General features: G+C 43.6%; 1 protein-coding gene and 1 pseudogene across 3 annotated transcripts; one reads left to right on the top strand and one right to left on the bottom strand.

Moving 5' to 3' along the window:
• Positions 1-5,505: 5,505 nt before the first annotated feature.
• Positions 5,506-6,596, bottom strand: LOC123852750 (large ribosomal subunit protein uL23-like; annotated as a pseudogene).
• Positions 6,597-26,792: 20,196 nt separating this feature from the next.
• On the top strand, positions 26,793-127,601 carry SERINC5 (serine incorporator 5). 3 transcript variants are annotated; one of them, XM_045897355.3, is made up of 12 exons: positions 26,793-26,950; positions 75,517-75,684; positions 100,063-100,241; positions 100,738-100,820; positions 102,709-102,802; positions 107,861-108,072; positions 111,298-111,393; positions 115,200-115,326; positions 121,355-121,421; positions 125,007-125,046; positions 125,682-125,826; positions 127,340-127,601. In XM_045897355.3, exons 1-12 carry the CDS (start codon positions 26,924-26,926, stop codon positions 127,485-127,487), a joined length of 1,386 nt encoding a protein of 461 aa, XP_045753311.1. In that variant the 5' UTR covers positions 26,793-26,923; the 3' UTR covers positions 127,488-127,601. The 3 variants fall into 3 exon arrangements, with proteins under 3 accessions (XP_045753311.1, XP_045753321.1, XP_064452361.1); XM_045897365.3 differs by lacking the exon at positions 75,517-75,684; XM_064596291.1 differs by lacking the exons at positions 26,793-26,950; positions 75,517-75,684 and adding an exon at positions 57,138-57,421.
• The last annotated feature ends 16,578 nt before the right edge of the window (positions 127,602-144,179 follow it).

The raw sequence follows: 144,179 nt of genomic DNA, 5'->3' as shown, positions 1-144,179 counted from the left end.
TGTACCCTACATTTGGTGATGAGTTTTTAGATACAATACCAAAAGCATAATGCATGAAATTAAAGTTTGATGAATTGGAATTTCCGAAAATTAAAACTTTTCATTCAGTGAAAGACACTGTGAGGTGAATAAAATGACAAGCCATAGACTGGGAGGAAAATATTTGTAAATCACGTATGCAATGAAAGACCTATATCCAGAATATGAATACACACACACACACACACATACACTTAAAAACTCAGTAATAAGGAAACAACCCAATTTAAAAACTGGATAAAATATCTGAACAGAACATTTTAGCAAAGAAGAAAATAAGGATGGCAGATAAGACATGGATATAAAAAGATGCTCAACATCATTTGTCATTAGGGAAGACAAACTGCAAAATGACATAGCAATCATGCTCCTAGGTGTCTACCCAACTGATCTGAAATTTATGTCTACACAAAAACCTCATATGAATGTTTATAGCATCTTTATTCATAATCACCCAAAATTGGAAGCAACCAAAATGTCCTTGAATGGGTGAATGCATAAACGGTGGTATACATGATGGAAAATTATTCAGCAAGAAAAAAAGGAGCACACTATTCATCCACACAACAACATGGATGAATCTTTTTTTTTTTAAGATTTTATTTATTTGACAGAGAGAGACACAGCGACAGCAGGAACACAAGCAGGGGGAGTGGAAGAGGGAGAAGCAGGCTTCCCATGGAGCAGGGAGCCCGATGCGGGGCTTGATCCCAGGACCCCGGGATCGTGACCTGAGCCGAAGGCAGACGCCTAACGACTGAGCACCCAGGTGCCCCAACATGGATGAATCTTAAATGTATTTTATTAATTGATAAAAGAAAAAAAAAAACCAGTCTGGAAAGACTGCATCTTCTGTTCATTCTGTTCATAAGACATGATGGAAAAGGCAAAACTGTGGGGTAGATAACAGATCAGTGGATTCCAGAGATTAGAAGAAGGGGTTAACTAGGGAAAGCTCAGGGTATTCTTTAGGGTAATGGAATTAAACTGTATGGGAATAGATATATGACTGCATGGGTTTGTCCAAACCCATAGAACCTATAGCAGAAAAAGTAAACTATTAAGTATGAAAAAGTTTTAAAAATCAACCAGGAGGTCAAAGAACACAAGGGATGAAATTCAGATTGTGAAATGCTTAATGACTTGCCTCCACAAAGTAGAGTATGGGAAGGGGGAATAAAAGTAACTTTACTTTGGAGAAACCTGGCAAACACTATCTGGGTTGTTACCATCAGTGCTGAGCCATGACAATAGCATGTATCCCTGATGTAATGAGAACAGACCTTCATCTCTATGGTCTTCCTCCTCCAAACCCATTTTCCCTAGTCTAACCACGAGGAAACATTAGACAAAAAACAAATTGAGACACATTCACAAAACACCTGACCAGTTCTTCAAAACTATCACAGTCATAAAAAGCAAGGGAAATCTAAGAAACTAGCACAGACCAGAGTGGACTAAGGAGACATGGTAACTAAATGTAATGTAGTATTCTGAATGTGACTCTGGAAAGAAGAAGGACATCGAAGGGAAAATGGTGAGATCCAAATGAAATGGTAAGTTTAGTTAACAGTGATGCACCATTGTTGGTTTTTCAGTTGTGGCAAATGTGCCATAGTAACATAAGATGTTAACAATAGAGGAAACCGGATGAGGGATATATAGGAACTCTCCCAGCTATCTTCGCAAATTTTCTTTTTTTCTTTTTCTTTCTTTTTTTAGAGAGAGAGACAGAGCAGGTGAGGAGGGGCAGAGGTAGAGGGAGAAAATCTTAAGCAGGGTCCACAGCCAGGGCAGAGCCCAACACAGGACTCAATCTCACAACCTTGAGATCATGAGCTGAGCCGAAATCAAGAGTCAGACACTTAACTGACTGAGCCACCCAGGCTTCCAGCAACTTTTCTCTAAATCTAATATTTCATTTAAAAATAAAAAAGGTTGGGGCACTTGCGTGGCTCAGTCGTTAAGCGTCTGCCTTCGGCTCAGGTCATGATCCCAGGGTCCTGGGATGGAGCCCCACATGGGGCTCCCTGCTCAGTGGGAAGCCTGCTTCTCCCTCTCCCGCTCCCCCTGCTCGTGTTTCCTCTCTGGCTGTCTCTCTCTCTGTCAAATAAATAAAATCTTAAAAAAAAAATAAATAAATAAATAAGGTTATTTTTTAGAAGTTAGTCGAATTCCTTACTTGTGTGATTTCAATTAATTATGAAAGTGAAGGGGCGCCTGGGTGGCTCACATGGTTAAGCGTCTACCTTCAGCTCAGGGCATGATCTCGGTCCTGGGATCGAGCCCCATATCAGGCTCCTGCCTCAGCGAGGAGTTTGCTTCTCCCTCTCCCTCTGCCTCTCTCCCCTGCTCATATTCCCTCTCTCTCTCTCTCTCTCTGTCACATTAAAAAAAATAATAATAAAAAAAAGAGAAAGTGAAGTTTTTGTGTTGCTTGATATTTATGTCTTCATGTCAGCCCTGTGTAATCGAAAGGTGTAGAATAGATGTCAAAAGGACACAGAGCTAGCTTGAAGGAGTTCCCACTGTCAAATATGGGATGTTGAATGCAACATAAATAATGGCATTAACAGAAATGACCAATAGACTAAAATAAGAATCCATGAGTCCATACAAATACATATAGATGATAGATAAGTGGTATAATAGGTAAGTGTAAGTAAAGAACAAACTCTTCCTTATGATAGAATGGCAACTGTAAATGCAAAAGTAATGATGGGATTAGAAAATCACCATTTAGCAACCACCGTAATAACAATTGTTTCAACCAAAGATCATCAATGTATGATTAAAACCAATGGGTGAAAATTTGATGAGAAACCTAATATTGACATAATCTCCAAGCATCTTTCCAAAGATAGTTGTTAATAGCAAGAGGACAAAGAGTAACTTTACAGTGGAGAAACCAGGCAGCCACCACCCTAACCAAGTGATTAAAGTTAGCATCACCAGTAATGGGACAAATAAAATTTTCTACCCCTCCAGGATGGACTGAGAAAGACACAACATCACTTTTGTAGTATTCATGGCCAAAAATGCATCATCTGAAACTAAACATGAGAAAACATCAGAAAAACAAAAATTGTGGGACATTCTATGAAGTAACTGGACTTACTCTTCAGAAATGTAAGATCATAAAAGCAAAGAAAGACTGAGGACCTGTTCAAAGGGCATCAAAAAAGTATGACAACTAAATGCAACACATGATTCTTAATTTTTTTAAAAATTACCTTTGAAAGTCATTATTGGGACAATTAAATTTGAATACAGTCTGTAGATTGGAACCCAGACATCAATAGTTTTTAAAGCTCCGCATTTCCATGTGCAGCCAAGTTTGAGAACCAGTAGTGCCCTTCTTCTGTTTTTTTTTCTTTTAAATGAATAGATTTGTTTATTTTTCATTTATTTATGTATTTTTAAATAAAAAATTATATATATTTAAGGTGTACAACATAATGATTTGATATATATATACCTAATGAAATTATTACTATGAAATTATTACTAGTCAAGCTAATATAGTTAGCATTTTGTGTGCATGATTAGTGCACCCAGAATGTATTCTCCTAGTATATCTTCAGGGTTCAATACAGTATTATTAAGTATAGTCATCATGCTTGTACATTAAGTCTCTAGACTTCTTCATCCTGATTTTCAGTTAGAACTCACTGCTTGCTCAGTAAGACCAAGCAGTTTCCAACTCCTGCATAGTGTCTAAGGATCCCTAGGATGCTCTGAAGACAGAGAGATCATCAAGATGACATGCTATAAACCTAACATTGGCAAGCTTTTATGGTAATTAATAAGACTAATGATGATGTAACTGCATTTAAAGAATTGCAGAGCACTTGAATGATGTAAATAATTAATCTTCCTTCACTATGATGTTTTTTGGTCATCAATTCTGCCTTGTTTCTTAATTTCTAAAGACAAGGTTCTATCTCTAAAGTAAAAAGGGCAAGCAATGAAATCGATTGGAGGATAAGGTTAAGAAGAACCCAAGTAGCTTGTCTCTAAATGTCAGATTTCAGTTCTCTTGCCTATCAGGCCTAACATCCTCACCCTCCTTTCTTCCTTATCTCCTCTGGGCCGAGGATGCCAGGACTTTTACCCCCTGAAAGACAGGGTTTTTGCTGGCTACACTGTACTAGGTACATATGCTGAATCTCCAAAAAATAAGAAAGAACATTGCATCTTCACCAATCTTCCAGCTAAGGTCCTACCTCCCTTCTCTTTCCAAGCAAACAGCTGAACACCACGTCCATTTCCTTATTCCTGCTCCCTCTTCAAACCACTAGAATCTATCTGCCTTCTTGCTCCAGAACTTCAAGAAGTTCCTCAAAGACCCCCTTGCTGAGAAATCCGAAAGACAAGTTTACATTTTTACTGACTAGTCCCCTCAGCAGCATTTTATACTCTTGGCCATTCTAGACATCCAGACCTAGAACAAACATTGAAGTCAGACAGCCTGAGTTCAAAACTTGGCTTAGCCACTTACTAGACCTAATCTCATAAAGCCCCAGTTTCCTCAACTGCTCCGTGGGGATTGTAATTATATGTGCCCATGAGACAGGATATTGTAAGCAATGAGCACAGCATCTGGCTGGAACTCAATAAGCATTCAGTGAATTGTGACTTTATTTTCCGTTTTGTTCCTCCATGGCCACAACTTCTCTGATTTTCTGCTTCATTCTTGTGGCTTACTCAGGCCTTTCTATGTGCGTGGTTTTCTAGATTCCCAGGAATATGCCTTATCTTTTCAAAGCCACCTTTGAATATCTCATTCTCCAGTTTTTCCATTTAAATTTCTTGGTCAGCTTCTCATTAGCTTCAGCTGGTATAGCCACCTCAGGCAGCTGCAATATCAAACAATCACTGCTAATTGTTTTATGATAAATGCCTTGGGGACAGGGCTGTTCTCATACTGTGAGCTCTTAGGTGAAGCAAAGACAAGTATTGAGAATGGGGCATTTTGGGAACTTCAAGACAGATCATATAGTGGCAATTCTAAAATAAAAATAAAAATTAAAATAGTGGCAATTCTATTGGGGCTAGGGCTTTTTTGGGAGCTCCAAACCTATTCTGCCCCCTATGGTGGTTGCTAGGTTACTGGTTTTCATAGCTACGCAAGCTGTGAGGCTATTCCAGAGCTGGTGAGTGGAGAATGAGAGTGGAGCAACTTAACACACCACAAATCTCACTGTTCTTACTAAGATTCAGTTGTTGTTTTTTTTTTGAAGATTTTATTTATTTATTTATTTTAGAGAGAGAGAAAGAGCAGGGGGAGGAGCAGAGGGAGAGGGACAAGCAGACTCCATGCTGAGCACAGAGCCTGGTACGGGGCTCCATCCCACAACCCTGAGATCATGACCTGAGCCAAAATCAAGAGTCAGATGATTAACCAATTGAGCCACCCAGGGACCCTGAGTTATTTTTCTTGAAAACCCAGAAATAAACCCACAACTATATGGTCAATTAATCTTTGGCAAAGCAGGAAGGAATATCCAATGGGAAAAAGAATGTTTCTTCAACAAATGGTGTTGGGGAAACTGGACAACCACACGCAAAAGAAAGAAACTGGACCACTTCCTTGTTTTTTTGATTGGTTTGGTTTGGTTTTGGTGAAAAAATTTATATTGAGATTTAGCCAGCTGGACTCAGTTTAGATGATCCTAATTTTGTTGGCAACATCCAAAGCATCATAGTCAGGAACCAGTTGAATATATGCCTTCTTCTCTCCATCAGGCCTGATCAAGGTGTTGACCTTAGCCACGTCAAAATCGTAGAGCGTCTTCACAGCCTGCTTGATCTGGTGCTTGTTGGCCTTGACATCCACAACGAACACAAGTGTGTTGTTGTCTTCTATTGTCTTCATGGCTGACTCAGTAGTCAGAACCTGACGATGGCATAGTGATCAAGCTTGTTTCATCTGGGGGCGCTCTTTTGAGGATATTTGGGCTGCCTTTGGAGACGTAATGTCTTCGGTCATCAGGATGTAGGTGACGTGTGGATCTTTTTTTTGTGACTTTGGACGTCTTTCAGCACCGCTTTCTTTGCCTTCAAAGCCTTTCTTTGGCTTTGGCTTTGGGAGGGGCAGGGGCTTCCTTCTTTGCCTTCAGTGCCATCTTCATGAAAGGGATTGCCTTGTAAAGTAATCTCTGTACCCAACCTGAGGCTCAAATTCACAACCCCGAGATCAAGAGTCCCATGGTCCACTGACTGAGCCAGCCAGGTACGCCCTGGACCACTTTCCTACACCATACACAAAAGTAAATTCAAAATGGCTTATGGCCTAAATGTGAGACCTGAAGCCATAAAAACCCTAGAAGAGAACACAGGCAGTAACTTTTTTGACATCAGCCATAGCAACTTCTTTCTACATATGTCTCCTGATGCAGGGTAAGCAAAAGCAAAAATAAACTACTGGGACTACATCAAAATAAAAAGCTTCTGCACAGCAAAGGAAACAATCAACAAAACTAAAAGGTAACCTACAGAATGGGAGAAGATATTTGCAAATGACAAATCTGGTAAAGAGTTAGTATCCAAATCTATAAAGAACTTATAAAACTCAACATCCAAAAACCAAAATCATCCAATTTAAAAATTGACAGAAGACATGAACAGATATTTCTCCAAAGAAGACACACAGATGGCCAACAGACACATGAAAAGATGTTCATCATCATTTACCATCCGGGAAATGCAAATCAAAACTACAATGAGCTATCACCTCACACCTGTCAGAATGGCTAAAATCAACAACACAAGAAACAACAGATGTTGGTGAGGATGTGGAGAACTGGAACATTGCTGCACACTGGTGCAGCCACTGGGGAAAACAGTATGGAGGTTCCTCAAAAAATTAAAAATAAAATTACCCTATGATCCAGTGATTGTACTTCTGGGTATTTACCCAAAGAATACAAAAACACTCATTCAAAGGGATGCACGCATCCCTATGTTTATAGCAGCATTATTTACAATAGCCAAGATATGGGAGCAGCCCAAGTGTCCATTGATTAATGAATGGATAAAGAAGGTGTGGTGTTTGTATATCCAATGAAATATTATCCAGCCACAAAAAAGAATGAAATCTTGCCATTTGCAACAATATGGGTAGAGCTAGAGAGCATAATGGTAAACAAAATGAATCAGAGAAAGACAAATAGCATTTGATTTCACTCACATGTGGAATTTAAGAAATAAAACAAACGAACAAAGGGAGCAAAAGAGAGAGAGAGAGACAACTCAAGAAACAGATTCTTAATTATGGAGAACAAACTGATGGTTACCATAGGGGAGGGTGGTGGGGGATAAGTTAAATAGGTGATGGGGATTAAGGAGTGCACATATCATGATGAGCACCGGGTAATGTATGGAATTGTTGAATCACTATATTGTACACCCGAAACTAATATACCACTTTATGTTAACTAATTGGAGTTAAAATAAAAATTTAAAAAGTAAAAAAAAAGATTCAGTTGTTTTCCTTGAATGAATGCTCTTTGGGTTCTCACAAGCCTTTGGTTAACTTTCGGAGTTTGGCAATTCTTTGCAAGTAATCTTGTTGCTTACATAAAAGAGTGGATTTTCAGAGGTCCTTATTCTGCCATTCTTAATCCAAAAGCACTCACCTTCTTCTTCCTAAGCCCCAAACTGCCCTTCCTGTTTGGTTTCTCGTCTCCTTAAATGGTACCCACAGAGCTTCATGAACCAGCAATCTGGAAATAATCTTTGACTCCTCTCTTTCTCTCTCCCTCCTTCTTTGGATTCAATCAAATACCAAATCGCAACCATTCCACTTCCTAAATCTCTCTCAATCTTCCATCTCTTTCTTCTCAATCGCCTTCTCATTTACCAAGGTCCCATTACCATCATCTCTCCCTTTAACCCCTTTCTCTAATGGGTTTCCTTCCTCTCTATATCCTCCATTACACTCAGTCATAGGGATCATTAAAAAATGCAGAAGAGTGGAGGGTAAGAGTTCAGGCTTGAGACTCAAGTTGACATGAGATCCTATGTCAACTTTACTATATACTAGCTCTGGGTCCTTGGTCAAATTACTTATTCACTCTGTGACTCAATTTTCTCATCTATAAAATTGAAATCACATTAGTTCTTAGCTCATAGGATATTCATGAGGATCAAGTGAGAAAATCCTAAAGGTTTTATTACACTGTCTGACATGTAGTAAGGATTCAACATATGATAGTAATATAATAGACTAAAGTCCCAACCCTTTAACATGACTTACAATGCACAAGAGCATCCCCCGGGGGGGTTTACCCTTCAACAGCTTCTCCCAATCTTGGAGCCATTAGAAATGTCATTTCCGGGACGCCTGGGTGGCTCAGTTGGTTAAGCGGCTGCCTTCGGCTCGGGTCGTGATCCCAGGGTACTGGGATCGAGTCCCACATCGGGCTCCTTGCTCAGCAGGGAGCCTGCTTCTCCCTCTGCCTGCCTCTCCCCCTGCTTGTGTTCTGTCTCTCTCTCTGACAAATAAATAAATAAAATCTTAAAAAAAAAAAGAAAAAGAAATTTCATTTCCTCATATATATGAGAACACAGTATGTTCATTCTCAGGTCTCAGCTCTCAGCCCTCGGCCTTCAAACATATTGTTCTCTGCCCGAAACATCTGCAGTTTCTCCAATATACCAGACATGATTCTGGCTCAGGGCCTTTGCATTGGCTATTTCCTCTGCCTGGGAGGATTTTTCTTAGATCATCATTCCCTTGCTCCACTCATGCCTCTCTGCCCACATGTTATCTCCTTCGTGCAGCCTTGTCTGATCACCATATGGAATGTTCCCACGATTACTGCTTTTCATTGTTTAGTTGTCCTTTGTAGCCCTTATCCCTGCCTGGTATTAAATGATCACTTTCTTTATTACTTACCTGTTTTTTTTTGTTCGAATGTAAGATCTGCAAAGGCAAGAATTTTATCTTGTTCCTTGTTTTATCTCTAGCACTTATAAATCCCTGACTCATGAAAGACGCTTACAAATGTTTGTGGAATGTATCAGTAAATGTGAGATCTTGGTGAGTTTCCCTGGTAAGATATTTTGATGAAGCTATACTGAGACACAGATAAGAAATAGATATTATTCGGGGCGCCTGGGTGGCTCAGTTGGTTAAGCAACTGTCTTCGGCTCAGGTCATGATCCCAGGGTCCTGGGATCGAGTCCCACATCGGGCTCCCGGCTCAGCGGGGAGCCTGCTTCTCCCTCTGACCCTCTCCTCTCTCATGCTGTTTCTCTCTCGCTCGCTCTCTAATAAATAAATAAATAAAATCTTAAAAAAAAAAAAGAAATAGATATTATTTTAGATACTTGAAATGACCTCCTAGGACCAGATATAGGACAAGTGACAGACCCAGGTTCACTTTAACACATCTATTCCATTAAGATAAGAGCAAGAAATTCCAGGTGGGATCAATATCAGTAACAGTAGAGGGTTTCACTAGTTTCAAAGGATGGACCAAAAGACCTATCTCAGTTTAGTAAATCTCTCTTTGAAGGTTTCTATTATTATGGTCTTCCTGGTTGGACATTCCCTGGCTATCGTAAAATTATTATCTTTTGATACACACACATTAATATATGTCTGGAACTAGGCACTTGTGTCTTCTCCCTAGAGCCCATTCCGCAGTACATGCAATCAGCTCATTCTGCAGTACATGCAATCAGTACATGATATTTTCACTGTCATGACCTTTGTTATCATGAAGAGAAATCTGGGTTTCATAAGATCTGTGTTTTTCTGCTTGTAGAATTGTACTTACTTTATAGCTGTTTTTTCTGTTTTCTCTCTTCCCATTCTTAATCTTCCTGAAAACCTTCTTTGGAAGAATGCTGCCTTTCTGCTCAAGAGTTTATTAAGTATATCAGCTAGCTGATGCAAAGTTTCATGTTCATTTTCCAGTAGAGTTTTGGCTTAAAGCAGGAACTAAGATTTGTGTTCCAAGTTCTCTGTTTTCCAGCCCTCGCTGAGCTAGCAATTCAGCACTCAGTTTGGACTGGAAATGGCCTTTATCTTTTTCAACTATCGTTAACAAAAGTTCCCTTCGGGAGCCATCTATCATCTGTTTTTTAACTTCTCAGTCTGCCTGCTATTTCAGCTGCACAATGCCATTACTCAAACCTTGAATTTCATTTTCTTTGTGAGCAAGGGCACTTGCTATGTCTTTTGGAAATTTCTGGCAGTGTTTGATGAGATCACTGAGCTCATTTCAGTCTTCTGCTTCTAGCTGCAAGTATCCAAGTCTCTGAAGTTCAATGTATTCTTTTTAACCCTTTGGAATTCAGGTCTTGTCTCTTTACTTAGACTAACTTCATTAAAGGCTCCTTTTATCTCTGCAAATTTGCAAAAGCCCTTGTAAAAACCAGTGATGGGGCGCCTGGGTGGCTCAGTCGTTGGGTGTCTGCCTTCGGCTTCGGTCATGATCCCAGAGTCCTGGGATCGAGCCCCGCATCAGGCTCCCTGCTCCGCAGGAGGCCTGCTTCTCCCTCCCCCACTCCCCCTGCTTGTGTTTCTGCTCTCGCGCTCTCTCTCTCTGTCAAATAAATAAAATCTTAAAAAAAAAAAAAAAAAACTGATATTTTCACTGAGGTTTTGCATTGTAATATTTTATCCTGGTTTTTTACATTCCTGTTTTGGGAGGGCCTAAAATAAAAAGTGGATTTACCACCGGCATTCGATTTGTCCATCAAGCTCTTTAATTGCATCTTTAAACCGACTTCCTCAAAATGATTCTTATTTGTATCTTGGGTTCCTTAGAAAACTTTTTGTAACTTTCATGATCTGTTGATAATCTGACAACTCTCTGAGAATTTCTTTTTTCCCCCATGAGGTTTTTAAATTTCTGTAGAGTGTGCTTCCTATCTTTTTCTCATTATAGACAGAAACATTCCTCCTAAAGAAAATGCCAAAGTAATTACTTCTTAATAAGGTGGTTATAGATTCCCAAGGCACTTACTAAAAATTAGGCTATGGAGGGGCATCTGGCTGGCTCAGGTGGTAGAGTGTGCAACTCTTGGTGTCAGGATCGTGAGTTTGAGCCCCAAGTTGAGGGTAGAGTTTATGTGAAAGAAAGAAAGAAAGAGAAAGAAGGAAAGAAAGAAAGGAAGAAAATCAGGCTATGGAGACTGCAGTAGGGGACAGTGATGTGGCAGAGAAGACAGAAGGCTGAGGTCAGCAGGCACCAGAGAAAGGAGCCCAGCCCTGGTAACAGGCAGTGAAGCTAATTCCTGCCAGAGCCAAGTGAGATGAAAAGTCCAGAAGGAAGAGCTAGAGCTCAAGATTCATTGGTCTCCCAAAACTTCCCATGGTACTGCATCTGGGCCTGTCACCAGATTAATTTCAGAGTCAGGCAGGGCTGGTCCATCCCCGGATCTTATGCTAGCCCTGCTAATCAGACCCCTCCTCAGCAGTGCAGGTAACTCAGTAGCACAGATGTGGGCATTAGAAACAGGTGCTTCTAGGGCTCCTGGCTGGCTCAGTTGGTAGAGCATGTGACTCTTGATCTCGAGGTTGTGAATTCAAGCCCCACACTGGGCGTAGAACTTACTTCAAAATAAGTTAAAAACTTAAAGAAGACACAGTCGCTCCTTCCATGAGGCTTTGTAATACGTGCACAAATCTATGGTGAGTATGATGTGACTGGTGCCCCCTAAAGACATGCCATTTACAATTTATACAATCAGACGTAGTGACCTGTACCTCCTGCCCCCATCAGCATGAACTCCCGACCCTAGAATGATCCTAAAAATAGACATTGCCCTCCTTCTGGGAAAGTTTTCAGTTTATCTAATCCATTGGCCTTCCCGTTTCTGCAGCCCCTTCCATACCGCTATTCAATATGGAAGGTAAATCTCCATCATCATGGGTATCCAGAGAATCTCAAAATATATATATATATATTTTAATTTTTTATTGGGCTCCATGCCCCATGTAGGGCTTGAACTCAAGACCCTAGGATCAAGAGTCGCATGCTCTATGACAGAGCCACCCAGGCAACCCTGGGAGACCAGAATATTTAAAAGATGGTTAAGGTACATGAGAAATTGAGAAGAATGTCTTTTCGCTCTGAGAGGGAAGTGTGAAGGGTGTCAGGCCTGGTCCCAATCCCACATGTGCCATTAGCTGAGCAAGCTGATCTCTGGCATTTTACTTTGGGCATTCTACTCTGAGCTTCTGAGATGTCACTATAAGATAAGTCGACTGAGCTGAATGATCATGAGGGCTGCTTCCACGTGTGGCCTTCTGTGGGTATACAGTGATCAGGGGTTAGTGGCCAGACTGAAGGAATAGTGAGAAACCTGAAAATAGGTTCACTGCTTTTCTGGGATGACATGACTTGGGAGAAATTGCTCACTTGGGAGGAATGAATCATGCCATACTACCTAGACCTGGACAAGCAACCTGACACTTTCCTGGTGTTTCTTTCATGTCAAAGTCAGAGCTGTAGAGGCCCTTTTAAGCAATCAGGCTTAAGCGATGGAATGTAGAAGGTGCCAGGCCCCTCAGGCAACTCACCTCAAAATAGCCATAGGCCCTAACTGACCAATGGGCTACTTACCACCAGGCACAGTTCCCAAAAAGGGGAGAATTCCATATGTCACCATACCTCCTCATCTTCCCCCTCTAAAAACAACCCCCACCCACTGCCTCTGCTCAGCTGTCCCGCCCGCAGCTCCCTCGTGGTGTATTCGATAAACTTCTATCTCTTCTGTTCCGTCTCAGGTAAATTCTTTCATCTTCCATGCCACCGGCTTCCACCTGATCATCACCCCACATTTGGGGGCCTCCATCCAATCAGGATAGACACCCTATTTAGACACCACCAGAACTAGTTATAGCATCTCTAATTATGCAGATTTTGACCACAGTAGGAATGAGTGTTGAAAGTCTTAGGTAAGTCCATTTGTTGGTTAAGGAAGTTTTCTTCCATTTCTAGTCTGTCAGGAATGAGTGTAGACTGTCTACGGCCATACCACCCTGAATGCACGGGATCTCGTCTGATCTCGGAAGCTAAGCAGGGTCGGGCCTGGTTAGTACTTGGGTGGGAGGAATGAGTGTTGACTTTTACCAAATATGTTTTCTGCATCAATAGAAAGGATCATGTGGTTCTCTCCTTAAATTTGTTAATCTGGTAAATTATATGGATAGATTTTCTAATATTAAAGCATCCTTGAATTATTTTGAAATCAGGGGGTTTTTAAATACACTGTTGAATTGGATTTGCTTGTATTTTATTCAGGACTTTTCCATCTATGTTTATAAACAATGTTTTATTTATTTATTTATTTATTTATTTATTTATTTATTTATTAAAGATTTTCTTTTTAAGTAATCTCTATACCCACCATGGGGTTTGAACCCACAGCCCTAAGATCAAGAATCGCAGGCTCTCCAACTAAGCCAGCCAGCCGCCCCTATAAACAATGTTTTAACCACAAAGGAGAGTTTATTGGCTCATTTGACTGAGAATTCCAGCAGCAATTCTATGTTTATAAGTGACAGTGATTTTTAATTTGTGTGTGCGTGTTGACCTTGCCTGGTTTGGGTGTCAGAATTACAGGAGTCTTAAAAATGAGTTGTGTAACTTTCCTTCTTTTCTTCTTTGGAATAGTTTATATAAGATGAAGATTAGCTGTCCTTTGAGGTTTTATTAAACAAATCTCTAAAAATATCAGAGTGAACTTCCACTTGGTCAGGATGCTGTCCAGATACCCGGGACAAAGTTCCCAGTAAAACAGCTATGTGGACATTCAGAGGAAGCAAGATTTCTCCCTCAGGGCATCTCCAAACCCTGGTAAATTTGAATTTCAGTTTTGATGGTTGGGTATAATACAGGAGAAGAGGAGACAAAACCCTCTCAGAATCTAATAGAAGATTTCTCTATAAAGCTAGGTCTGCAAAATGGTAAGCTCTTTATATTAAGGGTGAACTAGAAATAATGCACGTCACAGAAGGGCACAGTAAGGAAACTTGCTTGTCTTGACCTTGTTGCTAACTGGAAGGAGGGGAAATAACTTCCTTGGAAATTTATTTTATTTTATTTTTTAAGATTTTATTTATTTATTTAAGAGAGATAGAGCATGAGCAGCGGAGAGGGAGAGGTAGGAGGAGAAGTAGCCTCCCCACTGAATGGGGATCCCAACTCGGGCCTTGGTGGGGTGGGGGCAGGGCTCAATCCCAGGACCCTGAGATCATGACCTGAGCCAAAGGGAGACACTTAGCCCACTGAGCCACCCAGGAACCCTTCCTTGGGAATTTAAAGTCAACTTTTATTTGGGCACAAGGCTACCTGGAGTAAAGATTGTAATTCCCAACCTTCTCTGCACCTAGGTATGGTCAAAATGACTATATATTCTGGCCAATGGCATGTAAGTGGAAGTGATGCTTACATTTCATTAAGGAATGTTCGATGTATGTTCATAAATGAGATAGAATTTTATTTATTTTTTAAAAGATTTTATTTTTTTATTTGAGAGAGAGACAGAGCACAAGTGGGGGTTAGAGGGAGAGGGAGAAGCAGGCGACTCAATCCCAGGACCCTGAGATCATTTCCTGAGTTGAAGGCAGATGCTTAACCGACTGAGCCATCCAAGTGCTCCAGTGAGATAGAATTTTAAAGTTCTTTTCTTGTGTTGATTCTGTCTATTTGAGAGCTCTTAGAAAGGATGAAAGGTATTGGTATAGGTGACCCGCAGTCTCTGCCACCTTGGTGCAAGAAGTGAATGAGACATGGAAAGGGGTATCACAGAAATAGAAGGTTCACATGAACAAAGGGATTCTTTATTTTTTTTTAAGATTTTATTTTTAAGTAATCTTCACACCCGAAGTGGGATTCGAACTCACAACCCCAAGATCAAGAGTCACATTCTCCACCACCTGAGCCAGCAAGGAGCCCCAAGAGGGATTTTTATTCCTTAAAGAAGATCCCAGCCCTAGGATCTTCTAAGCTTCAGCCAAGATAAGTACCTTGAAAAATTAATGCTCTAATGTGGAGGGACATGAAGTGAATTATTTTTGTCTTCATCCCAAAGTAATCTGGAACATCCTGTGGGCTGAAAGTGGGGACAGTTTTGGGTTAAATTACTCAGAAAGGAGAAAAAAATTGTGTTTGTGTGTGTGTTTATGAGAAAGGTCCAGTGCAATTTAAAATATTTCTTGAATTATTTCTTTTCCTGAGTGTGCTTGTTCTAGCTCTTATTTCAAATAGGCCTCAATTCAACCTCAATCTAGCCTTCTGCATTCCTCAATTCCTCTTCTCTTTTGTCCTAAAAGGAGTCTCATATTACCTGCGTTATCAGGGCCTTGCCCTTGAGCGGCCGGCCTCCCCTATTCACAATCACTCTGGGCTTAAGGGCACAGGGCTGGTCTGAGCCTTAGTTGGAGTGGTGTAAAGAGTTCCTTATCTGGGAGAAGTGCTGGCTTAAGGACTCTATTCCAGTTCCAGTGAAAAGTAAAAGATAAAATATTCATGGAGCCCTTCCAACCCCATGAATTCCACAGTTTCAGATATATGCCCCTTTTTCCTAGCACTGGCTTGAATCCTGTGAACATTCACATGCTTGTACGTATTCTAGATTAGCAGTCTTCAAATCTTTTTACTAGTATACTCCACATAAAAGTTTTTGAAAAGTATGTACTCCCTCACACATTTCTACTTTAACAAATGTTCTCAGCAAATTTCATTTAGGTACATAGAATATAATTCCTGCATATTGGCATTTTGCAATAATTCTGTTACATCATTCTTTTAAACATATCCAATGACATCTAAACACCTTAATGATTTTGAAATGCACCAGCATCCATTTAAAAAATACACAAACAAGCTCCTCTTTAACAATGGGAAATTGTGTATCACTTCTCCTTGAACTGACGTTTCCAATACATTCTCCCCCCACCTCAGAATTTTATCTTAATGTAATATGTATTGATGCGTGAACATTTTTATATCACTTCTCATAATTCTTTGCAACAAAACTATGTATATTTTCATTTTGTTTAATTTGCTATGAACCTAAGGCTCTAAGTCATATAAATGACAATTATTAGTAATACAAAATTGAAATGTTATACTTATTGAAGGAGCTTGAAAAAACTTACTGACACAGATTTTTTTTAACCTTGTAAAATAAATAGGTTAAAGTATTTTTAAACTGTCTTCGTGTCAGGGTGACTCGTGTGAATCACTCTTCCACTCAGAGTCAATGTCTTTTTCTCCCATATATTGTCTCAGGGGCATCATGGGCATTGGTGAAGTAGCATTTCCTAAAAAACTGCTTCACTCTGGTCTCAGGAGGGTTTTCCTCTAGGTCACCAACATCTATTCAACTTTTGATGGGGCACTTTCTCATTTTGACTAGGTGCCAGGCAAAGACAATTATGACAAGACTGCCACTTGGTGGCTATAGATGGTAACATTCATCAATTTACCATGCGGAGGGGGAAAAGAGCACCTTAGAATCAGTGAGGGATAGAACTGTGAATGGGAAGGTAGGAAAGGAGAACTATAGGAAACTAGGACAGAGTACAGATGGACCTTAGGGATCTGGAAATAGACTCTTTAAATCTCTCTGTATCTCTTTTTCTCCATGGACAGTGCACCCTGTTTGAAGACCATGCCCTAAAGGATCAATTCTCAAACTTTTTGGTCTCAGGACCCTTATGCACTCTTACAGATAATTGAGGACACCAAATAGCATTTGTTTATGTGGGTTAAATCTATTTACAGTGAAGGGGTTCAGGACAGGGCCTCTGTGCTGCCCCCAAATGTACCACTTTAGCATGTGGACTATTTTGAGCTGAAGGCATTTGAGACCTTGTGGGCTCAAGAGAAAATTTTGACTCATTTTAACCACACGGGAGAATTTAAATTGGGGGTCTTTCCCAAAATAAGGATTATTGACAGAGATAAATTTTAACTGAATGACCCATCTGTATGGTAGGGCAAATATGTAATTACCAAACATTTGCTCTTCTTACTGCTCTCTGAAGTGCATTCCTTTCCTCGGAAGTCCCAGACCCCCCATCCCCTCTCCTTAGTTCAGAATGATATATATATATCTCATTTTGCTTGACTGTCTTTGGAATTTCCACGTCTGTGTGGATTCCCCGTATATATGCCTATTAAATTTGATTTTCTCCTATTAATCTGTCTCTTAGTCCACCGAGAAGGACCCTTGAGGGGACAGGAATTCTTGATAGGAAATAGTATCAGTAATTAAAACAAAAAATTTAGGGGTGCCTGGCTGGTTCAGTCAGTGGAGCTTGTGACTCTTGATCTTGCAGTTATAAGTTTGAGCCCCACATTGGGTGTAGAGATTACTTAAAAATAAGAAAATCTAAAAAAAAGAGAAATTTTTAAATATTTATGGAATTCATTTTAAAAATAATGAACCTAGGGGTGCCTGGGTGGCTCAGTCCTTAAGCGTCTGCTTTCAGTTCAGGTCATGATCCCAGGGTCCTGGGATCGAGCCCCATGTCGGGCTCCCTGTTCGGCGGAGAGCCTGCTTCTCCCTCTCCCACTACCCCCTGCTTGTGTTCCCTCTCACTGTGTCTCTCTCTGTCAAATAAATAAATAAATAATAAAATAAAATAAAAATAGTAAACCTATTGCAAAAAATTTTTTAAAATAAAAATAATAAACCTATTGCATTTTAGCCAAAATAATATATTTAAAAATTTTTTTTGTATTTGAGTATAGTTGACACACAATGTTACACTAGCTTCAGGTATACAACATAGTGATTCAACTTATTTATATGTTATGCTATGCTCACCCCAAGTGTAGCTACTATTAGTCACCATGCAATGCTACCATTGGCTATTTTCCTTATGCTGTGCCTTTAGTTCCTGTGACTTCTTCATTCCATAGCTGGAAGCCAGTGTCTCCTACTTACCATCACCCATTTTGCTCATCTCCCTGCCCCTCTCCCCTCTGGCAACCATTAACTTGTTCTCTGCATTTATAGGTCTGATTCTGCTTTTTGTTTCTTTATTCATTTGCTTTTTTATAATTAACATATAAATGAAATCATATGGCATTTGTCTTTCTCAGTCTGACTTGTTCTACTGAGCATAACAACACCCTCTAGGTCTATCCATATTGTAATGGCATGATCTCATCCTTTTTTATGGTTGTGTTATTAGACACCTTCCTTATCCATTCATCTACCAATAGACACTTAGATTGCTTCCATACCTTGGCTATTGTTTAAAAATATATATTTTTATGTATAATAATATATTTGACAAAACAATTACTATTTTTTTTGAAGCTTTTATTCATTTATTTGAAAGAGAGAGAGAGCACAAGTGGAGGGGCAGAGGGAGAGGGAGAAACAGACTCCCTGCTGTGCAGGGAGCCTGATGCGGGGCTCAATCCCAGGACCCGGAGACCACGACTGGAGCTGAAGGCAGATGCTTAACCAACTGAGCCACCCAGGTGCACCTATTTATATTTTTAAAAACCTTTTTAATGTTTGCTTAATAGAAGACAGCTAGATTCTTGGATCTGCTTCTGCTTTCAATGTGTTGTGAAATACTGTTTTGGTTAAAGGATATGAAGAAAATTTGGACTCACATAGATATGTATTTGGAAAAGGGAGGATCTCCCAGAAGCACTCCCAGGGGCCCTCAGACCACATTTTTAGAACCATTAGCCTAGAAAAATATTTGTACATGTGCACCAGAAAATACATACATATCTTATGAACATGACTTTTTACAGCACCATTGTTTTAAATAACAAAAAGCTGGAAGCAAGACATACCCAATACTGAAACCATGCCCCATAGGGTAAATGAGGTTTAAACTGTCACCAATGGGACATCTGGGTAGCTCAGCCGATTATTAGGTTCAGGTCATGATCCTAGAGTCCTGGGATCAAGTCCCACATCGGGCTCCTTGCTCAGCGGGGAGTCTGCTTCTCCTTCTGCCTGCTGCTCCCCCTGCTTGTGCTCACTTGCTCTCTCTCTCTGACAAATAAATAAATAAAAATCTTAAAAAAAACAACAAACTGTCACCATCAAGACCTCCATTGACTCTCCCCCCCCCCCCCCCTTTTTCTTCACAGGAATGTTAACCTTATCTTTTAGAGGCAGGCAACAGGAAGAGCTCCGGTTTGAGCTGGACCACTGACTCACACCTGCACAGATAGACTTTGGAATGTTGAACAGTTACCTCCACCTCATTATAATGTTAAAATCTCTGCCCGAGGAGGAGCATAAACTTCATTAAGACAACCCAGGATACACGTATGGGCATATTTTCTAAGTAAGCCTGCACAACCATATGCCGGCCTTTATAAGCGATGACAAAACTCCCCTTTCGGAATATTCATCCTAACCCTAAGTAAAAGAAACCCACTCACCCCCATCGGGGAGTCATGGCTTTGCAAGTTGTTCCCCATGAAGTCCTTATTTGCTGCCAATCAAGTTTTCTTTGTGTGACAATGCTACCTGGAGTAATCTCTCATCACCATTAGCCTCTCAGGAATGAGATGGCGAATCTGCAGGTTGACAACAGCACGAGACTTTCACAGATTGGTATCTAAGGTTTTCCTGGGGAGAGATTTCAGTTCAGCCTTTTCTCCACTAAATGGCCAATCTTTTGCTTCCCTCCTACTTATCCCTTGTCTCTCTCCCTCCACCCTCAAATCTATAACATTGCTTTAACTGCATTTTTCTACTAATAGGTCCCATATCCAGGCCAAAACAAACAAAAATTTGGTGTCTGTGTCTTATCTCAGTTTACTGCGGCTCAGATCACACATCCTCATTTAAGATTTTATACTTTGGCTGGTGGGTCAGTTGGTTGGGTGCCTGCCTTCTGCTCAAGTCTTGATTCCAGGACCCTGGGATTGAGTCCCTCATCAGGCTCCCTACCAAGCAGGGAGCCTGCTTCTCCTCTCCTTCTGCTCCTTCCCCTGCTTGTGCTCTCTCTCTCTCAAATAAATAAGTGAAATCTTTAAAAATAAAATAAAACAAAAAAATAAGAATGTTTAATCTTTCTTTCAACTTGTAGAAATGTCATGGGAAAAACAAAAAGAAAATATTCAAAATGATTGATTGGGGTCAGTTCAGTAAATGCATACTTTTAAAATAAATGCTTACCTTTAAAAATCTTAAAGCAGCCATTTCTAAACTTCTCATTAGTTTCAGAGTCACTAACTTTCTTCATTGGGTGTGCTCCTCTTTTGCGTTAAAGAGGGGAAAAAAAAGAAGTAGTTTTTGAATGTTTTCTTACCATTTTTTCTTAGACATTTAAAATTCTATTGTTGAATCTAAAACATTCTTCTCTAACTGAAATGTGATTACAAATAAATAAGCTACGTTGTCTTTCTGTGAAACCTCAGGAAGATCCTTCCACTTTTCCATCCTTCACAGAACAATGAAAACATCTTTCAAGTGAACCCTCATTGAAAGCCTTTTATTGATTTTCTTTTTTTTTTTTTTTTTAAGATTTTATTTATTTAACAGAGAGAGACACAGTGAGAGAGGGAACACAAGCAGGGGGAGTGGGAAAGGGAGAAGCAGGCTTCCCGCCAAGCAGGGAGCCCGATGCGGGGCTCGATGCGGGGCTCGATGCGGGGCTCGATCCCCAGACCCTGGGATCATGACCTGAGCCGAAGGCAGACGCTTAACGACTGAGCCACCCAGGCACGCCTGATTTTCAAGAAACTAGATGGTTTCACAGGCAGTTAGCACTCTGTGGCTCTTTTAAAACCAATCACCTCCTAAGAGGCTAACTTCAAAGGAAGCATCATATAGAGGCGATTTAAAAGAAACCAACAGGAGTAGTCTCTTTAAATACACATTAAAAAGATGAATACAATACGAGGTGCTTTCATTTTTTTTTAGATTTTATTTTTAAATAATCTTTACACCCAACATGGGGCTCAAACATACAACACCAAGATCAAGAGTCGTATGCTCCACTGACTGAGCACCAGGAGCCCCCAAAGTACTCTTATTTGAAGAAGTCGGCTCACCTCTTGTTCTTCCCTTCAGGAAATGAATTAGAATGGATTAACCAGGAAAACTGAAAAGGTTACCTGCTCTTTTGTCTTCCCTTCCTCCCCTCAGCCTCAAGCCTCTCTGAATGTGTTTACTTGAAATCGGGGTATGGAAAGTTTTTTGGATTGAGTTTTAAAACCAAACAAGTCAGAATAATTTTCCTTGGTACGCAGAAGAACAGAAATGAACTGTTTGCAGAAATGTTTTTTAAAGTTCATAATAAATTGAATAGTGACTATAATGTTGATTTGCCTGATTTATGCAAAATATTTATTTCTAAGAGAAGAAAATGGAGACCAAAAAATTTCCTCTGCCCTTAAGGTCCTTCTAGCTGGACTAAGAATCAAATTGACATGAGACAGATTAACAGGAGAAAATCAAATTTAGTTTCCTACGTACTGTGTAGTTTCCTACCGGGAATCCACATAGGCATGACATTCCCTACATGTGCAACTTGAGGCTTATCCTGAACTAAGGAGAGGGTGAGGGGCCTGAGGACAGGAAGGAGAGGAAGACTACTAGTCAGAAGGTAAGAGGAGATGTTTGGAAACAAAAGTTGCCCTGTCAGGGAGATTTTTCCTTGGATAAAGAGATCTCTGTTAAGAGCTCTCTTCCTGGTACAGGCTCTCTCTTTTTTTTAAGATTTTACTTATTTATTTGACAGAGAGAGACACACAGTGAGAGATGGAACACAAGCAGGGGGAGTGGGAGAGGGAGAGGGAGAAGCAGGCCCCCCCGCCAAGCAGGGAGCCCCATGCGGGGCTCGATTCCAGGACCCTGGGATCACGACCTGAGCTGAAGGCAGACGCTTTAACGACTGAGCCACCCAGGTGCCCCCAGGCTCTCTTTTCCAGTGTAAATTTAGGCAGTTGAAGGGGAGGTAAAGAGCTTTTCTTGAATCTGCAGGGTTTTGATTGCTTTTAACTAAAAAAAAAAAATCTTCATGCCAAATGGTCCATCTTGGGGCAGTCTGTCCTTGGCCCCTACACACGACACAACTCAGAATGGGCGCAGGAATATATATACATATATAATACATATATATGTTTTCTCTCCACTGATAGTAAGTCTAGTCTATTAACTTGAAGATTTAGAAAACATTAATTTGTTCTCAGAAGGACTGAGCAACTTTGAAAACCTATTGAACGACCCTCTACCCTCTTCATTAATTTGGAATTTAGGTTCCCTGGGATGTTAAAAAGAGTATTTTCCTGGGACGCCTGTGTGGCTCAGTTGGTTAAGCATCTGTCTTTGGCTCAGGTCATGACCCCAACGTCCTGGGATCGAGCCCCACCTCGAGCTCCCTGCTCAGCGGGGAGCCTGCTTCTCCCTCTGCCTGCTGCCCCCCTGCGCCCCCGCTTGTGCTCTCTCTCTCTCTCCGACAAATAAATAATAAAATCTTAAAAAAAAAAAAAAAGAGTATTTTCCTTTGTATTAGATATACTCAAAGGACTTATCAAGGAAATTAATAATGTAGAATGAATTCCTGGGAAAATCTTTAAAATACTGAGGCAAAACACTTTAAGGCACCATTTGAGTGGTAAAGAATCATTAGCTTTCCATACTGACAAAATAACTGATAATTACAAAAGATTTCTTCAGTTCTCTAAAGCATCAACCAAAGAATCTTGACCAGGCAACATACTGTTAATTTATTTACAGTCATTACTTGAATTTGGAAAAATAAAAGTACATTAAAAAAAATATCCTCCCAGGGGCGCCTGGTTGGCTCAGTCGGTTTAGCATCTGCCTTTGGCTCAGGTGATAGTCCTGGGATTGATCCCAGCAGCAGGCTCTGTGCTCAGCGTGGAGTCTGATTGTCCATCTACTCCTCCCCCTGCTTGTGTGCACTCTCTCTCTCTCACTCTCTCAAATAAATAAAACCTTTAAAAAAAAATGAAAATATGGAGGTAAATAGGAGAAAACTGCTAACCTAGTTGAAAGTGGTTGCCTCTGGAGAGGGGACTGAAAGGTAGGGTGTGGAGAAGGGAGATGCTATTTTTCATTCTATGTTTTGTCCTATTTTTGATATTTAATAAAACATTGTGCACATGTTAATTTAACAGAAATCAAGGAGCATGCACTTCCCAGAAGGAGTAGGGTGAGGGCACTACAGGGTTCTGATTAGTTTTTGCTTGGGGTCCTCAATTTATAGCTCTTCGTTTCTAAATGAATACTTCGTTGTTCATTGTAATTGAAATTAATACAACTTCCACTACTACTTTGAGGTCCCTAGAGAGTTTATAAGTGAAGATTAGAGAGATCTTTTCTTTTATATTTAAAAACTAACAGAGGGAGGGATGCCTGGTTGGCTCGGTCCGTTAAGCATCTGCCTTTGGCTCAGGTCATGTTCTCAGGATCCTGGGATCCAGCCCCACGTCTTCAGCGGGGAGCCTGCTTCTCCCTCTGCCCCTCCCTTCTGCTTGTGCTCGCCTTCTCTCTCTCTGACAAATAAACAAATTAATAAATAAAATCTTTAAAAATAAATTTAAAAAATAAAAATAAAAACTAACACAGGGAGACAAACCATAAAATGGCTCCTAAGCATAGGAAACAAACTGAGGGTTGCTGGAGGGGAGGGATTTAGGGGATGGGGTAACTGGGTGATGGACATTAAAGAGGGTACATGATGTAATAAGCACTGGATATTATATAAGGCTGATGAATCACTGACCTCTACCTCTGAAACCAATGATACATTAATTGAATTTAAATAAAAATAAATTTTAAAAAAACTAAAAAAAAAAAAAAAAACCAAACTAACAGAATGCACCACTAGGGTTTGTTGTTGTTTCTTTTTTCCCAAAGTTGAGAAAGTTTTAGGGAACTGGAATAATTAATTTTATTTGCTTTTAAGCCATTGTTGAACTGGACGTTAAATTTATAATGAAGTTTTGTAGGTGTCTATGACTAGCTTTTTTCTTTAATAATATGTGTATACCACTGTTTTCAGTTCAGTGAGTGGTGTTTTAAAACTCAACATTGACTTCTATTTCCTAAAAACGAAAAACCAAAAAAAGCACTTCAAATTCAGGAGGAAAAAAACGCAAATTATAAGCTGGTTATTTATAATATGTCATATATACATATATAATTATATGGGCATAAAAGGAGCTAATTTAGTTAATTTAAGAAAATTTTTGTGGTTGAAATATTTCACATGGTCTGCCAAGAGCTAGTCTTATTAAAGCAAGGATATTACTGCTTGTTCCTGAAAAATCCAAATCAAAAGAGATGGACTGTAAACGTATCTACATGTTAGGAGCACCATGTACATCTGTCTTTCTCGAAAAAGTCTTCAGAGCACTTAAAATAGAATTAAGGTGTCACTGTTTTATGTTATGTCTGCTGACATTACTTCTATTCTTGTTAACTGAGCACAGATGCAAAGGATGCTACCAACCAGACCTTAAATAGTAACCGCACAACCTCAGAGCTAGGAAGGTGGTACAGCTCCACACAAGGCCACATTCTTGTGAGCTCTTCCAGCAGGGAGGGGGGGTATCAGCTTGCACAGATTATTTCTTATCCTTTAAACTTGTTTATTAATACCAGTCAGGGCTGTTATTTAGTCAGTGCTTAAGAAGGCCAGGCCCTGTTCAGCATAGTCTGTAGGGGTGAGTTTTTCTAATCGGTGGAGAGTGTGTTATTAGCCCTGTTTTGCAGATGGTAACACTGAGACTAAGAGGTGGTCCAGCCAGTTCTCTGTAGAGTTAAAATTTGCAACTTCTTGACTCTGGAAGCTCAGGCTTCCGCTCTGCTTTTCCATACCTTGGGGCAGGGTTGACAAATCCCTGGGTTATTAATTCTTGTGTTAGCTCTCTGGGAGGTTGGCATTGATATAGAACCCTCCCACACTGGCATGGATTTGGCAAAAAGAGCACAGGATTCAGGGTCAGGAGGCCTGATCCTTCTACCAGTTCTGCCTCTATCCCAGTGGTTGCTGGTGAGAATTCTCTGCCTTCTTGAGCCTCAGTTTCCTTAACTGGATAGGAGGCCTGGATCCCAGACAGCTCAAACATATGTAAATGTCACACCTCCCCTTTCCCAGAAGCTGCCCAGCTCTTCCCACCTGGACAGAAACTCTAGGTGTCCAACCAATCTCCCCAGGTGAGAAATGGGGCCAGAGTGGATGAGTGGGGGGCCACCAGGGAGCAGGGTGCTGCACTGGTCTGCTACTGTTTATGTTGTTTTAAATTTTTTTTCTGTTTTATTATTTCCAAATTTTAGTTAGAGCCAATTCTCATTACTTTCCATGGCTCTGAGTAGGTCCTGCTCTATTACTTTTCTTCCTCTAAACTCCGGCATTTGAGATTGTGGGAGATCCTGCACAGCTCATAAAACCTCAGGACCAGTTCCCATCCGACTTTCCTCCCACTCTCCAGCCTGTATTCTGCCCAACAGTACACTCCTTGGCCAAGGGCTCTGTCTTGGAAGTGAGTTCATTTAAGGGCAAGACTTGCATCGAGTGCAAGGGGATCCGGCAAGTGAATTCCAGGCCCAATTTTGCTTCTTCAGCTTTGCTGTGAAGCTTTGGGCAAGTTGTCTAACTTCAGAGCCTCATTTCTAAAATGGGTACTGTTATGTTTTAAGTAAAAGGGCTTGGGGCGAAGTACATAATAACGAACTCTTTTTTTTTTTCATTTTTCTTTATTTTTTAAAATTTTATTATGTTATGTTATTCACCATACCTTACATCATTAGTTTTTGATATTATAGTCTTCCATGATTCATTGTTGTGTATAACACCCAGTGCTCCATGCAGAACGTGCCCTCTTTAATACCCATCACCAGGCTAACCCATCCCCCCACCCCCCTCCCCTCTAGAACCCTCAGTTTGTTTCTCAGAGTCCATAGTCTCTCATGGTTCGCCTCCCCCTCCGATTTCTCCTCCTCTCTCTTTTTTCCCCACTCCTCTCTTGATGTGATTGTGAGGAGAGCAGATTTGGGTAGGGAGAACTAGGGGCGCTATCTTCTGCATGTAATAAGCAATTACTGGGGACCCTTTTTAAAGTGAGGTGGGGTGAAAGGAAGCAGGGATGCAAAGTGAGTCCATGGGCAGGGATGGAGGCTGGAAAATAGATCAATATCCAGGGAAGCGAAAAGGGCTCTCACCGAATCCCCCAACGTGCCCTGGGAAAGACAGGGCCTAACAGCCAAGTGCCCATGGCTTCAAAGAAGCTCGGGAAGTGGGGACTTCTCCCAAGTTGTTTAGTTTTCCTGGCAGAGGAGGGAGATAAAGGGATTTCAGAAACAGGGATCCAGGGGAGATCTCAGTCGGCGCGAGGCAGAGAGCTGACCAGCACTCGGTGGGCCGTCCCTACTGCGTCGGTTCGGTGCAGGTCACTCCGCAATCGCTCAGTTAAGGATCTGAGCTTCACAGGAGTCAGCCATCAGCTCTTTCATCGGAGCCGAGGGAGGAGGGAGGCAGGCTGAGCGCTGGCACACCGGCGTGCGTACGAGCACTGGGACGCCGGGCCCGCCCGACGGTGGGCGGACTTCGGAGCCCAGCGCCGCACCGGGAAGTGATCGCCGCCGCCCCGCCGCCTGACGCCAGCGGAAGTGCGAGCCCCGGGCGAGCCTGCTCGGAGGCGGAGCGCCCGGGAAGGGGCGGGAGCGGGGCGGGGCTGAAGGTGGCCGTGGCTCGAGGGGGCGGGCGGGGCCTGCAGCGGCGGGGCGGGGCTTGGCGGTGGTTGTTTTCACCCAGGCTGCGGTGCCTGGCTTTCGCCTGGGGCTGCTCGGCGTGGAGGAGTGAGCTGCTGCAGAAAGGGGCGGTCGCCGCTGGAGGTAGCCAGGAGGGCCGGAGCGGAGCGGGCGAGTAAGCCCGTGGTCGTCGGCCGCCGCGATGTCAGCGCAGTGCTGTGCGGGCCAGGTGAGCGGGGGGGAGGTCAGGGGGGCGATGGATCGGGCTACGGGACCAGGAGCCTAGGCCACCGCCGGCTTCCCTGCATGCGCGCCCCAGATCCGCGGCTGTAGGTGGGCCGGGGCTGGGTCGTCTGGGGCTGACACTGCGCAGACTGGATGAGTGCATCGGGCGGAGCACGGCGGGCAGCCGTCGGGGAAACCCTGTGCCGTGGGCGGGCTGGAGGGACACGGGTAAGCCCGAGAGGAGACCCCGAGGTCTTCCCGTCAGGTCTTAGGGACTTCGCCTAGGGCGGGGCAGGCAGGGCTCGGGCGAAGGAACCCGACTGTCCCCGGAGAATTTCCCCTCCTCCTCCTGGCACGAGTGTGTGGTGCTGAGCTCGGTAGCCCACCGGCTCTGCCTACCCGAAGAGCCCAGAAAAAGACGTGCGTTTGGGCAACGTCTCCTTTCTCATGCCGCGAACAAAACTCGGATCATATGGCCCAGGCAGCTTGCACTTGGCATCTAGCAAACCTAGAGCTTTGGCTCTGTGCCTTCGAGAACGTCTCGAAACCTTGTTTCCAAACTATGTTGCTCAGGGCCGGGTGCAGGGAACACTCAGCCCTGCTTCCTGAGTTCCCGACGCAACCCTGGCTGGACGCAGCCCGGCTGCCTGGGCAGAGCGCGAGCCTTCCCGTCCCTCCTTTTGACTGAACTTCCCAGTTACACACATATAATATCTTAAAACATACATGTCTACTTGGGATAGGCGACTCCTACTGGTTAGTAGCGCATCTGGGGAGAATTACTAGGTTTTAACTCTTTTAATGCTAATTTTACACCTTCCCGCTGAGTAAGAAACTAACGAAATAGGCAAAGTCTTCCGGATGCGGAGCTCCCTCCTCCCTATCCTCCCTAGTCTGTACAGCATTTCTGTACACAATTTTAATGGTGTGTTTTTTCAAATGAATCCAACTCCGGGGGCATTCAGGTACTGGGATGTTCTTGCTTTCTTTTTTTTTTTTTTTAAGATTTTATTTATTTATTTGACAGAGACATAGCGAGAGAGGGAACACAGCAGGGGGAGTAGGAGAGGGAGAAGCAGGCTTCCCCTCGAGGAGGGAGCCCGATGTGGGACTCAGTCCCAGGACCCTGGGATCATGACCTGAGCCGAAGGCAGACGCTTAACGACTGAGCCACCCAGGCGCCCCTGTTCTTGCTTTCTAATACATTCAGCCCTTAGGGCAATCAAGGCCAGTCCGTAAGTGATGGAGGGGTTCAACTGTGAGTTTCTGTAACTGGCCGATTATACTGGCAGATAATCTGTCCCCCTTCCAGTGGCTTTGTGAAATTATCCTGGTTTTTGAGGTCTAATACAGTACTTGGCATGCATTCATGTTGGCCTTTTCAAACATGAGGAAATTGAGGTTTTTGTGGGTTTTCTTAGGTTTTTATTCTTAAGTAATCTCCATACCGAACCTGGGGTTCAAACTCACAACCCAAGACCAAGAGTCACATGGTCCACCGACTGAGCCAGCCAGGTCCTCCTGAAAATTGAGGTTTTTAACTTGAGGTGTAATGACTTGCCTTAAGTCAGGCAAGGAGAGAGATGATGCTTACCACCTTGCCAGGGCTTTTGAGACCAAGGTGGATGGGAAAGGCTATTTTCTGAATGTTCTCAATCTCAAAGCGTTGCAAATCTTTAATTGTTGTTTGAGATGCTTTCCAATTTGACGCCACACTTCCCATTATTTAGTAATTACAGATATTTAGGGGCATCTGTCCTCCCCTAGTCCCTTGAAAGCCCCTTGAGGCCTTCTGTGACTCCAAGCAGCTAATTTAGGGCTTTGAAAATGATTACCAGTACTCAAGTGGTCTTGTAAAAGAATTATTGGTATGGTTGATATTTTGGCAGGATTTAATGAGTTGTTTCTAAAATCCCCCTCTCAGGACTTTGGAAAGAACCAAATCCTGGCCATTCATCACAGGAAAGTTAACTTCTGCTTTCTCTGGGCTGCTTGAGGCAACACTGTGGTGGGTCTCAAGGCAGTGAGGGGTTGATGACACTGATTTCATCCGGATGGGGCTATTAAGGAGTGTACGTTAAAAAAAACCTCATAACACCATCAGAAGCTAAGTCTGCCGTGGGGCCTGGGTGGCTCAGTCGTTAAGTGTCTGCCTTCGGCTCAGGTCATGATCCCAGGGTCCTGGGATCGAGCCCCGCATCGGGCTCCCTGCTCAGCAGGAAGCCTGCTTCTCCCTCTTCCACTTCCCCTGCTTGTATTCCCTCTCGCTGTCTCTTTCTGTCAAAAAAAAAAAAAAAAAAGCTAAGTCTTCCAATCTTTTCATTTAAAATTTTTTTTAATTATAATGAATAAACGAATGAGTTTTTCTATTCTACCAATCTTGTTTGTTTAATTTGAGCACCTATGAACTGTTTTTACTCATAGCATTTCTTTTTTTAAAAAATTTTCTTTATTTGTCAGAGAGAGAGAGGGAGAGAGCGAGAGCACACAAGCAGGAGAAGTGGCAGGCAGAGGGAGAAGCAGGCTTCCCGCCGAGCAAGGAGCCCGATGTGGGACTCGATCCCAGGACCCTGGGATCATGACCTGAACTGAAGGCAGATGCTTAACCGACTGAGCCACCCAGGCTTCCCTCGCACAGCATTTCTGATATCAAATGTGTAGGGTTCCTCACCCCTGCCCCCGCACCAACCAGTTTCCCAACTCCCCGCACACCAACTGGACTTACAACAATTCAATTCAGTTATGACACCACAGGCTTAGTCAGATAAGACTGTCTCGCCCCGCGTTTCAGATGGCAGTCACAAGTCTCCTGGTCCTCCCATACCCAGGAGGAAAACCAAATCTCTGTTTCTGGTTATATCACAATATCACAGCACCTACCATGTGCCAGGAGCTAGGGATAGGGCCATGAGCCAGGCAGACATCATCTCTGCCCTCAGTCGTCCCGTTGTGGGTGGGGGCATCCCATAAACATGTTAACAATGAAACGGTCAGTACTGGTACTGTAACCAGACCTGGTGGCAGAGGGGCTTTGGGTAGCTTGCTGGGGAAGCCTGTCTGAGAAGATGCTCCCGGAACTGAGACTGATCAGTAAGGAGAGGCATCCATGGCACGGTCTGGGTAAGGGGCCTTTCAGGGTTTTCGAGGAACGGAAGGGAGTCCAGGGTGTCATCAGTGAAGCAGATGAGGTAGAGAGGCAGGCAGGTCCGGATGTGGCCAGCAACTGTCAGCCACGTTTGGAGTTCGGGTTTTGTTCCCGTTCCAGTGAGGGCTGTGGTTTGATTTACGCTTAGATCACTTTGGGAGCTGTGAAGACTCAGCTGTATCAGGGACTAGAGTAGAGGCAGGGAGAGCAGTCAGAGCTGTTCATTCAGTGAATATTTTTTAACTGCCTCCTCTGTGTGCAAGCAGGCTGTAGCAGTGAGCACAAATGCCTCCCGATGGAGCTGAAATCTTGGCCATCTGCTGTTGCTGTAGTCCGAGGAGGAGAGCGTGTTTTATCTTAACATAGGCTGTCGTGTTTACAGTGCGGTGTTGTGGGTTTCTGGGCTAATTTTAGAGGTAGAATTGGACTTTTGTGTGGATTAGGAGTGGGGTGTGGGAATGAGAGCGATTCTGGATTTGTCCCCGGCAACTGGATTGATGATGGTGCCATTTACTAGGTGAGATAGGAGGCTAAAGATTTTATGAATTTATTTGACAGAAAGAGTGAGCGAGAGAGGGAACACAAGCAGGGGGCAGAGGCAGAGGGAGAAGCAGACTCCTCTGCTGAGCAGGGAGCCCAACGCGGGGCTCGATCCCAGGACCCTGGGATCACGACCTGAGCCAAAGGCAGACAACCGACTGAGCCACCCAGGCGCCCCCAGTTGGATGTTTAAATTGGGAGAAGTTTGGGGGCGCCTGGCTGGCTCAGTTGGTAGAGCATGCGACTCTTGATCTTGGGGTTGAGTTCCAAACCCACATTGGGTGTAGAGATTACCTAAAAATAAAATCTTTTTTTTTTTTTTAAGATTTTATTTATTTATTTGACAGAGAGAGACACAGTGAGAGAGGGAACTCAAGCAGGGGGAGTGGGAGAGGGAGAAGCAGGCCTCCCGCAGAGCAGGGAGCCTGATGCGGGGCTCGATCCCAGGACTCTGGGATCATGACCTGAGCTGAAGGCAGACACTTAACGACTGAGCCACTCAGGCGCCCTTTAAATTTTTTTTTAAAGATTTATTTATTTGACAGAGAGAGAGAGCGTGAGAGCAGGAACACAAGCAGGGGGAGCGGGAGAGGGAGAAGCAGGCTTCCTGCTGAGCCAGGACCCTGGGATCATGACCTGAGCCGAAGGCAGACGCTTAACCGACTGAGCCACCCAGGCGCCCCATAAAAATAAAATCTTAAAAAAAAATTGGGAGAAATTTGAGGTTGGTAATAGAAATTTTGGGGACTTTAACTGAAGACCTTTAGGAAAAATGTGTAAGCCAGAAAAGAGCTACGGACTCAGTTCAGGGTTTGAATTGGGTAATCTGGACAACCAGGCTGGTGTGAATGTGCGCATTTTACCTACCCTCTATTATCCTTAACTGTAGAATGGGTGTGATAATACCTCCTGGGGTTATTTTGAGGATTACATGGGATCTAGACATACAGTCTCTAAAACATGGTTTGGCACAGAGTAAGGAACCCCAAAACTCTTAGTTTGTTACTGGCCAATACCCACCTGCGCCTGGACATTCTCCAGGTCATCTTATTTTTGCACAGACTCTGATAAGCACTTAGATTTTGCTTATGCTGTTGCTAATGGATGCTAATGGAAGGAGAGATGACAGGAGAGAGTGGTCACTCGACACTTTGTGGGTACCCAGCGCTGTGGCGGGTCCCTGAAGACTGGATGATGAACAAAGCTTCCTTGCTCTCCTGAAACTTAAGGGCTAGTTGGGGTGGAAATGTGGGGACAGCTAGCTACGGAAAATGATGGTACACACTGTCAGCGGTAAATGAGTTGTATAATTGAAAAATCTAGACAGTGCTTTCAGGGCAATTTGAGAATAAAGCTTGACAGGATTTACTCCAGGCAAGTGTAAGCATAATGATAGTAGTAGCAATAGCTGAAGTTTATTTCCTGCCCACAACGTGCTCGCTGTCGTCTACCTACCTGTCGCTCTTTAGGCGTACATTTTTCACAACAACCTAAACGGGCGATTAGTGTTCTAATTGGCCTCCTTTTGCAGGGGAGGCAACTGAAGTACAGAGAAATAAATGAACTTGACTGATATTACATGGCGGTGGAGCCAGGCCTTGAACACTGGTCTATCTGACTCAAGTTGGGGCTCTTAACTACAAGACTGCCATCCTTTATTATTCTGATTATGTATAAATAATCAGGAACAGTTGCTCATTAATGTTGTGTATCATGAGCCTCAGGCAGTTTTGAATACACAGCTGCTGGACTGCTTTGATAGATATTGGTAGTTGCCAGTGGTTGTGGGTGGGTAGGGTTTAGCTTCTTCCAGATGAAATTCTACCACACATGCAGATGTTTATTGGCAGGCAGGTACAGAACAGTCATGCAACCTGATCTGAGGCTTCATTAAGTCCCAGCTCTTTGCCCTTCTTGGTACACTGACATGGAACTTGCACGTTCACCTGCATCACTAGACGCAGCTGTATTCTAGTGTGCAGGACCCTACTAAGGCTGCCAAGCTAGCAGGACCACATGGATGGATCGCAGCCATGGCGCCATTCCCGGGTTGCACATTCACTCTCCAGTGGTGGTCGAGCCAGTTCATGTAAGGGCATGAATGCCCTGGCCAAGGTATTTCCAGCCAGATCGTATTAATCACTGAGACTTTCCCCAATGAAAGCCCATTTCTTTCTTTCTTTTTTTTTTTTTTAAGATTTTATTTATTTATTTGACAGAGAGAGACACAGCGAGAGAGGGAACACAAGCAGGGGGAGTGGGAGAGGGAGAAGCAGGCTTCCTGCCGAGCCGGGAGCCCGATGCGGGACTCGATCCCAGGACCCTGGGATCATGACCTGAGCTGAAGGCAGTCGCTTAACCAACTGAGCCACCCAGGTGCCCCGAAAGCCCATTTCTAATGTCTGTTAGGTTAAAGTCTCGAATGCCACCAGGAACTATCCATGGTCAAAGACACATAAAGCTAGATGTTAAAACAGTGAAAACCTTTTATTCTGTAGCCACTGACAGTGGGGAAAAGAGCTGAGCTCTATTCCCATTTGCCCAGAGTTTTCAAGGGGGAATGAGGGAGTAGGGAGGAGTGAGTGGGGCCCAGTAGAGTTAGGGATGTGAAAAGTTACAGGCGTGGTTAGTGTCCTTGTGATTAGGCCAGCTGTGTCTGCTAGTTGGCAAGTTAAGATTGTCCTTCCACTGAGACTGTCCTTTTTGATGATTCCTTTTCCAAGGAATGGCATGTGGGTCCTTGAGGAAGACACTCCAGAGTCGTAGGAAATACATATACATCTCAAAGGGACAGGAAGAATTCATAATCGTAAGCCCTCTTTGGTAAATGCTCTGAGAAAGGGAGGCCAGGGCTTATCTCAGGTGTCGGCTAGGGTTTGTGCAGAGTTGCTTTGTGTCAAGATTTCTTGGGAGTTTTCACCATTTCTCACCATGACTATGTTGGTTAACAAAACCGGGGTTCATCGGAGTTAGAGGGCACCAAAGCCCATGCAGGAGACTTAGAGTGTGGCCTCTGAGGAAGTGTTAGCTGTCATCAGGGGATCTGATCACCTCCAGACTGGAGCTTAAAACACACACACACACGCACGCAGTCCATGAAGACCTGTACAAAAAGTAAATAAGCTCAAGAAGCATTTCCTTAGTAATGATCTTCCCCTGGCTTTGAAAGTTCTTTCTGATCGTGCACTTAGATCTGCCCAAAGCACATACTACTTGGAATCTGATGGACAGGAATTGTTTCCTGGTTACTGCATGTATGGGCTTCCTCTCTCCCCCTAGACAGAGCTCATACTCTGACCTCGCTGAATCCCCTGTTGAGTGCTTTTAGTTACAAAACTCTTTCTCCCTACAGCTCTTTGTTTATGGTGATTGGAAATGTTAGGTCCTCGTGATATCATGTGATGCTTCCACCCTTGGAAGGGATCCAGGCACAAAAGTTCATTCTATCCATGACTGGTGTGTTTTTGAACTTTTGGGGGTATTTGTGAAACGGGGAAAAACATCACACTTATCACCCAGAGAACCATATTTTGATATTTTAAAGTCCAGCCACCCATATTTAGTATATATGATTTTACTTCGCAAAATTAGGGTTATGCTGTAGGTGCTGTATTTTGTCCTACCCTTTTTGTGGAATTATTGGGTGATCAAGGGAGTTTTTGTTCTTTCGGTTTTTTGGTTTTTTTTTTAACTAATCTCTTCTCCCAATGTGGGGCTCAACTCACAACTCCAAGATCAAGAATTGCAGGTGCTACCGACTGAGTCAGCCAGGTGCCCCTTGGTCAGGGAAGTTTTTAACAGACACAAGCCACTCCTTTGCAGCCATTAATGTTTTTTGGGCTGACATTCAGGTGTAGGTATTCTTCAGCCTTCAAACATGATGACTTCTCCAGAGGTGTTAAATAAAGTTGAATGAGTGAAAGGTACTTACTAAGCATAAGTTAATAGGTTTGTGTGCTTTTCTATTTCTAAAAGATCAAAAATAATGAAGAAAATCTGAATTACACCCCCTTTCGATGCCATCACTGACAATATATTTCAGTCATTTCTAACATTTTCTTTAACTTTGATCTTTTTCTTTACCTTTATTTGTATAACTACTACCTATCTAGATGGTATTTGAGTCATTCTTTTCCTGCTGTATGAAGGTGCTCATCTCTGTTTCAGTTACATTAAGTCTGAGTCCTGTCTTCTTATCAGTAGTATCAGCACTTTTACTTTTCTGTTCATTTTTGTACAATGCAGGCAGAATGCACTGAAGTGCCCACATAGTTGCTCCCCCACACTGACAAAGGGTGGTGATTGGCTGGTATGGAACTGTTGGCTCATATTCCTCACTGGTGAGCTGATACAGAAAGAGCGTTTGAAGATGTGTAGTTAGGCAAGTTTAGGTTGTTGGGGAGATAAGTCTGTCACATATCTTATGTGTGAGAGAATGAGGGTGGCCATGTTGGTTGGAGAGTTAGTGTAAAGGTTGTTCACCCAGATTTGTTTTCTTGGGTTGCTTTATAGCTGACCTGGGCGAGCTGACAAATAGCTTTGGGTTGCGTGCAATGCCTTGGCTGGGAGGGCTGAAGAGGGCCGACCTGTGGGGAGTGGAAGGCAGCCTCAGACTGTGTCTGCTAATGAGATAATCTCTTCCCCATTGCTTGATTCTGCCTGGTTTTCTGTATAAATATCACCTATAGGTTTCCCACAGCTATTCAAGATCTGGAAGTGAGTCAAGTATGAGACTTGGAAGCTTACCTTTCAGTGTCCCAGGTGTTTCAATGTGAACTGCAGGGGTAGGGCAGTAGGGATGGCATTGTCTACTTATATTTCAGTTCATCTATGATAATTTGACCTCAAAAAGAAAGTCCTCGGGGCCCCTGGGTGGCTCTGTCGCTTAAGCATCCAACTCTTGATCTCAGCTCATCCACATTGGGTATGGAGCCTACCAAAAAAAAAAAAAAAAAAGAAAGTCCTCATGTAAGATGGTATGCAGAGCTAAACACTGACAGTTCCATTTTATCTTCTTTTTTTAAAAGATTTTATTTATTTGAGAGAGAGAATGAGAGAGAGAGAGTACATGAGAAGGGGGAAGGTCAGAGGGAAAAGTAGACTCCCTGCTGAGCAGGGAACCCAATGCGGGACTCGATCCTGGGACTCCAGGATCATGACCTGAGCCGAAGGCAGTCGCTTAACCAACTGAGCCACCCAGGCGCCCCCATTTTATCTTTTGAATTGTTTTCAGTGCCTGTAATTATAACTATAACATAACTATTGTTCAAGAAAAAAATTTAACTGAGTAAATTCTAAAGATCTAATTGGCTTTATTAATTATTTCATGAACCCAGCAGCATCCCATCTAGCACGTAGAATGGTTTTTAAAGGTAGAGAGGGAGGGGTACCTGGGTGGCTCAGTCGGTTAAACGTCTGCCTTCGGCTCAGGTCATTTTCCCAGGGTCCTGGGATCGAGCCCCATATCAGGCTCCCCGCTCCTAGGGGAGCCTGCTTCTCCCCCTGCCTGCCGCCCCCGCCGCCTGCACGCTCTCTCTCTCTTTCTGTCAAATAAATAAATAAATAAAATCTTTTAAAAAATTAAAAAAAAATTAAAAATAAAGGTCGAGGGGGTGGAAAAGGAATGGTTTTTAAAGGTAGAGAAGGGTGGAAAAAGAAATTATTAGCAAAGAATTCATTGTTTTAGGCAAGGTCGCCCTCTTAGGGGAGGAGAATGGATGTATCCGTACATTTCCCGGTGCTGACAGGGATATTCCATGGCAGCTGGTTAAAGGTTACATTTTTGGAGGGTTGAAACTGCAGTTAGGTTAGGTAATAGGTCTTCATTTACTGATTTGGGGTCTTAACCTAAGTGACACCATTTTGGGTGTGTGGTTTTCTTTTTAACACTGTAACGATTCTGTGTTCTGTGTGTCCAGTCAAGCAGCACTGTTAGTGAAGTTTTGTTACATTTTGTTGTTGTCAGTTGAATTCAAGGTTGACATTGGATCCTGAGAGCAATATTGATCAAGTTACTAATCTGTGATTATCTTTAATGATCAGGTTTTCCAAGTAGTCTAAAGTGAACCTTTGCAAGATTTTTTTTCTCTTTTTTTTATTTTATTATGTTATGTTAATCACCATACATTACATCATTAGTTTTTGATGTAGTGTTCCATGATTCATTGTTTGCGTATAATACCCAGTGCTCCATGCAGAACGTGCCCTCTTTAATACCCATCACCAGGCTAACCCATCTCCCCACCCCCTCCCCTCTAGAACCCTCAGTTTGTTTCTCAGAGTCCATAGTCTCTCATGGTTCATCTCCCCCTCCGATTTCCCCCCCTTCATTTTTCCCTTCCTGCTATCTTCTTCTTCTCCTTCTTCTTCTTCTTCTCCTTCTTCTTCTTCTTCTTCTTCTTCTTCTTCTTCTTCTTCTTCTTCTTCTTCTTCTTCTTCTTCTTTTTTTAACGTATGATGTATTATTTGTTTCAGAGTCTGTACAGGTCTTTCTTTTTAAAAGCACTCTGCTGCCCCTTTAGGCGAAGTATCCCATTTTGGCTAACATTCAGATACCTTCCAGAAAGTGGTCGCTTTTCTGTTCAGAGAGTTGTTTCTCTTCTTTTCTTCGATCTCCTGTTGGGTTTGTAGGTGTTCAGAATGGTTTGATCCCTATCCAGCTGAATTCCTGAGAGGAGACGAAATCCAGGTCTCCTACTCCTCCGCCATCTTGCTCCGCCCCCCCTGCAAGATTTTTGAACATAATGTGGGAGTCAGTGTGGCGTGTGTGTAAGGAAATTCAAATATCAAATAATGGATTGATTTGGTTACATAAAACATCTGTTTGAATTTTATTCTATTTTATTTTTTTTAAGATTATTTATTTATTTGACAGAGAGAGAGAGAGAGAGAGACAGAGAGAGAGGGAACACAAGCAGGGAGAGTGGGAGAGGGAGAAGCAGGCTTCCCGCCGAGCACTGAGTCTGATGCGGGACTCGATCCCAGGACCCTGGGACCATGACCTGAGCCGAAGGCAGACGCTTAACGACTGAGCCACCCAGGCGCCCATCTGTTTAAATTTTAAAGGAAACAGGATTTTACTTTGGCTTTTGTTCTGTAGTTTTCCTTCTGAGATTAAAGCTGAGCTGATGTTTAAGGAAAGCAGCTGTTACAGAAAAAGTTAGAGTGGATTTTCATCACAAATTTTGAAACAACTTGCAGGTTGAAGTAAGGTTGCGGTATACAGTGATTAAAGAGCATTTTTCCCCCTCATGAAAACTGTCTAGTCAAAACAAAAGTAGGAAAAACACATGCACACAACCCCTTAAATCTTATTTATGCAGAGATAACCAGGAGAGCTGGAGAATCAGACTTGTTTGTTTAAGTATTGTTTTTATAAACTGGCCAACTACACTTTGAAACAAAGCCCACAAGGTCTTCATAGGATTTATTTTCCAGTTTTTTGTTCTTGCATTATATCTCAGTAATTTCACAGAGGGCTGAGTCTCCTAATGCTCTGATCCTTAGTGCATGTGGTTCACCAAAACAAGGAGGAATTCAGTCTTTTGTTGCTGACTCCATGCTTACTGAACTCCTCTAGTGGTATTCTGAGAAACAATGGCAGTATTTTGTAACCATAGCAATGAAAATGTTCTCTGTAATAGGATTCTTTATCAGTATGAATTTTCCTCAGCTTTGGTAGCATTATTCCTGTTAAATAACAAAAGATCCAACCACGTAAAATTTAAGGACCTAATTGGCTTTACTGATCGATTCATGAATGGGCAGCATTCCATCTAGTAGGTAGAAGGGAGCTTCAAAGGTCTACAGAAAAGGAAGGGTTTTCTTTTCCTTTTTTTTTAAGATTTTATTTGTTTGAGAGAGAGCGAGAGTCTCAAGCAGTCTGTATGCTGAGCGCTGAGCGCACGCAGGGCTCAATCCCATGTCCCCGAGACCAGGATGTGAGCGGAAACCAGGAGTTGGACACCCAACCGACTGTACCTCCTAGGCACCCCAAAAGGGAGGGGTTTTCAAAAGTAGGAGGGAGAGAGCAAAAGGAAACTTTTGGTACAGAATCCATTGTTTTAGGCAACGTTGCCTTCCTAAGGGGAGCAGAAGGGGAAGGAGTCTATCAGTAAACTTCATAGTGCTGACCAGGAAATTCTGTGTTGACTAGTTAAAAGTTATATTTTCAGGGGTTGAAACTGCAGTTCAGTTCACCTAAGGGACACCATTTGGGGCCTGTGGTTTTCTTTTTAACATTCCTAAGAACACTGGCGACTTCTTTGCTGTTTGGGGGGGGCGGGGAAGCTTACAACCCCTAAAGCAATATGTCAATTGATAAATATTCACTGGGTACCTAGAATATTAGTTCAAGGCATTAACTAGGTCTACTTTCATGCTTGGGAGCAACTAGTGAATTGATGCTGAATTTTCTTAGTATAAGATCTCTCCTGGACAGAACTTCAGAGACCTGGATTGAGGTTGGTGTATCTCAGCTTTGGAGCTTTTATGCCTGTGAAAGGGGAGGAAGCAGCAGGTTCACTGGGGGGACACTTCCTTAGGAGTAAATGAACCAACTCAGGGAAGAAGGTGGGGAGCTAGGTCCTCAGGAATGGGCTCTGGTGGTTTCTGTACAGCCCTGTGGTTACATAGTGTTTCATCCGAGAGGGTTCTTGCCATTTTTCAGCTTCTCAAAGGAATCTTATGACCTCAAAAAAACCTAACGTAGAACGATAAGGGAAAGACCAACATTGGAGATATTTCCATTTAACGGACAGGCTTTCGGGGTGCCTGGCTGGGTCATTCAGTGGAGCATGCAACTCTTGATCTCGGGGTTGTAAATTCGAGCCCCAGGTTGGGTGTAGAGATTACTTAAAAATAAAATCTGAAAGCAAAACAAAAAACCAAACCCCAAACTTTAAAAGGCAGACACTTCTGTAGCAAACATAGAAAGAGAATAAAACAATGGAGGGTACAGCCTGCCTGGAAAGGAAAGAGCATGGGGGTTTGGGGTGGGAGAGGTTTTGACTTTGTCAGATGACACCCTACACCCTAGAAGTTCTTAAGGGAGAGTCCAAGATTCCTGGGGGTTTTGGCAGCCTTGGTTTCCAAGGAGCAGAAGCTATGGCACTGTGGGTTAGAGACTACTGGGGAGCTAAGGAACTGATCTTTTAAGCTAAGGTTATGATCTTTTAAGACCCATGGCAATGGAGGGGAGATCAGTAGCTAGATGTGGGAGATGTGGCATTTCAGTGGAATGTGGTTTGAGGTGTTAAAAAACAAAATTCTACTGAGTAAAATGGAAGATCTAATTGGCCTTATTAAATGGTTCTTGAATTGGGGGGTGCCTGGCTGGCTCAGTCAGTGGAACATGTGATTCTTGATTTCAGGGTTGTGGGTTCAGGTCCCACGTTGGGTGTAGAGATTACTTAAAAATAAAAAAAAAATTTTTTTTCAAAAAAACCCAATTCATGAATTGGGCAGCATCCCATCTAGCAAATAGAAAGGAGCTTCAAGAAGTTTTAGGAAATGGGGAGGTTTTTATAGGAAGGAGAGTGGGGCAAGGAAGTTATTAGCAAAAAAAAAAAAGGAAAAAGAAAGGATTGTTTTAGGCAAGGTCACTTTCCCTTAGTGGGAAGAGCAGGGAGTTTGTTTTTTTTTTTTTTTTTTTTAAAGATTTTATTTATTTATTTGACAGAGAGAGACACAGCAAGAGAGGGAACACAAGCAGAAGGAGTGGGAGAGGGAGAAGCAGGCTTCCTGCGGAGCAGAGAGCCCGATGTGGGGCTCGATCCCAGGACCCTGGGATTGTGACCTGAGCCGAAGGCAGACGCTTAACGACTGAGCCACCCAGGTGCCCCAGGGAGTCTTTTTTTTAAAGATTTTATTTATTTATTTGAGAGAGGGAGTGAGCGAGAGAGAGCACAAGCAGGGGGAGCGGCAGGCGGAAGGTGAAGCAGGGTCCCTACCAAGCAAGGAGCCCGATGAGGGACTCGATCCCAGGACCCTGGGATCATGACCTCAGCCAAAGACAGATGCTTAACTGACTGAGTCACCCAGGCTTCCTGCGCAGGTGTCTTAACATGCAGATTTCCTCATATTCCTTTGCAGGGATGGAGAGGGCCCATGTGACAGATGATCTCATTGGTGCTGACTGCAAAATTCTTGACTGACTGGTTAAGACGATATTTCTTGAGGGGGGTGGAGGATGAGGAGGACTACATTTCAGGGAGAGGGTAGAGCTACAATTAAGTTAGGTATTAAGCCCTGGTTTGGTTTCTTGGCCGTGTGTCCGTGACTCCTTTGTGGGCCTGTGGTTGATTTTAGAGAGGGATCTGAACAGATTGCCCTTGTGGAGGAGGAGCAGGTTACAACCTGAACAAATCTGGGGCTGGCCCTTGGTATGCATAGTGGAGAGGCTTGGACACTTACTGTCTCCAGATTGCAGGATGCTGAAGTTCATTTACTCTGAGTTCTGTAAGCTGCCAACATTTTGTTTGAAAAATAAGTATTTAAAGCCATAATTTACATCCCACATATTTTGATGTTGTGTTTTTGTTACTCTGTTTAAGTATTTTCTAACTTCTCTTATGATTTATTCTTTGGCCTATGGGTTATTTAGAAGTGTGTTGTTATTTTCCAAGTATTTGAGGATATTTCAGGAGTATTTTTGCTATTGAATTCAAATTGACTTTTGTGGTGATCAAAGAACATATTCTGTATATATTAATATCTTTTAAAGCTGTTGTTGTATGGCGCAGAATATGATATATCTTGGTGACTCCCCCTTGAAAAGAACATATATTCTACAGTTATTGCATATAGTGTTCAAGTTGATTGCTTGTGTTGCTGAAATCTCCTTTACTGATTTTTTAGTGGTGGTGGTGGTGGGGATCATCTAATTCTATCAATTACTGGGAGAAGGGTATTTTCTAAAATGATTGTGTTTTGTCTCCCCCATTAGTTCTGTCATTTTTTGTTTAATATATTTTGAAGCTGCATTAGGTGTACACACATTTAGGGTTGTTATGTTTCCTTAAGGAATTGATCCTTTAAATTTTTTTTAAGATTTATTTAATTATTTGAGAGAGAGAGAGTGTGTGTGCACACACGTAAGTGGGGGAGGGGCAGAGAAGAGAGAATCTCAAGCAGATACCCTGCTGGGTGAGTAGTCGGATGCGGGGCTCCATCCCAGGACCCTGAGATCATGACCTGACCTGAAATCAAGAGTCAGATGCTTAACTGACTGAGCCACTCAGGGCCCCTGAATGAATCCTTTAATAAAATGACCTCTTTTATCTCTGGAAATGCTCTTTATCTTCAAGTTTTTGTCTGGCCATACCACCCTTTTAGCTTTCAATCCATTTGTGTCTTTTACCTTTTTTTTTTTTTAAGTAAGCTCTATGCTCAATGTGGGGCTTTAATTCATGACCCACAGATCAAGAGTTGCATGCTCTACTGACTTGAGTCAGCCAGGTGCCCCATCAACCCGTTTGTGTCTTATATTTAAAAGTGTGTGTCTTATAAACAGTGTGTAGTTGGGACTTGCTTTTTGATCCAGCCTGACAATCTTTGCCTTTTAATTGGATGATTAGATTATTTACATTTAATGTAATCATGTTTGAACGTAAGGCTATGTATGGCCATTTTCATTTCCCCTTCCTTCTTTTTTATCTTTTTTTGGGGGAGGGATATTAGTTGAATATTTTTAAGCATTCTATCCTCCTTTATTGCCTTTTTATTTCTTAGAGTGTTGTTTTAAGGATTACAGTATTGTAGCATCTTGAAGAAGGGATATGAATCAGAATTTCACCATTAGTGATGGAAACTCTTTTGGTGGGTCAATTTACTATATATTTACTGAGTATAGCAAATGATGAATTAAGTAATGTTCATGAGATTTTAAAACTGTATTTTCTGTTTTATAAAAATAATACATAGTTATCATAGAAAATCTGGAAATACAGAAAAGAATAAAGAAGAGAGTAAATATTGTTTATAATCCCAGAGAGAACAAACCTTGTTAGTATTTTGTTTTTTTTAGTTCTAGTATTAAAATACAATAAATTAGACTGTACTTTATGTACTATTTTATATCCTAACTTATTATCACATGGTACTGTGAACATTTTTACATATCATAGGAATTCTTGTTACATATTGTAGGAATTCTTAAAAGCAAACACTGTAGGGCGCCTGGGTGGCTCAGTTGGTTAAGCGACTGCCTTTGGCTCAGGTCATGATCCTGGAGTCCCGGGATCGAGTCCCGCATGGGGCTCCCTGCTCGGCAGGGGGTCTGCTTCTCCCTCTGACCCTCCCCCCTCTCATGCTCTCTCTATCTCATTCTCTCTCTCAAATAAATAAATAAAATCTTAAAAAAAAAAAAAGCAAACACTGTAATCACTGTATAACATTTAATTGATCATATCAGCATTTATTTCACTATTTTCCTTTTATTAGACATTTAGTGTCTGTCTGCCTTCCTTCCTTCCTTCCTTTCCTTCTTTCTTTCTTCCTCTTTTTAAGGTTTTATTTTTTTTTAAGTAATCTGTATACCAAACGTGGGGCTTAAACTTACAACCTTGAGATCAAGAGTCTCATGCTCCACCAACTGAGCCAGCCAGGTGCCCCTTAATGTATTTCTTTAAAAAAATCCCCAAACTATTATAAATAAGTCTTATGTAGTTTTTCTCTCTGCCTGTGCCTCTTTAGGTTAGAACACTGGAAACAGTCCTACTGTGACACAATGTGAATATACGTTCCTAAAAATCACACTATGCAAAATTGCACAATAAAAACCACAGGCCCAGGGCGCCTGGGTGGCTCAGTCGGTTAAATGTCTGCCTTTGGCTCAGGTCATGATCTCAGGGTTCTGGGATCGAGCCCTGCATCGGGCTCCCTGCTCAGTGAGGGTCTGCTGCTTCTTCTCCCTCTGCCTCCTCCCCATGCATGCTCTGTCTCTGTCTCTTTCTCTCAAGGAAATAAAATCTTTAAAAAAACAAACAAACAAAGCCACAGGCCAAGGGAAAAATGATGTTGGGGCATAACATTCTAAACTTTATCAGTGATACACTAAAAAAAAAAAAAAAAAAAAAAAAGGAAACTAGTTAAAATGGTATTACAGTTTTACAAATGTTAAATGGTTAAGAAGGGGGGCACCTGGGTGGCTCAGTCAGTTAGGCCCCTGCCTTCAGCTCGGTCATGATCTCAGGGCCCTCATTGGGCTCCCTGCTCAGTGGGGAGCCTGCTTCTTCCTCTCTCCGCAGCTCCCCCTGCTTGTGCTTTCTCTCTCTCTCAGATAAATAGATAAAATCTTTAAAAAAATAATAAATGGTTAAGAAGAAATACATAAATACTATGAAAAGTTTGGCACTTCATTTTGAAAAGATCTGAAATTTGCTTGTGGAAATGGGTGTTGGAAGAGTTGCAGCTTATGAGTTACTGTGAAGTCGTAGAAGGAAGGTTATCTGAAATTGGATGGAAAGGTGTAACACCACATGTGTTTTTGGAAGTTCGTAAGTGCTGGTTGAACTGAGTTGTGTGCATTTCATGTATTCCTGTGCAGCTCAGTACAGCTGAGTATACTTTTCTGCCTTCAGTGAGTATCTCTCACAGACAAAATTACGCATCCTATTATGTTCAAATTGTTCTCTAACATGGCAGGGGAGAAAAAAGTTTTCTTTGACTCTCCTAGCATCTCTGGTGGACACAGACAGATTAACAGGAGAAAACCATACACATTTATTGAATGTAAGGTTTATGTGACTTGGGAGCCCTCATAATGAAATGAAATGTAAAGAAATGGTGAAACCTACTTGCTTTTATATTAGGTTGAACAAAGAGAGGCAGTTGTGTGGAAAAGTGATTTAACTTTATGGGGAGACTTAACTAGAAAGATAAGAATTATTTTAATAAGGTCTGTTTTAATAGGATTCTCTCCATCTCAACTTTTGGTCTTTCATAAGAATGTCTTCCTCCTGGTACAGGGAGGGCACCTTTCTTATGGGAATTTATCTTCTCTTTTCAGGAAGAAAAAGGAAGGCCAGAGCACCCTTCTTGAACCTGCTGTTTCTCAAGTGCCTTTAACTCAAAACACTCTATGCCAAAGTACCATATTTTAGGGTGACATGCTCTGAATTCTTAATATCAGTCCTGTTGGGGGGCACCTGGGGGGCTCAGTTGGTTGAGCATCTGACTCGTAGTTTCAGCTCAGGTCATGATTTTCATGATTGTGGGATCGAGTCCCACGTCAGGCTCTGTGCTCAGTGCAGAATCTGCTTCAGATTCTTTCTCCCTCTCCCTCTGCCCGCTCACTCGAGTGCGCTCTCTCTCTCTCAGATAAATAAAATCTTAAAAAAATATATCAATTCTGTTCGAACAAATTTGTGGCTTTTTTTTTTTTTAAAGATTTTATTTATTTATCTGAGAGAGAGAATGGGAGAGAGAGAGCCTGAGAGGGGGGAGGGTCAGAGGGAGAAGCAGACTCCCCGCTGAGCGGGGAGCCCGATGCGGGACTCGATCCCGGGACTCCAGGATCACAACCTGAGCTGAAGGCAGTTGCTTAACCAACTGAGTCACCCAGGCACCCCAAATTTGTGTTTTTAAAGCAAGTATAGCAGGACGGACTATAGGATAAATAGCTCAGAAGCACTGGATGTTGGCGACCTTCTTCACTAAGGCTGACCAACAAGTTCACACTCCTGTTAGCTGCGTGAGGGAGAAGCTGACCCTCCTGCCTCCCTTTGGATCAGCTCCCAGAAAGCTGATGCTTGAAGTGGCTGGAAGGATCTTCTGCTCGTCCTACCCAATTGTGCTGAGATTTCTTGTACTATAATAAGCAAATACAGAGACAGGAACTTCCTATCTTTGGAAACAGTTCTTCTTCATTTTTGGGAGCTCTGGTTTAATTCTTCCTGTGGGCCTCCCAAGGCTGAAATGACCTGCCAGCTAGGATCTTGGAGAGGGAGGTGACAGTTTTGTATAGTCAGAAGAGGCAGGTGGTGTTGAAGGTGGGCATATGCTGTGGCTCCCGGACCAGAAGAGGCCCACAGTTGGGTTGATCCTGCTGGTTGTGGGAACCCCAGCATCCACCCAAACCATAAACTGTAAATTGGGACATGCTAACAAAGGGGAATTAGACCTCTGGCTATGAGAAGTTTCAGTCGGAAGCCAAAATATTTGGAACTTTTAGCACACACAGATAGTTTTTAAGGGTAATGGTCAGGCAGTTTGAAATGAGAACCATCTTGGGAAGTGTTTGGTTGGCGGCAAGTCACCGAAAGTCTCACTCCTGACTTTCTCATGGGAGTGATACCTGTCACTCCTGGTTGTTGGGTTACTGTTTTGGGATGGCCTGTGGCCTGTGAGAATCTGGGAAGTCACAGGTGACTGCTGGATCTAGAAGGATCCTTAAGGGAGTGACACGCCCACCCTCTCACATCACTGAAGAGGAGAGAGGCCCCCAGAGCTCAGTGCCCAGTACACAGTTCTTAAATGACAAGGGAGTGAATGGGTGGCTATTTGTTTATTTATTTATTTATTTATTTTTATCCTGAAGATGTCTATTGTCTTTGCAGAGCAGTTCGACAAAGAACTCATGGCTATAGATTTGAAACATCTTACGGTTGATGTCCCATATTGGTTTTTGAGACCATGTTTTGCTGTAATAAGATCAGTGTACACCTTTTGTCCTCTCTCTTCCTTTAAACTCCCAAATAATCATTTACCTTTTTTTTCCCCCAGAAAGTTTTGCTCTGTCCATGGATTATAGGATTTGACAGAAAGAAGTTTTTAAGAATGTGCTTTCCTACCAAGTGATGTCATTTGTGAAAGTTGCAGGTTGCTGAATAAGAGGTATTAGGCCATTTAGAAAGAGCTGGTTAACCAGGGAGCCGCTCTATGCAAATTATTATGCCGAGCCGTAGCTTCTGGTTGCAGGCTTTGAAAAGCATGCAGCAGTAAATTATTTCCTTATGACGCGGGGGTTGGGGGTGGGGTGGGGGGTAGCTCTGAGGGTTGTCACGGGATTGCCTTTTCTTGGAAGCAAAAGGGCCAGCAGAGCTGAGTCTCTGACTTCTTCCTGCTGTGGTATGGCAGGAAGAAAGCAGGGCTTGGAGTTCTGGAGAAGAGGCTAATTAATGCTCATTGCATTTGCCCTTCATTATGGAGAGTCTGAGGGTATTCCCAGATTATTTGGGAGATGCCCTTTCTCTCTTCCAGTCAGCATTATTCTTCCATTCCCTCTTCCTGATGTTTCTAAGACTTAGAGAATAATAAAAATTAGTACTGTAAGTAAAGTCAGGAGCTCCTGATCACAAATTATCTGTTCTATAAGGCTATTATTAGAAGGGATAAAGAAAAAAGCTATGGACTTGTTAAGTGAGCTGTAGCATTTGGAAGGACTGATGTGAGCTGGTGGGTCCCAGGGCAGTGCTGTTGGTATTTTGGGTGCCACAGTTCTTGCTCTTGAGGGACTCTTAGGCAGAGCTGATAAACCCCAGATGTTAGTAGCACTCACCAGCCTTTGTGAAAACACTGCCCCCACCGTTATGACCTGTGACCCACAAAGCCCCAGGGAGATGGGATGCTGCCCAGGTAAGAACCACTGAGTGCTTTGGGCTTGACAATTTTTTCGTACAGTTTATAGAGTTCTTGCAAAACAGACTGAATCCTACTTCCAGGGTGTCACAGCTATAGCGATGAAAAAGGACACAAGCAAAGTAGATGATTCTGCCGCAGCACCCCCTTGACATATATGAGATACAGTATATACAATATGAGATACAATAAAAGCTTGATACAACGACACAGGTTGAACTTCGGATGTGGTTTACTTTAAATGTTGCTCAGAAATATTGCATTAAGATTTAGTGCTCTGGATAAGCCGGTTAAGTGAACTTACGTTTGATAGGAAAAGGAAAAGCATACTTTCTAGTGAGAGAATTCATCTAGACCTATTTCTGGTGTGCATTTTAGGCTGTTTTGTTGATTGTCTAGAGGCGGTATAGTTCGGTAGTCAAGAGCCGATTCTGATGATGGGCAGCTTGAATTTAGGTGCAGTCTCTGGCCCGTACCGGTGGTGTGCTTTTCCTCTGTCCTTTAGTTTACTTACCTGTGATATGGGGTAATCACTAGTATCTTCGTGGGATTTTGCACTTGGAACAGTGGCTGGCCCAGAATATGCGTTCATAAATGCTCCCTGTTATGGGATGGACTGGCAGTCTTTGTTGGGGTAACAGTACCGAAATTTTAAGATGTAAGTAAGTGTCTTTTGAGATTGATCCATATCCTTTACATCAGAATAAATAATGTGTAGCTCTAATATTTAACCATATTAAAATGGGTCCATAAAAAATATTAAGAGGAAAGATTAGTGAACTTTTAAAATAATAATCTTGGAATGGCTAAGGTTTTTCTAATTGTGATGGAAGATATATAAAACAGATTGATGAATTTGACTATATAAAAATGAGGAACTTGTCCAGAGCAAAATATAAACAAAAGTCAAACACAAATGATACAGTGATTCACAGGATAAAGATATATTTTCCTTAGTGTACCAAAAGAGTTTTTATAAATCAATGGAAAAGACACACAATAGAAAAATGGACAAAGGTTAGGGATAGATACTTCAGGGGAAAAAAAAAATGCAAATTGCCGGGGCGCCTGGGTGGCTCAGTCAGTTAAGCGGCTGCCTTCGGCTCAGGTCATGATCCTGGGGTCCTGGGATCGAGCCCCATGTCCAGCTCCCTGCTCAGTGGAGAGCCTGCCTGCCACTCTGCCTACTTGTGCTCTCTATCTCTCTGTCAAATAAATAAATAAAATCTTAAAAAAAAAAAATGCAAATTGCCAGTAAATATGTGAAAAGATGCTCAGTCTTACTCATAATTTAAAGATACAATTAAAAAATGGAGATTTTTCTCACTAATCAGATTAACAGTTAAAAAGTATAATACCCATAATGTATGGTGATTAACATAACATAAAAAAAAAAGAAGTATAATACCCAGGGGCTCCTGGGTGGCCCAGTCGGTTAAGCGTCTGCCTTAGGCTCAGATCATGATCTCAGGGTCCTGGGATCGAGCCCCGCATTGGGCTCCTTGCTCAGTGTGGAGCCTGCTTCTCCCTCTCCCCCTCCCCCTGCTTGTGTGTGCTCTCTCTCTCTCTCTCAAAAAAGTATAATACCCAGAGTTGACAAGGTGATAGAAAAACCAACCTTTGTGGGTTCATGTTTATTCACCTCTGAAGGAATAAACTGTGCTGTTTTTTGTATTGGAAGTAAATGCGGAACATCTTAAGTCATCACTGGTAGTGAAAACTAATTTAAAATAAAAATGTATTAGTCTTCCATACAGTGGAATATTAGGTTGCCACTAAAAAATGAGGTAAATTTGTGCAGAGAGGGAGAGATGTCCAAGATGTGTTGTTAAATAGGGATTAAAGAAAAGTATGTATATGATGAACCCAATGAATATGATTTTCAAAAGGAATAGGCATATGTGTATTTATGTATGTCAATGCTTATAAATGCATAAAGATTTCTGAGAGCTTTTTTTTTTTTTTTTTAAGATTTTATTTATTTATTTGCGAGAGAGAGAATGAGAGACAGAGAGCATGAGAGGGAGGAGGGTCAGAGGGAGAAGCAGACTCCCTGCCGAGCAGGGAGCCCGATGCGGGACTCGATCCCGGGACTCCAGGATCATGACCTGAGCCGAAGGCAGTCGCTTAACCAACTGAGCCACCCAGGCGCCCCTGAGAGCTTTTAAGATACATTGTCATATATGTAGAAACTGTCATATATAGAAGACTATATACGGTCATATAGAAGATATATGTAGAGACTGTCATAAGTGGTTACTGCATTGGAGTAAGAAAGGGAGGTTGGGTGGTAGGGAATAATGGAGGGAGCATTTGTTTCTCATTTGACATCTTGCTGTGCTGTTTGAATTTATCGTGAGCATGTGTTGGTTGCTTTTAAAATTTTCAATCTTAGGCTTTAGCAAACCTAAATATGTGAATTTTGACATGTATGATTGCATTTTCTGCCACTGTTTTCATTCTCGATGCTACTCCTGCCCCTCAAGGAGATGATGGTAGTGGCGGTGTGTGTTTTATATATTTAGGAAATGGGTTTAGACATAAGAGATTTAGCCCATGTTTGCATTAAGACAGGAAACTGAGATGATTATTTTGGCTGCACAACTGGTACAGATGTGTGGTGTATCTGCATTATTCATCATTTGCATATGTAAATATTTCTTTTTCATAACTAAAGTGTACTGAGGTGAATAGAACTGGAAAAATAAGAATATGCCACCCATAACAGTGGGTGCCAAGATTACGGTTAAACTGTCAAATTAGATTTTGTAAGGGTCTCCAGCTGGCTGTGGATTATTAGGAGACATATGAAAGGGCTGCTTTGGTATAAGATAAGAAAATTGTTGGAGAAATGGGAGCCCTGGTACCAAGATTCAGCCATCCCCAGTGTGCAGTCTCTTAAGAAAACTGAATGTGGAAAGATCCATGAAAAACTTCATGTAAACTTTACAAAGCATTTTATAGCTGACCCATAAGTTAAACACATGAAATGATTTCAGCTTCTAAGTGCTAGGAATTTGTCCTTGGGGGACACTTGATTCCTGTTTAAATTAACAGGTGTTCAAAAAAACCTCACAGTTTCCTTTTGTGTTCTTAACATGGAGTTGGAGAAATGCCTAAGCTTTTACTTTTCTGTTGAGGAGAAATAGCCAACTTTTTAAAAAATCATGATTTGAGGTTTTCCTTTTTTTTTTTAACACTTCCCCATTTCTTTAAAAAGGACTTTATTAGGTTATTTTTAATTAAAGAAACTTTATAAAAATTAAAAGAGTTTTATTAAGATACAGTTCACATACTATACAGCTCACGCATTTCAACTGTACGATTCTGTGGTTTTTAGGATAGTCCCAGAGTTGTGCAACCCTAAGTTTAGGACATTTTGTCACCTTCCATGGCCATTAGCAGCCATTGCAACTTTTCCCCCAAATGTCTTCAGAGCCCTGGCAAGGGCTAACCTACTTGCTGACTTGGTGGATTTGCCTCTTCTGCAAGTTTCATATGAATAGAATCATATAGTATGTGGTCTTTTGACTGGCTTCTCTCACAGGGTGTGTGTTCAGAATTCATCCACGTTGTAACATGTACAGTATTTCATTCTTTTTTATGGAATATCCCACATCTTACTCATCTTTGTGTTAGTTGATGGTTGTTTGGGGTTGGTTCTACTTTTTGCCTTTTAATAATGCTTTTATCACCATCTGTGTACAAGTTTTTGTGTGCATATGTTTTCATATATATCTAGGAGTGGAACTGCTGGATCATATGGTAACTGTGTTTAACATTTTGAGGAACTGCCAACTCATTTTCCAAAGAGGCTGCTGCATCTTCCTGTCCCACCAGCACTGCATGAGGGCTCTTGATTTCTTCACATCCTCACCAACTCTCATTATTGTCTTTTTTTAAATTTATTTTTTATTTTTTTAAAAGATTTTATTTATTTATTTGACAGGGAGAGACATAGTGAGAGAGGGAACACAAGCAGGGGGAATGGGAGAGGGAGAAGCAGGCTTCCAGCAGAGCAGGGAGCTCGATGCGGGGCTCGATCCCAGGACCCTGGGGTGGTCATGACCCGAGCCAAAGGCAGAGGCTTAATGACTGAGCCACCCAGGCACCCTTTTTTTTTTTTTTTTTTTTTAATTACAGCCATCCTAGTGGGTGTGAAGTGGTATCTCATTTTGGTTTTGACTTGCATTTTCCTAATGACTAATAATGTTGAACATCTTTTCAGGTGCTTATTAACCATTTCTATATCTTCTTTTTTTTTTTTAAAGGTTTTATTTATTTATTTGTCAGAGAGGGAGAGAGAGACAGAGCACAAGCAGGGGAAGTGGCAGGGAGAGGGAGAAGCAGGCTTCCTGCGGAGCAGGGAGCCCAACGCAGGGCTCGATCCCAGGACCCTGGGATCATGACTTGAGCCGAAGGCAGACATTTAACCGACTGAGCCACCCAGGCACCCCCATTTCTATATCTTCTTTGGAGAATGTTCATATCCTTTGTCCATTTCTTAGATTTTATTTATTTATTTGAGAGTGTGTGTGTGAGCCGGGTGAAGGGCAGAAGGAGAGGGAGAGAGAATCTCAAGCAGACTCCACGCTGGGCACAGAGCCCAACACAGGACTCGATCTCATGGCCCTGAGATCATGACCCAAGCTGAAATGAAGAGTCAGTCACTTAACTGACTGCGACACACAGGTGCCCCTGCCCATTTCTAAATTGGGTGTTTTTTTGTTTTTTTTTTTAAGATTTTATTTATTTGACAGAGAGAGACATAGTGAGAGAGGGAACTTCCACAAGCAGGGCGAGTGGGAGAGGGAGAAGCAGGCTTCCCGCGGAGCAAGGAGCCCATGCGGGGCTCGATTTCAGGACCCCGGGATCATGACCTGAGCTGAAGGCAGACGCTTAACGACTGAGCCACCCAGGCGCCCTGGGTGGTTTTTTATTACTGAATTTTATTTTGTTTGTTTATTTATTTATTTATTTAATTTTAAAGATTTATTTATTTTAGAGAGAGAGAGCATGAGCAGGACGGGCACAGGGAGAGGGAAAGAGAATCTGAAGTAGACTCTGCGCTGAGCACAGAGCCGGACACCCGGCTCAATCTCACAACCCTGAGATCATAACCTGAGCCAAAATCAAGAGTCGGCGCTTAACCAACTGTGCCACCCATGCACCCCTATTACTGTATTTTAAAAGTTCTTCATATATTCTAGAGATTCTATCATATATTCTAGGTATGATAGCTAGATATTCTAGATATCCGTATAAGATAGGTGATTGCAGATATTTTCTCTTATTCTGTGAGTTGTCTTTTCACTTTCTTAATGGTATCATTTGAAGCATAAAAGCTTTTAAATCTTTTTATTTTTTTAAAGATTTTATTTATTTGACAGAGAGAGACACAGCGAGAGAGGGAACACAAGCAGGGGGAGTGGGAGAGGGAGAAGCAGGCTTCCTGCAGAGCAGGGAGCCCGATGCGGGGCTCGATCCCAGGACCCTGGGATCATGACCCGAACTGAAGGCAGACGCTTAACGACTAAGCCACCCAGGCGCCCCATAAAAGCTTTTAATTTTGATGTAGTTCACTTTATCTGTTTTTCTTTTATTGCTTATGCTTTTGCTTTTGTATCTAAGAAATTTTTGCCTAACCCAAGGTCATGAAGATTTAGTGCTGTGTTTTCTTCTAACAGTTTCATAGTTCTTGCTCCTACATTTAGGTCTTTGATCCATTTTGATTTAATTTTTATGTATGGTATAAGAAAGGGGTCCAACTTCATCCTTTTGCATTTGGATATCCGGTTCCAACACCATTTTTTGAAAATACTGCTCTTTCTCCCTTAAATTATCTTGGCCCACTTGTCAAAAATTAATTGGACCGTAAATGTTAGGATTTATTTCTGGGCTCTCAATTCTTAATTTCTAAAAATTGACAGGGGAGCCTGGGTGGCTTAGGTGGTTAAGCGTCTGCCTTTGGCTCAGGTCATGATCCCAGGGTCCTGGGATCGAGTTCCGCATTGGGCTCCCTGCTCAGCAGGGAGTCTGCTTCTCCCTCTCCCTCTGCCTGCCACTCCCCCTGCTTGTGCGTGCTCTCTCTCTCTCTGTCAAATTAAATAAATAAATACACTTAAAAAAATAAAAATTGACTATACACTGGATGAGTTATTCATCTGGAATATAGACACTGTGGGACAGTCAGTTAGTGGGCTGGAAATTGCAATTTGGTGACTGGTGACTAGTCATTCTTAGCTGGTTGACTCATCTCTGTGTGATCATGAGATTAAATATTATAGAGGTTTAATTATAAGTAACACAGGGCTGTGGTAGATGTTGTTAGAGGCACGAGAGATGATTTTGTTTGTACAAATCACAGAATATAAATACTGTAGCAGTAGAAACTGGAGCCATCCATAGATCACAGTTAAACCCCTCGTTGGTAGTGGAGTTGTCAGGACTAAAGTGCACTTCCTTGCCATATGGAGCGGTAGCTGGTTCTTTATTTAATATTTTCATTTATCAAGCAATAAGTAAATTGGAAAATGAATTTTGATTCAGTTTTCCAAAATTATTTTTTTGAGAGCTATTCCCTTTTTCCTTTTTATCTTTTTTTTAAAGTAATCTCTTTTTTTTTTTAAAGATTTTTATTTATTTATTTGAGAGAGAGAGAGAATGAGAGAGAGCACATGAGAGGGGGGAGGGTCAGAGGGAGAAGCAGACCCCCTGCCCAGCAGGGAGCCCTATGCGGAACTCGATCCAGGGACTCCAGGATCATGACCCGAGCCGAAGGCAGTTGCCCAACCAACTGAGCCACCCAGACGCCCTTTAAAGTAATCTCTATGCGCAACGTGGGACTCAGTCATGACTTACATCAGAGTTGCAGGCTCCACTGACTGAGCCGGCCAGGTGCCCCCCTTTTTATCTTTTCTATATTGGCTTGGTGAGGTGGTTAAGAATGCTGATTTTTTTTTTTTTTTTTTTTTAGTTGTAGAACGCTGCCTTTGAAGTCACACACCTGGGTTTGGCCCTAATCCTCGCCCCTAAGGAGCTGTGACCTTGGGTGACTTCCTCTTGAGCCCAAGTGTGTCATTGCTCCCGTGGAGATAATAATAAAAGTAACTGCCTCAATGGTTGGCAGAAATTGTCCATATGTGCTAGAGTCCATCACAGCACTTGCAGCTGAGTACTGCACAGATGGGTGTGGTTGCCTTTATTCTTGTAATTTTTTGTTTTATTAAAGATTGATTTATTTGAGACGGAGAGAGAGGGTGCGCGCAGGGCGGGAGGGGCAGGAGAGGAAAGAATCCCAAGCAGATTCTGTGCTGAACGGGGAGCCCCACGCAGGGCTTGATCCCACGACCCTGAGATCATGACCTGAGCTGAAACCAAGATTTGGACACTTAACTGACTGTTCTGGCCAGGCGCCCCTGTTGTAATTTTTTAGAGACTTATAACCCTCCGCTCCCCGCCCCCTCCAAGCCCTCTTTGAAAACAGTTGGCAAACCAGACTACAAAGGGGAATAGCTTTTCGGTTGGATGTGAGGTTTGGATGATGGGGCTAAGGGGGTGTAAGCTGTAAGTTCCTGGAGCTGCCAGGAGGAAGGGGGCCCTTGGGAGTTTCCTTGAGCATTGGGAAGCAAGCTGGCAACCAGGTTAAGTCTCCCTAAGCATCAGCTTTCAGGTGGAGTTTAAGGAAATGAGGTGATAGCTGCTTTGGAGTAACTAAGTTCACATCGCAGCCCCTGTGAGTCTCTGAGCTTCTTCCTTTTTGAGGGCACTAAGAATAATACTGGTCACTGATGTTGTAAGTGCTTTGAATACCTTTTCCATCTTAATAATCCCATGATGTGGGAACTACTAGTATTTGTTTTGTGAATGAGTAGTTAAGTAACCTCGTATTGAATGGAAGGAGCATTTGATCCAAGCTACTGTAGAACACGGATTTATGGGCCAGACCCATGGGCTAGTAAATAAGCACTTTACATGGCTGATCTCCTGTAATCCTTACAGATGTTCATCATCATAACTTTGATATGGGGGAATTGTACTTTTGTATTGCTTCACTGGCTGAGATTTCGACCTACATTGCTCCTATAAGGGGAGCACGTTTCTGTTACTTGTTTGCTTTCATGCTTTTGTAGTGTTGACTTAAAACTATGAATTTTTTTTTTAAAGATTTTATTTATTTATTTGACAGAGAAAGACACAGCGAGAGAGGGAACACAAATGGGGAGTGGGAGAGGGAGAAGCAGACTCCCTGCCGAGCAGGGAGCCCGATGCGGGACTCGATCCAGGGACTCCAGGATTATGACCTGAGCCGAAGGCAGTTGCTTAACCAACTGAGCCACCCAGGCGCCCAAAACTATGAATGTTTAGTGTGGGGGGTTCAAATTCTTGTTTCTGTTGATCATTTTTGAATTATTTGATAACTTCAAAATTGGTCGCAAAACTTTTTAAAGATTTTATTTATTTATTTGAGAGAGCTAGAGAGAGAGAGGGAGCACAATTGGGGGAGCGAGAGGGAGAAGCAGGATGCTGATCAGGGAGTCTGACTCAGAGCCCAATCCCAGGACCCCGGGATCATGACCTGAGCTGAAGGCAGACGCTTAACTGACTGAGCCATGCAGGTGCCCCAAAACTTTTGTTTTATACAGCCTGAAGGGGGTTAATTCCAAGATGTTAAATTAGCAAAATTTGCTTATATGTATGTAAAGTATTCAGGGGATATATATATAGGACCTATGATTTTGGAAGGTGGTATTTTGAGGGAAAGGGAATTTTCTGAACTTACCACTGAATTTGCTTTAAGCCTAAGTATAATTTTTGTTTTCTGTCTTTTACTTTTGTATCTTCTTGTAATAGTTAACTTTGAAGAGTTTGGAATGATCTTTTTTATGTATCTTAGAAAGTGTGGGAGGAATTTTAATATTAGCAATGGGAAAAATGAACCATGGGACATTTTAGAAATGGACATTTTGTGCAGAATAAAAATGAATAACATGTAAGCAACTTTAAAAATGTTTACTTAATATAATAGTTGAAAGAAGGTAGCTAATGGTCCAAGGAGATTTGGATTATGGGTAGTTACAGGTGCCAAACTCAGTTTCACTCTGTTCTATGCTTAGTGTCTACATTTTTAACTGGAGCCCCAGTAATTGCTCAAAACTTCCAAACATCCTCCCTCTCTCTGTCTAGATCATAATCTTATCATGTGTGTATGTCAGCATCTTGCCGGTTGCTTCATTTTAGAGACAGCACCGTTGAAGTCTCGGTCAGTTTTAGGGCCTAGCTGACTGAGTTCGCTTCGCAGGACCTTAGGAAGTAAGGAAAGTTACTTCCCTTTTACCCACCTCAGCTTTCCCATGAAAAAATGGAAGCTACCTTCTTTTTCTCTGTGTCTTTTGTTAAACAAATTCAACCAAGTAAATTTTGAAGATTTGGCTTCATTCATCCATTCCTGAATCTGGCAGCTTCACATGGAGCAAGTAGAAGGGAGCTCCATTTGGCTATAGAAAAGGAAAGGTTTCTAAAAGGGGAGGGGGGGGGCAGGAAATTACCAGCAGAGAATCCATTGTTTTGGGCAAGGTTGCCTTCCTAAGGGGAGTGGAAGGGATCTCTCGGTAAACTTCCCAGTGCTGACCAGGAAATTCCACGTTGACTGATTAAAGGATACATTTCTGGGGAGTTGACACTGTGGTTAGGTTAGGTATTAAGTCTTATTTGCTGACTTGGGGTGTTACCCTAAGTTGACACCATTTTGGGCCTGTGGTTTTCTTTTGACACTTATTATTTTGTCTTTCCAGCACCTTTTCAGAGTCCATATAGCTTATACAGTTTTTTCTGATTATAAAAGTAGTACATTTTCATGCCAAAAAATTCAGTGATTATTTTCTCGTTTGTGAAAAAATGGCAAAAATACCAATGAAAACGTGGCATAAGTGAGTATTTCTGCTTTACAGCGTCTTCATGTTACCTGTCTCTGTGGGGGCAGGTGGAGGGAGCTTCCAAACAGTGTACTGTAAGTCCCCTGGAGATGTGGTGATCTATCGAAACAGGCTTTGGAGTCCTGATGGTCTTTGCGATCAGAAAGTCCGGTTTCCTCATGCGTAGAATGGGATCGCAGTACTTAACATCGCAGGGCTCTTTTGAAGATTAACTGAAAGAATGTCACGGAAGCACCTCAGTGCAGTGCCTTGATACAGAGGAAGGGTGTAAGAAATGGTAGGTAACTATTATTTATAATGAGTACTGAGTAGCAGGATCGTCCTGGTTGCCTAAGCCACTCTCATCTTGGATTATCAGTGTTTTGATAGCAGCACAGCCTGTAATTCTCAGCCTTCTTAAACTGTGGAACTTGCTGCGAAGTCTGACGCGTGGAAGTAGGGCGGGAGCGCTGGGGCTTTGTTGGACCTTCTTGGATTCACGTGCGCGCATGCGCGAACACACCTGCCCGCGCGGCTGCCTCGTTCACCTGCCCGTGGAGTAACCCTGTGCTCTCAAGGCAGTATCGAAGTGTCCGGGTGTGCACAACTGTCCCTTCTCGTGTGAGCAGTCTCCACTCTCCACCCTTATCCTTGCCTGGTGCTATGTTAGAAAGAACAAAAATGCGTTCTGCCCATCAGTGGGGTGGTTACCAGGATAGAATGCGAGGAAGTTTGCGAAGGCCCGATCCAAGTGTTACACTTTGATGGAAGTGTGAGAATGGAAGAGTGTAGCCTCAGCCAAGAGTTCAGCCCTCCTAAGTGAATGAAGTTAGGGTACGGGCCCCCGGAACATGGCACTCACACAGTTCTGGTCCCATAATGAGCCTACCTGCCATTATAATCTTTAAACTTTTTTTTTTATTTTATTTTTAAAGATTTTATTTATTTATTTGAGACAGAGAGAATGAGAAAGAGAGAGCACATGAGAGGGGGCAGGGTCAGAGGCAGAAGCGGGCTCCCTGCGGGACTCGATCCAGGGACTCCAGGATCGTGACCTGAGCCGAAGGCAGTCGCTTAACCAACTGAGCCACCCAGGCGCCCCATTATAATCTTTAAAATGGAAAGAGAGGGGCTCTTGGCTAGCTCAGTCGGTAGAGCACGTGACTCTTGATCTCAGGGTTGTGAGTTCAAGCCCCACGCTGGGCATAGAGCTTACTTTGGGAAAAAAATGGGAAGAGAAAACTTAGGAAGCAAATGCCGCCTTTTATTTTTTAAAGATTTTATTTGACAGAGAGACACAGCGAGAGAGGGAACGCAAGCAGGGGGAGTGGGAGAGGGAGAAGCAGGCTTCCCGCGGAGCAGGGAGCCCGATGTGGGGCTCGATCCCAGGACCCTGGGATCATGACCTGAGCTGAAGGCAGATGCTTAACGACTGAGCCACCCAGGCGCCTGCAAATGCCCCCTTTTAGATGGTAGAGATATTTTTATATTTGACTTTGGTCTGTGCCCAACATTTGGAGCTAATAAAAAATAAACAAGCAGACAAAATAAAACACGACCTCTGCCGTGAGTGCTCCCGGATGACCTCAGCTAGAAGTAACATCTCTCTTGGGGGCTGCACCGTTCATTTAGCTGTCTGCCTGTCCTTGTCATGCCAGATACTTCAATAAGAGTGCTGTCTCTCCTCATGGACAGTGAGCTTCTGGACTATTCAACAGATACTTAGGGAGCACCAGCTTTGCTGCAGGCACCAGGTTAGGCACTGAAGAGAGCCTAGAACAAGATGGATAGTCTTTGCTTTGATGAAATATAGAGGCTAGTGCGGGGGACAGATTTTAAATAAATCATTCCCAAGAGACCTAATTCCAGTGAGATGAGTTTTATGAAGTTAAGACAGTTTATAAAACGAACTTAATCCAGGCAGTAAGATTAAGCAGGTCAGGAGGCAATTTGGGGAAACATTAGTACTAGGGCTGCCATATAAGGTTGCACAGTTTGTGTACTGCACAAAGGTGACCAGCTGAGAGGGAAAGTGAGAGTTGAGATGCAGTCCCTGCTGGCTTGCTCATGCTGCTCCTTTTCATAATTTACAGAAAGGCATTATATAGACTACCAAGGAGCAGTATTTAGTTCCTCTTACCCTCCCCTGCCCCAAAGTGTTACACTGACAGTTAAATATTATAAAGCAGTGAAAAGAAATGGACTTAGGAGGCGCCCAACTGAAACAGAAATCCCAGTTCTTTCATTTACTAGGTTTGTCTTTGTTATTTGATCAACTTTTTCACCGGTCATGGAGATGAAGTTAACAATGGAGATGGGTAACAACATAGGGTAACAACGTAGGATATGGAGATGGATAACAACATAGGGTCATGATGAACATTAAATTCTGTAGTGTGTGTAAAGAATCGAGTAAGGTATCTGATGCATGTAGTAGGTGCTCAATAAATTTTGTTCATAGAAACTTGTCAGTTGCTTCTGTTATCATTTCTGTTGCCTATTTTAGCCTATTTTCTCTATATTTCCCCAGTTTCTTCTTTGCCTTCTTTAGGAAGACTGGACATTGGCTAGAGTATCTGTGCATCAAGCCTTCTCACTTTCTAGTTGGTGAATGGGAAGTTGTATTATCAAAGGTTAAATCTTCAGGTTTCCATTTATGTCCGACAACTACTTTTTATTTTGGTTTGTTTTTCCTGCTTCGGAATGCTTCGTTTCAAGACATTCTGGATGCCTGAGGGTCACCAGGAATTTAGTCTGTCAAATGAGTTTTAATTTGATTAGAACGTTGCCTCTCAAACTTGTTCTTGGAGTGGGATATCCTTTGTAAAGCATGGTGTTCCTTACTCAATACCATGAGAAAGTTAGTGATATGAACTAGATCAGTTTTGACAGCAGAATGTGATTATTGTCTATGTCTTATAAAATTCCAACATGTTTGTTCATGAAAAAGCAAGCTAAATATCACCTTCTGATTCCTGGTTTTCCATTAATATTTGTGATGTGTACTTTCTGTTTGCCACCTGCCTGCATAAGTGGGGGTAGGTGAAGTTTCCCCCAGGCTCCTCTTCCCACCATCACCAACAAGTCCAGGTCCAGAGAGGTTTCTCACTTACTTCCTACTTCATTGCCATCCTCCCACACTCCCCAAATTCCCGTGTGTTGTCAGATTCCTATGTGCTGTCTTCATGGAGGGTGGGGGTGCCCACTTCAGAGGTGCCATCCATCAGCCCTGCCCCAACCCCAACCCTGTCACGCCCCTTGGAGCTCCCTGAACACCAAGGCCTTGGATTGCCCCGGGGACGGAAGGAGGGGTGAGACAGCTCCAGAAGTCTTCAAAAGAGCCCTCTATTTGGTCCATCATCCACTCTACCCAGCAGACTTGAGAAATTCTAGGTTTGATTGAACAAATAACCGTAATTAAGGTCCATTTCCTGAACTCCCTATCCCTGGGGCCTGTTCACCTTGCAGCCCAATAACCGTTCATTTGGTGTATATGTCAGCCTAGCTTTGTGGTGCATGGTGTTTGATTTCGATGCTGGGGTACTATTCTTCACAGTCGAGGACTGATAGAAGAGCTCTGTCTTTATAGTTTTCAAAAAGCAGAGGAACACCACTCCCAACATGAGTAAGTAACTTGTTTCATTAAAAGAATGCCCTCTCTTTTAGATTCCCCTCTGCCCCACCTCCTACTTGCTCACAAAAGCAATGCCCTGATGAGTAGAAAATAAGAAGGTAAAGGTTGGGGTCCCCTATGTAAGAATATTTTCCATTTCTGTTGGTCTTTTGATAGAAAAAAATATGATTCATAGGTTCCTTCGTTTGGCCCTGGTTCCTTTTGCAAATGGATTTTAAGAACATCAACAGGAAGTTTCTCACGTTGGGGGTTGGCTGCAGGGGGGAGTTGCCTGCGATAACAGTTATCTGCCAGTTGGTACTGTCCAGGCAGTCATACTTGAATAAAAGCATCCTCATAAACGCTGCCCAAGATCTTGTGCCGGCTAGCTTTGTCATGAGGACCAAGTTCAGAAGAGTGTAGGGGGTGATGATGAGGTCCACTGGGCATCTGGACAGCACTTCAGTTGAAAAAGGCAATTATGGGGTGCCTGGGTGGCTCAGTCGGTTAAGCATCTGCCTTCAGCGCAGGTCATGATCCCAGGGTCCTCGGATCGAGCCCCGCATCAGGCTCCCTGCTCCGCGGAGAGCCTGCTTCTCCCTCTCCCTCTGTTCCCCCTGCTTGTGCTCTCTCTCTCTGTCAAATAAATAAATAAAATCTTAAAAAAAAAAAAATGATACTGTATTTTAAAAAAAGAGAAAAGAAAAAGGCAATTAGCTATAGCTACTTGCCTGGGGGAAAGGCACCCCATTCATTCCTTCCTCTTTGGAAATGGGAGAAGGAGATAAATTTGGAAGGTGAAAGGAGAGCAGAGCTAACTGATAAGGAAGGCTTCCTGAAGTTTTGACCGACTGATGGATGGTGAAATTAAGTGTGAGAAAGTTGTTTCTCGGCTGTAGGAAAGCAGGGCAGCTGTTACTAAAGCTCCAGGGAAAAGCTATTAAAGCAGGACCTTTCATGTGGCCACCAGGTTTTCCTCCTCCAAGAGTTAGAGGGTGGAGGTGACCGGTGGGAGGGACGTGAGTTTTCCCATGAGAAACACGGAATCCAAGCCAGTGTGAGCCTTTCGTCTCTCCCCTGCCCACACACACCTACAAGTGCTAGAGCTGTCCAGGTACAGCCGTGAGTTTTCCAAACCAGAGGCCCCAGGTCTGACATTTTTGTCTCCAATTTACATGTTCATTTACTTGAAAAGAGGTTCGAGATGTCACCCTCTATTGGGCTATTTGTGAATCCTGAAGAATAGGATCCCGTGAAATCCTGACTGTTGGAAAACCTAAGGTAGATGGCGTGTGCAAGTTTTCCCTTGCACTGAGCCACTGGAGTTGGATGAACCCTGAAAGAGGCATCTTGCCGGCCGGCAGAGCGTCGGGGGTGTCTCTTGAGTAGTGGCTCCTTTCTGCAGCCTGGGGAGGGAAGCTGGTCAGCACTTGACCCTGCACATGGGTTGTAGGTGGTATTGCGGGCCGGGGGGGCGGTCAGGGACTTTCCTGCTGTCTGCCTTCTCAGAACGCGGGGGCGTGGGGGTGGGGAGGTACCTCGGGGGACTGGGTGTTCACCAGCCCTGCCTGTGGCTGTTGAGCAGCGTTCAGTTTTTGTGACCACCTCACAGTTACCTCATCATGTGCCAGGCTTTCATTTTAACTGTGTTGTGACGGAAACCTTTCAAAATGCACTAGACACTTAGACACTGCCTTCTTATCCATGGTGTGCAGTGTCCTTTAAACTTATTTACAGTGACTTCGTCTAGTTGCTTTGAGTATCCGTTAGTCCGGATAGATAACAGAGATACGGGTCCCAAAGGCTGAGTTATTGGGCCTGTCCCTCCTCCCGATTTGCTTAGTTGTTTCAAGCAGCATGTTTTTCCTGGTCCACTGAGCCACATCACCTACCATTTCTGGGCCACAGATTTGACGTCAGGAACATGAGAGGACTGGACTGGATCAGGGGCTTCCAACCTAAGTGCTAGGTAGAATTTGGGGGATGCTGAGTTTCATGTAGACCCACTAGAATGTGGGGGCACCTGGGTGGCTCATCGGTTAAGTGTCTGCCTTCTGCTCAGGTCATGATCTCAGGGTCCTGGGATTGAGCCCCGCATCGGGCTCCCTGCTCAGTGGGGAACCGGCTTCTCCCTCTCTCTCTCTGCCCCTCCCCCCTGCTCGTGCTCGCTCTCTCTCTCTCTCTCTGAAATACATACATAAAATAAAAAAGTCCACTAGCATGCAAGCTTCAGGAGGGCAGGAGCTGTCCTACCCACTCCTGGCACACTGCCTGGTCACTAGTGAGCATTTGATAAGTGGAACATTTATAGCATTTATAGCATTATGTGCATCTGTATGTTTTATACACTGGAGTTGCCTGTAGACTTCCTTTTGACGGGGAGGGGGTGCGCTGCCAACCTCTGGAAACTGCAGACCCACCTGAGCTCTGAGGCCATTGCTCCTCCAGCTGCCGGGGGCCAGTGAAACAAGCTCATTTCTGTCCGCTCTCCCAGAGCATACTTGGATCTGGTTGGCTCTGTGGCCTCCATTGTCAGCCTGTGAAGCATTCCGTGGCTTGGCAGGGTTTGGGGCCTGGGCTGGCAGAAAGCACCCCTTGGAAGGGGCTTGGCAGATTTTTCCATTGCAGCGTAACCTCCATGACACAATTAGGCGAATTTTGGGTTTTGTGTTTCATTAACTGCTTGTTGATAAGTAGAACGAGCAGGATTTCCCCCCGTAACTTGGATGAGAAGATTTAAACCTTTTAAAAATGAGCCCTTTTCTTCCCATCCCACACCTTGCCATTTTGAATTTCAAGGTTTCATGTTCTTACACCTTTTTTTTTTCCCTCCCTCAAAACTCTTCTTTCTTAGCCCGGTTCTCCTGCAGGCAATTGTGGCTTCAGTGGGTGCAAATGAATGTTCTGCCGCCTTGTTTGTTCTTCAGTGGAAACAAAGTACAAAGATAGCTTTAGCTTTTGGCAGGTGGGAAGTGCTTCTGTGTACAAGGAGGAGCTTTTTCCCAGGTTGCTAGAATGCCCTCTGGGTTGAGATCTCAGGAGTTTTTGTTTCTAAAAGTATTTTCCATCAACAGAGGCATTTATCAGCCATGTTAAAGCAGGAAATGAAAACATTGCTATAACTGAGGTATTTGTTTTGAGTATCCGTTAGTCCGTTGCACTATAGATAACAGAGATACGGGTCCCAAAGGCTGACTTATTTGGCCTGTCCCTCCTCCCGATTTGCTTAGTTGTTTCAAGCGGCGTGTTTTTTTGGTCCCATCACCCCATCCTTACCTCTTTCCATATGACCTGCAGGACCAAGGACAATGGGCATCTAGGGAGGAGGAAGAGGACTGACAGTGTGTAGATGATGAGAAGAGCTGGCTTTTTGTTCTCTGAGCACTCTGTGCCAGGCTCCGTGTTAAGAACTTAATCTGAACTGTCTCATTCAGTCCTCATAACGGCCCTGTGAAGTAGATGTTTTTATTCCCATTTTATGAATGAGGACATTAATACCTAGAGAGCTAAAAATTGGCCCAAGGCCGCGCAACCCGGCAGTGTTCAAGCCTGGGTGTGAACCCAGATGGCCTGACCCCATAGCTCTTGCTCTTACCCCTAAAGCAGTGATTTGCAACAGATGGGGGGCAGTTGTCGGAGACATTTCTGATTGTTACCACTTGTGAGGGGGACAGGGAGGGTACTCCTGGCATCTAGTGGATAGAGGCCCAGGACAACTGCTAAATATCCTACAGCACACAGGCCAGCCTCCCCTGCACCCCATCCCCCCAGCAAAGTCTCCCGCACCCTGAATGTCCTAGTGGGGAGTTTGACCTGCCTCCCGGGAATGTTTGTGTCTTGTTAACCTTTTAACCTTAAACCTGATAGACTCTCTCCACCTGCCCTACTAAAATATATCAAGTGTGGTATTTTTTTAGAAGAGATAGAAGTTGAGGGGGGTGTGATGGAATGAGTCAATCCAACTGCTGGCTAAGGACAGAGAACTTGATACTTTTTTTTTGTGGGGTGCTGAAAATAACAGTAACCTGGTGAGAGAGTCCCAGCAAGGAGAACAGCTTTGCTCGGGCCCCATTGTAACCCGGAAGCTGGTGCTGACTTCGTGTGTGTTCACAGCCTGCCTGTTTCAGATTCCGTCCCGAAGTCTCTGGGTGCCCAGTGCCATTTAAGGAAGGACATTGACCCTTGACAGCGGTTTTCATGGAATTGCTGGTGAGGGCGGAACCCAGCGTGAGGGAATTGAAACCTGCGCCTGAAACTACCTGTCAGAAACTCCTGTCTGGCAAATGCCCAGGATCTGGTTGCCACAGTTGTGGGAACGATTGTGAAAACCCTGGAGCTCTAAGGGCTTCTCTGAGCTCAAAAGAGAAAAACTTAAGAATTTTAGTTGAGGGAAATACAGGGCTCATTTCTGGGTTAGGCGAACAAACGTATAGCTTCTTCTTCAACGCCTTGAACTTTCAGGTAGCTATGTAATTTTTCTCATTTCAGTTTTATTTGCTTCAGTTCTACCAAGTAGAGGTTTATTTCTATCCATTAAACACTAAAAAAATATTACAAGGGTTAAGGAATTTTCTTTTTTTTTTTTTAATTGTGGTAAAAAAATTGAAAATTTCCCATCTTAACCAGTTTCAAAGATGCAGTCCAGTAGGAATTTTCTGTTTTCATTCCTCAGTTTCAGTGATAGTTCACTTGGCCGTTTACTCCCAGTCACGTAGCTAAAGCAGATTCCATTTACTCATTGGTTGATTGAGTTAACAAATATTTGAATGCTTACCACCTGTGAGATAGAATAGGAATGTTGTTTTGTTTTTTCCAAAATAGAAACTTGTCATGTTTTTCCAATTAGAAGCCAAGTGTTTGTTGCAAAGAGTTTAGAAAATACAGAAAAACAGTCACTCCTAATCCTGCAAGTTTATTAATTACTGTTGCCAAGTTGGTATATCCTCCCAGATTGTTTTTTGTTGTTGTTATTGCTGATCTCTGTCTTACTATATTGTTACCCCAAATGCTATCATACTCTATACTGTAGTGTTGTTAACCATTTTCAGTTAATACAGTGTGGATATTTTTCCATGGCAGTAAATTTTTCTGTATCATCTGTATGATCACTGTGGTGGGTGCATTGTATTCAATGACGTGAACCTACCATAATTTCAGTGGTTAGTCTTTCAGTGAACATCCAGGTTTCCTTTCTCTCTTCTAAACAGCATGTAGATGGTCATTCTTACTTATATCTTTGTGTTCTTGCTTAGTGAGGGTAGAAAAAGGTCTCTTATTTTTATTGCTGTATTCCTGGAAATTAACACTATGCATAGTAGGTGTAGAGTATAATGAGTGAATGAATGGCCTGGTTATTTCCATAGGGTTAGGAATAGGGCTTTTAATGTGGGATAGGACTTCATGGTGATGTAGGGAGCTTGGCGATTGGGGATCCACTGAGGCCAGACATTGCCTGGGAGAGAGAAAGGGGCACGGAGAAGGAGATGCCTTCAGATATTTGTTGGGTGCTTACTGTACACCCACGGGCCAGCAAGAAAAAGTGTTTCCTCTCCTACCACCTCCTTCCCACGCAGCCAGTTTCCCTTTAGCAGGCAACCAACATTCCAGGCCCGTGTTGTCTGTCCTTCTCACCCTCTCTGTGCCAGCAGTAAGCGGGGCGGAATGGCAGAGAGCCAACCAGATTGAAATTCTGGCTCTCCCACTCATCAGCCTTCTGACCAGAAGTTGCCTAATGTCTCTGAGCCTGTCTCAGCTCTGTAACTTTGGGGTGATAAAATAATAATAATAGTTGTGCCTTGCGGAGACTAAGGGATGAATAAGTGTTAGCTATTGTTAGCTAATATTGTGGATTAAGTACGCCGTAATGAGCTGCCCTCTCTTCTTTTGTATGGGAGAAAGCCCCTGTAAGGCCCAAAGCAGTTTACTGACACGTGTGTAATACGTGTTGAGTTTCCTACCACATGATCGCTTTGTGCCTTAGGGACCACCTGCCACTTGTATTTGTTGTTTGGTGAGATAGTTCTTTACTGAGCAGAGGGAGTTGTGTGTTCTTGAGCTCCCAACTTTGAAACCTCCTCTTTCCCTTGCATAGCTCCCAGTAAGGGAGCCTGTGACAGCATGGTGGCAAGCATTGCTATTTACCGTCACCTCTGCCTTCTTGTAGTAAAAAGGTCTCTGCCAGCTCGATGCGAAGCTGTTTTTGAGCTTGGGCCGGAATGAGCTGCAAAATGTTGGTTGTGGGCTCTAGAGTTTAAATAAATATTGCTTGTCAGAGTAGAGTCAGTTGTTCATTACCTCTCCGCGGACCCCTGGTGATTCATAAGTAATCCTAAAACCTCAAAGGGGGACGAAGCAAAGCGGGCTGTGACATCGCGTGCATAGTATTGTGTATTACTGAAAGATGTGGAAATCTAAGTAGGGTTAAAGGTTAGAGAACACTATTTAGTTGAATAAAAAAATTTGAACCCAGTTTTTACGCTTTAATGTTTTGCTTCTGTTTCTTTGATAATATAAACCCCGCAGCATGCCCAGGAACCTGGGTTCTGCTTTTAACACCTTCAACAGCTTCAGTATTTGAGGAGCTTCACCCACCCATTATTAAGGGACATATTATAGTTCTTGTAGTTACAGAAGGCTTTTATGTCTTTCCTCTGCTCTGCTAGGGCTCCTATATTTCCAAGTTGGGAAAAACAACTGCATAAAGGGTGGTGTCAGATTTGGAGATTTCTTTCCTTTCGAAGTTTGGACTTAGTTTAGACACACTAAAGCCAACATGGCTATCCAGAACTCTCGAGGAATAAGTCCTTCTGAATGAATGTTTTCCACCTTGCTGAGGGATTTACTGCTTCCAAACTAAAGCGCTGAAAGTCAAAATAAAATAGTGACCCTCTTTGGTATGTTCTTGTGGCTGAAGTGTCCTTTTTTGCCTTCCTAAGTGGAACGAAGGGAACGTGATGGATGAGTGAGCACAGTGCCCTGTGTGAGCTGTACCATGAGAGCAGAGGCCGGAAGCAAGTGATGCTCACATTCCCTGTGGGGTGTTTGAAGGGCTTTCAGCTGCTCCAGTTCCTAGTTCTTGCTTCTCTTTAGGACTGGTTTTTCTCTTGCTTTGGGGTTAACTCCGTGTGCTTGCCTCGTGCAGTTCATTTTTCTTTCTTTCTTTTTTTTTTTTTAAGATTTTATTCATTAATTTGAGAGAGAGAGAGAAGAGAGAGCACGAGTGGGGGGGAGGGGCAGAGGAAGAGGAAGCTGAGCAGGGAGCCCGACACACACGGGGGCTCGATCCCAGGACCCTGGGATCATGACCTGAGCTGGAGGCAGACGCTTAACCGACTGAGCCACCCAGGCGTCCCTGCAGTTCATTTTTTGAACATCTAAGTATTTATGGATGGTGGGGATATCTTGTAACTTCTTGCAGGGATGACAAAAACGTAGCATGAATGCCAGCATGCCTCTGGCAGGTGGTACTTATTTTTTCTGGGGAGACATTGAGCCTTAGGATGCACCTCAGACAGCATTCCAGGCTAGCACCGCTGGTGGGCTGTGCGATGTGAGATGAAACCTGTTTACCTACTATCTGTTGTCTGCCTAGGCTCCTTCAATTTTCAAGTGAGGAAAACGAAGCCCCAGAGAGGAAAGATGACTTACGCAAAGCCACTCAGAGCTAGAATCCAGGTCTTCTGGTTCTTGGGCCAGAGAACTCCCACCAGTTTTTCCCTCCGAGCAGCTGTGGGCTTAAGCAAGGCTGTTACAACTGTGAAAATAAGACTTGAGGGAGGGAGGGACGGTCATAAATAAGATACCTGTTCTATGTGTGTGCACAGATACTTATCTCTTTGGCTTTCTTCCTGATTCTTTGCTATTTCTAATTGGAGTTGCCAGCTGGGGATTCTAAGTAATAAAGGAATTATGCTTTTTAATTTGACAGAGGGAAGTTAAAACCAGCCCTAGCTCATGTCCTCACATGCCTGAGATCAGTCCCTTGGAAGAACTATCTGTGCCCAAAGCCAGGGCAGGGGAGGGGAGACTGATATTTATTTATTTGGTGGGGGGGGGGGATGTGTGGTGTCCTTAGATAGGAGAAGAGTTACTCTAAGCGGGGAGGCCCAGCTCCAGGTAACAGCAAGTAGCTGGCTTATCCTTTCATTTTGATTCTTTCCTGGCCAGGACAAAGTCCCTTCTGTTTCCAAAAGCTTTTGCTATTCATACTGTTGCTATTTTTTTTTTTTTTAAGATTTTTATTTTTGGGATGCCTGGGTGGCTCAGCTGGTTAAGCATCCCCCCTTTGGCTCAGTTCATGATCTCAGGGTCCTGGGATTGAGTCCCGCATTGAGGGGAACCCGCATCGAGGGGAGCCCGCTTCTCCCTCTGCCTGCCATTCCCCCTGCTTGTGCTCTCTCTCTCTCTCTCTGATAAATAAATAAATAAATAAAATCTAAAAAAAAAAAATAAACATTTCATTTTTAAGCAATCTCTGCACCTAACATGGGGCTCGAACTCACACCCCAAGATCTAGAGTCGCACTCTCCACCAACTGAGCCAGCCAGGTGCCCCCATACCACTGCTATTTTAAATGAACTTACATAGAGGGTATAAAGGGCTCTTTGAAGACTTTTCTTTTTTGCTATGTTTGGGGGAGGGGAAGGTTCTTCAGAAAGGAAAAAACATCATGTAAGTCAACACCATATTTGCAGATGCTTCTGTATCAGTATTTTCAAACTTAACTTTTCTTAAGCAATTTTCTTTTGTTAATCATAAGAGTTAACACCTGAGCGTGATAAAAACCCAAGCAGAGGAGCGCAGTGAGAAGTCGACATCGTCTTGTCCTCCCATATCTAGACCCACTCTACAGATAATCAGCATCAGTGGTCACTGTAGGCACATGTACGTTAGCGGCCCCTGCCCCCCCCCCCCAACCGCCGGGCATGCATATAAAATACCAGGGCATGCTGGCTGTGCTTGCTGGAGGTGTCATAAAAATGTACCATGGCTGGAGTGGCTTAAACAATAGAAATTTCATTTCTCACAGTGCTGGAGGCTGGAATTCCTAGATCAAGGAGTTGGCAGGTTGGTCTCTTTTGAGGCCCCTGTCTTTGGCTTCGGGATGGCAGTCTTCTCCCTGTGTCTTCATGTGGTCTACTTTGTGTGTGTGTCTTTGTCCTGACCTCCTCTTCTTACAAGGACACTAGTCATGTTGGATTAGCACCCACTCCAATGATCTTATTTAACTTTAATTACCTCTTTAAGAACGCTGTTTCCAAATATAGCCACATTCTGAGGTAGTGGGGCTTGGGACTTGAACATATGAATTTTCAGGGTTGGGGAGGGGAGAGGGGAGGGCACAATTCAGTCTACAAACTGACTTACTCTTTTTAACTATATCCTATTGTATACACAGCCCATTATTTTTCCAGTCCCCACGTAGCTGGAGAAAAAGACAGTTTTCATGCATATAATGAACAACGTTACACTAAATCCCTGTGCCCTTCTGCAAGCATATTAGCAGAATGAACTTTCAGAAGAATTGCAAGCATTATCCTCCAAAGAGATTTCTTGGGTCTCTCTTGAGTGTATAATCATTTCTTGTGGGAGAGGAGAGTATGCAGTATCTACAAATTAAAGCCCTTAATGCTCTTCATAATATAATGCTGGTATGAGAGACTCAGAATGCATCACATGACTTGTGAACATGGCCCTATGGAGTGGAATTGCCAGCCATTTTGTTTGAGGAGTTTTGCTATTATGACTTTATCATATATTATTCATTATTCATCATTATTTATTCTATTGAGTCATTGACGGGTCCTGTTTTATTCATTTATGTTATTTTATATTTTTAAAGTAGACTATTATTTTAGAGCAGTTTTAGGTTCACAGCAAAACTGAGAGGAAGGTACAGAGCCATCTCCTGCCCCCACATATGCATAGCCTCTGCGTTGTCAACAGCCCCCATGGGGTTGTACACTTGTTACAATTAATGAATCTACATTGACAAATCATTATTAACTGAAGTCCATAGTTTTCGCTAGGGTTCACTCTTATGTTGTACGTTCTACATCTGTTTTTTTTTTTTTTTAAAGATTTTATTTATTTATTTGACAGAGAGAGACACAGCGAGAGCAGGAACACAAGCGGGGGGAGTGGGAGAGGGAGAAGCAGGCTTCCCGTGGAGCAGGGAGCCTGATCCTGGGCTCGATCCCAGGACCCTGGGACCATGACCTGAGCCGAAGGCAGACGCTTAACGACTGAGCCACCCAGGCGCCCTACATCTGTTTTTTATAACCTAATTTGTTCAGTAAAAGTTTAGGCTCCCTGGAGCCAGAGGTAACAAGCTTGTGACAGAGCTGGAAGTTAGGCTGGCCAGGAATTGATTTTTTCCAGTTTGAAGATCAGTGTGAGTGACATGCTCAAAGTAATAAACCTGTAAGTGGCAGGCGCTGGATGTGAACCCATTTTATTCCAAATTATGCTCTTCCTAAAAGAAGTGGTAAGTCAGCAGCACTGTGAGATTTTCTAGATGCTAGCATAACATTTCTTTAAAGAACGCCATTTTGAATATACACTTGGTATATATATCAGTGTCTAGGTTAAGATAGTGCACTTGTATCCTTGGTGATTGGCATAGTTTGATTTGATAGGTAACTCTTAGGCTAGTAGAGAATGGCTGTTAGATTCTAATATCAGGTGTAGGTGTATGTGCACACAAACCTGTATATACACATGGATACACCTACTTACACATGTGCATGTATATATGTATTTTTAATTTTATTTATTTGTCAGAGAGAGGGAACCACAAGCAGGGGGAGTGGGGGAGGGCGAAGCAGGCTTCCCGCTGAGCAGGGAGCCCGATGTGGGGCTTGATCCCAAGGCCCCGGGATCACGACCTGAGCCGAAGGCAAACGCTTAACGACTGAGCCACCCAGGCACCCCACTGCTTGCCTTTAAATAATAACAAAGAGGGCACCTGGGTGGCTCAGTTGGTGAAGCGTTTGCCTTTGGCCTCAGGTCATGGTACCAGGGTCCTCGGTTTGAGGCCCACATCGGGTCCCTGCTCGGCGGGGAGCCTGCTTCTCCCTCTCCCACTCCCCCGCTTGTGTTCCTGCTCTCGCTTTCTCTCTGTCAAATAAATAAATAAAATCTTTAAAAAAAAAAAAAATAACAGAATAATATATAAAATAATTTCTATAAATATGTAATATAAATAAATATATAAATAAATACTTTTATAAATTTAAATAAATAAAATACAGTGTAAATATAAAAATATAAATATAAGAATAAATATAAAAATAAAATATAAAATCTGGAGATAGTTTGAATGTTGATTGTACTATGGGAACATTCTGTCATGGGAAGCATTAACTGCTTTAAAAATACTTCTTTTCCCAAATAGAATAAATATTTTACTGCATTTGAATTTGAAATACAGTAAGACTGGTTATTTAAAACTATAGAACTAAAAAAAGTTAGCAGCCGGGCGCCTGGGTGGCTCAGTCGGTTAAGCGACTGCCTTCGGCTCAGGTCATGATCCTGGAGTCCCGGGATCGAGTTCCGCATCGGGCTCCCTGCTCGGCGGGGAGTCTGCTTCTCCCTCTGACCCTCCTCCCTCTCATGTGCTCTCTCTCTCTCATTCTCTCTCTCAAATAAATAAATAAAATTAAAAAAAAAAAAAAGTTAGCAGCCAACAAAGGAGACAGTTGGGAAAGAATTTGGGAGGTGAGGAGGAGGAAGGCGAGGGCCAAGAGAAAAGAGTGCTATGTCAGTGGAAGGAGAGAGCAGGAAAGAAGGTGGGGGAGAGGGGGAAATTTGGGCCTAAGGCTAAGAAAGAGGTCAGTAAAGTCAGGGATAGAGGATGTGAGTGAATTATAAAGGAAGGTAACCTATCAGAACCACCCACATGCAGCAGTGTTGGGATCTCTCTTGTGTGAGCTGTTAGCCCAGCCCAAGCAGAGTGACTTATCTTACAAGGCAGCGGCCGACCCTTAGGAGGCCAGAAGAGTCTTTTGAGGAAGACGGTTTGGAAAACTGAACATAAGATGGGAAGAGTGCATTAGCAAACAAGTGATGAAATAGTATGCAAAGTACTCAAACAGTGAATGGTGTTACTGGGCAGGGAACCAGTGCTGACCTCAGGCTCAGCTGCTTCAAAAATCAGTACTTGGGAGACAGGTGATGGTGGGAAATGAAAGGTTGCTTTATTCAGGAAGCTGGCAGCCTGGGAAGGTGGTGGACTGATGTTCCAAAGACCATCTTCCCTGTCCAGGCAAAGCCAGAAAATATTTTAAAGGGGAAGATGTGGGACACTGGGGCTGGGGGTGGCTACCTGCAGGATAAGGTGGTGCCCAGGCAAATAGTCATATATTGGCATGGCCCTGAACATACTTGCTGGCATCAGCAGCAGCTGTGTTCCAATGTGGTCAGGACTTCTCTGGGGAAGTCTGGTCCTTTACCCCTTAAGGCCGGTGGTCTGCAGTTCTCAAGGAAAGTAGGTTAGTTTGCCTACAGACTAAGGGAATGCATAAGCTTGAAGCTTCGTGTGGCGGTTTCCCGAAGTAAACGAAGGAAGATGTGAAAACATGGTTATGATTACAGCCTGTTACACCTGTATACGTGTGACCTCTTCCCATTGTAAGTGGTGTTTACAGTGTGGCATTCGAACTGATGCTTGTGTTCAAACCATGAGACGCCACGAACTTCCTTCCAAATCATCACCAAGACATTGAGTTTTTAGGTTTTAGACGTTAAATTGACTGTAGTTTTTTTTTTTTTAAGGTTTTTATTTATTTATCTGAGACCGAGCGAGCATGTGAGAGACAGCATGAGCAGGGGGAGGGGCAGAGGGAGAAGCAGGCTCCCCGCCGAGCAGGGAGCCCGATGCGGGGCTCGATCCCGGGACCCTGGGATCATGACCTGAGCCGAAGGCAGACGCTCAACCAACTGAGCCACCGAGGCGCCCTGATTGTAGTGTTAATATCTGTAAGGTTTAGTTGTTATTTGCAGGTTATGGTAATTTCTTTTGTAAAATTTCCTGTTGGTTTAAGAGAATCCCTTCCTAACACCAGGTGTGTTAGATCAAGTCACCTATGAGACCATAGCACAAGCATAAATACTGTTACTACCCCAGTTTTATAAATGAGGAAACTGAGTCTTAAAAGGGTAAATACCTTGTACTCAACGGTACACAGCTAGTAGACAGAGGAGCCAGGTTCCAAACTCTGGCAGGCTGATTTTGAGTCTGAACCTTCTTTTTTTAAAAACAAACAAACAAACAAACAAACACATTTATTTATTTATTAGAGAAAGAGAGGGAGAAAGGGGCCAGAGAGGCAGAGGGAGAGAGAATCTCAAGCAGGCTCCGTGCTAAGCACGGAGACCAACGCTGGGCTTGATCTCACGACTGGAGACCCTGACCTGAGCTGAAACTAAGAGGCGGAGGCTTAACCGACTGAGCCACCGAGGCACCCCTTGAGCCTGAACTTTTATTATTTATTTATTTATTTATTTATTTATTTATTTAAGATTTTATTTATTTATTTGACAGAGAGAGCAAGAGGGCACAAGCTGGGGAAACAGTAGGACAGTGAGGGAGAAGCTGGCTCCCCGCCAAGCAGGGAGCCTGATGCGGGGCTCGATCCCAGGACCCTGGGATCGTGACCTGAGCCGAAGGCAGGTCTGAGCCATCTGAGCCACCCAGGCGCCCCGAGCCTGAACTTTTAAAACAACAGTGCCCCCATCGCCCTATGCTTTCCTAAAGATCGAGTTTCTTTTTAGCACAGTGAAAATACTGTGTATGATGTTATAATGATGGGTGTGAGTCATTATACATTTATCCAAACCCAGTGAACATACACCAAGAGTGAACCCTCAGGTAACCTGTAGACTTTGGGTGATGATGATGAAATGCAAGCGTAGGTTTACCCTTGGTAAAAAACGTACCATTTTGATGAGTGGTATTGCTAATGGGGGAGGCTTTGCATGTGTGGGAGGAGGGGTATATGGCAAATCTCTGTGTCTTCTCAATTTTATTGTAAACCTCAGAGTGGTCTAAAAAAAGGAGTCTTTAAAAAGAAAAAAAATTAACACCAATCTCAAACTTGAAAATTTAATCCCTGTTTTATTTAATATTCCCAGATGATGTCTAGTTGCATTGACCAATGAAGCCCCATCAGAGGTGGGGGGGGGGGGAATCCGTTTCCCCACCGAAAAGGTGCGTGTTGCTAGGGGTACAGCAGGATCTCTGTGCTCCTCGGCGCCCGGGCCTGCTCGTTAGCCCAGCAGCTTACCGTTAGGGGCACGGAGCTGTGTAAGGGGCGCCTGTGGCTTCGGAGCTTCAAGTTACGCACTCCCGTTATTGCCTGCGAAGGAGGCTGCCTACCCGCCCACGTACCTTTCCCATCCCGCCGTCCCGGGGAGTTTATACAGTTCATTCCTTGCCTCGCAGGTTTTTGCCAAGTCCCTTTCTTGGGCCCAGCTTCTTGTTTTTTTTTTCCCCACGTTCTTCCCACCCCACTTCGTCCCTTTTCTCCTTCTTGGCTTCTTCTCTCACCCTTAGCTGGTCTCCGAGATCTCCGTTTTCCCTCGGAGCACTGACGACGGGGCTTCAGGGGAGCCGTGAGCGTTGAGTGTAATGGCCGGGCGTCTCCCGAGCCACGGGCTGCCTTGCACCGAAGACGCCCTCAGACCACCGCGGTGCCGTGCGCAGGGCGGACCTGCAGGGGGCTGGCGTGCGGGTCTGCGGGGCCGTGGCTCTGAGAGGCTGTTCTGTGTCCGCCCCCTAGCTGGCCTGCTGCTGCGGCTCTGCCGGCTGCTCCCTGTGCTGCGGCTGCGGCCCCAGGATCCGACAGTCCCGGAGCACGCGCTTCATGTACGCGCTCTACTTCATCCTCGTCGTGCTGCTCTGCTGCGTCATGATGTCCAGGACCGTGGCTACCGAGATGAAAGAGCGCGTAAGTCAGCCTCCGTCCAGCCCTTCCCGCTTCCCGCGGGTGAGGAGGGCGTGCGGGCAGCTGTCAGTGCGGACGATGGGGCCCAGCCACCCCGGTGTGGTTCGGGCTCGACTCGCGTCCTCTGACCCTTCCGGCAACCTCCTCGGTGCTTTGCTGCCGCGCGGGGGAGCCCCTCAGCGGCTTGCCCTCTAGCAGCAGTCCAGGTACGATCCGACGCTTCGGGTGTGGTCGTGTGTCTTGGGCGGGTGTAGCCTTGTTTATAGCTGTGCCCCCTCGGATGTACGGTCTTTCCTTGGCGACTTCGTCCTTTTCCCTTGTCGCCAGGATGGCCGCCAGGGTCTCAAGTAGCAGCTGTTGTAAACGCAACTTGGCCTACGTGGGAAGCAGGATAAAGCTTAGAAAATCCCACAGATAATGGGGAGTGGGCCGTAGGGCGGTTTTTACTTTGCTGATGTATCGTTTGTGGTTGGGTGTCTCCAAGGGTGCGGGGCGGATTTCTGGCCATTTCTTGGGCAGCGTATCATGCTGCGGCGGGCCTGGTGATGTGATGCTGATGAAGACACGTAGGCCCTTTTCGTGGACTTTCCCCATGGGAGGCCTTTTAATCAGCCAGATGACAGGGGGACATGTTGGGGGTTTTGAGGGAGCCCAATAAATAACATTTCTCTTCCTAGGTTCTAAACAAATTGACAAAAAGAGACTACAGGGTCAGCAGACAGATGCCAGACATCACCTTAATCCCTCGTAAAGCTGATGTGAGACAGTGTGGCTTGGATCTGCAATTGAAGGGGGCTTCCTACTACTGAACCCCAGAGCGAGTTAGGCTTTTTCACGGGGGGACCCCACCCATTACCAGTCTCACTGGGCTGGACCAGACTTCGCCTACAGCAAGCGTGTTGCAGCTCTGGTCCAAGGAAAGCCTGGCTGTCCAAGCCTGTTTTCCTGGGGCCCAGCAGAATGAGGATGGGGAGGAGGCCAGGGGTAGCGCTCCAGTGGTCCCCCTCCACACTGGAGGTGACATCACCAGGAGCAACTCCCGAGCAAGAGTCTGTTCTCCCCAACCTTAGGCTGATAGTACAGACTGTCTTAAATATACTCTCAAGTGCTTCAAAACAACCATTTCCTTAAAAGCACTTGATACATTCTTTTTTTTTTTTTTTAAAGATTTTATTTATTTATTTATTTGACAGAGACAGAGACAGCGAGAGCAGGAACACAAGCAGGGGGAGTGGGAGAGGGAGAAGCAGGCTTCCCGCTGAGCCGGGAGCCCGATGTGGGACTCGATCCCAGGACCCCGGGATCATGACCTGAGCCGAAGGCAGTCGCTTAACCAACTGAGCCACCCAGGCGCCCCCACTTGATACATTCTTATCCATTGGGTCCTTCGAAGAGTTCTGTTAGGTAATGCTTCGATCACTGTGGCTGTACGGCCTGGAATAGAGTGGAGCCACTGTGGAAGCTTGTAAAATTGGGATTCTCCGCTGACTGCTTTAAACGTTGGCTCTCTCCTCAGTAAGGCACTGCAGCGGGGGCTCTGGGGCATTCACGCTTGGGAGAGATGGAGCTTCTCCTGCGGAAGACAGGGTGTAAAGTCTTCTGAGGCATAAACAAGGTAGAAATTAGTAAGTGCCGTATGACGGGAGGCATGAAGTGCTTTGGAAACTTGAGGGCAGGGAGACCCAGAGCTAAGGCTGCCTCGTTAGACCACACCAGGCTTCGCTCTACGTTGGTGGTAGTTAGCACCAATTCTCTTCGTCATACTGTGGTTGGGTCTTGTATGTTTGTATGCAGGAAGTTTGAGAGGAGAAATACTGAAAGGGCATTTGATCTCCCATTTATCACCTTTGTTTTTCAGGTAACTTCATGTTCTCTATCTAAATGTAGCAGGCGTTGGTTTGAGGGTCCACGGTGGTTGTGGCAGGAATTCTGAGCGGGTATCAGATGTCTCTGCTGCAATTCCGGCCCTTCAGAAATTTTCAGTCTCCGTAGAATTAAGCTTCGGATCCAAGAAACAAAACCCGAGACTCTATAAACATATAGTGGTGAACCCATCTGAAACATGGTTACTCGAGGGCGGGGTTCCTTTGGGAGCCACAGGTATACATTTCAGGATATGACTTTAATAATAAAAATAATTTTAACATTTGATGGCCATCCAAGTAACCTGCCCCTATGAAACACTCCTTTACGACTTCAGCCAGTGTCTATGATTTCCAAGTCTTCGTAGAACGTTTAAGAAACAGAAGAGGTTGAGTGCTGAGTGGTATCACTAAGGGAGGCTTCATGGGCAGTGACTTGGGTAATAATAATGACTGTTTTAATTGCTAATATGTATTGGGTGATACCAGGTGCCGGGTTTTATTCTGAGCATTTTACCTGAATCCTCTTGGTTCCTCACTACTGCACTCAGCTGAGCAGTAGGTGCTGAGGCACTGAATCATTTCAGTACCTTGCCGGAGGGCTCCAGCCCTAAGTGGTACAGTTGGGATTTGAACCCAGGCTGAATGTGTTCTTCACGCCTAGGCTCTGTAGGTGGACAGGAGGGCAAAGAGATGAGACATGGGTAGGTAGAACGGCCTTGCAGGGATTTTAGTGCCAAGGTTAGGCCTTTGACCGTGGTTTGGTGGCCAGTTGGAAGCCATTATCAATTCTTGAGTGGGAACGTGTCCTTATAGAAACAGACATATTTAGGGAGATGAGCCCAGCAGTGGTGTGTGTGTGTACAGGGTGATTTGGGGTCAGGCAGGATGGGGGGGTAGGGGCAAACCTGACTCCTCACATTGGCTCTTGTGAGTGTTTCTATGCCTGTCTCCTGAATGTACTTATTTAAAAATGGTTTGGCTGGCCTTTCTGCATAGGGAATGAGGTCTCTGTGGGGAAAAGCAATCCTTTTCCATTTTTAGGGCCTCATGGAGGGCAGGCCCACTGGTCACAAAGTCAGCTTGTTTGCAGCCTGTAGAATGGAGGCTGACCTCATCCTCAGGCAATGCTTGAGGGCGGGTGTTGAAAGGTCCCCTTGTGGGGACACCCACTGGGCTTCTGTGGCAGTCCTCGCCCCCGCTTTGTTGGGACTGTGGAAATGTTTGAGGATGCGCTGGGAAAAGGAGAGAGCGTGTATGCTTTGCTTGTAACTGCCCGGATGGGAGTGTGTCATGGCCTCCTACCCAGCATTCTCACCTTTGTCTGCAGAGGACGGGACTCTGTCCAGAGCCACACGGGCCTTTGGTGCGTGGGTTCAGAACACGAGGGCAGCCCTCCTTTTTAGTTGGTGTTTTTTTTTTTTTTTTTTTTTTTTTTTTCTTTTCTTTTCTTTTTTGGGCTTGGTTTCAAAATGTGGCCCAAGTTTAAATTTGAGCAGGAGGGAGCTGCAAGGAGCTGCCCAGCCAAAGTTCATCCTCCCTCCTTTCACTAGGGAAACTCTTCTTTCCCATGAGAACTTTGGCTCAGAGCAAACTCTACCAAGTGCTGGTGATGCAGGGCGTGATTTCTGAGTTCTCCTGGGGCAGGTTTCCCCTCCCAAAATGTAGGAGCCGTTTTACTGAAGGTCATTCATGTCATTAATCCTGTAATTCAAGCAGGTATAGTCTTTTTTTTTTTTTAAGATTTATTTATTGGGGCGCCTGGGCGGCTCAGTCATTAAGCGTCTGCCTTTGGCTCAGGTCATGATCCCAGGGTCCTGGGATCGAGCCCCGCATTCGGGCTCCTTGCTCGGCGGGAAGTCTGCTTCTCCCTCTCGCAGTCCCCCTGCTTGTGTTCCCTCTTTCGCTCTGTCTTTCTCTGTCAAATAAATAAATAAAATCTTTTAAAAAAATAAGATTGATATCTTTATTTGAGAGAGAGAGGAGAGGGAGAGAAAAAAATCCCCAGCAGACTCCCCGCTGAGCGCAGAGCCTAATGCTGGGCTCGATCTCATGACCCCAAGATCATGACCTGAGCCCGTCAAGAGTTGGAGGCGTAACCTACTGAGCCACCCAGGCTCCCCAAGCAGGTATAGTTTAGATGTGGTTTTGGAATGTTGGTGAGGTCCTGAGCTGAAGGCCGAGAAAGAATTCTTGAGACATCTTTGGTGCAAAAAGGTGATTTTATTAAAGCACGGGGACAGGACCCATGGGCAGAAAGAGCTGCTGCCCTGGGGTTGTGAGGGGTGGCTGATTATATACTTGGGAGTTGGGGGAGGTAAGGACAAAGGGAGGTCTCCAAAAGGACTTTCATATGCTAAAGAAGACTCTCGGGATGCTGGAGGCCTGGCTAGTGTCAAGTTAAGGTGTTGTTTTTCCTCCTAGTAAGGTGTTCAGACAGTTGGGAGTGTCCTGGAGGAACATTATACTCTGCCTGCCTCAAGTATTTGTCAGTGGGCTGCAAGTTATATGGAAATTTTATTTTATTTATATTCCCTTCTACCTTTGTTTCCCACATCACTGTGGGGGAGAGGGTGCTGTTAGGGCTCCAGGAAATTGAGTCTGTGGGTTTCTGAAAGTTAGGCTATTGGTTAGAATGCTTTTTCCTTGTAAATCACTAAGACATTTGTAAACTGATGGAGACTCCTGTCCTGCAGGACTGTGATCTCTGTCAGTCAGCTGTTTGTTTTTCCCTTCTCTTAGCTTTAGGGCAGCCTGGAGTGACTGAGGAATGTCACACCATCCCACCAGGGGGGAGGGGGCTGGTTTGTGGGGTGTCCGCTTGTGCTTTGTCCTCAGCTTGCCTTCTGCTCCCTCATCAGTCTTGAGATATTTGATGCTAGGGGATTAAAAATCCATTTCAGAATGTAGGATGAGAGACTTAAGCCTCCTGACCTGCACCACTAAGTCAAGATGTAACTTCTATACTTGGAAGCAAATGATGACACTTTGAGGTTTTGGTCCCCTTGGAATCTGCCTGGCTTTTTAAGAGGGAGGAGAAAGGGGAAGTTTCTCCTTGTTTCCTGTGGAGGAGGGGCCTCAAAAACCCAACCTGCCTTGGAGAGGGCAGGACAGGTGATTTATGTGGCCCTCGGGCCTTCCTCCCTGTGAACTCAGGTGCCAGGCCAGCGTAGGAAGAGCCTTAAATGGGCCTAACCTGAACCGTCTTAGATCCATTTTCTTCACTCGCGTCCCATGTTGTCCCCAGGCTGCACTCATTCATTGAGATGGGTGGTAGGTTAGTGCCTGAACTGGCTCAGTCTTTGCATTTTATTTTCTTTGGAACCCAAACACGTGTTCCACGTTGTAGAGTACTGGGTTTTGTGTTGTTATATGTTTGCTTTAAACTTAAAGTTTTTTCAAAGATTTTATTTATTTATTTGACAGAGAGGGCGCACAAGCAGGGGGAGTGACAGGCGGAGGAAGAAGCAGGCTCCCCACTGAGCAGGGAACCCTGGGCTCAGTCCCAGGACCCTGGGATCATGACCTGAGCCGAAGGCAGATGCGTAACCGACTGCGCCACCGACGTGCCCCAAGCTTAAATTTTGAACAACTATTCCTTGTATTGAGAGGAGAGGCTATTAAGATCTTTGTTTTTGATAGCAACCTTTTTTTGTTCTTTCATTTTTTATTTGTTAATTAATTAAAGTAAACTCTGTGCCCAACATGGGGCTCAAACTCATGACCCTGAGATCAAGAGCACATCCTCTTCCTACTGAGTCAGCCAGGTGTGCCAGTTCATTTGCTTTAGAAGACATTCCGCTTTGTTTATAATCTTATTTGGTCTCTTTTGGAAACATGTTTTACCTTATACAGTCTTTTCTCGTGGGTTTAGGTCCGTTTTCCTTTAAGTGAGAATGCAAAAACCTTAGTTTTTGCTTTGGTGGTTCTTGCCCTGGATGAAAAGAGCTTTGTGGTTAATTTCAGCACAGGGTGATATAACGCTGCAGGGCAGAGTGGATTTTTAAGGACCCGTGGGCAAGGTCTATAGGATGTGGACTGGAGCAGGACTCCCGGCTGCAGTGTTTTTTTTTTTTTTTTAAGATTTTATCTATTCGTTTGAGATAGAGCTGCAAACTGGGGGGAGGGGGCAGAGGGAGAGGGAGAAGCAGATTCCCCACTGAGCAGGGAGCCCAACATGGGGCTGGATCCCAGGATCCTGGGATCATGACCTGAGCGGAACACAGACCCTTAACCGACTGAGCCACCCAGGCGCCCCCTCTTCAGTGTCCTAAAAGCAGTCCTTACATTCCATTCTCTCCTGGGACTTGCTGCAAGTCAGCCAGTCTGACGTTGGAATGCCTGCCTCCAGGCGTCAGCTGGTGCCACACCCAGAGATTGCAGGTGAGCCCAGGACTCATGCATTGGCCTACAGGCTCTTGTTTGGACAGTGGTTTTTATTATCATTAGTTTAAAATTTAAACTTGGCTCCTTTAGGAGGGGTGAGCATGCTGTGGCTCCTCAGAGGCCCCATCACAGTTTACTTACACTGTGTCTCACACATTACTTCTTGCCCCTGAAGAAAGGCATGTGGATTTGCCACTCCTGAAGTCGCTTAAGCTCTTTGAGTTCACAAACGTCTGACAAAGCTATCAATATGAAAATGGACACGAAGCTTCTCTTACCCCATCTACCCTGAGCTCTGGGGAAGTTGCTGAGTGGAATGTTCTAGAGTGGTCTGTGCAAATCTATGCCCATAGCCCGAGGCTGAGATCCAAGAAGCCCTTCTCTGCTGTAAGTAGTCTACCCTCTTGCTCACTGGAATCAGGCATTTTCATCCAAGTAACTATTTAGAAATTGAACTTGTCTTGATCACAATGGACCACTCAGTTTTAGGACTAATGTGGGGTGGAGGTAGGACACTGAATTGGATCTAAACCAGGCCTCTCCTTCCTCAAGTAACATTCATCACCCCCCACCCCACCCCCACTTTTATTTATTTATTTAAAGATTTATTTATTTTGAGGGGGCTGGGGAGGGGCAGAGGGAGAGGGAGGAAGAAAGTTTTGAGCAGACTCCCTGCTGAGCTCCCGACAGGGAAGTGGGTGGGGGAGGCACTCAGTCTCAGGACCCTGAGATCATGACCGGAGCTGAAATCACGAGTCAAACGGCTCAACAGACTGAGCCATCCCGGCGCCCTACCCACCCCCACTTTAAAAATCTTCAGTACATACTGTAATCAATCACAATTTCTACGTTTATTGTGAAGTCCAAAATTTGCTAGGGAGCGGGAAAGGAGATGGATGTTAAGGCTGCTAACTGTGGATTTAAACCCTTTGAACAAAGGTAACAAGATAGGCTTAAAGAATTTTTCTCTATTTATTAAAAAAACCCCATCTCTCCCAACACATTCCCTAGAGGTGTGATATGTACATTTTTTTAATGTGTATTTCTCAGTCATTTTCACTGTTCGTTATTGTCTTTCTCAGGAGGAGAAAGGAGAAGGAGATATGGTAGAGGGAAATTCATGTATATTGCCAGCATTAGTATAAGATTATGTGGAAGTAGATGAAAGTGAAATAGTTAAAGAATTATTTGTAGCCAGCCACCCAAACCTTGTAGTATCCCCATCACCCAGAACAAAGTGGTCATCCCCGGCTTGCCTGAGCCTGAAACATTGCCCTCTGACCCTTCTCATTCCTTTCCCTTCTCCTTTGCCTGGGGCAGCTCATTCATTTCTAGCTTTGGTTATTTCAGTACGTATATCTGCTAATCAGGGCATGCTTTTCCTTTCTTTTCTTTTCTTTTTTAAATATTTTATTTATTTGAGAGAGAGAGAGCTCTAGAGAGAGAAAGCCAGAGAGCAGGAGTGGCAGGCAGAGGGAGAAGCAGACTCCCCCCTGAGCAGGGAGCCCGATGCGGGGCTTGATCCCTGGGCCCTGGGATCATAACCTGAGCCAAAGGCAGATGCCCAACTGACTGAGCCACCCAGGTGCCCCAGGGCATGCTTTCCTCGGGACAGTGCTTGGTACCCTGTCAAATGCCTTCCCTCTCTTTTTTTCTAGATCCAGTGCTTGACCACACACTTTTCCCCAGACAGGTCATAAAAGTATTGATTGGGTTTCCACTGTGCATTCCAGTCAGTTTTGATTTACCCCCACCAGGCTCCTTGATGTCACATTCCAGTTTTGTTATTTCCTGAACAATTAGTCAGTTCATTGACATTTAACAACACTTTGGTAGTTCCTAGTATTGACAGAGGTTTGATCCAGTATGTTTGAGGGTCTGAAATTTGGTAGATGAGCTACCTTACTTTTTAGTTTTAACCTGCAGTATTAAGAAGAATGTGAAGGCATTCGAGTCAGTATTGTTTGTGGGAAAAACTTTCTCTGTGCTAGTCTCAGGGGATTAAAAAAAAAAGTAAAAATTTCTAGTTAAAGTATCTAGTTAAACAGATAAGAAATGGAAAACAGATACTGTGTTATGATGTGTTCTGCCCTGTGAAGAGACAGCAAATATCATACGGTGTTAAGGGTTATGCAGAGAAAATAATTACCTCTTTTAGAGTATGATTTAAGTAGAAGGTTAGAAGGATTTTTGGGGTTTTTTTCCCAAGATTATTATTTTTTAAACATTTATTTGAGAGAGAGAGCGCAAGAGAGAGAAAGTGTTGGGGGGGAGGGGGGAGCAGAGGGAGAGGGACAAGCAGACTCCGTGCTGAGCGCAGAGCCTAACATGGGTCTGGATCCCATGATATCATCACCTGAGCCAAAAATCCAGAGTCGGCCACTTAACCGACTAAGCCACCCAGGCATCCCCAAAAATGTTATTTTTATGTATCTCTGCACCCAGTGTGGGGCTTGAACCCACCACCCTATGATCAAGATGAGGCTGGCCCAAGTCCGCTAGATGCCCCAAAGGTTAGAAATTTTAAAAGTGGGAGAATCTTAAGTCAGAATTCTAACGAGACCCCTCATTTGACATGTGAGAGGGTGGGGCCCTGGACTGTGGCTCGTCCAAGGCTGTGACCCCAGGTGGAGCTGAGACTAGAGCCCCAGGAGGGCTGGCCTCCTGGCTGCCTGGCCAGTCCTGTCCCTAACTGCACCCCCTGGGTTTGGTTGTCCCTCGGGTATTTGCAGAAGTGTAACAGGGAAGGCCTTAGCAAACTGAGCCTTCCTCCCGAACGCTCATCTTTCTTCTGGAGCCAGCGGTGAGGAAGTATTCCTTCTGGAACTAGCACTGCCTCGGGCCTGTGGCAGCTTTCTTAGCTTATCTTCCCCACCTGCTGCTTTCCTGTGGTGAGGACCAGAAGCTGGGCTCCAGGGATGATGGTTGGTCTGACGTGGAAAATAGGAGCAACCACAAATCTAGTCTTTATATTTGGCGGCTTTGCATCTAAAACACAAACTGCCTTCGGGTTGTGTTTGGTGTCATTATATTTTAAAAGTAAACAAATATCAGCAGTGAAAAATATTCCACTTTCTGTCCCAGCCTAGGATGACAGGCATTCATGCTGAAGCTGGAAAGTCTGGCTCTTGTTTTGATTTTGATGTTTACCAGCTGAATGTTAAGAAAACTGTGTACGTAAGACCTAGTATCAGGTGTCATTCTGGAGCATTAAAGCTCTATAGAGTAGTAGAACTCCCCATTCTTAGCTGGCATTTTATTATGTTTTTGTGTTAGAACCAGTGTCAAATTAGCAAAAAAAAAAAAGAAAGAAAGAAAGAAAGAAAGAAAAAGAAAGAAAGAAAGAAAAAAAAAATTGCTGACCTGATCAGTTCTTTGATTCTGGAGTTTTTGGTTTTTTTTTTTTTTTTTTATTTAATCCAGCTGGGGTAGAAGAAGTTCTCTTTCTTTTTTATTTTTTTTATTTTTTTATTATTTTTATTTTTTTTAAAGATTTTATTTATTTATTTGAGACAGAGAATGAGAGACAGAGAGCATGAGAGGGAGGAGGGTCAGAGGGAGAAGCAGACTCCCTGCCGAGCAGGGAGCCCGATGCGGGACTCGATCCCGGGACTCCAGGATCATGACCTGAGCCGAAGGCAGTCGCTTAACCAACTGAGCCACCCAGGCGCCCTCTTTTTTTTTTTTTTTTTTTAAGATTTTGTTTATTTATTTGACAGAGAGAGACACAGTGAGAGAGGGAACACAAGCAGGGGGAGTGGGAGAGGGAGAAGCAGGCTTCCCGCAGAGCAGGGAGTCCGATGCGGGGCTCGATCCCAGGACCCTAGGATCATGACCTGAGCCGAAGGCAGACGCTTAGCCGACTGAGCCACCCAGGCGTCCAGAAGTTCTCTTTCCGAACAGCAGCTGAGTTCATTGTACTGTTGTACGTTGTATGTGTTGAGTGCATCAATGAGTATGTTTCTGAAGTCAAAGGTGGGTTTGGGCCCTCAAACCTCAAGTCCTTGATAGGACACCATGGGAATATTTTCACTGTGGCCTAATGAGAATTTTTCTGCGGGGGGCTGGCAGTGAGGTTCTGCCTCTTAATACTCTGGGTCCCCTCCGCTCCAAGTGGGAGTGACTTTGGGGGCACATGTTTCCAAACAACCTTAGCTTTGGTCTAAATTCCATCCAGACCTAACACCATGTGGGAGAAAACAAAGAGTCCCTGCAACCCTCCCATCCCTCACTCCTCCCCTTGCTTGGGCCTCACCCTCCTGCTCACAAGTGAGTTCTGGGAAAATGATGGTGGGAAATAGTTCTGTACTACAAGCAGCGATTTGAACTAATGGATACCCTGCTGAGAGTCTTTTCTTGAATCTGAACCAAGGGTAGAGAAGTTTGATCCTTGTCCAGGAATAATGAGCTTGCCAGGAGCCAGGGAACAAGAAACAACAATCATTGTCTTTGGACTGGAGGATCCATTACCTAGAAACTTTTGGGGGGCATCAGGTGTTAAGGAGGATCTCTGTTTCAGGATGGATCTGGCTGTGGGAAGGGGAGAATGAACCCCCTTTTCTGTCATCTTCAAAAGCATCTCCATGACTGTCTGTTGACGGGACCTAGGAGCCCTCCTCTGCGGATAAATAGAACAGACAAGAGCTTACAGTTGGAAATGAACAGTTCTATCATTATAAAAACAGGCCCAAGGGAGCAGACAAATGGCACGACGCAGTCAGTAGCCTCAAAACGCTGGGAGCAGGAAACATAAATATTGTGAATAGTTGAGTCTTGATGCTCTTCAGAATCTAAAAGGGTGATCATGTTACTTGGTTAAACTGTAATCCAGTTTGTGCTTGAAGAAGTCTTTTAAGTCAAATAATTCCTTCCTTCCTCCTGTCTTTCGTTCTTTCCTATGTCAGTGCCCTGGGGGAGGTGCAGGGGATATAAGTAGTAACACAGTAGTTGTCCTTAGAGAACCAGACCCCAGGTAGGGGAAGAAGAGAATGGTTTGGTAATTGTATGCAGAAGGAGGCCCTTGATGTCGGGCTGCACATATGCACGTGGGCGTGTTTGAAAAGCTACAAGTGTGTGAACTCCATTAGTGACTTGGACACAGTGCTGTCAGCTTAGCCATCATTTCTGTTGACTTTTGGGGTCACATTAGCACTCAGGAATGTTTTCTCTGTGTCCTTGTCTGGAGACAGGGGAGCTGAGGGGAGGGAGGAGGTTTGTGAGGGAATGGAGTGTGTAGCCCTCTAAAGCAGCCTTGAGCTTAATCACTAGGGGGTCAGGCATTTTAGGGGTGGGGTTTTTAAATTTCAGTGATGACTGTTTCTGCAGTCTTAAAATAAGTCTAAAATTATCTTTTGAAATGCTGGCTTTCATCAGAGTGGGTTTTATTTTTGGTTGTACAGGGTGTGTTTGCATAACAGATGTGAGGACTTTTTTCTGTTAGAGCTTTTGAGGGTGGAGTCACATTGCCCCTTCCTGGGTTGCTGTTCACCCCCTCACGTGCCCCCCCCCCCCACCGAGTTTGTGGAAAGAAGTGGGGGAACCCCTTTCAACTCCTCCGACTAGTCGGAGGTCTCCTCTCTCCCTTCCCTGGCTTTGAATATTCATCCGCTGTCCTCTTTTGTGTGGGGGAGGTGGGTGCTCTCCGGGGGCTGACACCCGTTCTATGCAGGGTCCTGTGTGGACAGCACAAATTAAAAATGTTACAACCGAGTGTTAAAAAAAAAAAAACAAAGGGGGCTCCGCAAGGGGAGCACTGGGACTCCCAGGCATGTCCTCCCCCTTGTCCTCCACCACCCTGCAGATAAATTAAAATACTTAATTTGCGGCTCTAAAAATGGCATACGGGAGATGTACAATTAGATTCATTTAAAGCACAAGTTCCATTTTGGGGCAGCAGCGCTCTAGAGGGGAGGAAGAGTCTCCATGGAGGTGAGAAGGCAGGGCAGGGTCCTGGGACACTCAGAAGACAGTCCAAATGGACCGCTCTGCTCCTCCGTGGCTTTTGATCTGTAGAGTAAGTTATCCCCACTTGTCATTTGCCTTTGAGATGTTTTTTTATACTCGCCAGTGGTACACTACTCCCCAGCTGTTGTTCCTGCTAATGTAGGCTGGTGAATTTTTCCTGTAGAACATTCTCTGGTCTGGGGGCTGTGTTGTCTCTAGCAACTACTCAGACTCTGCCATTGTAGGGCAAAAGCAACCAAAACAATGTGCCAACAAATGAGTGTGGCCGGGTTCCAATAAAACTTTATTTTCATAAACAGAAGCAGCGAGATATGATCCACAGGCTGAGTTTTTGATTCATGTGTTCGATCATCAGTGGCCCTATGCATGTCATATGTAGTCAATCCCTCCTCCCTGGGGGGAGAACTTCAGTGGCTTAAAAGTTATGTTGAAGGCACCAGAGTCTTTGCTTAAGTTGTAGATAATTGGGATGTGTCAATCACACGCTAGGTCGATGAGACAAGAATATTGCAGCAGTAAATTTGGTGTGACACGTTTAACACTGTATCTATCTTAGTCTGCATGGCCTTTTGAAATAAACGGTAAATTATTCACAGATAAAAATAATTTGTATTCTTCTTATGTAGCCAAATGAAGCATTTTGGTGATCAGGAAAAAGTGGGGAGGGAGAAAATGAGTGTGTCCCCTGCTGCTGAGGACTCCCCATTCCACGTCCAATAAATGGTAAAACGGGAAAGATGCTGGGCCAGAAACATAAATGTCTGCCGTGTCCTGGTCCTCAGGACGAGGATTAGGGACTAGGGCCTCAGAAACTTGAAGTTAGAGGTGTGGTAGAGTCCATTCTTTTGGGGGATATTAGATTCTCATGTCCCACCTAAGGCAAAAATCATGAATAGCCAAAATTAACCGTGAAAATGCTTGAAATATCCATAAAGTAGAACATACATGGTTCTGTGTGTAGAGCCTTTCGCTAGAAAGTTAGCTTCTTGTCAGCATGGATTTTTTAAACCCATTTTCTTCACTCCTTGTATCCCCTTATTCCAGAACAATACTTGGACATAGATGTGAATGAGTGAGCACATGACTAACCCTGTACTATAAGTATATCTTAATTGTATGACGTAATGTATAGTATGGAAAAAAGATTTCACATGCAAACTCTAGTTTTACTGGGTCTAAAAAATTATTTATAGAAGACAGTCAAGCACACAGTTGAATTTGTCATAATACATCGTCACTGTATTCCAAGTCCACGTAGTCACAAAGACAGCTGATTTGGGGAACACTTAGGCTCTAAACATGTCTTCCATCTGGTAAGTGATCCGAATAGAAAGTTTTGCCTGTTGAGATGTTTTGTCCTCTTGTTAGAGAAAGCCCAGCATCTCTGCGTTCACGAGTGATTCGCACAAGTGACTGGCCTTGTTTCTCTCAGGACAGGTACAAACTCCTTCAGACCCTGTGTTCTATGGGAGGGGCAGGGCAGACAGTAACCTTATTTGGCAGTAACACAAAGTGCAGTCCTCTGTAGTGAGTTTTAAGTTGTCTCTGAGGTTAGGTGTAGATTTTTTTCTTAGACTCAGAGGGCCCCATCCCCACCCTACCCCCTTTGCAGTGTTTTTGGGCAGAGACACCCCCCCCCAAGAAAGAGGATTGAAATGCTGACCCTGAGGGGGGCAGTGGAGGATTTCCTGGCTCTGAAAGCTGTGTCCGTAGCCCTTCTAACACTTTTCCTTCCTTTCTTCTACTCTCCCTGTTACTCCAATGCTCGAGTTCTCAAAAACCCTCCCTGGGGAGAGCTTGGCAGTATCTGCTAAAATTTCAAACATACTAACTTTATGACCCCCAGATTACCTTCTTGGTGTCTGTCCTCCTTGATGTTTTACACGTGTACAGAGAGAGATGCACGATAGGGAAAATATCCAGTATGTGTTGTTTGTGAATTATTGATGAAATAATTACGAAAAATCAGAAACAGCCTAAACGTCTGCCATTTGGGTAACAGAAATGAAATTATGGTTGGTACGGACAGTCAACAATCTGCAAGACACTGTGAGTGGAGAGCAGCCCAGCAAAGTGTCCAGGAGGGTTCATGCAAAGCTGTGACAGCGCTTATTACCTCTGGGAAGCAATCAAGTTGGAGGAACAGTGGTCAAGAGGATTGTATTTCCCCTGTATTTTATTTTATTTTATTATGTATTTATTTATTTGTCTATCTATTTATTTATTTTGAAAAAGAGAGAGAGAAGTTGCGCATCCTGGAGCGCGAGGCGGAGGGGAGGGGGGCAGAGCGAGGAAGAGAATCTTGAACAGCCTCGTGCCCAGCGTGGAGCCGAAGTAGGTCTCCATCTCACAATCCTGAGACCATGACCTGAGCCGAAATCAAGAATCAGCCACTTAACCGACTGAGCCACCCAGGAGCCCCTTATATTTTCTCTATCTTTATGGTAATTTACATTTTCCTTGGCAACAGGCATATAATTATGTATTGCTGAGTAATCACATATTAATAAAATTTAGGAACGATCCTTGGACCCCTGCGTTTGCCATTGGGTTTCTTGAAAACAAGGGTAAAAGATCCAGTGGGTTCACTTCCTGACCCATACACAGAGCCTGGCTATCTCCTCAGCCATCTGCATTCTGGCTTCTGTTCCCCCTGGCTCTAGAGAATATTCTCATTCAGTGGCCCAAATGACTGTCGGCTGCCAAGCCCAATGTTACTTCTCAGTCCTCATCACACTGGTGGTATTTGACCCTGCTGACCACTCTCTGCTTCTTGAAAGCCTCTCCTTCCAATTCTCCTCTTCAGTTCTGTACCTTTTCAGTTTCTTCCTTGAGTTTTTTCCTTCTTCCCAGCCCCTGAATATTTGTATTCCCCAGGGTTCTGGGCTGTGTCCACCTTGGTCCCCTTCCCCTCCTTCACTGCCTTCCTCTCCAGGGGAGTTTACTTACTGCCTTTGAATGCCTCCTCTGCCATTTCTTTCTTTCTTTTTTTTTTTTAGATTTTATTTATTTATTTGAGAGAGAGAGAATGAGAGACAGAGAGCATGAGAGGGAGGAGGGTCAGAGGGAGAAGCAGACTCCCTGCTGAGCAGGGAGCCTGACGTGGGACTCGATCCCGGGACTCCGGGATCATGACCTGAGCCGAAGGCAGATGCTTAACCGACTGAGCCACCCAGTCGTGCCTGCAATTTTTTTAAAGTGAAGTATTGCCCCACTACTTTGAAACTGCTCTTCTGTGATCCTGTTCCCCACTGGTCCACCTTTGGATCAGCTGTCAAGCTAGAAACCAGGATTCCTATACCTGAGTTCCTCTGCCTTTAGTTGTAGGGCTTACCCCAAATCAGCAAACAGGACCTACCCATTCCTGGGCCCCAATTCCCCAAATGCTTTGCCTCATTGAGGAGTTATATAAGTTTTCACTGGGATTGACTTACTTCTCATTCAAGACCGGTTCCTGGTTCCGTTTACTAAAGTTTGTATTTTCCACCTTTGATGTTAACTAATTCTCTTATGGAGGTTGACTTTAGTTAGTCTTTGTTCCCCTTTTGTGGAAGATCCCTTCATTCCATCATAATTAGTCAGTCCTCTGGGAATTGTCTTGTTTGGATTGAAAGCTTTTTGTTTACAGTTTGATCAGAGTTGGTTTTTGTCTAATCAAATTTGTGGCTGCTGGATCCTGATGAAATGCTTGTGGTGAAGGAGCCATGAGCACTAATGCTCGTCTCTGTCTCATGCTTCTGAGATTCTGCAGAGTTACCGTTGGGAGCATTGAGTTCCGGATTTCAGAGGTGACAGAGTCAGATAAAACTAGACTGTTTAAGTTTAGTTCCTGTTGTGGCTTTTAATAATGACAAATGTAGACTTGCCTCTTAATATTTAGAAACCCGCACAAAAGAGAAGCAGGTATTGGTTGTTGGTACTGATTTTAAATAGACGCCCCCCACAATCCCAAAAAGGGCCTCAAAGATAATCACCTGTCAAGGAATGAGCCTAGAGGTGGTCCCCTGGGAGCACGGAAGCTGACCTCAGCATCCCCCATTTCACAGCTCCTGTCCGTCGGTGGGTAGCAGACAGACATGGCTGGCATGGACCTGGAGTTATTCCACAGAGAAAAACAAATCGTCTTAGAAAGTTTGAAGATAAGTGGAATTCCAGAAAGAGGAGAGGCAGACAGAAAGAGGCTCTGGTTCTGAAATTCTTGTTCAAGTAAGGGATATTAAATAGAACTTGCAGATCCAGTTCTTCTAGTTTTCAAGCTATGACTCAGGCCAACGTGCCCAGAGCTTTCTTGGCACCTTGGATTCATGCAGCCTTCTAGAAATATGATAGAATGTAAGAATCATTAGCTTTGCTAATATACCATTTTCTTATCTCTCTCAAATAACACTTTCGTATCGGAAGGGCACCACCACTCTCACCTTCCTCCTCTCCGTTTCTGTAAGAACCGTCCTAAAGTCTGTTCTTTTAGGTTTGCAGCATCTGGGACCCTGGCCAGCCAGAGCTGTATGTGGGCCTTTTTGTGGCTCTCCTGTGGTTTCTTTATATTTATTCATCTGAGATAGAAGTTTGTTTGAGGAGCATAGCTAGTATCTCTCCCGTGTAGGGAAATTATGTGGATTTTCTTCCAGCTTTCATCTCTTTGCGCTTAATACTTGTGTTGATTTTGAAAATATCTTCCCTGATTTGGGAGTTCAGATATATTTTCTTTTGAGTGGTGACTATTACAATATGAATCCTTGGTAAAGTAAATAGAACATCTGCTAAATTCTAAGATGCTTATTCCCCCCCACGTGTAAATCAGAACATAGGAACCTGTCAGTCATTTGTGTAATGTGCTGATTCCCTCTCCCAAAAGTTCTTTTTATAAAATAGATAGCACCTTAGAATTTAAGGAAATTTACTGTGTGTGTGGTTTTTGTTTTCGTTTTTATTTTGTTGTTAAGTTCCATGCCCAGTGTGGGGCTTGAACTCTAAGACTGAGAGTCGCATGCTCTCCAGACTGAGCCAGCCAGGCACCCCAGGAAGTTTACTTAATGGGCATTATGGATTAGGAGCCATGACAAGCACTTTTCAGGGACTGACTAATTTAATTCCCGGGACAACTTCATAAGGTGGTGGCAATAGTATTTTGTTGTACAAGTAGGGAAATTGAGGCTCAGAGAGAGTGTGGAATTTGCTCAGGTTAGCAGTGGAGTTAGGGTTAGAAGTCCACTGAGTCCTTGTTTATTCTTACTGATAATTTGATGGCTTTGAGTTTGCCTGCCGTGAGGGTTGAAAGGAAACCTCTTGCCCACAGGTCCCTACGGAACCAACATAGAAGTAGTGTCCTTGGATGCCCAGAGCCAGACTTAAAAGAGGCAACACCCTGAGCAGGTCCATCGCCTTCACCCCACAGTGTAGAGTCTGTGTGTGATTTATGTTTTCTTTTTCTAAAACTGGGATGGAGCTCGGAGCAGCAAATATTTAACCAGAGCAAATTCCCCTTGGTGAATTCCATTGGGTCATGTAACATAGAGGTTCTTTGCCTAAAAATATTCACCTCTTACTGAGAACTAAATGACTAAGTCACCCACAGAACATAAGGCAGGTCTTAGTACATGGAGCAGTGGGTTGTTTGGCTCCTTTTATTTTGGATGAAATGACTAGTCCGTGCCACATACTCACCCTTTGATGAGCCTGAGAGCCTCTGGGACTAAACGAGGGAGGGATTGGGGTGGGGGGGATGATAGAATGGGAGTTTAGGCCCTACTGGCATTAGCATTCTCCTTGAAATGGGTATGAGGAAGGTTGGGGTGGGGGGAGAAGAGACTGAAGGTAAAAGATGGGCTGGTGGAGATGAAAGGGGTACCGACTTGCATGTATTATAGTTGGGGGGAGAGGGAGATGTCAGGAATTAGTTTTGTTGATTGAGTAGAAGAGAGAAGGGAAGGAAGAAAAAAGCTGAATATTGTAGAGCTTTAATTCTATATAAATAAAACAGCCTAATAAGTGAGGTGGTGTCATACCTCCATGAATATTAGCTTTTACAGATTTAAACCAGTATTACCTATTTGTTACAGTACTACTTAATATGGGTAGAGCTTTTGTTTCTCACTAAAAAGTTCTGAAACATTCACTTTGTGTGGGATCTCCCATTTTGTCAGTGTCTGAAGAATTTATTATTTATTTTTTACCTATGTATTTATTTTTTAAAGATTTACTTATTTATTTGAGAGAGAGAGTGCACACGTGCTAGCAGGGGGAGGGGCAGAGGGAGACAAGCCGACTGGGGTGCCTGCCACTGGGCTTGATCCCAGGACCCTGAGATCATGACCTGAGCAGAACTCAAGATGCTTAACTGACTGACCCACCCAGGCGCCTCTATTATTTATTTATTTTTGAAAAAAATTTTTTAAATGTTTATTTTAATTCCAGTTAGTTAAGATACAGTGTTATATTGATTTCACCTGTACAATATAATGATTCAACAATTCCATATATCACCCGGCACTCATTGCATGACAAGTGCACTCTTTAATCCCCATCACCTATTTAACCCAACCTCCACCCCCCTACCCTCTAGTAACCATCAGTTTGTTCTCTATAGTTCAGAGTTTGTTTCTTGGTTTCTCTCTCTCTCTCTTTTTTTTCCCCCTTTGCTCATTTGTTTTTTTTCTTAAATTCCCCATAAGATTGAAATCATATGGTATTTGTCTTTCTCTGACTGACTTATTTCACCTAGCATAATACTCTCTAGCTCCATCCATGTCACTGCATAAGGCAGGATTTCATTCTTTTTTATGGCTGAGTAATAGTCTATTGTATATATATGTATGTATATATGATATACACACATGTATATATGTATACATATACTCATACCACTTCTTCTTTATCCATTCATCTATTGATGGACAGCTGGGCTGCTTCTATAATTTGGCTATTGTAAATAATGCTGCTATAAACATAGGGCTGAGGGTGCATGTATCCCCTCAATTAGTGTTTTTGTATCCTTCGGGTAAATACCCAGTAGTGTGATTGCTGGATCATAGGGTAGTTCTATTTTTAACTTTTTGAGGAACCTCCACACTGTTCTCCAGACTGGCTGTGCCAGTTTTCGTTCCCACCAAGAGTGTGCGAGCATTCCCCTTTCTCCACATCCTTGCCAACACCTGTGTTTCTTGTGTTGTTGATTTTAGCCATTCTGACAGGTGTGAGATGATATCTCGTTGTAGTTTTAGTTTGTATTTCCCTGATGGTAAGTGATGAGCATCTTTTCATGTCTTCCTTGGAGAAATGTCTATTAATGTCTTCTGCCAAGTTTTTAATTGGATTATTTGTTTTTTGGATGTTGAATTTCTGAAGATTTTAACCCCATGAGTTTGCTCACCTGTGGTAAAACACAGCTAAAAATTCAGACTCGTTCAGAAAGCACTTGCTGACTTCTCTCATTACCTGCGTGGGGGTGCTTCCTGTGTCCTTGTGTCTAGTCCTGATTACTGTCCTGAAGCAATTTCCAGACCAGACATTCTCACTGGGATGCCCAGGTGCTTCGAACCCTATAAGTTAATACAAACTCCTGATCTATTCTTCTAGTTCAACTGTTTGTCCTCTGCCAACCCTACTTCCCCACCAAACAACACCTGCCCCCCCCTTCACTTTTTTATCATCCATACAGTCCTACCAACTATGACCTCTACCTACAGAATTTCTGGTGTCCCTGCCAGTGGTTTACCTTCTTCATCCATTACCTGGACTATTAAACCAGTGGCTTTTCAACTTACCCTCCTGCCTGAAACTGGTCACCTTTCTAGTCTGTCCTCCACATTGTAGCTTAAATTGTTGTTTCTCCTGCCTATAGGATGGGGGCCAGACTTACTAGCATAGAGTACTCCTGGCCTCTTGCGGCAAGACCCTCAATTCTTTTGAGCTTTATCTTGTGCCAAGGAATGCTTTTTTTAGTTATGTCTCATGCAATATTTAGGATAAGTATGTCCCAAATATTGTATGGGGCATTGTTAGAGGGTAGGAGAGGAACAGTAAAATATCCCCCAAACTAAGAAGGCAATTTTGAAACTGGAAAATGAAGCAAGTGACTCCATGCAATTTACAGAGTTTTATTCAGGGAACCTTATTGACGGTGGGGGTGAGGCAGGAATGGGGGGTGGATCTGGCAGAGGATGATCCATAGCAGCTGCACAGTTATCCTCTGCGAAGTCCAGACCTTAGTCCAGATTTTATGGAGTGAGGGGACATGCAGAAGGGTACTATAGTGAGATCAGAAGCTTCACATGCACCTAATAGACAGCTAGCCTTTAATTAGGTCTTGTGGCACCACCTGTGGTATATCTAACAGATTCACAGGAGGCCAAAACAAGCCTTTCCCCCAACCCCTATGCTCGGCTTGGCAGACGTTTCTAAGGTATGTATGTTAATCTTCAAGGGACCCCAAGAGGGGTCATGGAGTGAACACAAACTAAATGGAGGGCCAAAGATGGAGTCATTACTGTCAGCACTCCTGCAGACATACTTATACTAAAGAATAAGTCATTGTTTAATCAAAACTTAATTTATCTGGCAATCCTGCATGTCTGCTACTTTGTTTTGTAGCCTGTTCAGAAATACAGTAGTGTCGGGCGCCTGGGTGGCTCAGTTGGTTAAGCGACTGCCTTCGGCTCGGGTCATGATCCTGGAGTCCCGGGATCGAGTCCCGCATCGGGCTCCCTGCTCGGCGGGGAGTCTGCTTCTCCCTCTGACCCTCCTCCCTCTCATGCTCTCTGTCTCAAATAAATAAATAAAATCTAAACAAACAAACAAAAAACAGTCTCTATAAAAAAAAAAAAAAAGAAAAAGAAATACAGTAGTGTCTCTATGCATTTACATCTTGATTGGATCTAAAAAAAAAAAAATTGCAGTTGCAGAAACTTTGTGACTACAAAATATTTGACATTTCTTTATGAAATCTTTCATATCCATCTGTTCACAAATAAGGAGCTATATTTAATTGGGTCTCAGCAACAATGCATTTTTGCCTGAGACACTAACTTGAAAAAATACATTGTTTTGGAAAAACATGTTTCAGATTAGGGTGTAGTAATGACTGTGGAACTTTTCTGAGTGGAGGGAATCCTCAGTCAGGAAAATGAATTCCAGTTAAATTTAGTCTTCTTTTTGCTTATGGAAATAATGAATAATAAATAGCTTCAGTTACTATTGTTTCTTTTCTTTTTTTTTTTTAAAGATTTTATTTATTTATTTGACAGAGAGAGAGAGAGCGAGAGCAGGAACACAAGCAGGGGGAGTGGGAGAGGGAGAAGCAGGCTTCCTGTGGAGCAGGGAGCCCGATGTGGGGCTCGATCCCAGGACCCCGGGACCATGACCTGAGCCGAAGGCAGACGCTTAACGACTGAGCCACCCAGGTGCCCCTACTATTGTTTCTTTAAGATCTTTTCTGAGGATAAAACTAAATTGTCATGGTTCAATTTTACTTCCAGCTTTGTGTCATTTTTTTCCTCTGCAATATTTTTTGTCTTGTGAATAACAGTTACAATGTGATTTTCAACTTATTTTTTGTTCTGAAGAATGTTCACCTTTGATGTTGATAAGAAGCAAAGTTTGGTTTTTTTTGTTTTGTTTTTTAACCACTGGCTAGATCTTTATTTTCCAACATTATTAGTAGTAGACATATCCTGCTTGTTCTCATTATGTAAGATTTTAGTTATTCTGATAATATGCATAGGTTTTACATTGAAACCTTCTAGTTGAACTAGAATAAACCATTGTCAACCTTTATCAGAAGATTAAGGCTCAAAGAGTGCCAGTGAATTAAAAAAAAAGCCCAATTAATATCCAGTTCACAGAGAAAAATACAGATAGCCATAAATTTAACAGAAGATGTGAACCTTACTTGTAACGAGGAAGGTGGACATTGAAACAAGATAGTGTTTTTTATTGTTGGGAAGGAAAATTTTTCTCTACCCTTCAAGAATCTTCTGGCTGGCCTAAAATTTAAATTGACATGAGACAGATTAATCTGGGAAAGTCAAACTTAATTTCATACGTTTGTGGAATCCACATAATTTCATAAGCATGAGATTCCAAAGATGGGCAAAATGAGGTATATATGTCATCCTGAACTAAGGAGAAGGGGGGAAGGGGCCTGAGACCTCAATGAGAAGAAAAGCAATTTCCAGGAAGATGAAGAGGCATAAATGTTTGGTAAACATGTTTGCTGGGCCATACAGAAGCAAGGGACAGAGAGAGGAATTTTTACAAACAGACCTTGCTCAATTCTTCTTGTCTACCACACTGAGTATGCTGTACTTCTCTATGGTGTAGCTCTCTTCCTGGAGCAGGTCTCCTATTAAATTCTCCTTCCCCCCCAAATCTAAATTTTTTTAGGCAATTAGCAGGGAAGGTCAAAGTTTTTTTGAGTCTTCTGGAACATGATTGTTTTCAGATCAAAATAATTCACATACCAAAGTGCCATATCTTGGGGCCATTTGTTTTGAAACTTTACATTATCTTTAAATTGGATGTTCAGGTTGGGAATGTGAGCAGTCTCAGATTTTACTGATGAGGTATAAATTGGTGCAGTCTTTGAAAGCGTGGTTTGACTTTACCTCTTGAAACTTTAAAATTTGATTCCATTTCTAGGTCAGCAGTCCTATCCCATATAAATAATGGCACGTGTACAATGAAGCATGCATAACAGTGTTTATTGAGTCAGTGTGTGTAATAGCAAGAAAACACAAGTAACAGAAAACAAAAACATCCTCCCCAACATGTTCACTATGGGAATGCTTATCTATTCTTACTATAAAATATTAAATAGTGGTTAAAAAGTGGATCGGAGGGGCGCCTGCGTGGCTCAGTCATTAAGCGTCTGCCTTCGGCTCAGGTCATGTCTCAGGGTCCTGGGATCGAGCCCCGCATCGGGCTCCCTACTCGACGGGAAGCCTGCTTCTCCCTCTCCCACTCGCCCTGCTTGTGTTCCCTCTCTCGCTGTGTCTCTCTCTGTCAAATAAATAAATTAAATCCTTAAAAAAAAAAAGCGGATCGGAATTTTATGTATAATTAATAGGGAAAGATCTCCACGGCTTATTTTAATTGGGAAAACGCATATTGTAGAACAATACGTATACTCTTTTATTTAACTAAGTTGTTTGTTTATATACTGTATATATGGCACCATAGATATGTATATGTGGGTACATTATGAGAATTAGGGATGGGGACACACTTGTAAACTAATAAAAATACCCACCAAATTGTTAACTCTTGAGAGGAGTGATATTTTGGGGTGGGAGTGAAAGAAGTCTTTCACTTTTTATTCTATATATGCATTTCAAGAAAAATATATCCATGTGTTACAAGTATAATTTTTAAAAATTCTGATGCTAGATTTCAGAATTCATTTAGGCTAAGTAAAGGTGAAGTGGTATGCTATAGCACTGTATCTTTAAAAATGATTCAGGGACGCCTGAGTGGCTCAGTTGTTAAGCATCTGCCTTAGGCTCAGGTCATGATCCCAGGGTCCTGGGATCAAGTCCCGCATTGGGCTCCCTGCTCAGCAGGGAGCCTGCTTCTCCCTCTGCCTGCCACTCCTCCTGCTTGTGCTCTCTCTCTCTCTCTCTGACAAATAAATAAATAAAAATTATTCAGAAAAAATTAAGAAAAAGTCTTTGGAAGAGGGACTTTTTTCTCAGTCTGCATTTCTCTCTGCACAAGGTGCATTTCCATGTTGGATTTTGAGTTGTAGGCTGAACAAACACTTCATGATAGCCCCTCTTTTTTTTTTTTTTTAAGCTTTTATTTATTTATTTGACGGAGAGAGAAATAGCAAGAGAGGGAACACAAGCCGGGAGAGTAGGAGAGGGAGAAGCAGGTCTCCCGCTGAGCAGGGAGCCCAATGCGGGGCTCGATCCCAGGACCCTGGGATCATGACCTGAGTCGAAGGCAGACACTTAACGACTGAGCCATCTACGTGCCCCCATGATAGCCCCTCTTTACCGGGCTTTATTTTATTTTATTTTATTTTGTAGAAGTCTATTTTTGAAGTAATCTCTATACCCAGCATGGGGCTCAAACCTACCACCCCAAGATCAAGAGTCACATGCTTTTCCGACTGAGCCAGCCAGGCACCCCTCTGTTTACCAAGTTTTGACGGATGACTTTTCTTTTTCCTCAGATTCCTTTTTACGAAGATATTTGTAAAGGCATTAAAGCTGGTGACACCTGTGAGAAGCTGGTGGGGTATTCGGCGGTGTATAGAGTCTGTTTTGGAATGGCCTGTTTCTTCTTCGTCTTCTGCCTCCTGACCTTGAATATCAACAGCAGCAAAGGCTGTAGAGCCCATATTCACAATGGGTAAGTCTTTGGTCTTCGGGGGTGGGGGTGGGGAGTTTGCCCTTTCCTGATACTTAGAACACTGTTCCTCCATCTCTTGTACTCATCAGACTAACTGCTCTTCCCCTAGTTGAGATTGTTGACTCTGACTTTAGGGAAGGTGGGACTTGTCACCCCTCGGTGACACTAAGAACTAGAATCCTATTTGTAACACTTACTACCACAATGAGAGCTGCCGCGGAGACAAGAGTTTTTATTTCTCGTGCTAAGACCTGTCCCTACATCATTCCCCCCTCCTCCCAACAAAGTGGTGTTTTGCACAGAGGCCACACTGAGTTGGTCTAATTATGGGAAAAGGCAGTCTCCAGTCACTTAATTACTCCCTCTCAATTTGGAAGGAACAGTACCAACAGCAGAAACACGGGCTGATGTGCTTACCTTCTAAGAGCTCTTTTGTCCTTCCATGAATATCATCTAAATACATTTCCTCTTTTTTTTTTAATTTTTTTCCTTCCAGCTTTTGGTTCTTTAAACTTCTGCTGCTGGGGGCCATGTGCTCAGGAGCTTTCTTCATTCCAGATCAGGAGACCTTTCTGAATGGTACAAATGGGGTATTGGGGTACCTATTTATTTTGTTCTTACCCATTTTGTAAAATTGTTGCAAACTGTAGTCCAGGGTGCCTTTGATATTTTGAATTAGTGATTTTCTTGTGGTTTAATAAAAAATTCCTTCCTTACCTGCCCACACTTCATCCACCGTCTCCTCTCCCTGTCCCCTCCTCTCCCCCCTCCCCGCCCTTCTCGATCTCTCCCCTATTCCCTCTGTTTCTGGCTGGGTGTTACCTTGCAGCCTGGAGAATTCAAATGGTAATTTTAAGGCTATTGGCCTGAAGGGAGAATGGGGCACTTAAAATTTGTTTGAAAACCAGTTTAGCATGTCAGCGTGACCCCATCAGCCATGTTTGAATAGGCCCAGGGAGGCCTTGTTCTTTCCCAGCACTGCCCAGGAAATCCGCCTCCACCTGAAACCAACACGGGGCTTCTGAGCAGCTTCAAATCTGCTTGCAGCTGAGCTGAGACCGGAGAGGCTTATCTTACTTATCTAAACTTACCTTACGTGAGACTGTATACCATTGAATTATTTTCTTTTTCACCAAATTTACCAAAATTAATTTAATTTGAAGCCTTTAATCATACCTGAAATGGGGGCCTTTTTTCAAAAGAGCCAGGGAGGGAAAAAAGCCTGAATTTCAGTGGCTCAAAACATAGTTTTAACCCAAATGAATTCATTTTTCTAGTTCAGGTAGTAAAAACATTCACGCTGTGTCAGCCCATAAGGAGTGGCCCACGGTCCCTCAAATGGTCACTAGGGTCCGGCTAATATTTAGGGTCATACTAGTTGGTTTTTTTTTTTTTTTTTAAGATTTTATTTATTTGACAGGGAGAGAGAGGGAGAAGCATACTCCCCACTGAGCAGGGAGCCCAACATGGGTCTCGATCCCAGGACCCTGAGATTGTGACCTGAGCCGAAGGCAGACACTTAACCAACTGAGCCACCCAGGCGCCCCTACGGTCATACTAGTTTTATGTAGTCCTTAAGGGAGTTATATCTAAGTCTTGGTTTTTCCCAAAATTTTGTTAACTAGCTTTCTGTTCCCCACAGATGTACTTTTATGTATGAAAATGGTAGATTTAGGGGGCACCTGGGTGGCTCAGTCGTTAAGCGTCTGCCTTTGGCTCAGGTCATGATCTCAGGGTCTTGGGATCGAGCCCCACATCGGGCTCCCTGCTCCGCGGGAAGCCTGCTTCTCCCTCTCCCACTCCCCCTGCTGGTGTTCCCTCTCTCACTGTGTCTCTCTTTGTCAAATAAATAAAATCTTTAAAAAAAAAAAAAAGAAAATGGTAGATTTAGGATGGGAAGGGGCCTAGCAGTCCTCTAGTGCATCTTAGTCATTTTTATAGACAAGCTGTAACCCAGAGGAGTGACATGGCTCTTTCAAGGTTAGAGCTTCCTTGTCGCAGAGAAGTGGATCTGAGTCGCTTGGCCCCCAATCTGAACCTTATTTCCCTACTAGCCTCTGGTGGCTCCCTAGACAATACAGTTTGAATCCTTTTCCCTCTTAGTATGTGTTTTTACTTTTAAATTGTGGGTCATTGTTGATTCTGTGAATGGCTGCATCTGTTAGGCTGCCTGGCAGGTACAGTGTGTAGCTTAAGCTCAGGTGCTCCTGAGCCACACTCCTTGTGCTCACATCCCAGCTATGTCCTTTACTGGCTATGGGACTTTGTCCCATTTACATAGATTCTCAATTTTTCTTATCTGTAAAGTGGGCATAATGGTGGCACCCATCTTATGTGATTGCCTGGAAATTGAATGTGTTGCAGATACACTAAGAATGCAGTAAAGATGAACTATAGTCATTATTCTCCTTTGAGCTCAACACTGGAACAATCATCTCATCTCCTTTCGGATTATCTTCTTTTGCAGCCTGGCGCTATGTGGGAGCCGTCGGAGGCTTCATCTTTATAGGCATCCAACTCATCCTGCTCGTGGAGTTTGCACATAAATGGAACAAGAACTGGTATGTGCATTTTGGGAAAGTTTCCAAGGGAACTCACCCGTTGCTCAGAGAAACTGCCCACAGGACGGGGTTGATAGAGGCTCGACTCTGAGTTGCACTGGCCGGGATCAGCAGCCTGCTCACACCTCAGACAGCTTGCCGGCACTTTCCCTGCACTCCTGCTCTTTGAACCTTTTCATTCACTCCTCTCCCGTGCTGTTTTTCTCTCCTTTCTTACTTTGCTTATAAAATATGAATGAAGGGGCGCCTGGGTAGCTCAGTCGGTTAAGCAGCTGACTTTGGCTTAGGTCATGATCTCGGTCCTGGGATGGAGTGCATGAGCATCAGGTTCCCTGCTTGGCAGGGAGTCTGCTTCTCCTTCTGCCCCTGCCCTGTGTGCAGCTACCCCCCTTGTGCTCTCTCTCAAATAAATAAATGAAATCTTTTAAAAATATATGAATGAAAATACCTATTGTACCTAGTAAGACTTTTGTTATTTTGTAGATTTTATACGTATCATGTTATTTTATACTGTTTTGGAAAAAAATCAGAAATAATGTATGAATTTGAAATTTATTTTTTATCTTGGACAAAACAAAATATATGGTCCAAATTCTTTGAAAGTACTTTTTTTTTTTAAAGATTTTTAAAATTTGTTTGACAGAGAGAGCTCACAAGCAGGGGGAGCGGCAGAGGGAGAGGGAGAAGCAGGCTCCCTGTTGGGAGGACCCCTGAAAATGCTTCTCATTCTTTTCATTCTGATTACATTTCTCAGCTTGGTAGTAGTAGTTTCATTTGGGTTTTGGTTTTGTTTCTTTAGAGAGCAAATCAAGAGGTGTGTGAGTGAAAGGCTAGTGTTACCATTTTATAATTTGGAAAATATTGGAGTAAGTACCCAAATACTTAGAGTCAGTTTTTAAAATGTTTACAGCACATTGAATAGTCACATAGGTAGCACTACAGAAATTTATTTTGTCTAATAAAAAATCATCCTAAGTCTTCCTAAAATTTTCACATGTATACTTCAAAACGGGGAATTTTTAAAATAATAACATCTTCAGTACTGAGTGCCTGATTTGCCCATTAAGTAGTATGTTCTCTCGAGAATACTTGTACATCTTCAGCTCTGATTTGATTGTTTTGATTGATTCTGAAGCCATTTTCCGGTACTAATTATTGATGCCAAGCTGTAACAGGCATTTTGGAAGAGTTTGGCTGCTATAAAAACGTTCCAGAAACCACTCAATAAGAATGGCTTAAGAGCTTTGCAACAAATGATGTTATTGTTGTCTCAGCGTTGAGGCTAATACCCCAACAAAATCCCTTTTGTCAACATACTCATAGTTGATTTGTCTGCCTAAAATTAGGATTAAGCTAGGAAGCTCACTAATAATGTACTTTCAGGTAAATTAACTTATTAGTTTTTGGGGGGCATCTTTTTTAACTAAGACTGTTGCTTACAAGGTTAGTCTAGAAAATATAATACATCGCTCCTAATGGAACAACCAAAGTGCTTTTTCTTCCCTTTTCTTCTCTGTTTTCTGTTTTTTTGGGTTTTTTTTTAGGATTTTCTTTATTTGTCAGAGAGAGCACAAGTAGACAGAGTGGCAGGCAGAGGGCGAGGGAGAAGCAGGCTCCCCCCTGAGCAAGGAGCCCAACGTGCGACTCAATTCCAGGACTCTGGGATCAAGACCTGAGCCAAAGGCAGACGCTTAACTGACTGAGCCACCCAAGCATCCCTGTTTTCTCTTTTCAGTAAACATCTTCAGAAGGAAAAGATCCTGATGGTAGTAGGATGGAGGCCCTGGGCCCAGAAACCAGGAAGCTCCGGGTGTTCGTGTCCCTGCTTCTCTAGTTCAGTTTTCTTTTACGCATATTACTTGGCCTCTCTGACCTCACTTTTCACACCTGCAAAATAATATAGTTGCATTAGATGTTTAATGTGTTTTTTTCTTTCTACCTCGAATTTTGTGATTTGAAGTGACAACTCTTAAAAATGAAATAGCAAAAAGTAGAAGGTACATTCCGGTGTTTCTCACAAAGACCCATCTTCTGAATGTGCTAGATTTGTAATTTCTATTGTGGTTGGGTTCTCCTGAGTCCTGAGCCCAAGTACAGCTGACTCTCCCAACCTGGTGCCCGCTTACTTTGTTGGTGCTCTGCCCATTTTCTGGTTCTTTTCTCATTTCCTTCCAAGTGCTTCTTTCCATTTAGCATTTATTCACATTTTGGAGGAGTATTAAGTGTGTGCCCAGACAGTGTGGTGATAGGCACTGAGAGTATAAAGAAAACTAAGTCATGGTACTTAGGTGGGACGTCTGCAAGAGCAAGCTGTCACCGAGGAGGAAGCCACGAATCTGGAGCCACGGGAATGGCAGCCATTTTGCTACTATTGCTGCACAAAGTTACGTTTTAACTGTTGACAGTCCTCGCAGCAGTATTCATTAAGCACATACTATCTGCCAGGCACTCAACGGCAGGAGAAGAGCAGTGAACACAGTGATGTCCTGCTCTGTGGAGCTTACCTTCTCCTTTTGGGGAGGGCAGGGAGCATGGGTAGATCATCGGTTTATGACCAAGCAAATAAGTGACAGGCTCGATGGGGAAAAGACTGGAGGAAAAGAAAGCAGGGTGTGGGCTTTGGGGAGAGCAGGGCAGGGAAAAGCTTCACGATCTGGTGTGAGGGAGTTAACCGCGACCAGAAGGAAGGGAGAGAGATGGAGGCAGGACTCTGCTTGTTGAGGGGCAAATGGGCATCCTCTGTGCCACACCCCAGTGCTGAGGGGTGGGCACCAGAGGAGAGATAGGAGATGGCATTGGGTCAGATCATGGCGGGCTTCTGGGGCTGTTGTGTGAGATGGAAGGGCATCACTGGGGTTTGAAACAAAAAGAACATGATAGGATGTATATTTTAATTACAGAAAAGATTAGAGGGGGAAAGAGTTGCAAGTAAGGAGACCCATGGGAGATAATCCAGGTGAAAGATGACTGTAGCTTGAACGATGATAGCAGCAGTTAGGTTCTGGTATATTCCAGAGTTGGAACTCGTAGATTTCGCTGATGGTGATGAGGACATGGTGGGGGAGGAGGGAGCCAGGAGAGAAAAATTGCAGTCAGGAGCTGTTTTCTTTTTGTAAAAAATTCCTCTTCTCAGGGCACCTGGGTGGCTCAGTTGGTTAAGCGTCTGACTCGTGGTTTTGGCTCTGGTCATGATCTCAGGGTCGTGGGATCAAACCCCACCTTGGGCTCTGCGCCCAGGGCAGACTCCGCTTGTCCCTCTCCCTCTGCTCCTCCCCCTGCTTGCGTGTGTTCTCTCTCTCTTTCTCAAATAAATAAATAAAATCTTAAAAAAAGAGAGAGAAAGAAAGTCCTTCATATGCTAACAAGAGCCCAAAAGACCAGTGGAGAAACAGTCGCACCCCACCCACACTGGCCAGCCGTGTTCACCTTTTTCTACGTGATGCGTTCTGGTTCTCTGTCATTGATTACCATTTGGCTTTCAGATTTTTTTTTTTTTTCATTTCTCGAGTCTCATTTTCTGTCATTTCCTTTGTGTGCCTTTTATGTTAGACTAATTCTGTGGTCATTGAGTGCCTGGCTTGGTTTCAGGAATATGATGGTCATTATCATTTCTGTCTTTCCTCCTGTTTGTCTCTGGCTGCAATAACTTTTTCATAATTAAAACATTTTAGCTGAGTTGCCTGAATACTTTCCAGTTTTGTGAAAACATTAAGCAAGTTGCTTTCTCTGTGAAGTTTTGTTAGAATGTGGTTACAGTGGGGCCGTTTAATCATAAGGCAGATGAGAATGATTCACTCCGTGCTCCCTCTTGTTCTGTCCTCTTTGTTTAGTGGTTTTGAACATTCTATTTTGTTGTTGTTCTGAATAATTTCTGTAGGTTGTTAAACCACCACTTATTTCTCCCATCCCTTTATTAATAAGTATATAAACTGGAAAGCAAATTAATCTCTTTAAGTTTCTTATTATAATCCTGTTATGGTTTTTACTCACTGCCCAGGTGATTTTATTCTCTTTACACTCTCCCTCCATCCCACGTGGCATTGTTCTGGAGAAGCAGTACCACGGTCGATGCCCCTTTGCCGTGGAGGGCTGCAGGGGCTGAGGTCCGCCAGTGTTTCTCTGAGTGAAGGTCGCTTGCTGCTTCTCTCCCCAAAGAGAAGCTGTGGCAGCACCTCTAGTAGGATGCGGTGCCATGTCCGGGCTCTGTGTTGAGCGGGAAAGCGTGAAGAGAACCCCATCCAAGAGCCACTTTTTTGTTTGTTTTGTTTTTTTTTTTTTAAAGATTTTTTAATTTATTTATTTGACAGAGAGAGAGAGAGCGAGAGCAGGAACACAAGCAGGGGGAGTGGGAGAGGGAGAGGCAGGCTCCCCGCAGAGCAGGGAGCCCGATGTGGGACTCGATCCCAAGGACCCTGGGATCATGACCCGAGCCGAAGGCAGATGCTTAACGACTGAGCCACCCAGGCGCCCAAGAGCCACTTTGTTTTTAAGACTTGCCAAAGCTGGGCACCTGGGTGGCTCAGTTGGTTAAGCGACTGCCTTCGGCTCAGGTCATGATCCTGGAGTCCCGGGATCGAGTCCCGCATCGGGCTCCCTGCTCGGCAGGGAGTCTGCTTCTTCCTCTGACCCTCCCCCTCTCATGCTCTCTCTCTCTCTCTCTCATTCTCTCTCTCAAATAAATAAATAAAATCTTTAAAAAAAAAAAAAAAGACTTGCCAAAGCTGACCCCAGGGAGATTCCTATTCAGAATGGGGAGGGTAGAGTCAAGTCTGTGGATGTGCATTTTAGTTGATGAATACACATAAAAACAGAATGTTTTAGTGTTTAGAAAACATCCTGAGCCTGAACCAGAACAGTTTTGCATATTTTACCTGTACCTTCTGGCTTTGCTGGAGCATGACTGTGGCAAAAGGGTAGGTCTCTGGACAACTGGGTTTCTAATGGCCTGGGGCCTGAGAGCCCCGCCAGTGCCTGAGGGGTGGTAAATGTGGTCAGAGAATGGGGGCTTCGTTGACTTGTCTTCTCTCCTCTCCCTCTTACCCACTTGTGGAGAAACAGGACTGCAGGCACAGCCACCAACAAGCTGTGGTACGCCGCTCTGGCCCTCGTGACCCTCATCATGTACTCCATTGCCGCCGGAGGCCTGATTCTGATGGCGGTGTTTTATACACAGAAGGACGGCTGCCTGGAAAACAAAATTCTCCTGGGGCTGAACGGGGGCCTTTGTCTGCTCATTTCAGTGGTAGCCATCTCGCCCTGCGTCCAAAATCGTAAGCACGTTTTTTCCCCCTTCCTCCTTATTTATGTTTTGTTGTGTGTTAGTTTGAGCAAAACCTCATGTTTTTAGTTGTGTTTTTAAATTATGGTCTTTCCTTAATTTACCATGGATGGGTCGGCCATAGGAAGGGTGGGACTGCAGTCTCCTCTTCATATCCCACACTTGGGTCGAATGTGATCGTTGGCACGCCTCAGGTCAAGAAAGATCAGAACGTAGTGAAGTCAATAAATGGGAAGACAGATGTTACCATTATTATTATTTTTTAAATATTTTATTTATTTATTGGAGAGAGAGACAGGGATAGCGACAGAGAGTACAACACAAGCAGGTTAGAGAGGGAGAAGCAGGCTCCCCGCTGAGCAGGGAGCCCGACGTGGGGCTTGATCCCAGGACCCGGGGATCATGATCTGAGCTAAAGGTAGACGCTTAACCGACTGAGCCACCCCGGCACCCCAGATGTTACCATTATTAAATAATGTACTACAAGGAGCCTTTAAGTGGAAGATGCCTTGAGTGTATATTAATAACTATAATCCCTGTGTAAAACTGGAATGAGAAGGCTCCAGAAGGAGCTCTTTCTGGGCTCATCTTTCACCCAAGGCCTCTGGGTCAGAAATCGGGAGCCATGTGGCCTAGGAGTCAGGAAGCAGGAAATCCAGTCTGGCTGAGCCAGTAGCTGGCCCCACGAGCTAACCTTCCTCAGACCTCAGTCCTTTCTCAGCAAAGCCAACAGAAATCTGTAAACCTTCCTGGCCCAAGGTTGTTTCAAAGGCAAATAGAAGAGGGGTGCCTCGCTGGCTCAGTCAGTAGAACATGTGACTCTTGATCTTGGTCATGAATTCGAGCCTCACGTTGGGCATAGAGATTACTTAAAAACAAACAAAAACCTACAGAGGCAAAAAGGAAGGGATAATGGGATTTGAAAGTGCTTTAGAAAGTCCAGGTCTGGTTTATCTTTTATAAACAACTTCTGATGTCTTAAGCCAGAATACCATCTTTGGCTATAGAAAGAAGTAGTCAGGGGCGCCTGGGTGGCTCAGTTGTTAAGTGTCTGCCTTCGGCTCAGGTCATGATCTCAGGGTCCTGGGATCGAGCCCCGCATTGGGCTCCCTGCCCTGCTGGAAGCGGGCTTCTCCCTCTCCCACTCCCCCTGCTTGTGTTCCCTCTCTCGCTGTGTCTCTCTCTGTCAAATAAGTAAAATCTTTAAAAATAAAAAAATAGAAAGAAGTAATCATAGTCTAATATTCTTGAAGGTATCTTACTCTACAGGTGATGAAATGCAAATGATATCCAGGTTTCTAATAGGAAAAGGGAAAGGTGGCCAATAATTTATAGTCCCTCAAATCATTTCTAAAATGGTGATTTAAAAAGTGAACTAGTCTTAGGGTGCCTGGCTGGCTCCATCCCGATTGGAAGAGCGTGTGACTCTCGATCTGTGGAGTCATGAGTTCAAGTCTCACGTTGGGTATAGAGATTACTAAATTAAATAAATAAACTTCAAAAAAAAGTGAACTAGTATTAAATAATTTAAAGATTTTCTGGTACTGAAAATTTCAAGTATATTATTGAAATTGAGAGTCCTAATCTCCTAGTCCCTTTTACTGATCAGTTAAGAATTTCCTAAAACACACTAGTGTTCAGATTAAACTACCATTTGGGTTAAATCCTACTTTTTAAAATAGTTATAATATGTTGGGGTGCTTGGGTGGCTCAGTCGTTAAGCGTCTGCCTTCGGCTCAGGTCATGATCCCAGGGTCCTGGGATCGAGCCCTGTATGGGGCTCCCTGCTCAGCGGGAAGCCTGCTTTTCCCTCTCCCACTTCCCCTGCTTGTGTTCCCTCTCTCGCTGTGTCTCTCTTTGTCAAATAAATAAATAAAGTCTTTAAAAAATAATAAAATAGTTATAATATTTTGAAATATTTGGTTTAATGCCATTAGTTGCTAAAGTGAGTCTTATTCCCGTGCCAAAGAGCAGCATTATAAAAGACTATTTCTGTATCTTTATTGGTTAGTACAATTTATTTTATTTTTATTTATTTATTTAATTTTTTAAAAGATTTTATTTATTTGAGAGAGAGAGGGCTGAGCACGAGTGCGGGGCAGAGGGAGAGGGAAAAGCAGACTCCCCCTGAGCAGTGAGCCCAATGTGGGGCTTGATACCAGGACGCTGAGATCATGACCTGGGCCAAAGGCAGACGCTTAACTGACTGAGCCACCCAGGCTCCCCTGGTCAGTACAATTTAATAATTAAAACTTGAAACAAATTTAATCAGAGGGAAGACTGGATGAACTAAATCCTTTCATGTAGGCAGGTGGTTGAAAATTCCACCAAAAAATGATAAATCCTTTTTGTCATATCCTGGTTACTCTGAATGATTGAAACAGTTTAATTTAAATATTATAACATATTAAAGCTCTTCCCTCAATGAATGCTGAGCCCCAGTGCCTTCCTCTTTACCTGAACTGGTATTCCCAAAGGTGTTGTTTTTTGGTTTGTTTGTTTGTTTTTGTCTATTGACAGGTCGAGCTTTTTTCCACTGTCATGGACTTTAAGTGTCTGATGGCTTTGTAGAATCTGGAATCCATGCCCTATGAAATCTGTCTCCCATTTACTTCACTAAGCTATGTGGTCTCACAAATAATGATGGTGAATTTTCTTCTGAGGTCTTAATATTTAAGAGCTCGTGTTAATGAACCTCAGGAGGACTAGGCAGTATGTTTAAGTACAGTTGTTACTTAAAAAAAAATTTTTTTTTTAAGATTTTATTTATTTATTTGACAGAGAGGGACACAGCGAGAGAGGGAACATAAGCAAGGGGAGTGGGAGAGGGAGAAGCAGCCTTCCCGCGAAGCAGGGAACCCAGTACGGGGCTCGATCCCAGGACCCTGGGATCATGACCTGAGCCGAAGGCAGATGCTTAATGACTGAGCCACCCAGCCGCCCCTAAGTATAGTTGTTATGAAAATAACATGGTGGTAGAGCACTCAGCAGAACCTGGCATCTCTAAAGTAACATAGTTAGGCTTAGTGTATAATTCCATCCACTTCCCTGTCTTTTTAGTGTTGTTTGGAAAATATGTTATTGACCTCTTCTTCCCTTTAAAGATGGGGGTCCAAGTTTGAGGAGTATCATTTGAGGATGGGGACCTATGTTTTTAGGCTTTCTTATTTTTGAAATTTAAAACTCTGTGTTAAAATCTGTCACTTTGATTTTCCAGGACAGCCCCATTCCGGGTTACTGCAGTCAGGGCTCATAAGCTGCTACGTGATGTATCTCACTTTCTCGGCGCTGTCCAGCAAACCCGTAGAAGTAGGTAAGCCAGCCTGCCTTCTTAGGGAGCGTGGGTTTGAATGTTTTCATTGCAGAGGAAGGAGTATGTCTCTACTGAGCTGTTGATGAGAATGTCAGAGATGTAATAATCAATATAGATGATCTGGATTTTTCACTAAATAATGTCCTTAACGTGGGATACGAAAATGAAAATTTCTTCTTCTGAGTCTTCCCGCTGTGTAGGAAAGACAGGAACAAAGATGGGCTGTTGAGTTTGCTTTGGGGCTAATCTACATTTTCCTGCTCTGTGTTTTCAAGGAACATCATTGTGTTTTGCTTATTTTGCGTTGTCTTTTTCGTTGGTTACTAATTTCCTTTTCTTCAGATGGTCATCTCTCTGACTGTAAGAGAGGGTGGGAGGAACGTGGGAGTGGGAAGCAGGAGACAGGACTTGAGCCCAGCTCTAACGTTGGCTGACTGTGTGACCTTGAATTGCTCTTCTTAAATGTTTATAGCGACAACACAACATGTATGAGCTTGGGAGTCAGATCGCCTGGGTTTATAGCTTGGTTCTGCCACCTCAGTAACTTGTAGAGGGTTATTTACCTCTCTCTGCCTAGATACCTTGTCTTTAAAATGAGGATTTTAATAAGGTAATTAAATAAGATTCCTATTTTATAGGGTGGTTTTTAAAGAATTCAATGAGTGTGTATGTGTGTATGTATATATGTGTTCCTGGCATGTCGTAGGTACTCTATAACGGTTAGCTATTGTTATTGTAGTGGTTGTAATGATTATTTGAGAACTATAAGAGCCCTATTCTATTATACATTGTTATTATCTGAGCCCCTTGCCAGTAAAAGACCAAAAGACCATTTCTTATTTTGATTTCTGAACTCATTATATTTCATCATCCATATTGCTTTTGTGATATATAAACGTGTATATAAATGTATACACACATATATACACATAAGTATGTATGAATGTATGTATGTTTGGGTACATTTGATCTTGTATAAATCAAGTTAAATAAATGTGCTATCTGGGCGCCTGGGTGGCTCAGTTGGTTAAGCGACTGCCTTCGGCTCAGGTCATGATCCTGGAGTCCCAGGATCGAGTCCCGCATCGGGCTCCCTGCTCAGCAGAGAGCCTGCTTCTCCCTCTAACCCTCCTCCCTCTCATGCTCTCTGTCTCTCATTCACTCTCTCACAAATAAATAATCTTAAAAATAAATAAATAAATAAATGTGCTATCTTTTCTCTAGAATAGAAAATTGAAGTTGTTTTCCTTTTTTAAATGTAGAAAGTAAATGCAAAGATAATTTTGAAAGTTTTATATACATGTACTGTGTGTATGAGTCTTGTCTTTATAGCTATTTATAGTGCAAAGTGATACAGTTGTAGGTCTTATTAAGTATGGTCTATCCTGGATTTAATTTAATTTTTTTTTTTTTAAATAGCTCTATCTTGACTCTAAGTTTATTTAGGTCTAGTTTCTTTAAGACTTTCTTTTACGACTATTAATTTTTGGTTTTAATGTAATGAGGTTTTTGGCTACAGTGTTTTTCTCTTAAATGGCAGGTATCACTTACAAATAGAAAACTTCCTTTTAATTTCAGGTGGTACTACTTAAATAGAAAAGTTCATATTTTGGTCAGTTAAAAAATTTTTTTTTTTCATTGGCCTAAGAATAAAGATTCCTTACACCACAGTACACACAGCTATTTTTGCTGTCTCAAATGTGAGTGCCAGTAATAATTGTAGTCTGTCTCCTAATACTTAGAATGTGCATGTTTGTAAAATGGATTTTATTTTTATTTATTTATTTAGGGAGGGGGAGAGGGAAAAGGAGAGAGAATCCCAAGCAGGTTCCACACCCAGCATGGAGCCTGATGTGGGGCTTGATCTCACAACCTGGAGATCATGACCTGAACCAAAATCAAGAGTTCGATGCTTAACCAACTGAGCCACCCAGGCACCCTGCCTCTTGAAACTTTTAAGAAATCTAGAAAACCTGCAGGATATTCCCAGGTCACACGCTATTTTTTTATTTTAAAACCTTTTTTCTTTTTTTTAAGAGATTTTATTTTTAGGTATCTCTACACCCAACGTGGGGCTTGAACTCACAACTCTTGAAAACAAGAGTTGCATTCTTCTTTGACTGAGCCAGCCAGGCGCCCCAGGATGTGTTTGTGTTTAGCACTTACTTTTATTTTTTTACAAGTGGGTTCCACGCCCAGTGTGGGGCTTGACCTCATGACCCTGAGATCAAGAGTCACTTGTTCTACCGACTGAGCCAGCCAGGCAACTGATGCACACATGCTGTTTTTTCTCACACCTTTGCACAGGTAATTTTATTCTCTCCTGTGGGTGTCAGCAGTGTTCATAGACTGTAATTTGAAACACTCAGAAAGCACATACCTGAGTATTGTCATTTTTTTTACATCATGATTCAGTAACTACTAACCAGTTACACCTATTAAATACAGTGGAGAAAATGATATATCTGTACTGTTCCCTTGTAAACAAGGCTTTTGTGCACAATGGTAACAAATGGAATTAATGCTACTACAGCATCATTGAGGAAAGAACTTCTCTTTAAATAACTCTTCTATTTATAAATAAACTGATGTTTTTTAGCACTGTAGATTTAGGACATTTACAGACCTGATCGACAAAAAGAAACAGGACATATATATTTTTTAAAAGAAAATGTAGAGGGGTGGTGCCTGGCTGGCTCAGTTGGTAGAGCATGTGACTCTTGATCTCGGGGTTGTGAGTTCAAGCCCTGTGTTAGGTATAGAAATTACTTAAAAATAAATTTTTTTTTTTTTAAGATTTTTATTTACTTGTTTGAGAGAGAGAGTGAGGAGAGAGCGAGAACATGAGCTGAGGGGGTGAGGAGAGGGAGAAGCAGACTCCCCGGCTGAGCAGGGAGCCTGCTGTGGGGCTCAATCCTGGGACTCCAGGATCATGACCTGAGCCGAAGGCAGACGCTTAACTAACTGAGCCACCCAGGCACCCCCTTAAAAATAAAATCTTAAAAAAAGAAAGAAAGAAAGTGTAGAGAAAGGGACCATTATGGAAGACCCTTCCTGGGAAAGGAGGTAAGAAGTAAGCAAAGGATAATAGCATCACGACCACCCTATTACTGACAGTAAAGGGACTTCGCATGTGGGTGGAGGCTTTGGACCGGGTGGCTCTTGCACAGCCAGTATGTATTTGGTTGTTGAGTAGCCTCGACACGCTTCCAGAGAGGATAGACACGGTGGAAACTCAAGAATGTCTGCATACTACCTCTGTTTAGAGCCTGCTAAGTCAACTGAAAAATAGGTATAGTTTTACTTTTTACTAGTGTTAGAAGAGTACTGAAAAGAGCAAGACTCTTACTGCATCATGGCATGGAGAAACCCTTTGGCATTCAGCTGGAATCTGAGGGTCTTGTTCGAAGAGGCTGCTTAGGTGGGAGGGGGTGCTTTTTTTTTTTTTTTAAAGATTTTATTTATTTATTTGACAGAGAGAGACACAGCGAGAGAGGGAACACAAGCAGGGGGAGTGGGAGAGGGAGAAGCAGGCTCCCCGCAGAGCAGGGAGCCCGATGCGGGACTTGATCCCAGGACCCTGGGATCATGACCTGAGCCCGAAGGCTGACTGAGCCACCCGGGCGCCCCAGTGGGTGCTTTGAAATAGCAGCAATCTAGTCTAACTTCAGTGGGACTGTAGAGTAGGAGTTTCCAATAATAAGCCTTCACTCTTCCAAGCTACCCAGATTTCCCCCAACTGAATGTCTGTCTGCTACAACAGGCTTTTCTAATTAACTGTGATTACTTTGTCTTTTCCTTGTAAGCTCTAGACGAGCATGGGAGGAATGTGACGATCTGTGTGCCAGACCTTGGTCAGGACCTGTACAGAGACGAAAACTTGGTTACTGGACTTGGTACCACTCTCTTGTTCATGTGCATCTTATATTCATGGTAAGTCTTAGGAGATACTTGAGGCAACCTTTGCAACTTTAAAAGTACGGAGGAAATTTTAAGAAGGGTTTAGCAACAGCAGCGAGGCAGCGAAGCAAATCCCACCTGAGGAAGAGGGCAAGTAGCTTGAAGGAAAAAGTGTGTGTCACAGCATCGAACCTCAGTGTTTGGACTTCGTTTTCCTTACTTGTATTTATATGGGTGACTATAATAGATCTATAGGACGTTGCAGCCCTTGAGGAAACGGTTGAATATTAGTCGCTAAAGCATTTTTGGAGGGCAAGGGAGTACAAAGTGGGGAAGAAATGGTTTGCGCCAGAACATTTTGGCCGCTTTCTAATCCACGGGAAATGCCATTTGTTCTGCTGCTGATGGAAAGAGTACAAAGCCGTACATACATGGTCATTTTGTGCTTGGCCCAAGAAAGACAGGAAACGCCCCTTTTCTTTTATGCTGAAACCCACAGTGCTGTTAAAGCAGGCTGTATTTCACATGCTCGTTCGTGGTGGGGTTGGTGCCGCCTTTATTTAGAATGTTTGAAAGATTGCCCAAGGGGGAAAAGTAACGGGTAGAAATGCTTAGTTACCGATTCCGAGTATGTATTTCAGTGATAATTAAGCTTCCCTTTGGCAATGATCTTCTCACATTTAGGTTTTACTTCTGTGTTTTACGTTTTCTTTGTTAGGTTTCAATGTATAAAAATTGCATCTTGTTATAGGTGTAATGTATTATGGTCTTCCCCTGGCAGAAACTGAAGAATCCTGACAGTGCTAGCTTATATAAAGAACATGTCTTTCTGTACACCCTGGTATTTTCTCTTACAGCTCTCACACTCCCTCCTGTTAGAAAGGGACCTACAGACAGACATTTTGGAGACACTGGAACTGGGTTTTTAGAGTACTTGTTCAGCCACGTGTCAGGCCATGAAGTGCTTGCTTGGGTGCAGGTGGTTGTCCCAGTGAAGGTTCCGTAACATTGGTCCTCATCCTGTCCCCGACAGAGTGACAGATTCTCCTGACAGCGGAAAGGACCACGGGGACCATGTCTGGCCTTTCATTTTTAATTAATTCCATAGCTGTTCACTTCGTACCTACTATACCCAAAGCAGTAGATGGGATTCGGGCCCAAGTCAGTGGATGTTGTCAGGAAAACCATAAAGCCACCCAAATTTTGAATGCTGATTGTCAGCTCTTCTTTCTCTGAGTAAGCTTTTCCTTCCTGAGTCTGTTTTTCTTGGGCTTCGGGGGCGGGGGAGGGGGGGAAACGGCGACGGCACAGCTAATTTCATCGTTTATCCCTCAGGTTTTTTTCTATATTGGCATGTAAAAAATATTGCAGATGATGTGAGGAGAAAGTAGATGACTAATGAGCGCTTGCCCCTGACGCCCCGTCTCACAGCAGCGCTCCAGAGCTACCAGGTTCCAGGAGGGCTCCCCTTGTGTGGTCGCTGCTGCCCACCCCCTCCTCCCAGCGGGCACCGCCGTGTTGCACTTTAATCACTAGCGTTCCATAACGTCTGTTACTGGCATTTACAGAGATTCCAGGTAGCTGCGGTCAGCTTTGAAAATTGTTATCCTTTTTAAAAGATTTTATTTATTTATTTGATGGAGACAGAGATACAGCGAGAGCAGGAACACAAGCAGGGAGAGTGGGAGAGGGAGAAGCAGGCCTCCCGCTGAGCAGGGAGCCCGATGCGGGGCTCGATCCCGGGACCCTGGGATCATGATCTGAGCCGAAGGCAGACGCTTAACGACTGAGCCACCCAGGCGCCCCATCCTTTTTTTTTTTTAAAGGAATATCTAGAATTTTTTTCTTTTTTAAGATTTTTTTTTTTTTTAAGTAATCTCTACACCCAATATAGGGCTTGAACTCACAACCCCCAGATGAAGAGTTGCATGCTCTTCTGACTGAGTCAGCTGGGCGCCCCAGGAATATCTAGAATTCTTGATAGCAGTTGTAGGAAGCCTAAAGACTGCGTAGTGTGAACATTACATGTTTTCCCTGAAAGCCCCAAGATTGCTTGGGTTTGGGGTTAACTTTTTTGTAAGGTCCTAGAAGCCTTACTGTAATGCTGTCTCCTCACCTGCTCCTTTAGGGGGCTCTCATGCTGGCCTCCACACTCGGTTTCTGGTTCTCTGTCATAAGTCCTGCTTCTGGGGCACTCACTATGAGTATGTCTTATCTTTGCTGTCTTAGCTAGAAGGAAGGGTTCAACCTAAACCTACTCCCTGGCTTTACAGCTGAGGCCATTCTTTCTCTAGACGCCTCTTCTGTTGTCCCCAGGCATTACTGCTATAAGAAGTATCAGAGCTTGGACCCCATGCAGGGGTTCCCTAATGGCTCTTTGTGTAGGTCCATCCCCCGGACACCCCCTTAGGCCCCAGCCTCCACTAACTACTCCTTAATTCCCCTCTTGGTCTCTAGGTTTTGATTGAAATTGTTATTTTGTTGGCTTCAAGTTCAGACTGTCCAGCCAGGCAGGATCCTGGAGTCAGTCAGCTTCAGTTCCCTCGTTGTACGTAAGGAAACTGAGGGGCATAGAGCCCATTTCTGTGATTCTCCACCCCCAATCTCAGGAACCCTCTCCTTGTGTCTCCTTGGCTAGAGTGCTGGGAGAGGCAGGTTCATAGCCGTTTTTCCCCCTGGGATTGTTTGGAGTAAGGTCCTTCACTGAGGTTCAAGGATAAGCTGGATGACTTTCCTCATTTTATTATTAGGAGGTATTTGTGCTATTAAATGGTCCTGGCCATTTCAGTTTTAACTATGCTTATGAGAAAAATAATTATTATTTAAATATTTAGGAATTTGAATTTAAAATTGGAAAAACTAAGAATCCTTATTAAATGTCAAACAACTTGCTAATTCAAAATGAAACATTCATGGCAATAGGGCAGACCCTGTAGAAATTAAGTACAAGGTTGGTAAGATAGAATTGGAGAGAGGATTGGCTTAAACTGGGAAGAGTTGGCAAATCACGGTGTCTATTCTTTTGGTGTGTTCTTTGTCTGCTACCTTTATTTAAGAAAGGAGGACAAGTTAAGAAAAAAAAATGGAGGAGTGTACAAGCTTTATTTTGAGAATCCTGCCGCTCCCTCACCTACCAACTAGAAATCTTCTGGTCTCTGCATTAAGGGGCATGTCAAGGCCTCCCCCCAGTTCACATAGGACTGTCTTCTCCATTGGGAGCTAGGAGTCACCAGTTATATTTGGGAACATAACTGAACTTCACACAAAGGGTGGGAATAGTCATGAGATCTCCCAAGGACCCTGTAAGTTTGTCAGGGAGCAGAATCTGTGCTCTCCAACAGGAAAGTCTGGACATGTTCTCTCGAGATTTTCTTTGATCTAGGGGAGTTTGGCAGTTCCCAAAGCAGTTGAAGCGGGTGTGGAGAGCCACCTGCATTTTGAATCATTCTGCCTTTATGGAAGAGGCCCTGGGCATGGCGGTGGTGGTGGGGGGGTGGAGGGGGTGGGCGGAGGGGAGGCGGTTTTTTTGTTCATCATAATTGCAAGGCACTGCTGGTTTCCTGTGAGTGCAGGCTAGAGATAGTCAACGCGCTGTAACTTGTCTATAGGGTGAGGCCCTGTCGCAAGCAAATGCGGTCAGTCTCCTTCCACGCCCCACAAGGAGCAGTGGGTGAAGTTGCTCCTGCCTTAGCCCTGGAAGGGAAGAGGTTCTGCATAATCCAGGAATTGTTGTGTAGCAACGTGTCTTGTGCTCATCAAACAGGGGGGTCTGAGTAATAGAATGCGGGCGATAAGAATTTCCTAGGTTTTTAAGGAGTCTGTGAAAACAGTGTTTCCTTGGTAATTCCAAGAGAGTATTTTGTGGGTGAAGGCCATGACTGAATTATAATAATATTTTATAGTGGCATCTACTTGTAGGAGTCCTCTGTTACTAATGATGAACTGAATACAGGTATTTATTTATTTTTAAAATTAAATTCAATTACTTAACATAGTGTATTATTAGTTTCAGAGGTAGAGGGTCAGTGATTCATCAGTCTTATATAACATCCAGTGCTCATCACATCACACGCCCTCCTCAGTGCCCATCACCCAGTTACCCCATCCTCCTACCTCCTTCCCCTCTAGCAGCCCTCGGTTTATTTCCTATGATTAAGAGTCTCCGGTTTATCTCCCTCTCTGATTTCATCTCGTTTTATTTTCCTTCCTTACCCTATGATCCTCTATCTTGTTTCTTAAATTCCACATATGAGTGAGATCATATGATAATTGCCTTTTTCTGACTGATTTATTTCGCTTAGCATAATACCCTATAGTTCCATCCACATTGTTGCAAATGGCAAGATCCCGTTCTTTTTGATGGCTGAGTAATAGAATACAGGTATTTAGAAATAAGAACAAAAGCTTCCCCATTTTGTGCTCTCTGATGATGGAAGTAAAGTGGCAGAGCTGCCAGAATCAAAAGCTTTGTTTTTCTTGAAACCATTTTATTCCGAAGAATTTACAAAAGTGCAGTATGTATTCTAACCCTTTTAAAGAAGGAATACCATCTTTTAGGTGAAAATTGGAGATAATCGATCTGTTTCTAAAAGGTTACATTTTCCTCCGCAGAAATGATATGCTGTATTAAATCATAATTCACCTGCAGAAAATATAGCCCGCTCTTACATGCAAGACCGAGGTGTATGTGTTTCTTGGGTGCACCACTATTGGGAAATATCTCTAAAATTCGTCGAAGGAGGCTAGAAGTCAGGAAGTGTGGGAGCGCTTGGGCCTTGATCAGCATCTGTCTGTACCGAACAGAAGAGAAAGTAATGCTATTGGACTTGAGTGGCCCACAAAGGAAGCAGTGTGCTTGGATCCCAGAGGACCTTCTTGTGAGGAAGGCTTTTTATTGTTTATTTGCATTTCACTCATCTCTTCTGTCTCGGAGAAAGAGGATGAGAATGAGCAGAGAAGGCAGTGTTGCTTCTTGGGGTTTATTCGGTTGACATGAGTCTTCTAATTCCTGCTTCTCCTGGGGCCACACCCCCGCTTGCCCCCAGGCCGGCGCCGGAGGCATGGCGCAAGAGGTTAGGGATTGTCTTTTTCACTGGGTCCCCAAGGGCTTAGAACAGGGCCTGACACATGGCAGGCTCGCAGTAAATATTTGCTAAATGAATTTATAGAGTTAGCCGGAACCCTGAGTATTGTATATATTTCTGTTTGCTTAAAATGTTCCCTTCCCCCCTATCCCCCCAGAAGAAATACCTTTTTTACTCCTAGAAGCCAGATTTTATAATATTTTACCTCTCTGGGTATAGGGAGAATGGTGGGAAGAATTTTTTTTTTTTTAATCACACTGACAGCTAGTCTGTTGAATTTCCAAACAGAAAACCTTGTTCTTCCAAAGGCTGATTATCACAGTAAATAACTGTGACCTTTGCTTTTCATGCCCTTGCTTTTTTTTTTTTTTTTTTTTAATGCTATCTCTGGGTTCTTTTGTCCAGTTTTGATCCCTTCTAAGTGAGACTACTCAAAAGTTGTGGAAAGATAAAAGTGAAATCAGAAAATCCTTTTGGCTTGGTGTTTGAGGGAGGAGAGGTGAAAACCAAGATAATAGGACCAAAAGATACCTTACTTCTTTATCAACAAACTTCTATTTGCTTAAAATGATCTAATGCAATCCGTGTGAAAAGACATCAACTGTAGAATTGGTCAGTCAGTTTTGGAGCAAAGCGTGATACTGGAATAGACAAGTTCTTTTTTTTTTTTTTTTAAAGATTTTATTTATTTATTTGAGAGAGAGAATGAGATAGAGCATGAGAGGGGGGAGGGTCAGAGGGAGAAGCAGACTCCCTGCTGAGCAGGGAGCCCGATTGTGGGACTCGATCCCAGGACTCCAGGATCATGACCTGAGCCGAAGGCAGTCGCTTAACCAACTGAGCCACCCAGGCGCCCTAGACGAGTTCTTTTTAAGGAGCCAGGACTGGAGGGTGCCGTGAGCCTCTCACGACAGCACTGGCCAGGCGGCTCTGCCCTTCCTCTGTTGGGATATAACATGTGTGTGTTTGTTTCTTAGCTTGACATCGACGACGAGGTCAAGTTCTGATGCTCTGCAGGGGCGATACGCGGCTCCTGAACTGGAAGTAAGTTCATTTCCTTCCCTGGTCCTGCTTCATCTCAGAAGACCCATTTTTCAGGAAGCCTCTTTCTGTGTGTTTGCATCTTTATTGATCTGCATCCCATTTTTCTCCCCAGGAAAGAATACAGGTTTTTTTTTTTTTTTAAAGATTTTATTTATTTATTCATGACAGACAGAGAGAGAGAGAGAGAGAGGCAGAGGGAGAAGCAGCTTCCCAAGGAGCAGGGAGCCCGATGTGGGACTCGATCCCAGGACCCTGAGATCATGACCTGAGCCAAAGGCAGACGCTTAACCATCTGAGCCACCCAGGTGCCCCAAGAATACAGTTTTTGTACAGAAAAGACAATGTCTTGTAGATACGATGGGATTAAAATGAATCTTTGATTTTCCTCCAACAAAACTAGCCTCTAGTGTGGCATTGCTGCCCATCTCCCACTCGAGGCCTGGGTAGCTTTGTCGGGCTGCTCTCTGGGATTTCCTTCTTTTTTTTTTTTTTTTTTTTAAGATTTTATTTATTTATTCATGAGAGAGAGAGAGAGGCAGAGGGAGAAGCAGGCTCCCAAGGAGCAGGGAGCCCGATGTGGGACTCGATCCCAGGACCCTGGGATCATGACCTGAGCCGAAGGCAGACGCTTAACCATCTGAGCCACTCAGGTGCCCCTCTGCGATTTCCTTCTGTCATAATGGACTGTGTGTGGTGTGTGAACTTCTAGTCCATTCTTCTGTGTTGTTCTGGAGAAGGGAAGGAGCAAGCATCTGCTCCCTGCCACACTGCTGAGCATTGTCTACGTATTAGCTTATGTAACTGCATCAGTTCCATCAGGTGGGCATTTCACTGGATAAGGAATTGGGAACAGTAGAGGTCCAGAGAATCAGGGTGGTTGGCAGAAAGTCTGTTACTTCCTTACTTGTGCAAAAGTCTTTTGCTGGGGCCCTCATGGAACATCCACTTAGGTCAGAAAAGGGCTAATCCCATGGAGGCAGCCAGAAAAAGACTCAGCCCTGACCCCAAGAATGGAAGGAACATGGGATTCCAATGGTGGCTGAGACTTAACAGCACTTGCTACATGCCAGGCAGTTCTAAGCGCTATATTTGTGATTGCATTTCATCCTCATAAAAACCCAGTGAGGGCTTTATCTCCATTTTACAGAGGGGAGAGACAGAAAAGTTATTTAAACTTCTGATTAGCTGGCATGTGGCCTGTGCACTCTGGCTCCGGAGTCCATGGTCCTGAACTCTGCTGCCCGAGAGCTCAGCCGCTGGCTCCTGGCCCCTGGCCCCCGGCCGTGTCCTCGTAGCCTTCCCGGGATGGAGGAGCCCTGGTGTCTGTCCAGATACGGACGCTCTTCTCTGCAGCTGGGGCTCTGGGGACGGTCTTTCCTGCACCTGACCTGGAGATAGTGAACATTATGAAGGGTTGTCAGTCTGCCAGCAGCATTCAACAGCTCTTTCTGTCCCTTCAAAAAAGGAGAAGGCTCTGCTGAGTCTGAATAGGTTACTGCTTCTTACACAGAGGAGAATGGTCTCTAGAAGGCAGGCATTTGTTCTCACCACTGGTGGGTGACCACCTGCTGAGGTCGTGCTCCGTGGCTTCAATGTCCCTATTGTGTAGAGTGCAAGCTCAAAGAACAGCAAGTCTCTAAGTTAGCTTTAAGAGGATGCTTTCCTTCTCATTCTAAGGAAAATGTCCCACTGTTTTCTTCTGAATGGGAGAGCCTGCAAAACGGAAGTTGGTTTGCTCTCCTTGTATCAAGTTTCACAGGATATACCTTTGAAAGAGAGAGTGGTTTCTTATGCTAAGTTAAGCTTCAGAAGAACTAGGACCCCAGGATACCCTGTCTTGAGCCCACTGAATGATTAGTGAATCTTAGACTGTGTCACTTGATCCAAGATTCTGTCACGGCCATTCCCTCTTTTAGAAGTATCCCTGATGTAGTAGGGAAACGGGCTTGGCTTTGAGGTGTATAAATGAGATGAAGGCTCGAGCTCCATGTCCTTGTCCCTGGCTCTGTGTTCTTTCTTTCTTTTTTTTAAGATTTTATTTATTTATTCATGAGAGACAGAGCGAGAGAGGCAGAGGGAGAAGCAGGCTCCCAAGGAGCAGAGAGCCCGATGCGGAACTCGATCCCAGGACCCTGGGATCATGACCTGAGCCGAAGGCAGACGCTCAACCATCTGAGCCACCCAGGCGCCCTCTGTGTTCTTTCTAATAAAAGTACTGTCAGCCAGAAAGTGCCAAGGACCCAGTACTCCCCAGCCGGTCTTGCTATGTGTAATGTTTCTTACTCTGTTTACCAGAGTCTTTCTGAAATCATGTATTAATTTTTCATAATCCAGTTTTTTATTAGTTTATTGTTCTGAGTAGGTCAGAAACACGGTACAAATTTTTTTTTTTAAAGATTTTATTTATTTATTTGACAGAGACAGAGACAGCGAGAGCAGGAACACAAGCAGGGGGAGGGGGAGGGGGAGAGGGAGAAGCAGGCTCCCCGCGGAGCAGGGAGCCCGACGCGGGGCTCGATCCCAGGACCCTAGGATCATGACCTGAGCCGAAGGCAGATGCTTAACGACTGAGCCACCCAGGCACCCCAACACGGTACAAAATTTAAAAGGTGCCAGAGACTCTTCAAAGGAAGGCATCCCCTCCATCCACCCCGGCCCCCAGTACCCCTGCCTCTGTAGAGGCAGACAGTTCAGCAGTCTGATTTCATAGGAAATGGAGGTGGGCCTCCTGCTTCCAGACCTCCTAGCTTTACCATGTCTGATTCTGCCGGCTCCACCACCTGCTAGACCTCGCATGCCTAGACCTATTGCCTCTTGTGAACTGCAGACCTTGGAGTGCCTATCCTGCATTTATACTCCAGCTCTGTCACTAGACTCGTTTTGAACTTCAGGCCAGAATTGCTTGACCTCAGTTTCTTCAACTGCAAACAGAATAATAATCCCAGCAAGTAGAGCAAATCATCACCAGGAGTGAGCTCCGCGAGAGTGGGGGGGACCTGTCTTGTTCACCTTGCATTTCAGGTTGAATTTTCCAGAAACAGCTGCCAAGGCAGAGTTGACATGCACAGTATCTATTAGGGATCAACACACGTGGAAGGAAAGGAAGGGGAAGGAGGCAAAATTGGGCCAAGGGTGAAGTTGAAGGGCACCGTAGGCTGCACAAAGCCTCTGTTGACCCCTTCGGTGCCCCAGAGCAGATATGACCCATCAGAGCAGTCGCCGAGGGTCAATGGCCGCACCCCTACACCCCTGCCGTGAGCAGTCATTCAATGTGGGTTGCTCAAGAGGGCTGGCTCTAGGGCAGGGCAACTCTGTGACCGAGGGAAAGCCTGGGAGCCGCCGTCTGGAGGCTGCTCACAGCACTCCCAAGTAGCTGAGCGAGCACTCAGTGAGCGCCATTGAAGGGGCTCTAGGTGGCTCACCTCCGTGTCTGTTTCCTGTCGCCGGCACCAGAGCACTTGGGAAGAACAGATGCTTGGTCAGATCCTGTGGAAGGGGTCTTTACGCGGAAGGCTTGGCACATCACGTGGATGGCCTTTAGTGAAGTAGAAAAGCCCCCTGACGTTGTTGGGTTTGCTCTTCCAGGTAGCCCGGTGTTGTTTTTGCTTCGGCCCCGATGGAGAGGGTAAGTAGTCAATCTCCCTTACATGCAGCTCTAGTTTTAGGTGTTTGGGATTCACACCCAGAGAACTTGAATGGTAAGAGGAACGTTTTCTTCCAAAGCTGGTGTACTGTTGATCTACTTTTCACATTCTTCCTGAGTGATTGCTGGGTGTATTTGTGTTGGTATTCTGGCCAGCAAGAACCCGTTTCTGTTTTGGCTAATATGTAAGTTAAATTCTACAGTGAGATTTAGAGAAGGAGGAAGTACATTTTTTTCAAAGGAATGAAAATTTGGAAAATTTCTTCCTTTCAACTTCCTTTTCTTCTTGGATTGGAGCATCCCAGGGGCTTGAGAACGCTTGGCTTGCTCTCTCACTTCCATCTGAGCTTATCCTGGGTTTTCTGTTAGTAAAGGTTCTCTTCTGCTCTGTTAAAAACGAATGTGGTGTTAGGAAACTCATCCTGTGGAGGAGGGTCCTGGGGTTGGGTGGGGGTTTTGCACGGAGGGTGTGGATGAAATTGCCTGAGGCTACAAACGGTTCTTGACATCTTTTCTACTCACCAGTCTCTGGGATTGGAATGAGTGAGTGTGACTGCTAACGCGGCAGGCGTGCCCGTGTTCGCTCAATGAGCTTGCGCTCGCTTTGTGCCTCGCAGATGCTGAAGAGCAGCAGAATGTGAAGGAGGGACCACGGGTCATTTATGATGAGAAGAGAGGCACTGTCTATAGCTACTCCTATTTCCACTTCGTGTTCTTTTTGGCTTCCCTCTATGTGATGATGACCGTCACCAGCTGGTTCAAGTGAGTGGCCCATTGTCTTAGACATTTTAGAAGGGATAGTCTTTAGAAAATCAAGTTATGTCCTAGTCTTTAAGTGCTGAGACCCACACTGAGTCAGCTAAACTCTTCTCCAAATCCTGCTATGCTCATCTACACAGAAACAGTCCTGGGGTCTCAACAGTCTGCAGGCATGCTTTTAACCCTGGGAATTGCTGATGCTCACGCCCCACAACCAGGGCTAAGGTGGCACGTGTCCCCTCATTCCTTTTCTGTGCATTTACAAGCCTGTGCAATTTTTAAAATATAAATACGATTATATGTGTTTCCCCTTGAGATATTTTTGCTTTGTTTTGTTTTTTAAAGTTGGCAATACATGATGGATCTAACTTGCCCTGTCACTACATAGAAATTCTCTTTTAATTCTTTTTGGATCATTTTTCACTGATCCGAAGTTTTGGTTGGATTGTAATTTGTTATAACTCAGAATACACATGGGATAGACATTTAGGCTCACTGTGCTTTCTTTTATCCACTCATGCAGCAACTATTTGAGTGGCTTCGATGTGCTGCACTGTTAGAAATGGCAGGCTTATAATCTAACGGAGGAGGCAGACCATGATCCAAATGCGGTGTGGCAGATAGTGCTGACTGTTAGGGAGAAAAATGAGGAAAAGGAATGAGGAGTACCAGGTGGGGTTTAGGGCTGGTGGGGCCAGCAGAAGGCTTCCCTGGGGAGATTTTTCCAGAACATCTTAAGGGAAAAGAGAGGAGGGAGCTTCTAATGTATCCCCAATGCATCTAATGCTTTGGTAATTCCTGGAAAGTTTTGGCATGGGAAGCTTAAAAGATGGAGGGAGCTATAATTAATAAGGCAGAAAATAACAGATATTGTCAAGAATGTGGGAAAAATTTAGAACCCTTTTACAAAAACTCCTGCTAGGATCGTAAACATGGTGCAACCACTTTGGAAAACACTTTGGCAGTTCCTCCGAATGTTAAACACAGAGTTATGGTATGACCTGGCTGTGCTAATCCTAGGTATATACCCAACAGGGAAGAAAAGTATGGCCACACAAAAACTTCTACACACATCACGTATAAGCAGCATCACTTATCACAGCCAAAAAGTAGAAACCACCCAAATGTCTATTAGCTGATGAATGGATAAACAAAACATGCTATCTCCACACAGTGGAATATCACTCAGCAATAAAAAGGAATCAAGTACTGATCCATGCTACCACATGAACAAACCTTAAACACCGGTCACGAGAGGCCACATAATTCCATTTATATGAAATGTCTGGAATAGGCAAATCCAGAGAGACAGAAAGTAGATTAGTGAATGCCAGGGGCTGGGAGGAGGCAGGGAAATGATGTACACTTTAAATGGTGTGAGTTGTATCTGAATCGAGCCGTTAGGAGAAACAGAAAGGCTGGAGGGGATGGGAGCAGGGAGACCCCTTATGGAAGAGATCTTCTCACTGCCTTGTTCTCTTCCTGCTCTGACCACATTTGGCTCTCGTTTCCACAGCTATGAAAGTGCCAACATCGAAACCTTCTTCAGTGGAAGCTGGTCCATCTTCTGGGTCAAGATGGCCTCCTGCTGGATGTGTGTGCTCTTATACCTGGGGACCCTCGTCGCTCCCCTCTGCTGTCCCTCTCGCCAGTTCTCTGTGTGAGGAGGATCGGAGCAGGCCTGCAGGCTGGAAGTGACATCCCTTGAACAAGTGTCCCAGGGGTCTGAGCCATGACTGGTGCTTCGTGAAAAGCTGGCATCCTCTGGCTGGTTTGAGTGGGTCTGAAAAAAAGGCTTTCAGAAAGAAAAAAAAATCACCTGATTGGCTTTTTAATTCGGAAAATCAAAAAGAAATAACCATTTTATTCCGAAAGAACTGAAATTTTCAACCAAGCTGATCCTGAGTGATATTTTGTGTGTGTCTCCGCTCTAAAAACTGGAAGACAAATTAGGCTAGTATTTTCCTTCTATACTTTTTTTTACCAAAACACAGTTTGGGGCATGACAGGGATAAATCTGATCTTGTCATTCTTATCCTTGGAATAGAAAACCTTGCCAAAATCTTGAACCCTCAGCCCCTGACGGAATGCAGATCCGTCTCCCACACCTCGGCCGGGAGCCTCATCTGCAGTGGGCTCTGCAGAGACCACTCATCCCGCAGGCTCCTTGCTCTCAGCTACTTGGTATTTATAGGGTACAAGAGGAAGCACCTGCTTTTAACTCCACCCTTGTGCTGTTTCCTCCTGGCCTCCAGACGTTTCCCTTTGAAGCTGTGATGCTGGGAATCACAACTTCACACTCTGCCCTTGCCCTTCTCAGAGGTCCCCTCATCCTTTCTGGGCTCAACGTCTTTGCCCTAATGTGAAAAAGCACAATTTGCCGTCACTACCATGTGGTTCTCCCACTGTGCTATTCCTTCCTGATCCGAGTTCCTGCAATAATTGTGACTCCTATTTGTGGTGTTATTCACATGATTATAGAACAATATCCATGTTGTTTTCTTTGTCTGAATGATGGAGGGCTATCGTTCTTACTTGTTTGTATTATTAATATTAATAATACTCTAGGACCTTACTTTGACTGAAGCCCGCTGCATCTCTCTTTCAGTTATGAAAGTCAGCCAGTTTCTCTTCCACCTTGAGGCCTTTGAAATTGTAAAAGCAAAAGGGCTCTTGTTTCCTGGATCTGGAAGGTGCATGATAATATTCACTGTGGTTTTTTGGAGTAGATTTGCTGAGGTGAGGATTCCAGGCAGCAACTCAAACTGGGCTGACCAGATAAGGCCTATCTCGTACAAGTTGTAGAAGTGGCCAAATATACTTAGAAGAAATCGTAGGGGGTGAGGGGGTGGGGAGGGGGCTATGTAATTAAGCCATAAGCAACATCCATGGAGATTTCCAAAAATACAAACTTGTAAAGTAATACTCATAAGAGATTTGACTTTAGGCAGCTGCCCAAGAAGATATCCGTGTTCAGTGTTGATGTCCATCCTCAGTCAGGGAAGAGTTTGCTCAGTGGAAAGTCTATTAGGGACCCCAGTGGAGACATGGTGGGGATGCTCCCAGGAGTGTCTCGTGCAGGGTGGAAAGGGTCCTCTCAAGCTCCCTGGCACAGAGGGTCTGAGAATGGAGACACTTGGCCTGTACTTTGTGTGTCCTGCCAAGTTGGGCAGAATCGGGTCCCTGTGTGCCAAAATGCTGGTGTGGGGAATTAGTCCAATTCTTCATTTTTGCTCCTTTGCCCTCCTCCCAGGAACACAAGCGGGAAAACGAATTCAGTGAACGAATTCCTCTAGAATCTTGCCTTATTTATGTTTGAGGTTCCGTTTTTAAAGGCAGTCGTGTATGGGTGAGAGCCTTGTTTTTTGCAAACTTAATCCAATTTCTTATTTTAGGCCAGAAGCTCTTTGATCTTGGCAGTTGAAAGGTCTCTGGCGTCACAAAACGGAAAGCCGCGCATGCAGTTCCTGTTAAGCCAGTGGGCCTGGGAGCTCTGTGGGTCGGGGACAGGTTGAGGGAATGGGTTGTGTAGGGACAGCCCCCGGGCAGGAGCTGCCACGGTGGCTGGTGCGGTGACACAGGGCTCTGGGAAAGCTGAGACTGGCTTTAGGAAAGACCGCGAGCAGAGTCCCATCAAGAGCTGGGATGCTAGTTTCAGTGTGTTTTCTTCCTGCCAGGGTCTGGCTGGTTTGGGCAGCCAGCTGTGTGACTTTAGAACTGGCCCTTAGGGCAGGTCACGGTCCAGCTGACAGGGCTCCTGTTCCTTGGCTGGCCTTTGTTGGCGGGCTTCCCCTGCAGAAAGAAGCTCAGGGAAACAGAAAGGAAAGCATTCGTTGCCGGTGGCAGGGCCCTCAGTGCTTCCTTCTTTAGCTGGCCCAGCCAACGCATGTTTTGGAGCTGCTTAAAACTTGGTTTGTGGCCCAAGGTTCTTGAAGTTTAGTTTAGTCTGACACGAGAGGCAGAGTTGCAGTCACGCTGATTTTTAGTCTCAACTGAGAGTCGAAGCAAGTTTATCTGAATGATGGCAGAGATGAGGATATACCCTAAGGACTGAGGGCATATAAATAAGGTGACTTTAATGATTATTCATTGTCATAAACAATACTCAGGTGATGAGTCAATGTTTGTGGGTGTAAAGAACCTACATTCTTGTGCTGTTGTGATTTAAGAAACTGGAAAAATTGTGCCAATTGCTTTGAGTTGCTATAATGAAGGTGTTCATTGGATAAATTCACTGATCTCTTTTTAAAATAATTTTGCTTCCTACAACTTTTTGTACATGATTTTAAAAACTACATTCCCAGTAGCTGCTGGTCAGACTCCTTTAGCGATACAAGAGGGAGAAGTTTTTTAAAAAGCTCTATGTGTATGTTTCTTCTGTGCTATTCCTACGATGTGGAAATTTTTTCCCTTCTCGTTTTCATGGGTAGAAACACTAGGTGGGGGAAAGGATTCTTCTGGGAATGTTGCTGTATACCTAGATGGGTCATCTGACTGAAGGCTGGAGACTTTTCTGTCAAAAGCTTTTGGAAACCCAACTTGGTCCTTATTGGGTTGAGTTTTTATAATACTGGTTAGTTGGTTTTGCTTTTGTCCTCTCAGTTCCTTGGGGAATGGCTTGAAAGAATTGTTCCCCAGAGGTGTTTGGGGCTCTTTGGTGGAGTAGAAGGACTGTATGCATGTGGGCTGTTGGAAGGTGGGGTTACTGGAGATTTGGGGTTCTGGTGCCTATCAGGAATGGTCAGCAGTTGGGCCCCCACATCTCATTTTTTAAATTTCCAGTTCCTCAGAGGATCCTTCATTCTGGATGACCTTCGTGTAATGCTAATCCCCACCCTCACCCCCATATTGTCCCCCTCTGCCTATTTAAGATTATGTACTTATTTAATTTTAGCCAGAAGTTCATTGGTGCTTCATGTTACCCTGCAAAGGGAATTCCAGAGCCTTTGTTTAAGCCTCCTTGGCTTTTTTTCTCCTTTGACTCCCTTTCTAAATAGCATTTCATTTTGGCGTACATTTGTGTTCTACTCCTCTTGGAAGTGAAAGCGGTTTTAATCTATAACGAAGAAGGGTGTGACCTTGGGCTAAGACCCTGCCTGTCCAGAGAGAACGCTGGGTCTTCCTTAATCAGGGACAGTGCAGTAGTCACTCAGCTCATGGAATTCTCTGTAGGAGACTCTCCTAATAGAACTAACTCCCTCTGCTTTGTTCTTAAGGCCACCATGTTTCCTGCCATCTTGAAAATGCTTGTAAAGCCTCAGACACGTTCATCTAGTGTTGCATTTCAGGCAGAGATGGGCTCGCTCATGTTGGACTTATGTTACAGAGCTAGAGAGCTGTTTACGTAGATCTTTCAAACTAATGCTGGTCATTCTAAAGATCTTTATCTTTTTAAAATTTTCTTCCTCAGTAAATCACTTGGAGAGGCATTCATTTTGAAAGGGGGAAATATTTGGCTTTTACCAAAGAGGGTTTTTTGTTATTAAGCAAAATTCCTTCAGAAAAACTTAATTGGGTAAGGATAGATTAAAAACGCATATGTCCAAATCCACTTCTGTAGGAGTTCAGTCATTTATGTGAGTAAAATGATGAAGAACTCTTTAAGGTAATCCTCTGGGTGAAGGATCCTGGGAAATTCTCTCAGGTAAAGAAAGCTTGCAACAGATGTGTAATATATGTCTTGAGAGTTATTTATAAGAAATTTAAGAGGATTGTTTTGCTTTCCTATATTAAAGATTTAAGTTCTTTTTTTACTTTGCAAAAAAAATTCTACAAAAAGTTTTATAATTGTAACATTGTTAATTTTTAAAACTTTTCCAAAACAATTAGCTGTAGCCGGATTATGTGGTTATGTTTTGCTCTACTTAGAATTTGAAATGTGATATGTGTGGTAAATTTACTGTTTGAAATTTATAATAGTCTTGGATGTGGTTAGAGTTTTGTTAACTTTTTAAAAAATTATTTTCTTCCCTCTAGTCACAAAGGCAACTGTGGGTTTATATTTGTTTTTTGAATGCTAATTTTTCTATGAAGCATCTGAAGTTGACCAGTCTTTGCCTATGTAGAAAACTCAAAACTTGTTAACTCTGTACTTTAATAAAATTTAAAATGGAAACTACATCATTGTTGTTGTTTTGGTTTTTGTGTTTTTTTGTAATTAAACATCCTCCAGGTGGTGTGTTTTTTTTTTTAAAGATTTTATTTATTTATTTGACAGAGACACAGTGAGAGAGGGAACACAAGCAGGGAGAGTGGGAGAGGGAGAAGCAGGCTGCCTGATGCGTGGCTCGATCCCAGGACCCTGGGATCATGGCCTGAGCTGAAGGCAGACGCTCAACCGACTGAGCCACCCAGGTGCCCCTCCAGGTGGTGTTTTCCGAAGATGTTGCCTTCAGATGTTAATCACCATTCTCTCAAGCTCATAGAATCTTTTCTGATTCTTGATAATGAAAATATAAACATGAAAACCCAAATTTTTTGTTTCCTCCACCCCCCTCTCAAAGCTTTTGTGGACTGCCTTTTTCCTATTCTTAGGCTAGTGCCACACTATCTTAAATATGAGAATTAGAGTGAGTCTCTAAGGAAGGTAGTAGAAGTCTTCCAGCATGGGCCTTCTTTTTCAAGATTCGGCTTTCCTAGGCCTTTTATATTTTCCTTAAAAATTTAGGCTTGAGTGGGATGGCACTGTGTCATTAGGCTAATTTGGGGAGGATTGACATTATAACAACATTAAGTCTTCTGATCTAGCATTATTTTTCATTCATGTAGGTTTTTAAAATTTTCTTTAGTAGCATGGTAGAGTATTTCTATTTTTACTAAAATGTCTTCATGTGAAATTTAATCTTTTTTTTTTTTTTTAAAGATTTTATTTATTTGTCAGAGAGAGAGTGAGCACAAGCAGAGGGAGCAGAGCGGCAGGCCGAGCAGGCAGAGGGAGAAGCAGGCTCCCCACTGAGCAGGGAGCCTGATGTGGGGCTCGATTCGAGGACCCCAAATTATGACCTGAGCTGAAGGCAGACGCTTAACCGACTGAGCCACCCAGGCATCCCATAAATTTAATCTTGATCCTGCTAGTCCTTTTTTAAATGTGAGATTAGTTTCATGAGTGTTTAAATTATGCATGTCCCATAATATAAAAGTGACCACCTTGGGGCGCCTGGGTGGCTCAGATGGTTAAGCTGCTGCCTTCGGCTCGGGTCATGATCCCAGGGTACTGGGATCGAGCCCCACATCCATCTCCTGGCTCAGTGGGGAGCCTGCTTCTCCCTCTGCCTCTCCCCCTGCTCATGCTCTCTCTCTGTATCTCTGTGTCTCAAATAAATAAATAAAATCTTAAAAAAAAAAAAAGTGACCACCTTAACCATATCAAAGTATATGGCCAATGGTGTTTTGTTTTTTTTTTAAAGATGTTATTTATTTATTTGACAGAGACATAGCGAGAGAGGGAACACAGTACTGTTGTACAACCAACCTCCAGAACTCTTCTCATCTTGCAGAGCTGAAGCTCTGTACCCATTAAACAGCTTCCCACCAGCCCCTGGCTTTCTACCACTATTCTACTTTCTTTCTCTATGAATTTGTCATTTGCTTCATTTTCCCCCCTCTGTTTCTTCCCACATAGATGCTGATCCTGTTCAGGTCTTCTGACTCACTTGTACTTTGGGGTGCACCACTTTTTGTTGCAAATGTCGTCCACGTGTTTTTGGTTGTGCTAATTACTCTGTTTTTGTGTGGGAATTCAGGAATATCCAAAATTTCTGCTTCTATCATTGCCATCATTTCTTCCATTCACTCTTGAATTGAACCCGTTGCAATAGGGCTTTACACACACCTTTTCCCAGAAACTGCATTTTCGGGCCATTGGTAACCTCTGTGTTGCTGAATCCATTGTCCTCACCTTACTTGGTTTATCAGAAGCACTTGAAAGTATCAACTAAATGGCCTTTTTCAGATTTCACTAGTATTTATATATACCCTGTTTTGAAAGGGATTGTCTATTAGAGTTATCTTGTCTCTGTTGACATTGTACTTAAGATCAGAAGAGGCAGGTAACTTTTCTCAGGTCCCAAGTCTCTGCACCCACAGAACCACATTCAAAGAATCACCTCTGGAAGCATGGTCTATAAGTGGACGTGACTTCATTCTTAGCACCACTTTCTGGACCATCCCATAAGGCCTGATTTGCAGCTAAGTAGTTTGCTCAGCCTGCTTCCAGCCCATAATGACTGGGAGTCAGTGGCTTAGTTTGAATGATTTCTGTCTCAGTGTAAGGTGGTGGTGCTTTTGCTCACTTCTCTTAAAAACATTGTGTTCGGGCGCCTGGGTCGCTCAGTCGTTAAGCGTCTGCCTTCGGCTCAGGTCATGATCCCAGGGTCCTGGGATTGAGCCCCACATCGGGCTCCCTGCTCCGCGGGAGGCCTGCTTCTCCCTCTCCCACTTCCGCTGCTTGTGTTCCTGCTCTTGCTATCTCTGTCTCTGTCAAATAAATAAATAAAATCTTTAAAAAAAACAAAAACAAAAAACACAAAAAAACATTGTGTTCTCTGGGAATCTTAATGGGATTCATTAAATCAGATAAAAGCCATCTCCGCGGGGGCGCCTGGGTGGCTCAGTCGGTTAAGCGACTGCCTTCGGCTCAGGTCATGATCCTGGAGTCCCGGGATCGAGTCCCGCATCGGGCTCCCTGCTCGGCAGGGAGCCTGCTTCTGCCTCTGACCCTCGCCCCTCTCATGCTCTCTCTCTCATTCTCTCTCTCTCAAATAAATAAATAAAATCTTAAAAAAAAAAAAAGCCATCTCCGCGGATCTTTTCTAGAAGACCTCTTCTTTCGGCGGCAGGTCAGAGTGCTGTGTGCAAGTACTCCTATTCTTGCAGAAGCCTTTTTGTCTAGCCAGGAGGATCTGAGAATCACTCCCTCAAATCTTTCTGAGGTCTTAGCTGAGAGGGCTTTATCTTGACCCTGAGGTCACATTTTACTTGTGGCATCTGAGAAATAATAAGTAGCTAATAAAATAGTGCTGTTGAAAATACTTCATTGAATGTGTCCAGTTGTATTGTTAAATGAAAAGTAGTTGAGAAAAACTATTGCAGTGCAACCCAAGTCCTGGGTGTGTGTGAACTGTCAAAGAAGAAAATTATCCTGATGCTTGTTAAAACAGTAAGGAAGAGTTTATTCGGGACTATTGTCCTTTGAGTTCTACAACAGGGCAGAGATCAGGCTGTTAAAAACAAGACAATAGGCCCAAAATGGGAGTTGCTTATGCTAAGGTCCACGTCACCAAATGGAGACTTAGTTTTGGTTCTCTCTCTGAGAGTTTGGTTTCTCTCTCAGAAATCATACACCAGTTAATCAGGAGTCATAAGCCAGTTCCTTAGGAATTACTTGATGAGCATCAGTTAGGTAATTGGCTCGTTGACGCCCGTCATTCCCAAAGGAAAATGACCTTGCGATAACCAATCCAAGTCTTTGCCTAGTATAACTTCCTTGTTTCCTCTGCCTTGTGCCTATGTCTTCCATTTTGTACAGCTACTTGGAGTTCCTTTGTATCTGCTAGATTGGATGCGGCTCAATTTGAATCCATTTTTGCTCAAACTCTTAAATTTTTAAATATGCCTCAGTTTATCTTTTAATAGACTGAACTCTGAATACAATAAGGACAAGTGGGAATGTGTAGCCAAAAAGCAGAGGGAGGGGGTCAGTGGATGGACATTACAAGAGGAGACATCCAAGGGTAGGGGGGATTCTTGCTAAATTGACCTAACCAGACTCTTGCTAAGGCAGACCAAGGATTTATACATCAAAGGTGAGGGATGTTGGGGCACCTGGGTGACTCAGTTGGTTAAGCATCTGCCTTCGGTCAGGTCAAGATCCCAGGGTCCTGGGATCGAGCCCCGTGTCAGGCACCCTGCTCAGTGGGAGCCTGCTTCTCCCTCTCCCTCTCCCCCTGCTTGTGCTCTCCCTCTCTCTGTCAAATAAATAAATAAAATATTAGAAAAAAAAAAAGTGAGGAATGAAGAACATGAGCCAGTATCAAGGGTGGGAGGTTCTTGCTAAGACTGGGCTATGCAAGCCTGGCAAGGACAGGATGAGCATGGACGGTCTAGGCCTAGTCAAGAAGAGAGCCCAGGAACTTACGGGCTTGGAACTGAAAATACAGCAAATCAGGCCTTATGGGCTTGGAACTGAAAATTCAGCTGTAGAATGGCTGCTGTCTTGAACCAAGGAGGTGGGAAACCTTTTTAGATTTTATTTTTTTGAGAGACAGCGAGTGCAGGTGGGGTAAGGGGCAGAGGGAGAGGGAGTGAGAATCTCAAGCAGACTCCCCAGTAAGCGCAAAGCCCAGTGTGGGGCTTAACTTCACGACTGTAAGTTGATGACCTGAGCCCGAAATCAAAAGTTGGACATCAAACTGACTGAGCCACCTAGGTGCCCCAAGGAGATGGGAAACTTAAAAGATATTGTTAGTGACTCTTAGGCATTATGGACACAGGGAAGAAACCCAATTTGCAGGAAAGCTACAGGATTGAAGCAGACGTACAGAGGAGCACTTGTTAAAGAGAAGGGGGAGGCAGAGAGAGAATGGGGTTCTGCATGTCCTATGGTGTCCAGTCCCCAGCTCTAATCCATTCTGGAATTCCAGTTTAAAATGACAATGGGGGGCGCCTGGTGGCTCAGTCGTTAAGCGTCTGCCTTCAGCTCAGGTCATGATCCCAGGGTCCTGGGGTCGACAGGCTCCCTGCTCAGCGGGAAGCCTGCTTCTCCCTCTCCCACCCCCCCTGCTTGTGTTCCCTCTCTCGCTGTGTCTCTCTCTGTCAAATAAATAAATAAAATCTTTAAAAAAATAAAATAAAACGACAGTGGTAGTTCATGTTTATGGAACCCTTGATGTGTGCCTGGCATAATCCTCACAAAGATCCCATGGCCCTTACTCTTCTAACTCTCATTTTCCGCATGGGGAAAAGGGGAAACTTTTCTTAAAATTCTTACTAAATGCAATTGTTTTTACAGAGGTTGCCAAATCTCTGCTCTCCCCATTGCTTTTCCTTCTTTTCTTTACCACACCCTCCCCCCCAACCCAAACTACCCTTTCAGGTCAATTTTTTCCTTTTCATATGTAGAGCTTTCTCTTGGCTTTTCTATTTGTATAGCAATTATATTGATGAGGAATAGCATTTGAGTCATCTACTGGACCTCAATGTCTTAAACACCTGAGTTTTTGGTTCAGTATCTCAAGGACTTTAGGCCAAAGGTTACTGTGAATTTCTGGCTTTTCCTTTCTGGCCCTCAGGGACTACTTGGTAGATCCATCTTATGTATATTCTAGGCAGAAGACCAAGGTAGGGCTCAGGGCTCCCTGGAGAGAAGCACATTGCATATTTTAGGGCAGGAAATATGAGGGTCTGGAATATTCTGTTATTGCCAGTAAATAAGAATACTTACAAAGACTCTGATGACAAGGTAAGTTATGTCTAGTAATGAATTTTGTCTAGCAATAAGTTTTGTAATCATTACAGTATATAGTGTATTTTTCTGCCTTTTAGGGTGACAAGGCAAGTAAAGAGACTAACTAATTAGACTTATAATATCAATAATTCATAAGAACTTATAGGTAATTTTGAAGTCATTGTTTAAATGTTTATTATAAATTATTAAATTTATATGGTTAAACTTTATATTTAGTGTGTTTTAAGCGTTTAGAAAGATTTAGTCTATAGAAATGTGAATACTTTTTTGGGATTTTTGAAGGACTTGAGAAAATCAAATGTATTAGGTTGTAATTTGAATTTTCTAAAATGTAATTTTAAAAATTTGATAAGTATCGGGGCATATTTCACCAATTAGGCTTATAAATTTATTAATCAAACCCAAATAAAATTGGATAATAAAATATTAACACAAAATTCATCAATTTGTAAATAAAATTACATGAGTTTAAAGGCTTAGAAATTAAGTTTTAAAATACCTTATTTAAATATATAAAATGTAAGTTGAAACTCAACTTATTTATCTTAGTGCCTGGAGGTTCTCTTCAGACATAAAACCCAGTTGACACTTTGGGTGTATCAGTCAGTGTAGGCTAAGTTATGCTGTGGTAACAAGCAACTCCAAAAGTCTCAGTGGTACATAATGACTAAAGTTCTGTTCTTCATGTTACATGTCAGCTGTGGGCTGTCTGTAGTTCTGTTTAGTTCTCTTCACTTTGGGAGGCAGGTTGATATAGCAGCCTCTATTTGGGACTTTGCTGATGAAGGGTAGCAGAATACATCACACCAATATATGTCACTTTGTGTAAGGATTATTTTGAGCTGAAGGTAATTGAGAAGAAACAGAAGAAAAGCTCTGCTCTCTCCCTATTTGCCTGAAAGCAGGGCATAAATTTACAGTTATCCCCCATTCTCTCTGTACCAGAAAGGAGAAATGTTAATCCCTGGAGACAACTTTGGACCCTTATCAATGGAGGAGGCAACTGACTTAAATCTGCATAACAAATCTTACTCTTGTTTACCATGCTCTTTCTGGTTTGCCCATAACTGGCCTTCCCCACACTTTCTTTCTTTTGCCTTCAGCTGAAGATGTTATTTAAGCCTGAGTTGTAACCTGTTTCTGAGAGTTATTTTATCCTGGGTATCTCCCTTGGAGGTATAGAATGATGGGTAGCAAACATGCCACTTGGGCATCTTGATTATTTTGAGCTGTAGATACTTAAAAAACAGCAATTGCAGGGAGAAGTTTCTCTGAACTCCCCTTGTTTGCCTAAAGACAGATCCTCCAAAAGGAACTCAGTTATTATAAATCCCCTCCCTGGGATTTTCATCAACTGGGGAGGATTGACTTTCATCACAGGAGAGGCTAGAAGTTGACATCACACCCAGATGAAATGTTCCAAACTATCATACCTCCCATCCATTCTCCTAAGGGCCCATTCATCTTTTCTAAAAATCGTTTACTCTCCCTAAGAAGCCTACATTCCCCCCCCCCCCACACACACCTTTTCCTATTAAGATGTTATTTAAGTCTGAATTCTAAGCCACCTCAGGGAATTACTCTTTTTCCCCTGTGTTATCTCCCACGTGTACATGAGATATTAATAAACTTGTGTGTTTTTCTCTTGCTAATCTATTCTTAATACAGGAGTCTCAGCCAAGAACTCAAGGATAGAGTGAAAATTCTTTTTCCTTTCCCAGAACATGTCAATAAACTTCTCTTTGTTCTGTTTTCCTCTTTTGTTATAGGGGCCCCAGCCTAGAACTTAGAAGGGTGTAAGGGAAATTATTTTTTCTCCCCTACACTGGTCTCGAGTGTTACGGGATTTTTTCTCCATCAGTGCCCACGGTTCTTCAAAGAATGAAGTGGTAAACAAGACAGAGTGGTGGGCAGCAAAGCAAGGTTTATTGAGCAAAGTGATAATACAGAGTGATAGCAAAGTGATCATACAAAGCTCCCAAGGAGGGAGGGGACCCAAAGGGATTGCCACCAGAGTTTAAGTCTAGGGGTTTTTATGGGCTTGTTGGTGGACTGTTTTAATCTGATTAACCCTCCCTGTGCCTGTCATCTAATCAGGTTTTTGTCACATGGGAAAGGGTGGAGGACTCCTTCCAGGGTGGTGTAAAATCCTTTGAAGGGTGGTTTTCTCTTAGGGTAGAGGGTTGGTGGGGAGGGTTGTTCCTGCCTGCCTGCCTTCTTTATCCTTCATCACGTGGAAGAAAGAGAGAAGATGACAGAACCACATGGTGATTCCTAAATCTTCTGTTTAGAGGTGGGGCACATTTCTGTTACCGTTACATTGCTCGAAGCAAGTCCTATGGCCACTCTTGAGGTCAACAGGGTGGGGATATATAATCCTCCCACACTGGGGGCCAAACAAGTCACACACCCAGGGCTGATGCAATGAGACAGGGAAGTATTATCTCCCCCAAGGGTGGGGCAGCAAATATTTAGAATAATAATACAATCTATTATAATATGGAATAAGGAGATTTCTAAAAATTTCTTACAATTTCCTTTTTTCTCTGTCACCTATGTTGTCAGTATGTCCTAATTTAAGTTTTTAATTAAAAATTTCTTTAGTAGCCAGATTAAAATTTATAAATTTTATTTGGACAAAAAGGCAGTAGATAACTAATTTGTTGTTTTTAATACAGAAAGGGTGGTATGTGTACAACTGTTTTAGGAAGATATATGTCACAACATTAAAGGAAAAAGTGTCTATTGGAAAACTTACATTTCAGGTAGATCTCTATTCAACCTGTCAGCATAATAAGAACATGGCTATGAAATGGAATGTGTTTGTTAAATAAATAAATCAGTAAATGATGAATGTTGGTTAGTTAGTGGGGAGAGCATAGTCTCATGATGGCTTACAGACATCTTGTATTACAAGATACATTCTTTTGTGGTTATCTGGCTGATGTCATGAAATTCTGACTTTTGCCACCAGGGAAGATTATATTTCTCCTTGGCAGGGAATTCCGTATTTAGTACAGTTTGGATCTTCCTGCATAACATCACAGCAAAACTTTTGTGCTTAATTGACTCTTCATTTGCTTCTGCTTTTATAGTCAGTACTGATCTTACTGATGAACTAGCTTTTTATGATCCAAATTGGGTCTCTGCCTAGTTGGTCATTTTTGTCCCAGTTATACTTGGGGGTTGAGACTCAATCAAATTTTCAGTTCTCCTCCCACCCGCACCATTTTGGCTTTTCATTATATTTAACTGAATTTTCATAACGATGACCCTGAAGTGTTCTCTTCCTCCCTGTCCTGTGGAGACAAGAAAACCCAGATGACCACACTGACAGGTAACCTGTAAGCTCCTCCTTGCTCAGATAGTCTCAAACTTTAGACTAGGTTTGCAGGAATGTTCAGGATTCAGCCTTGTGAGTCTGCTGAATGAATGCTGATAGAATCAATCTCAGTCTTTTTTCCACTATTTCAAGTAATAGCTTTATTTATGTATCTTTGTCTCACCACCCCACCTACCATATGGCCTTCTCTTGACCTGTACAATGACATCTCTTGAATCACTTTGCTCTTCTCCATCTCCAAAGCCACTGTCTTAGTTCACCTTGGCCACCCCAATATTATTGGAACAACTGCCCACCTGCATCTTTCCATCTTCGGATATTCCCAATCCATTAGAAGCCATGGTGACCTTTAAGTAAGTAATTCAAGTTACCTAGGTCATGCCTGTGTAGGAAGCTCATTGCCATCATCCTGTGCTTATGGTTTCCAGGTCCCTTCAGAGCTAGTCTCTGTCTACCTTTCTAATCTATCTCCCAATACACCTCATGTACTTTTCTGTACTACTTTTTGGTTTCCCCAAATGCTCTTCTTTGGCAATGAAACTTGCTGCTGCCTGGAATACTCTTCCTTCCCCTATTTCTACCAATCTCATTAATTTTCAAGAAGAATTCCTTCACAAAAGTCCCTAGATTTGTGTTCAGTTGATTGAATAGCCAGTGGACAGGAATCTCAGAGAGGCCATCTTTGAGTTCAGCCTACCACAGAGAGATCATGTTTTATCCTATAAAGGCATTTTAAGTAGAATAAAACTCTTGCACCAGTTTTAGGTAATGTGTAATTATTATTTGGAGCTGCAGAAAGAAGATGAACATCTCCTGGGCCCTTGGTTTTCGCTCAGGTTGTGATGTCAGGACCATGAAATTAAGCCCCACGTTGGGCTCTGTGCTCAGCATGGAGTCTCCTTGGGAGTCTTTCTCTTCCTCTCCCTCTGCCCTTCCCCCTGACCCATGCTTGTGCACTTGCTCGCTCTCTCTCATAAATAAATAAATCTTTAAAAAGAAAAATAGATTCCTAAAGTATATAGGCTTAGTTCTCATTTGCAAAAAAATTCCAAGGCAGGTTTTCTTGTTGATGGTGGCTTTCCTCTATCTAGCAATTCAGAGACCCAGGTTCCTTCCATAACTGCTGTTCCCCTCTCCCTAGAGCCTGTCATCTACATCCAATTGGTGGAAGATAGAAGAGAATATGGAGGTGGTGCATCTGTTCCTTAAGCCTTTGTCTAGCACAAGCACACAACACAGTCATTTCCTTGGTGAGCACTAGTCACATGGTCACACCTAACTATCAGGGGTGTTTGGAAATATAGTCTAGCTGTGTATCAGTGAAGAAGAGGGAATGAATTGGTGAACAGTGGCAGTCTCTGCCTCAACCCACTGGTGGCTTTCTATGTAATCACCATTTAATTAACACTACAACCTTGAGAGGTATATTATTCCCACTTTACAGAACTGGAAGCTGAGATCTGGAGAAATCAAGTGTTTTGCCTAAGGCCCCACAGCTATTATGTGGAGGACCTCAGTTTGGATCTCAATTCTGTTTGAATTCCACCTTCTTACTCCTTCCATTCTGACATATGGGCTCTTAGAAAGTTTGGAGACTGAGCCCATGGCTATGGATGGGTTGGTTGGATTGTAATTACATTATCATGGCTGGTTTTCTCCAAGTGAATCAGAATTACCTAAGGCACTTGTTTGAAATGGTTAGTTTTTTTTTTTTTTTTTAAAGATTTTATTTATTTATTTAACAGAGAGAGAGAGAGAGAGAGAGAGGGAACACAAGCAGGGGAGTGGGAGAGGGAGAAGCAGGCTTCCCGCGGAGCAGGGAGCCCCATGCGGGGCTAGATCCCAGGACCCTGGGATCATGACCTGAGCCGAAGGCAGACATTAACGGCTGAGCCACCCAGGTGCCCCTGAACTAGTTAGTTCTTAGCCCCACTCCACTAAAGCTTCCTGCAGCCAGTCTGGGGGGTGCGGGCAGGAACCTGCCTTAGCAAGCTCCCGAGGTTATTCAGATGTGTTGTCATGTTTGCAAAATGCCAGTGCAGCTGGCCCTTTTGGAATGGGGAAAATGATTAGGTGGATTCCCATTTGAGGCCTGGAAAAGTGTCTCCCTCTGGGAATTGGGGTTCATGAAATTCCGGGGCTTCTCCAGAGTAGCTTTCCCTGCCCCACTCCAACGAAGGAGGTCCCCAGGGAGGGATTCCAGAGAATGCTAAGAGGGTCTACTGAATACAGTTCTGTGCCTGCCCGAGTGGCCCTATTCTCTGCCCAAGGCCCTCCTGCTGGGCCCTCTAGTGGCCTCTTTCAGATCTTTAGAGAACTTGACCCCAACTTTCCTGGCACCTGCAGAATCTCATGTACTCGGTGATGCTTGCTGTCTAGGTCACTGTTCAGCCAGGTCCTCCAGTATATGGCCTCCCCTCCAGGCCAGGCCAGGTCTGCCTCCGCGGAGGGCTGAGCCCCAATGAGTGAATGGGTTGGGATGGGTTGAGATGCCTGCTGAGCTCTGGCTGCTTCCGGGCCACTGGACGAGTGTATGACATCCTCTTGGAGGTAAACCACCAGTTTCTGAGCTCCTGCCCACAGTGGGGGAGAAAGCAGGTGAGCAATCCCTGCCACGCCCCACCTCAGCCGCAGGGCGTGGAGATGGGCCACCCACGTCCCAGAGAAGGAAACAGGGACTATGCACTGACGTTTCCTGTAAGGTTCATAGTGACCTGGACTGACTTGGCCCATCCCACCCTGTTCAGCGAGAGGAGGGGACACTAAGCTAGATTTTCATTTCTGTTTCTTTCCCAGAAACCATTGATGTTATAGGACTTAAGGCCTAGGTAAAATATTCTCAAGGCAAGAGGCAGCGGAAAGTCTCTGGCCCTGACTCTAACAGGAAAACCTGCTTTTAGAATTTGTAAAGAAGATTGAATTTAGCTTGCTTGTCCAGGGAGGGGAGAGACAAGATGGAACGCCAGGGGGGCTAAAGGTAAGGGGCCCGATTTTTGCATTGCTGCCGCCAATAGGAGGCTTTCCGCTCTGCCCCACACTAGTCCATCCGCCCCATTCTTCCCCAGCATGGGTTTCCCAGATGAGACCAGACTATTGATTTCTTTCACATTTGTTGTGGAATTGATGTCTTCTATCCATCTCAATGTTGAATTAACGTTGTGACCAATCTATTAAGCACCCCAATAAAAGATTTCCTTCCTTTCTAGAATTTTCCATATTTGTCAGCAGAGGCAGGAGTCCCCCTGAAGGTTTGTTAAAAAGCCATTAAAGTGTTCTAGATGGCTTGCTTGCAGAGGGTAACTGCACTCGACCTCTACGTATAGTTTTTGTAACCTCTAGCCTTCAGAGATTCAGCTGGGACTGAAATTAGCAAAAATGGATCATCTTTTATGCAGTAAACGGTAAGCTCAGGAAATTTTCATTTATTCACCAACATTTTGTTGAGCACCTACTGTTTGTCAAATTCTAGGAATATGAAAAGGAATAAATCCTGGCCTCAAGCCGCTCAGAGTCTTATTTGGGGAAACTCTTACGCAGCTATTGAAAAAT

Source organism: Mirounga angustirostris, unplaced genomic scaffold (genome assembly GCF_029215605.1).
Source record: "Mirounga angustirostris isolate CCGP_5_RB_7025 unplaced genomic scaffold, mMirAng1.0.hap1 SCAF_7, whole genome shotgun sequence".
NCBI lineage: Eukaryota > Metazoa > Chordata > Mammalia > Carnivora > Phocidae > Mirounga > Mirounga angustirostris.
This window is presented reverse-complemented; position numbering and strand designations above follow the sequence as displayed.

Bases quoted from the DNA above. Each gene is read 5' to 3' on its own strand.
- SERINC5 (XM_045897355.3), top strand. From the start codon at position 26,924: ATGTCAGCGCAGTGCTGTGCGGGCCAG. The intron at 100,242-100,737 runs GTAAGTCTTTGG...TTTTCCTTCCAG, and splicing joins AGAGCCCATATTCACAATGG to CTTTTGGTTCTTTAAACTTC. The intron at 100,821-102,708 runs GTACAAATGGGG...CTTCTTTTGCAG, and splicing joins TCAGGAGACCTTTCTGAATG to CCTGGCGCTATGTGGGAGCC.